Below are 139,521 nucleotides of genomic sequence, written 5' to 3'. Positions count from 1 at the left end.
TAAGTGTGACCATGTCCTATCAGAAGGCAAGCAAGTTGAAAGGCCTGGGTTGTTTTGGTTTGTTTTGCTTTCCAGGGAGGGAAAGGAGTTTCATTTTCAATCAATATCTCTATGTCAAAGTTTAGAGTTGAAAAGATAACTTGTGACTCAGAGTGACTTGACACGGCCCTGGGGAGAAAGGAAATTTGGTTTATACATTTATTTTTAAGGAAGGCAATGACTCTCAGAGTGTTTTCTTTCATGGGTGCAGAAGGGTAGATACATTCTTTGGAGATATTGCTGAAGAATTCACCTTTTTTTTCATGGAACCACAGAATGGTTCAGGTTGGAAGGTACCTAGTCCAACCCCCTTGAAGTGAGCAGGGACACCTTCAACTGGATCAGGTTGCTCAGAGCCCCATCCAACCTGAACTGGGATGTTTCCAGGGCTGGGGCATCTCCCACCTTTCTGGACAACCTGAACCAGGGTCTCATCACCCTCATATTAAAAAAATTCTTCCTAATATCTAGTTTAAAACTTCTCTCTTTTAGTTTGAAACCATTACCCCTTGTCCTGTCCCTACAGGCCCTGATAAAAAGATTGCCATCATTTTTCTTCTGGTCTTTAAACAGTGAAAAACTGCAAAAAGGTCTCCCTGGAGCCTTCTCTTCTCCAGGCTGAATAACCCCAGCTCACTCAACCTGTCTCTAGAGGAGATGTGCTCCATACCTCTGTCCATTTTTGTGTCCCTTTTTGGTCCAACATGTACCTTACCCACCACACCAATCTCCATGAGGGTCACGATGGGACAGGACACCTACAGCATCATTTTGGGTGAGAGGAATCTATCCCACTACCCCAACTGGAACATCATTCCCACATTACCAATAGGAAAGGGACCCAAAACTGGAGGCCACGGCACAGAGGGAAACCAGGATGAGCAGGCAAAAGGTGGGATGAGGATGGAGAGAGCCAGGGGAGAGGTGAACTTTATTGATTGGTGTGTGAAAGGCCTCCCAGGAGCCTGGTTGCTGAGAGACAGCCCTGGGAGATGCAAGGCTGGGATTAATAACTGCTCCATTGGGGCCCTGTTTGCTCTCCTTGCCCAGAGCCAGAGGACTTTGGTCACAGCTTATCACCCAGCAGAAAGCCCCAGGAATGCAGTCCCAGGCAAATGTGCCTGTTCACACGACATCTATTAATCAAACAGCTCCTCCACCCTTTAACCCTTTGCAGGTCAGGGAAGGGGGAAGGGGTGAGCAAAGCTCTGCTTTGTCTGAAATCAGGGGCCCAGGAGGCTCTTTAAAACAACCAGAGATAGGGGTAAGTCTCCTGTGTTCTTCGGTTAAGATCCCAACCCATGCCTTACATCCAGGGCTTTTCTAAATGACATATCCCCCACCCTCTGAAAAACACTCAGGGAATTGATTTTGTCACCTGCATCTGAAAACATCCCTTTTCAGTGGGAGTTAAGTGTCTGACCACCTTCAAACACCTCGAGAATCCCAATCGTTGTAACTGAAAAGTTATCACAAACTTTTCTTCTTCTTTCTTCTTTCTTCTGCTTCTTCTGATTCTTCTTCTTTCTTCTTCTTTCTTCTTCTTCTACTTCTTCTTCTTCCTTCTTCTTCTTTCTTCCTTCTTCTTTCTTCTTTCTTCTTTCTTCTTTCTTCTTCTTTCTTCTTTCTTCTTTCTTCTTTCTTCTTTCTTCTTTCTTCTTTCTTCTTTCTTCTTTCTTCTTCTTCTTTCCCCTTTCTTCTTCTTCTTTCTTCTTCTGCTTCTTCTGCTTCTTCTTACTACTTTTTCTTCTTTTTCTTCTTGCTCTTATTCTTCTTGTTCTTGTTCTTGCTATTCTTATTCTTATTCTTATTCTTATTCTTATTCTTATTCTTCTCCTTCTTCTCCTTCTCCTTCTTCTCCTTCTCCTTCTCCTTCTCCTTCTCCTTCTTCTCCTTCTCCTTCTTCTCCTTCTCCTTCTCCTTCTCCTTCTTCTCCTTCTCCTTCTCCTTCTCCTTCTCCTTCTCCTTCTCCTCCTTCTCCTTCTCCTTCTCCTTCTCCATCTCCTTCTCCTTCTCCTTCTCCTTCTCCTTCTCCTTCTCCTTCTCCTTCTTCTCCTTCTCCTTCTCCTTCTCCTTCTCCTTCTCCTCCTTCTCCTTCTTCTTCTTCCCATTTCAAATCTGAGATGCTGTTTGCACTCACACCATGATGTCTGTCCTACAGCTTCCCCAAGCAGCCTATGGCTCTGGTTCCTCTGCTGTTCTACACATCCATAATGGGATAACTTCTACCCTGAGCAGCCCAGAGAGAATCAGACACTCTCCTTGTCCCCAGCGTTCACCTGGGGACACAAAGTATCACAGACAAATGGCTCTGCTGAAGCTCATGGCAAGAAGGGTTTGATTAGATTGGATGTTATGAATAATTCCTTCACTAAAGGGGTTTTGAGGCCCTGGCCCAGGCTGCCCAGGGCAGTGGTGGAGTCCCCATCCCTGGAGGGATTTCAAAGCCCTGGAGATGTGGTGTTGAGGGACATGGTTTAGTGCTGGCCTGGGAAGTACTGGATTAATGATTGAACTTGATGATCTTAAAGGTCTTTTCCAACCAAAACTATGCTATGATTCTAACTTGGTGTCTCCATGGCAAGACCAACCACCCTTTTTCCTGGTTGTTGAGTGTTTTAGTTTTAGAAGCATGCAGCAAAGTGTGTCCCTGCCTTGAAACATGAGGTTGAGGAAGGTTAAGAAGCCCTTTTATTATCAGAAATTATTGAGACAGCCTAATTAGACAGAAAGCCTCTGTAGGCCCTCCATGGTAAAGGAAGAGAAAGTGTCACCTCTCAAGGGTTACTTAGCACACCAAAGTCAGGGTCCTCTTCTGTATCACCTCCTGGAGGACACTGGTGACAGAGCCCAGGAAACCATCACCTCCTGAATTAATTGTTGAAACCTGATCAGGATGTACATCACTTCATTGCTTACCCTCACCTCATCCTTGTCAACACCCCAAAATTCAGAAGGGTTGCTGATCCACAAGCCAATCAAACACAGACAAACACTAAAGGTGACCCTGCAGGAAGGCACCAAGGATGCTCCAGTACTGAAAGGTACACGTGAGCATGGGAAAATCCAGCTGGACAGTAGGAGATGGCTGCTACAAAGGAATCAGCTCTGGGATGAGCTCCCAGGAGGAGGAGATGGGACAAGAAGCCAATCCAACCTACAGATGGACTCTGAGAAGCTTCTGGTGTGATGACCTAGAGCAGAGGCTGCTGCTCCTCCCTGTTCTCTGTCCCCTTTTCCTGAGCAAACAATGCCCAGAGATAAGGTCCCCATTTGTAAAAGGGGTGGGGACTGAGCAGCCTCAGTTCCCCATCACCTGAAGCTTTCCACCCATGCTGACCTCTCCTCACCTAATGCCACCACCAGCAGCCACTCTGGGTGACAGGGTGAGGCTGTGGCTTTTGCCACAGGGTGACAAGGTGAAGGACCTTTAGCCTTCCAGCAGCAGGAAAGAAGGAAGACAGATTTTTATATTTCATGTCTTGAGGAGTTTTTAGCCTTGGATCCTGTCCTGTTCACCTCTTGTCAAGAGGAGAAGCATAAGCTGAAGACAGAAAGCACCCTCCCTGAGGATGGATTGAGTATATTCTACCTGGATTTGGGGTCCCTGGTCTAATTCATGAAATTTTCCAGGTTTTCACAAGCCAAAGGTGCCAGGACAACAGCCTCCTTCCCATCAGAGCAGATTAAAGAGCAGTGATGGAGTAGAAAGTTGTTGTTACTATCTGCTAAGCTTGTAAGATTTTGGGGTCTTCTAGATGAGACAGAACCAAACATATCTTTTGGGGTTGAATCAGTTCATTCCTGAAGCATCACCAGACTCTGGTCTCTGTTCTGAGCCTTGAAAAATCCCTCCTCAGATCTTAAAAACCTGGATTCCTTTTGAATGAGCCAAACCCAAAAGATGCACTCCAGCTGCCAATGTTTGGGTTGGGGTTTTTTGGTTTTTTTTTAATCTGTGGGATGAAAACAGGGCTGGTCCAGAGTAAAACCCCACTGAGATATGTGCAATGTGGACATCATCTTGCTCAAGAGCAAGTGTTTGGCTATGTTGCCCCACTTCTACCTGGCTACACCTCTGCTTGGTGTAGTCTTACCTCTTGCTCCTCCAAAACCTGACACATTTTGGGCAGCACCCAAAGCAGAGGGACCTAAAGGGGTCTAAGCATAAAGGGCAATCCCTAACAGGGACAAAACATATTCCAGGATCATTATTCCTGTCAATGCACAGAGACTGTGAACAGGCACAGAATAATGTACTAAGAATTCTGTTGTCCAACCAGCAAATGAGGTATTAAGAAAGAGAAAAAACAAAACCAAGCAAACAGAAAAAAAACCCAGAAAAGAGCTCCAAACAACAAACCCAAAAGCCAATTTGACACTTCTGCCTGTAAATAATTATCCATCCAAACCCCAGCATAAACCCATGACTCTATCCATGCAGATTAGGACCCTTGCTGGAGAAGAAAACCTTGTTTTCCTTTTCCCATCAAAGCCTGGATTGTTCCCAAAGAGTTAACACTGCAGCAGGTCTGCAATTACCTGGGAATAATGGGGTGTGATTGGGGCACTAAAGAGATGGAATTGATTTTTTTTTTTTTTTTTTTTCAGGCTTTCAGCCTTAGAAGCCCCTCCCTGACTTCCTGGTAACTCATGACCAGCAGGGTCAATAGAGCAGAAATCCTTCTAAAGGGCCAATCTGTATTTGAATTATTTAAACAATGTAGTACAGCCAAGTTAAATGGGGCTTATCAAATGTTACACCTCTTAAAGCACTATTGGAGACAGAAAGATATTAACTGCTGAACACTCAACCACTGGCCTGAGAGCCAGGAGGAGAGAAAAAAGCAGGGAGAAAAAGCTAAATAAAATAAAAGGAGGGTTAAGGAATCATAGAATCATAGAATCATAGAATTGGCTGGGTTGGAAGGGACCTCAGAGACCAAGTCCAACCCTTGAACCATCGTTGTGGTTGCTAGACCATGGCACTGAGTGCCACATCCAGTCTCTTTTGAAATATCTCCAGACACAGAGAATCCACTACTTCCCTGGGCAGCCCATTCCAATCTCTGATCACCCTCTCCATAAAGAAATTCTTCCTAATATCTAACCTAAACCTCCCCTGGCACAACTTGAGACCCTGCCCTCTTGTCTTGTTGAAAGTCGTTTGGCAAAAGAGCCCAACCGCCCCCTGGCTACACCCTCCTTTCAGGGAGTTGTAGAGAGTGATGAGGAAGGATGGTTTGGACACGAGGAGGAGCAGGTGTCTGTTCTGTGGGCTTGGCCATGGCCTCTATTTCATTTTGGAGACCCTCCATACTTGCCCAACCCAGGGTTGGAATTAAAACCCCAGATTTGGGGTATATAAGTGCTTAATCCTCATCATCTCCCCCTGCCACAGGATGCGAGCAGCTGGGGATAGGGTACTGTGGGGTTTTTCTTTGTCTTTACCCACTGGAAATGCAGGTTGAGGTTGTTTCCATGTTGTGGGTGATTATCCCCATGAGCAGCTCAGGATGTGCACTTTGGCCAGAAAAAGGCTGAGATACAGAGCCATCCCCAGGGTACAGTGGAAAAAGGAAGAAGAAACAAAGGAAACCATAAAATAGCAAGGTTTTCCTCCAAATTTGGGAGCCAAACAAAAATCTCTTATCTTCTGAGGGGGGCTATGGACAACTAGGAAAATTCCAGCTTGGCAAAAAGCCCCAAAAAGTAGTTGTAAATATTTTTCCCATAAAAGCTATGAGGTTTGGGAGCTAAGAGTTTATCCAGGAAAACAGCTCTTGATTGTCTTAAAAAGGTGAAGGTAAAAAAGAATCCACCTGGAGAGTTTTTTTCTGTCCATTCCTCCTGCATCCTCCCAACCCTTCCATGGTGTTTCAGCCATCCATCAGGAAGCTCAGAGGGTCCCTGGTGGGATGCAGGAGGGTAAATAGTGCACAGGTAATTCCTGCACTGACATTTTCACATGATTTATTTGACCTGGAGAGAAAACAAATATGTTTGCAAGTAAAAATAGGTGATCTGCCAAAAAATGCAAACAGTTCCCCCCCCCCAAAAAAAAAAAAAAAACAACCTGACTGCATGAGATGATGTATGGAGGGGTGGGAAATAATTCAGTCACATACAAGAGCAGTTAAGAACAGGGGGAGAAAGGGTTTATAAATTAATCCTGGACCAAAAAGAGGTAATTACTCAGTTAACTGCCTAGCAAAGGCTTTGGGTCTAAAACAAAGGAGAAAAGAGGGAAAAAAATACAATATAACCATGGAAATAACAAACGCTGTCTTATTGACATGTGTTCCTTCATTGACATAGCTATTGTGCTCCCTCTGAGCTAATTAACCTTGCTAATTAATTGGGGATTCAGGCTGTTTTCTCTGGGTACAGAGGTACTCAGACTCCCTGAGCTGATTTTGGGGAGTTTTGCCCATCCCTGGGTTGGGCCTGAGGGCAGGGAATGTGCTGTCAGCCAGAGCTGGCCAGGAAAACCTGGAGAAAGTATTTCCTGCTGGGGAAGGCTTTTCCATCCAAACTGGGATGATTCCGTGGGAAATGGAAAAGGAAAAAAAAAAAGGAAGCAGATGAAAGAGGAAGAAAAAGAGGTAGGTAAAGAAAAAGAGGAAGGAAAAGAAGAACAACAAGAAGGAAAAGGAATAGGAAAAGGAAAAGGAAAAGGGAAAGGGAAAGGGAAAGGGAAAGGGAAAGGAAAAGGAAAAGGAAAAGGAAAAGGAAAAGGAAAAGGAAAAGGAAAAGGAAAAGGAAAAGGAAAAGGAAAAGGAAAAGGAAAAGGAAAAGGAGGAAGAGGGGAAAAGGGGAAAGGGGGAAGGGAAAAGGGGAAGAGGAGAAAAGGAAAAGGGGAAGAGGGGAAAAGGAAAAGGGGAGGAGGGGAAAAGGAAAAGGGAAAGGAAAAGGGGAAAAGAGGAAAAGGAAAAGGGGAAGAGGGGAAAAGGAGAAAAGGAGAAAAAGAGGAAAAGGAAATGGAAAAGAAAAAGAAAGAGAGAAAGAAAAAGAAAAAGAAAAAGGAAAAGGAAAAGAAAAAGAAAAGGAAAAAGAAAAAGAAAAAAAGGAAAAAGAAAAAGAAAAAGAAAAAGGATGAGGGAAGGAGAGGAAAGTTTTCGTGACTCTGTTCCATCCTTTTTATCAGAAGTTAGGAATATAAGAAGGTGCCTCGCGGCTCAAATCCAGCCCAGTACTATCTCAGTATTTGACATTATTTGTCATTTGGGGAAGAATTTCAAAATGTTTAGATTTCGTTACGGTTCAAAACGAAGCCCCAAACTCAACCCTTCCTCCCCCTCCTCACCAAGCAGCCACCCTTCCCCAAGTGTTCTTTTAGGACCCATTTCTGCTGCAAACCCAAACTGGGGGTTTGGGCCAATGTCTGTAACCTCCGGATCAAACAAATCCCAGTGCTGGGTTTGCTCACTCAGCTCTGACAGATCCAACCCCAGGCACCCTCTGTCTCCCTCTGGATGGGGTGGGGGGTTCCTGTCCCTGTCAGCTCTGGACCTCACATCTTCTTTGGGTTTTTCCACCTCAAACGTCGGGCATCTCGGTGAAGGTCACCATTGCCAGCAGCCCCTGCTCCCTCACCTCATCCCACGTTGGAGAAGGGATGAGCTGGTCACAATATTGAGAAAGCTCAACCCAAGCAAAAGGGAGGATTTATAAACTCCTGGCTGAGCCCACAGGCTGCAAGGTCGCCCCTTATCTGAGTTTGCTACAGGGTTTGCAAAGGGAGCTGGCAGCCCTCCAAATATGTTTGGGAGTTTTTGTTGGGTTTTTTTGGTTGTGTTTCTTTTTTTTTTTTCCAACTCCAACCTAAGGCTGCTGGACTCCCACATTTGACATTTTCCAAGTGCTGTTAAACGACGAGGCAGTGACTGGGGAACAATGTGTGATTAGAAGAGCCTGCTGGGACAGGGAGAGCCACAAGCTGAGGCCTTTTGAGAGCTGTAGCAAGTGTGAAAGCTGAGCAGCCCAGTCACCCATCCCAGCAGAGCTGTCTGCATGGGGGATGCTGCAGGCTGGAGCAAAGGTTCCTAAAATCACAGAATCATCCAGGTTGGAAAGGAGCTCTGGGATCAACAATTCCAACCCCTGAGCCACTCCCCCTGTGGTTCCCAGACCATGGCACTGAGTGCCACATCCAGTCTCTTCTTAAAAATCCCCAGAGATGGAGAATCCACCCCCTCCCTGGGCAGCCCATTCCAATGGCTGATCACCCTCTCTGGAAAGAATTTCTTCCTAATATCCAACCTAAACCTCCCCTGGCACAACTTGAGACCCTGCCCTCTTGTCTTGCTGAGAGTTGCCTGGGAAAAGAGCCCAACCCCCCCCTGGCTCCAACCTCCTTTCAGGGAGTTGGAGAGAGTGATGAGGTCTCCCCTGAGCCTCCTCTTCTCCAGCCTCAACACCCCCAGCTCCCTCAGCCTCTCCTCACAGGATCTGTGCTCGAGTCCCTTCACCAGCCCAGTTGCCTCCTTTGGACCTGCTCCAGCACCTCAATCTCCTTCCTGAAGGGCTGAGGGGCCCAGAACTGGACACAGGACTCAAGCTGTGGCCTCCCCAGGGCTGAGCACAGGGGCAGAATCCCTTCCCTGGACCTGCTGGCCACGCTGTTCCTGACACAGCCCAGGATGCCATTGGCCTTCTTGGCCACCTGGGCACACTGCTGGCTCCTGTTCAGCTTCCTGTCAACCTAAATTCCCAGGTCCCTTTCTGCCTGGCTGCTCTCTGTGCCCAGAGCCAGTAGTTGCCCCTTGAAAAGCTTTTAATCACTGCCCAAAGGTGGAGTTAATGAAGTTTTGCCAAGGAGAAAAAAAATGGGGGCACTTCATCAAAGTTACTGCAGGAGCATCCCTGCTTCCTTGCCTCTGCTTTTCCCCTTAGGAGGCACCATCCTGGTCCAAGGACCTTGTGAAGGAACCAAAAAGCCATAGGGGTTGGGCTGCCATCCCCCCATTTCACAAAGAAACGAGAGAACAAGGAGCTGTATGGATGATTCACTCAGTAAAGGATCTTGTGGACTTCAACCTGGGTTTCTCAAGGTCTGCACTCACCTTCTGCATAGAATGTGCTTCCCCTTTGTGCCTTAATTAACTCAGCAGCAGCACGGGGTAATCACAGTTAAAGAATCATAGAATTGTCTTGCTTGGAAAAGACCTTTAAGATCATCAAGTCCAGCCATTAACCCAACACTGCCAAGGCCACCCCTGCCCCATGTCCCTCAGCACCACATCTCCAGGGCTTCGAAATCCCTCCAGGGATGGGGACTTTACCTCTGTGCTGGACAGCCTGGGCCAGGCCTTGACAACCCTTTCTGAGGAAGAAACTTTTCCTAATACCCAATCTGAACCCCCCCTGGTGCAACTTGAGGTTGTTTCCTCTTGTCCTCTCACTTGTTCCTTTCCAGGAAAGAAATTGTTCCTCATATCTCATCGAAACCTCTCCTGGCACAAGTTGAGGCTCAGTATTTCAGAATAATTTAATTTCATTCTGAAGTGCCCTGATTCTTAGTTGGGGATATTTCTGTTAGTCAGTAGGAAAAAAAAAAAAAAAAAAAAAAAGGAAATCCACAATGAAGATGTATAAAAGTGTGAACTCCTTGGTTGTTTTATTTCTCCTTTTTCTTCCTTTTATCTGGCTGGAAAAATGTGCAGGACAGGGAGTAAAAGAAAACAAAAGAAAGGAAGGAAAAACAAAAACCAAAAGTGCTGTTTTTCCTTCTTTCTGACTCCTAAGAAAACAGATCCAGAAAATTTCATACAAAGTAGTTTTTCACCCCAGCAGCTGCCCTCATTTAGAAAAAGAATGAATTTGAGAAGGGAAATGATGAAAGGAGAGGAATGGCTGAGGAGAAGCAGGATGTGCTTGAATACAAATTGGATTAAAAACGCAAAGGGGGTTCCCAGTCTGATAGGGGGGGGGATTAATTTACATCTCAACCACCTGTACAATGATGTGAGTGACCACCTAAATGAAATGTTGGTTTAATCACCCTGGGCAAAGTCCTCTGGCTCCAAGCAAGGTTTTTACTGTGGATTAAGAGGAGGGAAAGGGAGGGGGGGAGAAATGAAAATTAGGAGATTCTATATACACAGTGTTTTCTGGCTTTGGTTAGAAACCCCAGGGTCAAAGCAGAGTTCTGATTTTAAACAAGAGTATTTTGAGTGATCCTGTTTATCCCAAGTGCCTGCTGAGGCTGTTAATACAAAATAAATAATTTTCACACAAGCTGGTTTTTTGCCTCCATTCCCAGAAAAAAAAAAAAATAAAGCAAAGGAACACATGTGAAAAACAGAGGCAAAGAGGGGCAGCTGGGGGCTCCTCCTTGGCTGCTGGTTTTCTTGGAGAACCACTGGGAAAGGATGGGGCTGGTGTGATGGAGGATGCTTGTGTGACACATGGAGGGTGGTGGGGGACTTCCCAGGGAGTGTTAGACCACAGGGTTTATGGCATTAAATCCAGTGTTGTCTGAGAGGGTGTGTGACCTGCAATAAAGGCAGCTTAGCCCTGCATGGCAGTAGCTTCAGGAGCTGCCCCAGCCAGATGTGAGCCTGGGTGATGCAGATGTGCTGGTCCAAGGGCTTGTGTGGGTGCAGCTGCATCCAGATGTTTGAGGTTTTCCCTCTTTTGAAGGGATATTCTACTACAGTGCTCCTAAGTAGGGATTCAAGGGGTCCCTAAAGGAGTCTCACATCCCAGGGTGTGGGACCCATCTGGCGTCTGGCTGGGATTCCCCCAGACCCACAGCATTTCCATCCCAGCAATGTGGATCCCCAGGGCAAGAGGTCAAGAGATAAAGGCAGCAGGTCCTTGCTTGGCTGTGTTCCCAGCAGATCCCAGGGCTGGGCTGTATTTGCACACCTGCAGCCAAGCCCCCTCCCATGCTGATGCTCATCAGTCCATGTTCCTTCTCCACCAGCTGCTTTCCTGGACTTCTTTTTGCAGGTGGATGTCCTGAGCTTCTCAGGTCTCTGCATCTGAGTGCCAGGTGAAACAGGAAGGAGGGAAACACTCCAAAAAAAATAAAAATGAGAGTCTCAGTGGTGGAAAATAATTCTGCAGAGGCCACATTCTGTGCTGTACCTGAAGGAAATATTTGTCTTCAAGAAGAGGTTTTAAGTCTCCACCACTTGCTTGTTGTGCACATAAAGGGGCTTCACAGGGGTTAAAAAGTAATGGCAGCCTTGGGGGGCATCAGCAAGCCAAGAAGGCATCCAGTGAAGGTGCAAAGTGATGGTTTCTCAAAACAATTAACATATATATGTGGTGACAGGACAAGGGGAAGTGTTTTTAAACTAAAACAGGAGAAATTTAGACTAGATAAAAGGAAGAAATAGTGAACAGTGAGGGTGCTGAGCCTCTGGCCCAGCTGGTCAGACAGGAGGTAGATGCCCCATCCTTGGAAACGTTTCAGGTCAGGTTGGACAGGGCAATCTTAATTAGTTGAAGATCATAGAATCATAGGATAATTTGGGTTGGAAGGGACCTCTAAGGCTCATCCAGTCCAACCCCCTGCAGTATCAGGGACACCCTCAGCCACATCAGGGTGCTCAGAGCCTCCTCAAGCCTCACCTTGAACATCTCCAGGGATGAGGCCTCAACCACCTCCCTGGGTACCTTGTGCCATTGTTCCACTGCTCTCTTGGTAAAGATCTTGCTCCCAACATCCAATCTAAATCTGTTCTTCTCTAATTTAAAACCACTGCCCCTCATCCTATCACCACTGACCTCTGTATTCCCTCTCCATCCTTCCTGTAGCCCTCTCTCAGATATTGGCTCTTCTGCTCATGGCAGAGGGGTTGGATTAGAGGATCTTTAAAAATCCCTTCCCACCCACTCTTCTCTGGTTCTGTGACTCTATATCCATGTCAGGCACTCAAATCTGCTTGGGGAAATGGACCCCTCTGCTTCCTGCTCAAACCATGGCTCCTCCATCCCAATAAACACCAACTGGACCAGGAAAGTCTCTCCCACCTCCTGCTTCTGCCGGGTCTGAATCACCAAGAGATGCAGCCTGACCCTGAAGGTGTTTTGCATGCTCAGACTCACACAAAAAAAAGACCTTCAAAGTTGCAGGGCAAAGGACTTGGTGTCCAAGACTCCCCCAGGAGCAGGCGAGGGAGTTGATTGCAGTGGAGATGTGGGAGGTGTTTGCTGGAGTCTGTGAGTCTGCAGAGAAAGCTGGAAAATTCTCCCCTCCATCCACAGCTGGAGCCTGTGCTTTCATTGCTGGTTTTTAAGGATCTATTAAACTCTGTATTTCCCTATCTAGCTGGAATTACAGGTTCTAAAAACCCATCTGTTCAGTTAAACTGGAGGATCTGCAAGCTGGGACTGTGTCCTACAGGAGAGGGTGGGGGTTGCAGTGAGGTGTCACCTCCCTGTTAAACTGCTGGGATGTAGAAGATGCAGGTGAGACTTCTCTTGGGGAAAAAAAAATATCAGATAAGGATTTAAACACAATTATATCAATTCTGGCTCTGGATATTCATCACCCACAATCTTCTAGGGAAATGAAGGGCATATGAGGGGAAAATCACTAGAAGTTCACCTCATTCTCATCTTTTCCCTATCAGCCACTATTTTCAGTCTGGAGGAAGGAGTTATAAGCACAGTACATCACTCTCACAAAGGATACATTTTTGTTTTCTGTGTTTGGCAAAACCAGGGCTCAGCAGAGCCCCAGTCCAAAGCACCAGCTTGAATTACTCTTACTCTTGGACACCTGGAGCTGCTGGACATGTTAAGGAGGTCTTGATCTCAGGTAGAGCACCTGTGTGCCTTACAATCATCAACTCATAGAATTGTTTTGGTTGGAAAAAACCTTGAAGATCATCAAGTCCAACCATTAAAGCAGCATTACCAAACCCCCCACTAAACCAGGTCTCTACCTGGCTTTCAAATCCCTCCAGGGACTTTCAAATCCCACCATTGCCCTGGGCAGTCTGTTTCAAACCCAGTTAAATACCAACCAAATCCTCTCTGTCCTGCCAGTCATTCCCAGTGATGCTTCAGTGTCCCAGAGGAACACCCCAAATTTGGGAGCCCACCAGGACCAAGGCAGGGGAGCAGAGGGGGCCAGCTGGGTTTCCCAAGCCCTGAGCTGTTGGCATCCCCTAACAATTTGCTTTTTGGCTCCACTAAGTGCACTCAGCCTGACTTGGGTTTATTGGCATCACCCATCTCCCAGTAAATGAGATAAGAGTCTGATTAGCTCAGCCCCTGCTTGGCTCCTGCAGGGCTGTCTGAGGGCACCACATGTGTTTTCCATGCCACACTTCCAGGACCAGGAGGGTTTAATGAAGGTTGTCCCTGGACCTCATTGTTTACTTTTAGGCAGTCATCAGAATTAGGACCAATTTAGCTGCCCCCTTCTTTTCCTTTTTCTTTTTTTTTTTTTCCTGTCCCCTGGGCTCAGTCTAAACATGCATCTCAAGGAAGAGATTTGGGGTTTTTTATTGCCAAGACAACGTGTGATAAGGAAAGATCATCTGTCTGCAAGAAAATTACTTCTGTGAGGTTCAGAAAGTGGTCCCAAGGGTCTGATTCCAGCACAGGCACAGCCTCTGGAGAACATTAAAGAAATCCCCCCCCCCTCCTGCCCGATGGTAAAGCAGTTTCTTTTATAGTTTTTTTTTTATTTATTTATTTCATAGCAATAGTCACAGCTTAAAGATAAGAACAACATGGATTTTGTTTAACTAGGCCCTTGTCCCTTGGTGTGGGGCTCCCTGTGAGCTGGCATCCATCAAACCCTTTTGTGATTTACACAAATACCTGATGCTTTTGATAAGGGAAAGTGTAAGTCAACAGAGTTCTGTTGTAATTGGGTGTTACCTGTTTAGATACCAAACTCCCAGCTCAGCATCAGCTCACGGGCAGGCTCAGCTTTACCTTTCCTTGCTAGGAGCAGGGAGAATGCCTCTTGGGTTTGTATCAGCCCCCAGGTGTTGTCTGTGACAAGCTGTTTGGGGGCATCACAGAACCCTAGAATGGAAAGGACCTCAAGGATCATCTGATCCAACTTCTCTAATCATTCATTTGAGATGCCCCAGCACCCCCTCAAGATGAGACTTCAAACTTTCCAAAGTGGGGGAATCCTCCACTTCCCCTGGGAGATCATTCCAATCCCTGGCTGTGAAATTTTCCTTTTGTGTCCAATCTGAATCTCCCCAGGAGCAACTTGTGCCCATTGCCCCTTGGCTTGCCCATGGGACTCCTTGTCCATAGGGAGTCTCCATCTTCTTTGTATCCCCCTCTTTAAGTGCTGGAACATCAAAATAAGGTCTCCCCTAAGCCTTCTCTTCACAAGTCACAGTTTCTTTTCAGGCTGGTGGAGGTGACCATAGGACACTGAGGGTGCTAAAAGTCCCTACAATACAAAAGTAGCAAAGGAAAACCCTCAACTGAGCCCAAAGTCCCCACTTCAGGTTCAGCACAATCCCTTGGCCCGAGCCTGGTGGAGATACGTGGTTTAGCACAGAGGTTTCACCACTTCCTTATTTTGCTGATATAATCCTGTGGCTGAGTGAGCAGCATTTTGTGCTTAAAGTGTAAAAAATATATAAAAAGGTATTAAAAATAGATATAACTGAAGTTTGTATGAGAGCAACAGGCCCTGGCTCTCAGCACACCAAGCCTTTGCACTAGGTGGTTGATACTCTGAGGCATCTCAAAGTCTGGTAAATTTACAACCTAAAGCAAACCAGAAAAGGAGCCCAGTGAAGGATTTGATGACTGCCATGAAGCAGGACTTCTCAAAAGAGAAACCATAGCTCCTGAACTGTACCACCTCTAATTACATGTCAATGTCTCAGGAGACAACTGCTTTATTTCTAATAAGAAGTGCACTGGATCATAGAATCGTTCAGATTGGAAAAGTCCTCTAGGATCATCAGTCCAATGATCTTATGATCTTCCATAAAAAGAATAACTAGAAAAAAAATAAAAAAAAGACAACAAACAGCCAACATCTCTCATCTTCAGGCTCTGAGGGCCAGAGGGTTAGAACTGTAGAGTCACAGAACAGTTTGGGTCAGAAGGGACCTTAAAGATCATCTAGTTCCAACCCCTATTCCCACCAAAGTCCCATCCAACCTGGGCTGGGACACAGCCAGGGATGGGGCAGCCACAGCTTCTCTGGAAAACCTGGGCCTGGGTCTCAGCACCCTCACAGAAAAGAATTTTTTCCTGATATTTAACCTAAATCTCCCCTCTTTCAGCTTGAGACTGTTTCCTCTTGTCCTCTCACTCCAGACCCTTGTCCAAAGTTTTCCCAGCTTTCCTGGAGCCCCTTCAGGTACTAGAAGGCTGCTATGAAGTCTTCCTGGAAGAAGAATTGAAGAAATGAAACATAAATCACTAACCAAAATGCTTATTTTGGGTAAGGAGTACCCCAGAAGCTGACCCATGTCTGCTCTCCCTCTGCCTGACATCTTTAGCAGATCCAAGCTTTGGAACCTGAAGTAGAGAAGCAATGTAAGAAGTTGGTCACTAACACCAAGATGAAGTCTTCTGCTTCTACCCCATGTTGAAATAACCCATGAAAATCAACTTTTCATGATTTTTCTGTCCTAAGCCAGGGCCCCATAAAACTCCCTGGAGCATCAGAGGTGGCCCAGCACTGCAGGGACCTCTCAGGAACTGGTGGAGGGGCCAGGAGACCACCTCCTAGTGAGATGCAGACTGAGAAGATCCTCTATAAGGAATGTAAAGGGATGTTTGGATAGATCCCCCTCCCCAGACCAAGGATGCATCTGAATGATTCACTTCTCCTACCTGTTCTGATACAGGAATTCTCAAAGGTCTTTTATTGGGCCAAATTCTCCTTCTGGGATGGATACACCTGATTGCAGTGAAGGTGTAGCAATGCTTTGCCATGAAAGGGCTGCTCAAGTGGGTCCCCAAACCACAGTAACATCCCACAGGATAATCCTACACCACTGCCCAGCTAGGAGGGACATTTCTTTCTGTCAGCAAACCCTTAGGGATCAATAAATAAGAGGAGCAGCAGGGGAGAGACATCCTTCCTCCCAGAAGTGACCCCAGGCCAACAAAAAGAGCAGGACTCAAAGCCTGATCCCTCCTCTACCTCCCCAAAAGCTTCTGTTCAATGGAAAGATTTGGTTGGACCCCCTCAACATCCAAGTCTTGGACAATCACAGAATCACAGAATCACAGAATTAGCCGGGTTGGAAGGGACCTCAGAGATCATCTAGTCCAACCCTTGACCCACCGGAGCAGTTGCTAGACCATGGCACTGAGTGCCACATCCAGTCTTTTTTTAAATGTCTCCAGGGACGGAGAATCTACCACCTCTCCGGGCAGTCCATTCCATAGCCTAATCACCCTCTCCGTGAAGAAATTCTTTCTAATATCTAACCTAAACCTCCCCTGGCACAACTTAAGACTGTGTCCTCTTGTCTTGTTGAAGGTCGTCTGTGAAAAGAGTCCAGTTACCACCTCGCTACAGCCTCCTTTCAGGTAGTTGTAGACAGCAATGAGGTCTCCCCTGAGCCTCCTCTTCTTCAGGCTGAACAGCCCCAGCTCTCTCAGCCTCTCCTCATAGGGCCTGTGCTCGAGTCCCTTCACCAGCCTGGTTGCCCTCCTTTGGACCTGTTCCAGGACCTCTACATCCTTCTTAAACTGGGGGGCCCAGAACTGGACACAGTACTCGAGGTGTGGCCTCACCAGGGCTGAGTACAGGGGAAGAATCACCTCCCTGGACCTGCTGGCCACGCTGTTCCTGACACAGCCCAGGATGCCATTGGCCTTCTTGGCCACCTGGGCACACTGCTGGCTCATGTTCAGTTTCTTGTCAATGCAGACTCCCAGGTCCCTTTCTGCCTGGCTGCTCTCCAGCCACTCTGTGCCCAGCCTGTAGCGCTGCATGGGGTTGTTGTGGCCAAAGTGCAGGACCCGGCACTTGGCCTTGTTGAACCTCATCCCGTTGGAATCAGCCCAACTCTCCAGTCTGTCCAGGTCCCTCTGCAGAGCCCTCCTGCCTTCGAGTTGGTCCACACTTCCTCCCAGCTTGGTGTCATCTGCGAATTTGCTGATGATGGACTCAATCCCTTCGTCTAAGTCGTCGATAAAGATATTGAACAGAACTGGGCCCAATACTGATCCCTGGGGGACACCACTAATGACCAGCCGCCAACTGGATGCAGCCCCGTTCAGCACCACTCTCTGGGCCCGGCCCTCCAGCCAGTTCCTAACCCAGCACAGGGTGCTCCTGTCCAAGCTGTGGGCTGACAGCTTTTTCAGGAGGGCAGCACCACCTAAAACATCCCCTTTTCACCAGCCTTTTCTGTGGAACTAAGATGAGTGAGAAGCTCTTGGCAACTGGAGACAAATCATGGCTCACCTGGCCTCAGGTGAGGAAATATGGAAATATTTGATATTGGGGGAAAAGCTGAAAAAATACTCCAGCCTATTTAGTTAAATAGGGCAGCTTGCTTTATTTCTTGTCAAGAACTTTTTGGCCACCACAGTGTTGGAAGACAGGGAATAATATGGTGGTATAAATACATATAAATACATATATATATATTATAGGTAAGTATATTTATAAAATGCTAAATTTACACTTAGCTCAGGAGAGCTGAGGTTTAAGAGGCTGTTTCCTGGCTTAGTCTCATTCTCTCACTAGACATTTCCCCCCACACTAAGTGAAATTCTGGCTGAATTAAAGACCCACTTTTCCTCTTATCTGCTCTGCCTGTTATCTAACTCCCAGGCAAAGGCTGGGAGCTGAGGGACAGCCAGGGGAGAGCATTTTACAGCTCTCCTTCCCACCATTCCCCCCAAGGCTTACATCAAATGCCAGGAAGATTTGGTAAAAACCAGCTTGTCATTCTCAACCCAACCATGCAGGGGGAACAGCAAGGGGAAAGCCACTCAGTCACTTGTCTGGATATCTTGATATGGGTTTTTTTTCCAGGGAGGACTCCAAAACTCTCCTCCTGACCCCAGTGAAGTGGTCAAACTGTGACCTCTATGGAGTAGGGACCATCTTTTCCATTAAAGGGTCCAGATCCATCCACACGTGCATCCTTCCAAGGGTGCCTGTGGAAAGAGAGGCAACAAAAATCATTGAATCAGAATGTCAGGGGTTGGAAGGGACCTCTAGAGATCATCTGCCCCAGCAGGATCCCCCAGGGCAGGCCACACAAAAACATCCAGGGGGGTTTGGAAAGTCACCAGAGAAGGAGACTCCACAACCTCTCTGGGAAACCTGGGGTCCCTCACCCTCACAGTAAGGTTTCTGCTCATCTTGAGGTGGAAATTCCTGTGTTTTAGCTTCAACCCATTATTCCTTGTCCTATTTTTGGGCACCATTGAAAAGAGATTCACCCCATTCTCTTGACACCCAACCTTGTTCACTATTTATTGCCACTACTTGTTTCTGGCTCCTTGGCCATGTTGGTGCAATCAGCAGGAGCCAGAAAACCTCAGCTCCCTTCCTAACTCCAGGTCTGACTTAGTGCTTAGCCCCAGGCAAGTCCCTCCACTTCCTTGCACCCCTTTCTCCACCTTCAGCAAAGTCTGGATCTTGGGCATTGAAGTTACCAGTTTTGGGGGGGCAGAATATGTTTGGCCTCTTACTTCCAAATGATCCTCTTCATGCCTCAGGGAGAAAAGTACTAATTAGGGTGATCCTTAACTAAGAAACCTCTTTTATCCTTGAATTTTTCATGAGCATCCTGTCCTGGATTTATTCCCATACCTTCCTCAAGGTTCCATCCAAGTCTCCTCCCTTGGCTCAAGGAATCATCAACCTCTTCCATGCTTCATATTTGTGTATCCCAGATTTGGCAAGTGATTTACCTGTGCCAAGAGCTGCTGACTCAAGCCAGGTTTAGTAGGTTGGCATTGTCACCATCTTACCTGACTGTTCTCTAAATAAAGAGTAGGCACAGAGGTTTTTTTAGAGCCCTTGAAACCAAAGGAGCTATGTAAAGAAACGAGATAAACCAGGTGCCTCGAGTTGCCAAAGAGTGGGTGTGAGTCCACCTGTGCCTGGTTAGGGCAGGCCCCCTATTACCAGGGGGCCAATAAAGGTGGGACACACACCCACAGAAGGCACCTCAGTTCACTCTGGTGCAAGGTATGGAGAGGCCAGCAGCTCGTCGAGCCTCTGGAGCAAGAAAGGCTCTTCCTGCTACACTTCTACCCTGGAAGCGTTGTGTGGTGGCTGGAGTCCTGGAAGAGACCAGCAGCTCGTCGAGCTTCAGGAGCAAGAATGGCTCCTCCCGCTACAGAGCTACAGTCCTGTTTGATCCTGTGCAGGTTCTTCAGATAGAGCCTTTATTCAGGATCTTTCCAGTCCACCACCCTGCAGCACCTGGCTGTCTCTGGCAATACTAAGGGGGAAAAAAAACCCAAACAAAGTCCTTTTTTTGTATCACTCAGACATCCTTCTAAGAAGGGCTCTGCTCCACAGAATCACAAAAAGGTCTGGGTTGGAAGGGACATTAAAGCTCATCCAGTTCCAACCGCCCTGCATGGTCAGGGACATCTCCCACAGCCCAGGGTGCTCCAAGCCCCATCCAACCTGGGCTGAGACACTGCCAGGGATGGGGCAGCCACAGCTTCTCTGGGAAATCTGGGATAGTGTCCAGTCAGCTGGGAGTTGCAGCATCCTTAGTTTCAAAGGTGATATGGATGCTCAGCAGTGTCAGGAGGAGCTCTGATTTCCAAGTATTTGAAGAAATACAACATCCTAGGTCAGTGCTGTGAAGCTCTGCCTGTTGAAAAGTGATGGGTGCAACATGGTTGTGGTTGGACATCCACTGGGGGACACTGGGAGGTGGTGTTGAGTGCCCAGGTGTGTGTTATTCCTCTTTTTCTCCTTTTTTTGCCACCTTCTTCTCAGTATTTACCCATAGATCAGGAGGTAAAAAAATCTCAGGGAGAGAAAACCAGCAGATCCACTTCCACGACTTTCAACAAGACAAGAGGGCAGGGTCTCAAGTTGTGCCAGGGGAGGTTTAGGTTGGAGATTAGAAAGAATTTCTTTACGGAGAGGGTGATCAGACATTGGAATGGGCTGCCCAGGGAAGTAGTGGATTCTCTGTGTCTGGAGATCTTTCAAAAGAGCCTGGATGTGGCACTGAGTGCCATGGTCTGGGAACCTCAACGGTGGTTCAAGGGTTGGACTTGATGATCTCTGAGGTCCCTTCCAACCCAGCCAATTCTATGATTCTATGATTCAGAGAGAGTCAAGAGGTCTTGGTTCCAAGGAGGATCTCATGTCCAGCGCACTGAAAAGGCACAGAATCCTCCTTATCCTCCCAATCCTCTCCCTCACCTCCTGGGCAACTTCAGGAAGGTTTCCTGCTTTGATTTCCCCTCCTATAAAAAAAGGGATGAAATTTGCTTCCTCTGAGATCAGCCAGGAAGGAGAGATGGTCAGCACCACAAGGTGATGGTGCCCACCTGAAACAGATGCAGATCTGGCCCAATAATGCCACAAAAAATAATAATCTGTCTCAATATCTTTAATGCACTGATCTGCTTTAAAAAGAAACAGAAACCTGGAGTTAAAAAGCAGGTGGGTTTTATCATCTCTTTTATTATTTAATTTGGCTGGAATGTCTTTCTTTTAAGATGAGTGAACCTTCTGCTGGCAGCAACTCCCTTACCTTTGGCTTTCAAACCAAAACTGATGGGATTTTAGGGGACTTTCTGGTAATAAAAAGAATAGTACTAAAAAAAAAGACAAATAAAACCCAAACAATCAAAGCAAAACCAAAAAACAACAACAAAAAACCCCTCAAAATAAACCAACCAAACAAAAAAAACCCCACCACCATTCCTCATAGTAGAAAATGTGTTCAGCTGCTGCCCTGAACAACTGGTTAAAACCACACTTGAAAATAACCCCATTCCAGACATGCTGCAGCCCCTCAATGTCCTTCTTGGGGCTCAAAACTGAACTCAGGATTTGAAGATGTCAGCAAATGATCTTTGGCAAAAAAAAAACCTTGGTGGCTGGAAAGCAGGGCTAAAGGTGTGAATGCCCAGGATTTTAGAATGAGAGGTGATGGGTTCCAGTTGCACCAGGGGAGGTCCAGATTGGATGGTAAGAAAAATTTCTTCACTGGAAGAGTGGTGAAGCATTGGGACAGGTTGCCCAGGGAGGTGGTGGAGTTGCCATCCCTGGGGGTGTTCAAAAAACAGATAGATGGGGCGTTTGGGGAGATGGTTTAGTGGTTAAGGTGGTATAGTGTAGAGAAACAAGATAAACCAGGTGCCTCGAGTTGCCAAAGAGTGGGTGTGAGTCCACCTGTGCCTGGTTAGGGCAGGCCCCCTATTACCACGGGGCCAATAAAGGTGGGACACACACCCACAGAGAGAAGCTCACTCTGGTGTGAGGCAACGGAGAGGTCAGCAGCTTGTTGAACCTCAGGAGCAAGAAAGGCTCATCCAGCTACAGTATAGGACTGATGGTTGGATACTGAAGGTCCTTTCCAACCATGATGATTCTATGATTTGCTAGTAAAATCAATTTTTTATGCAGGAAGCTTGTGCTGTACCTCTAGATGAAGATCCTCGTGAGCATCAGGGTGAGAGCCGAAGCCCTCCCTCTAGCAGAGCATGAGCTGGAGATCCCCAAAACTTCCCTGAGCAACCTTAGATTACTCTGGAAAAATATGATACAATTACTTGTCCATATTTCTTCTATCCCTTCTATCCCTACCACTGTCAATACCTTTATTTCCTTCCTCTTGCCCTTGAGAGTTACCACTGCTTGGCCCAGCACAGAACCTCAGCTGACCCAGGAGCCAGAAACCTTACAACTGGAATAGAAAAGGCAGCTAAATAGAATCATAGAAAGGTTTGGGTTGGAAGGGACCTTAAAGCTCATCCAGTTCCAACCCCCTGCATGGTCAGGGACACCTCCCACAACCCAGGGTGTTCCAAGCCCAATCCAACCTGAGTTGAGACACTGCCAGGGATGGGGCAGCCACAGCTTCCTTGGGAAAACTATTCCAGGGTCTCAACACCCTCAGATTAAAGAATTTCTTCCTCATATCCAACCTCAATCTCTCCTCTTCCAGTTTTAACCCATTTCCCTTGTCCTCTCCCTACCCCCCCATGTCCAAAGCCCTCCCCCAGCTTTCTTGGAGCCCCTTCAGATATTGGAAGGTTGCTCTGAGCTCCCCTGGGAGCCTCCTCTTCTCCAGGCTGAACAAGCCCAATCCCTCAGCCTGGCTTCCCAGGGAGGTGCTCAGCCCTCTGAGCATTTGAGTGGCTCTGCTCTGGACACCTTCCAGGAGCTCTGTGTCCTTCTGATGTTGGGGACTCCAGAACTGGACACACAACTCCAGGTGGGCTCTCAGCAGAGCAGAGCAGAGGGGGAGAATCTCCTCCCTGGGCTGTCCTTTTGAGATATTTTTATTAGAAAATGCATTTTGGGGACAATAGGAGCACAGACTTTATTTCTTGACATTGTGTGGCCTCTGGAGATTTCTCTTGCTTCTGCAGCAGCCCATGGACAAGAAGTTACCTCTGCAGCTTTAAGTGTTTAACTCCTGGGATCTGCCAAATGGATAGGAAATTAATGAAGTTTAAATGAAGAGCTGCTCCCTTTTCCAGCTGTCTGATTATTTCTTTTGATTTAGTAGAATCCTGGCAGGGAGCTCCTGATCTAATCACTGGAGCTTGCACTTTGTGATCCAATTACTGCCAGGTTTCTGGACCTGGGTTTTGCTTTGATGGGAACTCCTAAATGTGTGAACTTTGCAGGGGTTGGCTGACAGTTCTCAGCTCTGGCATCTCATTTTAATTATCAACCCAGTGGAAACAAGTGAAAATTGGTTGTCCCAAAGCAGGCTGCTACCAGAGCAAGTTTCTTTTCATGGGAAAGCTACAACCCTTTTGCCTGGGGGAGGGGGGGGGGGTTGAAGGGAAATGAAATAATGTGATTTTCCAGAGACCTGAACATCTCAGCTAGCCAGCCCACCTCATTTAAATTAGAGATTTCTCATTTTAAATAAGAGTGGATTTGGATTGGATGTTAGGAACAAGTTCTTTACCATGAGGGCAGTGGATGAGGGGCACCCTCAGTTAAATCTCTTGATGCCCATGAGGGCATCCAGTTAGAGACTGATGTGGCACTCAGTGCCATGGTCTGGGAACCACACTGGCAGTGGATTAAGGGTTGGACTTGATGATCTCAGAGGTCCTTTCCAACCCAAATTATTCTGTGATTCCATGAATCTGTGATTCTGTGAAGAATGGCACAGGTTGCCCAGGGAGGTGGTTGAGGCCTCATCCCTGGAGATATTCAAGGTGAGGCTTGAGGAGGCTCTGAGCACCCTGATCTGGTTGAGGGTGTCCCTGCTGACCGCAGGGGGCTTGGACTTTAATACCTTCAGGAGTCCCTTCCAACCCAAATTACTCTATGATTCTATCATCTACTTCACTTTTGTCCATCCTTGCAGCCTGCCCAGAGCTTAGTGATGCAAAGAGCTCCAAGCTCAGCTTTGCTTCTCAAGCAGAGTCTATAAATCCTGACACCTGGTGCCTATTTCTAGGTCTCCACCCCTGTGCCAAACCTGCCTTGAACTAATCAGTCAATGTTGGTGTTATCTGGACAAACATGCCACCAGGACTCTCACATGGTTTCGTTTTTCAAAAGGAAGCTCCAGAGCAGAGATAACACTGAGCCCCTTTGCCAACAGCCCTCCCCAGCCCACACCGTGCCCAAAGCTGGGCTGAGAACTGCTGAGTTCAGTGCACTTGGTGAGAAAGCCCAAAACATCTGCTCTGCACTTTACCATCTTGTACCCTGGGTCTTTCATCACCTGAGGCTGTCACAGTCACAGATCCCCACATCCCAAAAACCCCAGAAAGCAGCTCCCAGGGTCTGCTTACTGAGATAGCATCACCCCACCACCTCCCAGAGTCTTTCTAGCCATGCTGCTACCCCATGTTTGCTCATGTCTTGGCATTGTCCCCAACCCTGATAACTCCTCTGGTCAACGTTATCATCTTATTGCCACAGCTGAGCCATCAGCCCCCCGCGTTCTGCAGGGAGGGCACCAAACTCAAGCTGCTGATAGACCTATCTATAGGCCCACTTAGGAAGCTTTTGATCAATGGCTTAATCTCTGTTTGCTCAGGAAAATCCCTCCCTCCCTTCTCTGCAGGCTGGATTATGGGGATGAATGTCCCCTTGGCTCGTGCCACCTCAGAGCCCATCTGCATGGACAGAACATCACAAAAATTCACTGTCTGCAACTCAGGGGGTTTTGCTCCCCTTCATTTAGCAAATGGGCAAACAGCATCCTGGTTTGTACCAGCAGGACCAGTGTGCCATCTTCCACCAGTGCTTGTACCAGCACTGGTGTGGCCAGCAGGACAAGGGAGGTGATTGTCCCCCCCCTGTGCTGGGCACTGGTGTGGCTGCACCTCGAATCCTGGGGTCACCTTTGGGTCCCTCATGACAAGAAAGTGCTTGGTTGAGTCCAGAGAAGCTGGACAACAAAGCTGGGGAAGGGCCTGGAGCACAATCTTATGAGGAAATTGGGATGGTTCAGCCTGAAGAAAAGGAGGATGAGGAGGGACCTGATGCTCTGCAGCTCCCTGAAAGGAGGTGGGAGGGAGAGGGAGGGTTTTGCCTCTTCTCCCCAGTAACAAGTGATGGAAGAAGATGAAATGGCCTCAAGTGGGTTCCAGGGAATGTTTAGCTTGCACATTAGAATAAACTTCTTCTCTGAAAGAGTTCTGGGCCCAGGCTGCCCAGGGAGGTGGTTGAATCACCATCCCTGGAGGTGTGTCAAAGCCATGAAGATGGGTGCTGAGGGGAATGGTTTGGTAGTGAGCTCAGTAAAGTTATTGGTTGGACTCAAAGATCTTAAAGCTCCAACCAGAGCAATTCTGTGATTCTATAAACTGAGGTCCCAAGAAAGGTTTGGTGGCCTCACCAAGGTCTCAGGACAATTGAGAATTTAACTTTGTGCTTCCCAAGCCTGGAGGAAATCATAGAATCAAAGAACTGGCTGAGTTGGAAGGGACCTCAGAGATCATCGAGTCCAACCCTTGATCCACTGTTGTGGTTGCTCCTCCAACAGGGCTGTAAAAGGCTGGATAAGTCAGGGAATTATTGTGCTGACAGACAAACAAACACAGGAGCCTGAGTCAGAGAGACTTTTCCATCTGAAGTCCTGATATCTTTTGAAGACGTGACCATTGCCTTAACTTTCTGTACCAAGCAACCTCCTTGCAGTCAATGGAATGGAGATAAGGAGATGCAGAGATCTTGATGAGATCAGGATTCATCTGATAGGACAAGAAAAGGGTGGAGAAGAAGAAAGAAAAAAAAGTAAAAGTAGGAGCCTGTTGATAATCCCGGCTCCAAAACAGGCCAAAACTGAAAGGCAAAGTTCTCCCTCTAAATACTTCTCTTTTTTGTTTAAAAAAGGCAATTTGGAGCATTTGGGCTCCAGCATTGAACAAGAAGCAGAGGTTAAAAAATGAGAACAGTGGAAGAAGCAGCCACGAAAAATGGACAAAAATGGGGAAAAGCTCGTTATATTTCCACCTTTTTTATTTTTTTTACATGAAAAGATGTGAAATTGATCAAGAACTCTGAAAAAATGAACATCACCAATGGAAGATGCCCCCCCCACCCTCCATCATCTGTTTAACACTGGTGGGAAGGGAAGGGAAGGGAAGGGAAGGGAAGGGAAGGGAAGGGAAGGGAAGGGAAGGGAAGGGAAGGGAAGGGAAGGGAAGGGAAGGAAGGAAGGGAAGGAAGGGAAGGGAAGGGAAGGGAAGGGAAGGGAAGGGAAGGGAAGGGAAGGGAAGGGAAGGGAAGGGAAGGGAAGGGAAAGGGAAGGGGGAAGGGAAGGGGGAAGGAAAGGGAAGGGGAAGGGAAGGAAGGGAAGGGAAGGGAAGGGAAGGGAAGGGAAGGGAAGGGAAGGGAAGGGAAGGGAAGGGAAGGGAAGGGAAGGGAAGGGAAGGGAAGGGAAGGGAAGGGAAGGGAAGGAAGGAAGGAAGGAAAGGAAAGGAAAGGAAAGGAAAGGAAAGGAAAGGAAAAAGGAAAGGAAAGGAAAGGAAAGGAAAGGAAAGGAAAGGAAAGGAAAGGAAAGGAAAGGAAAGAAGGAAAGGAAAGGAAAGGAAAGGAAAGGAAAGGAAAGGAAAGGAAGGAAAGGAAAGGAAAGGAAAGGAAAGGAAAGGAAAGGAAAGGAAAGGAAAGGAAAGGAAAGGAAAGGGAAACAAACCCTATTTCATAGAAGGACCTGACCTGGAGGCCCAGCTGGACCCATCTGACATCTCCTGAGTCCAATACAAAACCATCACCATGACCCTCCAGGAAAGCTGAGGAGGGAATATTGTCAAGGGGCTGGATGGGATGAGAAGGAATGGTTTAAAGCTGCAAGAGGGGAGATTTAGATGAGATCTTGGGAAGAAATTCTCTCCTTTGAGGGTGGTGAGACCATGACCCAGGCTGCTTAGAAAGAAGTTGTGGCTGGAAATGGGAAATAAAGAGGCAGAACTAAGGCTCAGAGATGCTCTTCACACAACCTGTGGCTGGAAAATGATGAATTTTAAGGTGCCCTCAAAAAAAAAAACCAAAACAAACAAAAAAGCAACTTAACCCTGTGATTTATTCTGTGATTTATCCCAAATGGGATATGAAGATGTGCAGAACAAAAAGCAAACCCATGTTCCTCACCTGGAACCTCAAGGCCAGGGCTGATGTTACCCAAGCTGAGGTTTGCTCAAAAAAGGGGTGAGCAGGAGAAACCTCTGCAAAGGAAAGGGTAGAAATGGGCATCCAGTGCAAACCAGTGAGAAGAAAAACCAAACCATTGGAGACTTCTCTGTGATCCTGCTGGAAAGCTGAGGCTCTTCTGTACTTCCCCCAGAAAATGGGAAGCCAGGAGATAAACAGTTAAGCAGCAAAGGCCAAAGGGATGGGTTTTTCTCTCTGTGTGTTTGGTTTTTGGCTGTAAGAACATAAAATGTAACATTTTTTGCCCATTCTGTGTTTTTCCCACTGCAGTCTGTTAGCAGGCAAGGCTTTTGGAACTTGAAGAGTTCTTTATTCTCTATATGACCCTCCCTAAAAAAAAAAAATAGGAAAAAAAGACTGTTGAAAGAAGGAATACATTTTAATACTTCACATTTTTTTTCTGCTGAAATGAGTAAACCCATCAGGATTCATGCTCCTGGTGTATTGACCTTTCAGAAACAAAATCTCAGCCCTAAATGTAGCTGAAAACAAGCAGGAATTTTTAAACTTCTTGCTTTTAGCAGCTGAAGCCTGGCTTTTCTTATTCTTGTTTAAGCAGCCATTCATCCAGAGATGCTTTAAAAGCTTCTTAAACCAAACAAAATCAAACAAACAAACAAAAAAACTAAGTGAAATTCAGCAGAATAAAAACATCAGTGGAAATAAAATATTATATTTTGAAGCCAGAAATAAAGCAATAAAGGCCCCTCAGTTTAAGAAGGATGTAGAGGTCCTGGAACAGGTCCAAAGGAGGGCAACCAGGCTGGTGAAGGGACTCGAGCACAGACCCTATGAGGAGAGGCTGAGAGAGCTGGGGTTGTTCAGCCTGAAGAAGAGGAGGCTCAGGGGAGACCTCATTGCTGTCTACAACTCCCTGAAAGGAGGCTGTAGCGAGGTGGGAACTGGACTCTTTTCACAGACGACCTTCAACAAGACAAGAGGACACAGTCTTAAGTTGTGCCAGGGGAGGTTTAGGTTAGATATTAGAAAGAATTTCTTCACGGAGAGGGTGATCAGGCTATGGAATGGACTGCCCGGTGAGGTGGTAGATTCTCCGTCCCTGGAGACATTTAAAAAAAGACTGGATGTGGCACTCAGTGCCATGGTCTAGCAACTGCTCCGGTGGGTCAAGGGTTGGACTAGATGATCTCTGAGGTCCCTTCCAACCCGGCTAATTCTATGATTCTATGATTCAAAAAAAAAAACAAAAAAACTGATCCTTCTAGTTTGCTGCTTTTGGTCTATTCCAGCCAAAACACAACTGAGATTTTTCTTGATTTTTTTGGGGGGGGAGTGAATTTTCCACTGAAGTGAAAAAGGCATTTCCTAATCAGTTCTACTTCTAACATGTGGGTGTTTTGGGTTTTTTTTTTCCCCTGGAATGAAGTTTAGATGTGCAGCTCTACCACAGTCTGTATGGAAAGGTGCAAAAAAAAAAAATAAAAATTGTCTTTTTTTTTTTTTTTTTTTTGTGAAGACAGTAAATCCAAAGTCTGTATTTTCCAGAGAAACCCTCTGTGGGTGCCTGCAGCTATTTCTCTGGGATGTTTTACCTATCTTTGGGTGTTAACAACTGGAATATCCTCTGATGTCCTGCTGGCATTGCAGTGAAATTTCACAGCTGTTCTGCCAAAAATACATAATCCTGTGTTAAGACAGAGGACTAAGTGCTCTGGGAGCAGGAGGTCCTGTTCTGGATCTCCTATCCCCCACAAGGCTTTTAATCATCCTTTCCCTGGTCATGCCAGATAATAAGATCTACCTGCCCTGCAGGGTTGCTCTGGGGCTTAACTTGGTAATCTTCAGAAAGTGCCCTGGGAACCTTTGTGACAGGGAGAAGAAAAAGAAAAAAAAAAAATTAAAAAAATAAAAATAAAAATAAATGATTCAGCCTGATTTTGCTCACATCTGGCAAAGATTGCTGGGGGGGGTGAAGCTGATCAGCACAAAGAAGCCCAAGGTATCCCTGCACAGGTGACATCCTTCTTTCAGCCTCCTGGGTACCACCTAAGGTGACATTGCAGTGACATCTTTTTCCACCCCGTGTGAAGATGTGTGTTTTTGTCATGTCTTTGCTGTCATGTATTAAATCTAAGGCTGCTCCCTTCCCCTTGCCTGCAGTCCTGCCAGCACATCTCACCTGGTTATGGGACAAGAACCCAAGGGCAGGTGCAAGGTGTAGCTCTGCAACCCAAACTGAATCTCCCATCTTAGGGCATCCATCCCATCCCTGCTACCTGCCCAGGGCAGGACAATGTGGAGCTGAGCCTGAGCTTCTCTCTCCTGCCAGACAAGAGTTATTTACACCTCTTGGTTCAGTGCCTGCTCAGCCAGGAATGCTACAGATCCCTACAGCTCTGTGTACAAGCACATCAGGATTTATCATTGAGGCCCAGACTGGTTTGGGATGGAAAGGACCTTAAAGCTCATCCAACCCCCAGTGCCATGAGCAGGGACACCTCCCAGGGTGCTCCAAGCCCCATCACACCTGGGCTGAGACACTGCCAGGGATGGGGCAGCCACAGCTTCTCTGGGAAACCTGGGCCAGGGACTCAGCACCCTCACGCCAAAGAATTTCTCCCTAATGTGCAACCTAAATCTCCCCTCTTCCAGTTGAAAGCCATTACCCCTTGTCCCATCACATCATGCTGATGCAAAAAGTCCCTCCCCAGCTTTCCTGTAGCCCCTTCAGTGACTTTGTATCTGTATTTCTGTATTTTTGGTACCTGGAATAATCCATAAATCCATCATTGGACTGACTGACAGACAATAGCTACAACTAGAGACACATTCAAATCCAGTTCCCTCTTGATTATAACTGGCTTTTTTTCTTTTTTTTTTTTTTTTTAATTCCACCAAAACCTTCCAAACTCAAGGAATCCTCTTCTTCCCTCTCCTCCACCACCCTCCTCAGGGCCCAGAGCTCCTTTTGGATCTGGGGAACACATGAAAAATCAGAGGCTCATCTGCCTCCTCTTGCATTGCCCAACAGAGAATATTGTTTATTCACAGTATCAGCACTGTATTAATGATCAAAGAATGAGGGATAATTAGCTATTGATTTGCCAGCACACCCAGGTATTCTTTCCACCCTGCTGGAGTTTTGCCTAAGGAGAGCAATATCATTTCCTGATAAAATGAACTTTCATGCTGTGGTAGCTTTTAGGGTTGCAGCTTGCTGTGGGTTTCCTTTCTTTTCCCCACAGGTGACAAAATGTCACCTTCACCTGAGATTTCCCAACCTGGACAATCATTCCAGGTGGCTGTGAAGCTGGAGGTTGAGCCTAAAAGGCAAAAACCAGGCTGGGTTTCAACAGATTTAAAGGATCTGTGGCTAATGCCAATACACCAGAGGTATTAACACCAGGGATTCTTGTCTTTAGGGTACCAAACAAAAAAAGGAGGAGTAGGAAAACCAGCAGGCACTTCCTGGTGGTCAAGGGAAGCTGGAAGCTTTCTGTGGAATCTCTGCAGCATAGTCTGAATTCCTGCTGCCACGAGTGAAGGTTGTGATGTTCACTTGGCTGGAGACCAGCAGCTCAAGGGGGGCTCTGAGTGGGGTTTTGGTGGGATGTTTCTGGGAAGTTGGGTGGGATGTTTTCTGGGATGGACTTGTCATTAGGAAAGAATAAAATTCCCATGATGTCACCTCGGCTCCAGGAGCTGTTGTGGAGAACACATGGAAATGAGATTGAATCCCAAAAGAGCCCTGGTGGCACTTGGAGATTAAAAACTATTTGATGAGCTCTGCTCATCCATCCCCTGATCCTGAACATCCCCCCGGGATCTGAAGGAGCAGAGTCCTTCCCACCAGTCCTCAGGGTGCCTGAGGCTTTTAGGTCCCCATTCCCAAGGAAGTTTGGGCCCTCTTTTCTTTAGCCAAGCTGAGGCTGAGGTGGTTGGGGGAGGCTTTGTGAGCATCTACTGGATCCCAACCCAATGTCCCCAGCCCAGGGAATTCAACTGTGACAGATCCAGGTGAAGAGAGGAGGATTTCCAGAAAGCTCCCAGCCACTCCAAGTGTCCCTTTCTGGAGGACACCTCAACCTCGTTTCACACACTGAGCCACAGGGTGGTTTTTTTTTTTAACTTGTTGACAAAGACGAGGTGTTTTTATGACTTTTTTTTTTTTCCCTCTGTTTCCCATGTTAAAAATTGTCAATATTTTGTGGTTTTTGGACTGCTCATCCTGTCCAAGGTCACACCAACCTCCTGCATTCCCACTCAGCCCTGCCAGCAGGTGAAACCCCCCCACTTGTCCTCTGCTGGCGTGGGAGCATTTCACATGGGGTTGGAATTTGGAAGCTCAATGTTTGGAGCATCAGGATGAAAAACCAGTTTGGCTTTGGGGTTTCACTTTCATTTCCCTTTTTTTTCCCTTTTTTTTTCTTTTTTACTTTATTCCCTCCAGCATAAGTGCCTTAATTCAACCCCACGTGTCAACACAGAGAGATAAATGATTTTATTTTTTTTTTTACTTCTTTTCCAACCCAGAAGGAAAACGGTGATGAAGCCACAACCCTTCCCACTGCATCTCCCACCCAGGGGTGGATGATTTGGGTCAGGATTGGGTTTTTTGGTTTTTTTTTTCTTCTCATCATCATCCCTAACCCCAACCCTCCCATTCCCACAGCCCAGCGCCTGGTGCGGGATGCTCGGAGGGGGAGCAGGAGCATCCCCTCTGGGTCCAGCCCTTCCCTTTCCCGGCGGCGACGGGGCTGGTCGGGGCACTGACCCCAGCGCCGGGGAGTCTGGAGCGGAGCTGGCAGCCTCCTCTCCCCTCCATCATCCCACACCTCATCAATAGGGGCTTTGACAGCCACGGTCTCGCCTCCCCGACGGCACCGCCGACGGCACAGCTCGAGGAGGGGTGGGGGTGCCAGCAGGCAGCCCCCCAAGTTGAGGTCGAAGGCAGAAAGGTTCGAGGTGCAGGCAGCCCCGTGGATGAGGATGGGGGGGTGCAGGGGGGATGTTGTAGGGTGAGGGATGGTTTGGGGATGCGGGAAGCTCCGTGGGGTGGAGTGAAGGCAGGGATGGGTGTAGGCAGGGATGGGGATGGGATGCAGGCAGAACTGTGGGGACAGGCAGAGGCAGTCCCAGGGGGTACTGGGGTACAGGGAGCCCTGGAAGTCAGGGTGCAGGCAGGGATGGGGGGCTGGGTGCAGGCAGAAGAGTGGGGACAGGCTGAGGAAGTCCTAGGGGGGACTGGGGTATAGGGAACCCTAGAAGTCAGGGTGCAGGCAGGGGTGGGGAGCTGAGTGCAGGCAGAAGAGTGGGGACAGGCTGAGGAAGTCCTAGGGGGGACTGGGGTATAGGGAACCCTAGAAGTCAGGGTGCAGGCAGGGGTGGGGAGCTGAGTGCAGGCAGATGTGTAGGTCAGACAGTCCCGGGGAGGACTGGGGTATAGGGAACTCTAGAAGTCAAGGTGCAGGAAGGGATGGGGGACTGGGTGCAAGCAGCCCCATAGGGTTGGGATGCAGGAAGCACAATGGGGACAGGCAGAGGCAGTCCCAGGGGGTACTGACGTACAGGGAGCCCTGGAAGTCAGGGTGCAGGCAGGGATGGGGGACTGGGATGCAGGAAGAACAGTGAGGACAGGCAGAGGCAGTCCCAGGAGGGACTGGGGTATGGGGAGCCCTGGAAGTCAGGGTGTAGGCAGGGATGGGAGACTGGGTGCAGGCAGATGTGTGGATCGGAGAGTTCCAGGGGGTACTGGGGTACAGGGAGCCCTAGAAGTCAGGGTGCAGGCAGGAATGAGGAGCTGGGTGCAGGCAGGACTGTGGGGACAGGCAGAGGCAGTCCCAGGGAGGACTGGGGTACAGGGAAGTCAGGGTGCAGGAAGGGATTAGGGACGGGGTGCAGGCAGCCCCGTAAGGTTGGGATGCAGAAAGAACAGTGGGGACAGGCAGAGGAAGTCCCAGGGGGGACTAGGGTACAGGGGGCCCTGGAAGTCAGGGTGCAGGCAGGGATGGAGGACTGGGTGCAGGCAGATGTTGTCAGGTCAGGTTGCAGGCAGCCCCATTGCTCTGGGGTAGGGGCAGCATCACTGGTCAGGGGGTACAAATGGCCCTTTGGGTCTGGGAGGGGTAAAGAGGGGAGGAAGAAGGGTAGAGGGAGCATCACCTGTCAGGATGTACAGGGAGCCCCATGGGTGAGATGGTTCTGATAGTCGCATGGGTCAGAGCTTGACAGACAGATCCAGAAAAGGCACCCGTGGGCAGGAGCACACACAGGGAAAGGTAAGGACACATAGGGATGGGTAAGGACATAAAGTGACTAGATACAGGTGGCCAGACATGTAAATGAGAGAGACATGGACACATGGACAGGTTTGTGTAGCTAAATAAATAGATATTTTGGGGAGTAGGTACCCAGAAAGTGGAAACTAGACATAGGATCAAGCAGGTACATGGGCATATGGATATATAGATTATGGGTAGGTGGATAGGTGGGTTATGGATACATGGCTAAAAGGATGTATGCACATGTGGATAAAGGGAGAAATGGATGGAAGGGCAGTGATTCCAATTGAGGTTCTTCCCTGCCAGGGCTCCAGCTGATGAGTTTCCAGGTAGCTTGGCCTTGTGCCTGATGCAGGAGGCATTTCCAGCCTCTCTGGGGTGGGAAAGGGTTTTCCATCATGGCTGTACAGGAGGGGCTGTGCTTGGTTTTCCATCCTGATGTCATGGACACAAGTGGCTGTGCCCAGACTTGAGCCTCCAGCTGGTCCCCAGCAGCCAGGGAGGTCACTTCCCAGCAGCATGGTGACAGCTCCACACACGTGTTTTTATTGTCATTAAATCAAAGTGACACAGTAATGACAGTAAAACAAGTGTGGATGTGGGTGACAGGGACCTGGGGGGGTGACACACCCCTATTCATCCCTGGGGGGGGGACCTCTTGTCCCTGTGATGATGCTTGACTATTCACCCCCACCCTGGTGACACTGGGGCATCCTCCACCTGCCAGTGATGTGGTCATTCACCTAATGCAGCCCCCTGATGTTTTTGGGTTCATTTCTCTCAGTTTTGGCAGCAAAGCTGCCAGACAGGACCATAGCACATTGATCCACATCGTATTTTTCTGTGTCTACCCTGGGACAGCTTTGTCCCCTGCAGCAGGGATCTGCCACCCACCCTTGGTGACACAGACACACATGGCACACATGTTCTGGAGTCCAGGTCCAAGGAGATCCTGGCTCTTGGTGGGTTTTGGATCTTTCCTCACCCTAAATCACCCTGGAACTGAGCCTCACCCTCAGCCTCTCTCCTTTTCTGCTGCTTCAGAGCACAAAGTGCTGCTCCACACAGCTCTGCATCCCAGAGCTTTGTCCTGGAGGAATTGATTTGTATTTCTTTCCAAAAAGAAAAAATTAAGAAAAAATACAGAAAAATGTAATAGCAGGATGTATTGGGAAGGAGAGGGCAGACAAAAAAGATTTCAAAATGTCCCTGGAGCATGAGGCTCTTCAGACACCCTGCTCCCAAGCAGCAGAACTTGGTCTTTGGGTGTGTGTAATTTTTTTTTTTTTTTTTTTTGGGGGGGGGTGGCATTTTAGGACCACTGTCACCCTGCAGACGGTGACATTTGTTTAGGAAAGCAGCTCTGAAGAAGTGACCTGAGGATCTGAGAAGCTGGGGAGGAGGGGGGACAACACAAATCAGCCCCCCAGCTCTGCCCTCTTCCTGCCCACGCTCTCCATCGGGTGGGGTTTTTTTGGAGGGGGTTTCTCGGGATTTTCCTACTTTTCGTATTGGCCAGTCCCGGGAAGGGCAGGACCTGGCAGGGATGTGTCTGTGACCCCACTCCCCGGGTCACTCCATCCCCAACCTCCCCAAAAAAACGTCAGGCAGGGGGCGGGGAGGTGGCTGTGCTACCCCGGGATGTCTCCGGGCTCGCAGGGAGCCCCATCCCGTTCCCTACCTCCCCTTCCCGGCCTGATCCTGCCTTTCTTTCCCCAAAAAACAGGGATACAACCGGGTCTGGTCCCTTCCCCTTGGGATCCCTCCACCTCCCATATTGCATCGGCTGCTCTAACACAACCCAGCGCCTTGCGAACCCCCCTGGGCTGCACCTCCGCGTCCCCCATCCCTAAATACCTAGAGATAATAATTAGGGATCTTTACCTGTGGATAAATGCCACCCACCCGAGAGCACAGGTATTTTTGGAGACCAATTGCTCCCCCCATCCACTGCCCCGGGGTGACCCAAACCCTCCCGTAACACCCAGAACCATCCCAGCACCCATCCCTAGCCCCCAGACCCATTCCTAGGCATGGAATAATAATAATAATAAATATATATATATATATAAAACTTTTTGTGTCCATTTTCCCCCGTATTTTGGTTTTGGTTTGTTGGTTTTTTTGGGTTTTTTTTTCCCATTTAAATCCATTTATAAATTTTTCTTTGGGTTTTGGCTTTTTTTGCGTTCAATTTCCAGCACAAACCCGCGAAGAAATTCTTCAATCAAAAATCCCTCTCTTCCCTCTTCCTAATGTGTGGATTTTTGTTGTGGTTGTTGTTCACTGGCGGGTGCATCTTCCAACACCCGGAGTTTAAACTCTTTAAAAAAAAACAAAACAAAACAGCCGCGGAATTAAACTTCGATGCGGAAAAAAAGAAAAACCAACCAGCAAACCCGGCATCCTATTGATTTATTTCTTTTTCGGGAGCTAGAAGCGGGGGAAGGGCTGGAAAAAAAGAGTGGAAAGGTCGAGGTTTGGTTACAAATTCGTTAAAAGCTTCGCTTTGAGCAGGGGAAAAAATAAAATCTGCGAGTGAAGAGTTGAGATTTTTTTTTTTTTTTTTCCTTCTGGCTCCGTTCTGCTCTGTCCCATCCTCTGCTTTTTTTTTTTTTTCGGGATCAAGAGGGTCCGGAATCCATCCTCACCCGAACCCTCAGTTTCGTTTGCACAAGGCTGGGGGTTCGGCATTGATTTTTGGGGTGTGCATTAATATTTCCCCACACACAAGTCCCGAAAAGAGGCAGGATCGGGTCACGGACACGGAAATCTGACGGCGGAATTATATATATTATTATTATTATTATTATTATTATTATTATTTATTTATTTATTTATTTATTTTTCCTGGAAAAGGCAAAACCAAAGCAGGTTCCCCTGCTCGCAGTAGAGCTGCTCGAGTAGTTTCAATCTGTTTATTAAATCGGTTTTAATTCGATTTTTGCTGGTGTGCCTTGATTTTGGGGTTTTTTATGTCTTTTTAATTTTTTAATACCTCTTTTTTGAAAGAAGAAAAGGCTGAGATCCAGTAGAAATTCAACGAAACTTCAGCTGCTTCTGTGGAGAAAATCACCAGGGATTCTAGAGGGGGACTCATGTCCGAAGCTCAGCACATCTGGATCCACAGCTGCTTTGGGGAAGGATAAAAAAAAAAAGACATCGATATATTTAATTTTTCTTTATTTCTTTGCTTGCCGAGAGCCCTGGGCTCATAAGCTTATTTATTATTATTATTATTATTATATCACACAGCGTGATATAAATCATTATATAGGTGACACTCTGTACTTCGGTGTAGGAGAATATCCATTTTATCTGTAAGACACGTATCTAAAATGCATTAATAGCCAATCCTTACATCAGAATGCACTTATAACTCCATATTATTATTACAGACACGTTTTCCCCTGTGGGATTAAAGCAGAAATATCTGCCACGCACAGGGGGAGGCACCAGTGACGATATTTCTCCTATTTTATTTATTTATATTATTTTATTTCACCTTCCCGGCTACATTTGGCTGGGGTTGGTTTGTTTGTTTGTTTCTCACGGATTTTTAGCCCAAACCCATCTCCCTTTTTTGGGGGGGTTTGCCCCTTCCACCCCCACACCCTCGGAGTAAGATGCGGGGGGGATCTCCCGTCCCCCCAGGACCCTCTTTCTGCCCCGGGTACCCCCCGACAGCTCCCTTCACCTTCCACCCCCCTTTAGAAAATCCCTCTCCTCCCACTTATTTTTTTCCCCTGTTCCGCCTCTTTTACATGAAGATTTTTAGTCCCCCCTGAGATTTTTTTTTCCCGAGCCCCCCAAAACCCTCTGCCATCCCCCCCCACCACCACCACCACCCTTCCAGCTGGATCGAACCCTCGATTTTTCCAAGGGAAAAATAGGGAAAACTAAAGGTGTCAGCGTTATTCCCGGGCCTGCGGGACTGCTCCTCGGATTTCACAGACTGGAGTTAAATGTTCCCATGAAAAAAAAGGCTTTTTCGGGGGGAAGATCCCTCCCCATGAGCTGGGTGCCCGGTGGGACCCCATTTTTCAGGGGGGTGCTGGGCTGCACTTCACCATTAACCTTTAGACCCGGCAGCATTTGCGGAGCACGGTGAGGCAAGGGAGGGGGGAAGGCCAAAGTGGGGAGGGTTAATTTGGCGAAAGGTGTTCATTTTGGGGAGGGGAGCACCCCCAAACAGGCTGGGATTGAAGGGGAGAGCGGCTGCGACCTCTTCGCTCTGCTTGGACCATGAAGGGCTTGGGGAAGGGTGCTTAAATTAAGCTTAAATATCGCCCCCACCCCGTGAAATACCCCCCCGGAAAGGGAGCTGCTTCCAATGGGACTGGGGAGGGGTTTCACATCCCACCCACCCCCAGTAAATCCTTCATATTATTTGGGTGCCCCCACGGGCTGTGTGTGGGGTGCTGGACTTTGCCTGCAGCGTGGGGCTGACCCCGTGGCTGTGCCCCTAGGAGGTGGCAGTTGTTTAATTTTATTATTTTATCCTTTTTTCTTTCTTTCTTTTCTTTCTTCTTTGCATAGCAATGAGACCTGGCGCCCGGCTGATGGTGCAACAGATACCAACCAACCCCCCCCCTTATCCTCTAACCCCCATCACCTCCCACCCCTTCTTTCCTCCCATCACCGCCCACTTCCACGTGATGTGGGTAAACCAGTCAGCGAGTGGAACTGGGGAGCCTGGACATACTGGGGAGCCAAGTTTGGAAGGGGGTAGGGGCTCAAACAGACCCCCGCTGCCCCTGATCTTCCCCCTTCAACGAAGCCGGAGCAGGCAGGAGCCAGACAGCTCTTAGCTCTCTGCCTTCCCCACAGAGAGGGGGTCTCATCGCCCTCCCCTCCCCTTTCCCCTCTTCCATTCCCCAGCACCGAAGGTGGGTAGCTCTTCTCTGTCCCCCCACTCCTGTCCCCCCACCCCGCTGCCACTCCGGGACCCCAGCGAGCTCCTTCCTACTGGGTTGCCCTCAAAGTTTCCTCCTATTGTCTCCACCGGCTTGAAAACGGACTTAATTTTGCTTTTTTTTTTTTTTTTTGCTTTTTTTTTTTTTTTTTTTTCTGGGGGGTGGGTTCTCTTTTAAAAAAATATTTTATTTTTTATTGTTATTATTATTTATTTATTTATTTATTTATTTTACTATTAAGGCAGGAGGGTAATTCACTCATTCACTCCTTTTTTTCTCTCCTGTGGGTTCCTTTTTTTTTTTTGAGAATCCTGTAGAAAGGTTCCATCCACCCCAGGCCGTTCTCAAGAACCCTGTTCTCTATCACCTGAATTATTATTTTTTTTTGGGGGGGGGGGGGGGTACCTCCCTCAAACCCCTTTTTTCCCGGCTCGTTTCCATGCTTACCCCCTTCCCGACGCTGCCTCTGGCTTCTCCCCCTTCTCTCCGGGCTGCCTGCCGGTCTCTCTTGCTGCCCTCCCGGGTATCAGGTCCTTATCTCCTGGTTATCTCTTCTGCTTCTAAATTCAGCCCAGCGGAGGGGGTTCGGCCTGGGGAATCTGCTCGTTAAATCTAAATCAGTCCCAAGAGTTATTTCTCCGGACATAATTCCCCCCCTCCTTTTATCAAATCCAGCCTTTTTCCAGGGGTGAGGTGGTTTTCTAGGATCCCTCCATGATCTGCAGAGACAAAAAAGCACCTCGGATGGTTTCACACCCCTCCCAGACCTTCCTTGGGAAAGTTAGTTCATCTTCACCCCTCTCCTGACATTTTTTGGGTCTCACCATTACGAGCCGCAAGCCAGGCCCCGGTGGCAGCTCGTGCCATGACCCAAAACCAGCCTTTCCACCCCCAAAACTCTCACACCACAAAAGAATCCACGGAGAAAAGCACCCACCATACCCACCCACCCCTCGGGGCACTGGCAAATACCACCCCACCAAACCCACGGCATCCCTGCTCCCCAGTGGGTCAACCCACTCTGCTTCCAGATTCTCCCATGGAAAAAAATCGAGGGGAGTGGGGGGAGATAAAAACACGCAGGAAAGGAGAGTTCTGTGGGTGCTACCAGGGGGCTGCTCCCCATCTGTGGGGCTGGGCATCACTGATGGGGGGTGCAGCGGTTAATCCCCCACCTCCCCGTTTAAAAACCCCTTTTTCCACGCGTGGCCAGGCTTGGGACGGGGTGGATACACGAGGAAGGGGGTGGGTGTCGAGCCAGCCTTCCTCCTCGCCTTTCTGCACCATCTGCCTAATTTAATCGCCCCCCCTCCCCGTCCTGCTCCCCCCTCCCCGCCACCCACATCAAACCCCAGCCTCGGGGGCTATTAACAACTTAAAGCACCCATCCTACCTGCCGGACAAAGGTGGGAAGTTTTGTGGATTTCTTTCTATTTTTTTCCCCCTTTTATTTTTGCTTTTTTGTTGTTTTGTGGTTTTTTGGGGTTTGTTGGGTTTTTGTTGTTTTTTTTTTCGCTGCAGGCCTCAGCACTGAGCATCGCTGTCTCTCACCTTCCCTGCTGTTAAACCCCCAACCCCAGGCCCCGGCTTTTTTCACCCCCCCTTGAACTGCTCTAACCTCCTTATCTCCTCCACCCCGAGGTGGGCTCCTGGCCCGGCCACCTCCCCCTAAATCTCCCCCCCACCCCCCCTCACCCCTTTCCCTTGCCTCCTCCGAAGGTGTTGTTGGACGGGGCGGGGGGAGGTTGGTTGGAGCAAGACTGGGAGGAGACTGGGAGGAGGGTTTTAAGCAGCCCAGCCCCACCGTGAAGGGGTGGGGGGTGTGGGTGGGTGGGTGGGTGAGTGAGTGGTGGGGGGGGCGGGAGGTGATGGATGTACTCCAGTGGGAGAAGCTCAATCCAAGCGGGAGCTAAATCTTCCCCTCCTGGAGAGACCCCCTGGACTTCTTGCTTGGGGTCTCTTCGAGAGGTGGCCGGACCTGCTGAAGGTGGTGGGGAAGGTGGGTGGTGGGGAGGAGCTGGGGAGGAGGTTGGGGGGGGGGGGAAGTAGGAGGTGGGGGAGAGGTTTGGAGGTAAATCGCCTCGCTGGTGGTGTTTTGGTTTTGGCTGGAAGGCTGTGCCCACTCGAGACTGCTTCGGCCACCACCACCGCTCGTCGCAAGGGGAAAAGTGGAGCCTGAGGTTTTCTCCATCGCTCTGGATTGTGGCCGGGGACCCGGCTGGGATTTGGGGGGTGCTGGCACGAGATGTACCAAAGTTTAGCCATGGCAGCTAACCCTGGCCCACCGACCTACGAAGGGGCAGGTGGCTTCATGCACAGCACGGCCGCGGCGTCCCCTGTCTACGTGCCCACCACCAGGGTCACCTCCATGCTCCCCAGCCTTCCTTACCTCCAAAGCAGCGGCTCTTCCCAGCAAGGCAGCCCCGTCTCCAGCCACTCCATCTGGACTCAACCGGGAGCCGAACCCGCCGCTTACAACCCGGGATCTTCTCACCCTCCAGTATCACCTCGGTTCTCCTTCTCCACCAGCACCCCCATCCCTGCTACCTCTTCCCGGGAAGCCGCGGTGGCTTACAGCAGCTCCTTGAACCTTTCTGCTAACGGGAGGGAGCAATACAGCAGGGGGTTCGGCAGCTCCTATTCCAGCCCTTACCCGGCTTATATGAGTCCCGAAATGGCCACCACTTGGACTTCTTCACCCTTTGACAGCCCCATGCTGCACAACCTGCAGAGCCGAGGGACCCCCGCAGCCGCCCGCCACGCCAACATAGGTGAGCACAGCCAGGGCTGGGATGGGAGAGGGAAGGTTTTGGGTTTGTGGTGAGCACAGCCAGGGCTGGGATGGGAGAGGGAGGGTTTTGGGTTTGGTTTTTTTCACCCTAACAACCCCCTCAATTTTCCCCTGCACACCCCTTTTTGGGTAGGGAGAAGTTTAGGATGGCACCACCAGAGCTACGGAGGGGCCACGGAGGTGTTAGGGTTGCAACCCCCCTTCTCGTGTACTTTTCTCCGCTAAAAAAAAAGCAAAACACCGTTTCAAAATATCCTCAAAGCCCACGGTTTTGAAAAAAATATATATATATAATTTAGGAAGGCCTGGAGAGGCAAGGAAAGGATGTGTTGAGCTCCCATGGAAGTGCCTGCTGGGGATTTGGGGGATGCGGTGAGGATGACGGCGGCTCGCAGGACCACGGTGCTCTGGGGCAGCCCCTTTCCCGGCTTGTTTAGGTGTAAAATGTGGAAATTGTGTGGAAAATGAGGAAACTGAAGTTCGGCCTGGGAATCCCAGATCTTCCTTTTGGGCTGTTTCATGTTATGTCCGTTTTTCTTTAATTTTTGGAGAAGTTGGTTAGGCGAGAAAAAGAGAAATCAAAGGGATATTTGGCACCGCTGGGGCTGTGGAGAAGGACAAAAAGAAAGACGTTTTTATTTATTAATAAAGGGACTCACAGGCACATCTGAACCATCCAGCTTTGTATTTATGGGTCTTGCTGCCTCGAAAAAAATCCCAACCCTGATTTCTTGTGCCGATCTCGGAGCTCCTGATTTCATTAAGTACCCTTGGGTACTTAAATCGACCCAAATGACTTAAAATATCACATTATTATTATTATTATTAATTTTAATTTTATATGGCAGAAGAGGGAGAAAGGAGGAGAGAAATGCTGGGCACCTTTTTACATCGTGGTTTCATAAACCCTTTTTTCCTCCTCGCCTTCTCTCCAGTAAGATATTTCTGACGGCTTTGAGGTCGAGGTTAAGACAGAAATTAACTCAAATTTGTCTGCAGATGAGTTTAAAGATTTCTTCCTTTAACCTGAAATTTGGAGGGTAATTTTCCCATCGGGTCTAGCAAGTTTTGCTTGGTCTTTAGTATTATTTTAAGACATTAAAGAAAGGAAAGTTGGGCATTGGTGAAGACTTTGTCGTACCAGAGATTTTTTTGCTTTTCTTTGAGTGTTAAAAGGTGGAGAACAGATTACCTGTAAGGATTAAATTTTGGTCAACTAGGAAATGGTTTTGGGAAGCCACGAGGTGGTCGAAAGTCTAGGGGAAAAAGCAAGATGAGGAGAATAATCAAATAATAATTGAATGTAATCCTCAAAGACACATGCGCAGTGGTATTTGACTGCTCGGCGATCACTTCCTTGGGTGAAAAGAAAAAAAAAATCACCTTTTTTGCAGGCTTCTCCAAAGGGTTCTTAGTCATAAAATTAATTAATTTAAACTGCAAATAATGCAAATGAAGAGCTGAGGTTGCAGAATGATCAGGCGCATTTTTAAAGGTGAGAGCAGAGATTTTTGGGGGGAGGTTTCAAGCCGTGAGTTTAGCAGGAGTTTACGTTGCAAGTCTCTCAGCCCTGAATTTTGGTGGCAAAAAGTGCTTTTTAATCTGGTCTTTTGAAATAAATGTGTCGAGTCAATCCAGAATATTAGCAGTTAGTAATGAAGAGCTGGGACCTCTTTGCATGGCCAGGTCCTGATTCGGGTGCCGGATTCATGGTGTTGGCACTGTTGAAACCGGAGGATTTATTTGCGGGGGTTTAATTACTCCTTGTGCCTTGAATGTGGAAAGAGCGTTTGCTTTTAAAGGAAAAAAATTCGGGTTATGGTGGAAAAAAAAAATAATATCGTCTGAAAAAGAACTGCGTGGTGACTGGCAAGTTTTAAATTCAGGATTCAGATGGTTTCGGGGATTTTTTTTTTTTGGAATGTAAGCTCCCCTAGAAAGCAATTTAAGGTGCAGTCCTGTCCCTTTCCTTCTTCTCCCCGAGTCGGGATGCGGCTGCTGCCGGGTCCCTTCCCGATGCTTTACACGGGCTGTGGGGATGGAAGGGGTTGTGGGAAGCACATCCAGGCTGGATGATCATTTATCAGCACGAAGAAGGTGAGTTTTTTAATGAGAAAAAGTGAAAATCCCTTGAGGGCTGAAAACCTGAAGGCACTGGAAGATTTAGCGTTCGGTGGGGGAAACACCGATGGTGGAGTGTACCCATCACAGACCGATTTTAATAATACATTGAGCAGGTCTTGGCACAGAGGAGCCCAGACACCTTCTTTTGCCTTTCCTTAGGATTAAAATGATTTTTATTCTCTGCACAATGCGGAATCCCAAGGTGGAAACGCCAACTTTTGAGCGAGAATGATTAAATCAAGGGATTTTTCTTTTGCAGCGCTCTTATTTTCCTCCAGGGATTTTGCTTCCTGGGGAACAGACACCTTTGGATAGCGCTAATTGTAGAGCACCTCGGGGTCATTAGAATATTAATTATTCTCATTTTCTTAACCACGAAGACCAACTCCATGCAGGTGTAGCTGGATACGAAAAGAGAGTTACGTAGATCTATGCAGTGCCATTTTTTTTTTTTCCTTCTGTAAAGTCGGGGAAAATGTTTAGTGAAATCTATGCAAAGATGATCGAAAATGGAAAATTCCTCTTCTATTTATTTTTTTCTAATAAGAGGAATTTTGGCTTGGGTTAAAATACGCCGGTGCAGCTCTGTGGTACGAAGCCCTGGGTGCGTAAATCACATCAAACCTACTAAAAAAAAAACTTCTGTGAGCTCCAAATGCCAAATTTGGGCTTTTCAGGGTAAGGCTGGCGAAAGATTTCATCACTCTGAAGAGCACGATCAGACCCTGCGAGGTCGAGGCAGTGAACTTGCTCCAGGCATTGCCTGGGATGGGGTTTACGATGGATTCCCGACTTAATGAGGCATGAAAAGGACCCGTTGCACACTCTCCTTAATTCCCTGCCAGAGCCAAAAAAAAAACAAACCCAAAACCAAACCAAAGCCAGCTTGAAATCTGTCCCAAAATCAGCAGGAATGGGCAGTTTGCCTCTTTCCCTTCTTCCAGGCAGAGGGGAGCGGGGATCGAGAGCAGAACGGGAGCCCGTCCGTATCCAGTTCGCTCCTTTCTGGATCGGGATGGAAACCCAGATCCTGGTTTGCCATCCCCACCTCCCGTAATTTTGCTTTTGGTAAAAAAAAAAAAAGCAAACCCAAACCCAAAAACCAAACCAAAACCATCTTGGTTTTGCTTTTGCTGTGGCACCCAGGAGGTTGATGTGGTTGGGATTAAACCGTGGCGAGGGGCTGGGGGTGCTTCAGGTGGGTGCTTCAGGTTTGGTTTTATTGAAGTGGGAATGAGGGTTCCCCGAACACAGCAGCAGCAACTGGGAAGATCAAAGCCCGGAGAAGACTGCTGCTGGTTGGAAAATGTCTTCTCCACTGCTGGTGGGGGGAGATATCGTGAAGCAGATCTTAAGCTTTCCCATAGGGATGCGAAGAGATTTGCCCTATAGCATCCCCCCCGGGCAGGCATTTCCAGTGATTCATCGGCATTTGTTGCAATCCTCAAGCAGCCCCTGACCTTCCCCAGAAACCTAAGGACAAAGTGGCTGCTCCCCGTGCTGAGGAGAGCCCAACAAATCTGCTGTGCCTGCCCTTGGAGGGATGGGGACGTAGGATGGAGGGATGGGGCCGTAGGATGGAGGGATCAAACCCTATGATGGAGGCTGTAGGATGGAGGGATGGGACGGTAGAATAGGGCCACAGGATGTGTCTGGAGTTCGGGCAGGACCTCACATCTCTACATTTTGCATTTCTCACCTTGGTTTCACCAGCTGGGAAGGTTGGCCCAGGGCTTTGTTCCCCCCACCGGGTTTCAAGCCGCCTTCGGCTCTCCTGCCTAATTTAATTGTCACCGGTTAGTCTGGGATTTGGGATGAAATCCACAGAATTAGGGGGGGAGCAAGATCGAGCTAAAGCAGATGCAACTGTTTTGTGGTGGGTTTATGGTTTTGGTGGGTTTTTTACCCTCTAAAATTCCCAGAGAGAGTATATTTTAAATTATAAATTAAGCAACAGCAATTATAAAAATATCCCTGTCCGTAGGCAATCTATTATTAATAACACAATTCCTTAATTAAAAACTACACTTGATTGCCAAATCCAGCTGTGGATGTGGCACAGAGCAGCCTCGGTGTAGCACTTAACATATTATAAAAGTTCATTAATTTTTTGTAAAGTCATAAAACTTGATGCAGTGGAGAGGGATCCTGAATCTGAGACTTTATTAAATCAGGATTAATTATTTTGAAACTCACCCATCCACATGTCTTTATCCTTGTAAAGAGCAGCAATTTATTTATTTTTAAGGGTATTTTGATCTCTTTATTACTTTCTTTCCATATTTTTTGGAGGTGGAGAAAGAGGTAAAATCCTTGGATATAGATGAGGGTTTCTAGAGTGATTCCTAAAGGAAATGGGACCCGATCCTGCTGCCTCTGTGTTTTCCCTGATGGGGAAAAACCTTGGGCAGGCAGAGAAGGGGTCCCCGAAATGGTTATCCCAACCCTAGCTGGGTATTTGGAAGGAGCAAAGGATCTGGCTTTTGATAGCTGTAAAATTCAAGATGCCTTGAAAAAACCCAACCCAAACAACCCACCAAGAATTCACCAACCAGAAAATTAAACCCCAACTGGGAGAAAAAAGGAGTTGTTCGGGTGAGATGAGGGAGTTTTTAATGCCTGAAAGACAGCAGCCTCTTGCTGCTGTGCAGGGGCTGGGAAAATAAAGGTGGGAAAATGAAATTTTAATGAAAATGGAATTAAAATAAAAGATATTTGATAGCACAGTCCTGAAACTTGCAGAAACCTTCATCATCAGCACAGGGCTCTGGGCTGAAATTTTTGCTCCTCCAGGCCCACAAAGCTTTGCATGGGTAGGAAAAAGGAATGCAAATATAAGAAATCTCCTTTTTGGAGGTTTTGTGCCCAGATTTCTTTGCCCCATGGACAAACCTGGTGTGTCTTTCCCCACCCTATAGTTTCCTTCTTGAAAATGAGGTGCAGAAATGAGATATCTGGGAGTCTCCCCGTGCTTGGCAATCTATCCCAGAGGGGCACAAGGCAGAGGAAGGTGGGGGGATGAAGCTGAACATCTCGGGTCCATCAAATTTTTTACAACCCTATTTAAAAATAATAATAATAATAATAATAATAATAATAATAATAATAATAATAATAATAAAGACTTAAAGCATTCGCCTCTCATTTAGCTGCAAAACCAGGCAGGGATCTGTGTTGAGGCTGTAGGATGGAGGGATGGGATGGTAGAATAGGGCCACAGGATGTGTCTGGAGTTCGGGCAGGAGGGCTCAAACCATGGGGTTTAAAGCAGCCGATTTAGGCATGTTGGGAAGGTAGAGGAAGAAATGTAGATTTTTTTTTTTTGCCAGGATGGCCACAAAAGGGCTGTGATGAGGACGTGTGACCCCCGATTAATGCGATTACGCTGCCGAAACCCATCTGTGTCAGGGGCAAGGTTGGGTTGTGACAGGGACAACTTGCTTTGTGGGGAGGCTAAATGTGTGTAATTATGCCTGGAGGACTTAAAAAAAAAAAAAAAAGAGAGAGACTGGAAATGCCAAATCTTCACCTTGTAGATGGATCCCGAATTCACGTTGCTGTCTGGCAGGAAGGTGTAAATACGCCTTTGGTGGGGGAGTGTGAAATGCTGCTTCAAGAAGCAGGGAAATCTCTGAGAATGTCCTTCTACATTCACAATTAACCCGAATCCTAACAACAAAAAAATAATTATAAGTTTGCAATTTTTTTAATTATTATTCTGAGGGGGAAGAAAAAAGCCTTGTAGGTCCCTTTGTGGGGTAAAAGCCTGGCAGCTGGCGGTGCTAACATCCAACATTACAGCAAAATATGAAAATCTTCCTTGTCCTTTAGAAGTTTTTCCCCACTTCACCGGTCACAGTGACCGATCCAAGCTGTAAATACATCTGTAATGACAAATTAAACCCAATTATCTGCCATGCCTGAGCAGTGAGGTCTTTAGACACGGGTGCTTACACGTGCGTGACAGCGCTCAAAAATAACGCGGTCAGCGTTGCCTTGGCTGGGGGCTTGCTGCAAGTGGTATTAAAACCACTTTTTAACCCCCACCCCCTGTGTTTCTTGGTCACTGAGTGATCCTGTTGTAAGGTCTCCTATGGCAGAAATGTTGGGGGTTTTTTTCCTTAATGTTTTTTAGGTTGCTTGCTGCCGGGTTCACTTGATTTCGCAGCATTCCCCGTCCTCTCGCGCCCTGTGGAACACTGGCTGCTGATTTCTTTTCCAATACAATAAGCTGGAGATGGAACTTCATCTCCCCTCTCCCCCCACAAAAAACCCAAAACCCCACAAAATACCACAAGGCAGGAGGGTGAGTGCTGGGTCTGCTTGGAAAGAGGATTTTGGGCAGAGAGTTTTGAAGCTGACGTAGATCTGACCCTGCCATCAACGCTGAAACGTTTCAGCTTTCAGGTTTTGGCAAGGTCTGGATTTGAAAGCCAAGTTTGGGGCAATGTCTACTGGAAGGAAAAATAATCAGTTCTTTTCCAAGAAGCAGCCAGTGATTGTATTTTTCACAATTATTTACTGGCACAGAGTGGGGGTTTTTTTGCTTAGTTAGGTGGATACCTTAATGTAGGACGCACCCTTTGCTGGACGGGAGGAAAGTTGGGTCCTCCCCATGATTTTTTTGCTATTTTCTGTGTTTTTCTAAGGCCAGTCCTGTGGTTTCACCCAAGCAAGGTTTGCAGGATCAAACAGATTTAGTGTGGACTGGGAAAAAATAAAAGCAACCCCCAAAACCCTTGCTCTGAGCTGAAACCTTCCCTGTTTTAAAGCAAAGGGAGGTTCTGCAGGATCAGGCCCATGCAAGATGCTTCCATGGGGATGAAATACAGTTCCCTGGAAATTATTTGGAGACCTCTAGGTTTTCTCAGAGAGGCAAACCCCCCCCAAAAAAACAGCAGGACCTCTCTACCTTTTTTTTTTTGTTTTTTTTTTTCCTGGAAAGTGGCCACTTGGTTTACATGTTGCAACATGAAGTGATTTGTGCTAAAAAAAAACCATTTTGTGACCTGTAAAGCTGGTGAACCCCTTAAGGGAGCCAGTTGGGTTCCAACAGCTTCTGCCAGAGGCTGGGAAATTTATTTTATTTGTGACAGGAAAAAAAAATCAGGGAAAGTCAAGGAAAAAGAAGTTTTCCAGCAGAAGTTGGGGCAACGGCAGGAGGGTGAGGGATGCAGCTCTCCCGTCTCCAGCAGGGACTGGTACTGAATGCAGCAGAATCTGGGATAGCAAAATCACTGCCTGGAAATGTTTCTTCCTAATCCCTGGGAATTAGGTTGGTGTCTGCCTGGGGAGCATTTCAGGAGAGGTCCCGTGGTGGAGTGCCACTGCCTGCTCTTGCTTTTCATCCCAAATCTCAGCTGTTTTCCCTCGCTCGATGCTTCCAGCCACAGCTGGGGGATTTATGGAGCTGGGAGCCTGGTGCCATCAGGATCTCCTAGAAGGTTAAAAACTGAGCCAAGCAGGAGAGGTTGGGAACAGAAATGGAGCTGGGCTGGGAAAATGAGACCACACTGCTCCCTCTGAGCAGGATTATGCCAATTCTTGGGTGGGTTTTTTCTTGTTTTCCCCAGCTCCTGCTTGCAGGGTGCACTCTGGCTACATCTAAAATATTAAAGCAAGTTCCAGGTTGTCCTCTGGCCTCGGGGGCTGGGGGAATGGGCTGTCTTCTTTGGCTCTACAAACATCTCCTAACAGTTTGGGAGATATCTCCCTCGTGTCTGCTTTTCAGCTGCCTCCCTCCGGCTGTGACCAGCCCTTGTGTTGCCATGAGCCTCAGCTTTCCTTCAGGCTTTGCTTTGGCAGGAAGGGAAGGAAGGGTTTTTTTGTGGACCCTGGTGCTGAAACTCTAGGAAAAAAAGAAAAAATATTATTTAAACTCCTATGAATTTCCAAGCCAGGCTCTCTTTGCAAAGCAGGGAGCCATCATGACTTAATACTTAGGGCTTGAAGTGCTGGAGCTGTAAGAAAAAAAAAAAAAAATCAGTGAGGTGGTGAGCCCCAGACATCAGGACTCCTCTGAATGACATGTTTGGCCCCAGATGTCTGAGATTATTTTGGGAAGGGAGTGCTGGCCCCAGGGGTTGGCTGCTCCAGGGAATGGCTGCTGGGAAGGATGCTGAGCTGGGACATGCCTTAGGGATGTGGAGCATGAGAGAGGCAGCTGGCTCAGGGAGACATCTCCTCCTCACAGTCCCCTGGGCTGGGAGGATGACCTGAATCCTGGGGCTTTTCTCCAGGAGTTTTCCACGTGTGGTCCTTCATGGCTTAATGGGACACTGTGACCCTCTGGCTGGGGCCTCAAGGGTCTTCCCAGATCCCAGCACAAGCAGGAGGGTGAAACCCCCCTTGTCACCCTGTCCCTTTTCCCCCAGCCAGAGAAGAGCTTCACTTTGGCAGGGCTACCTCCCCTCCCTGACCATTTCTGTTCCTAAACCAACCTCCCAGGCAGACTCCATCACCTCCCTTTGTGTGAAATCAATACCAACGGGTGAGCAGGTTAATTATAATCACAGAATAAACGCCACGGTCTCAAAGTTCACTCAACTCCAGCAGTGTTTCAAAACGAGGGGATGATGCCAAGAAACTTTCATTGATTCCTCTGGGGCAGGTGTGGGAGTTTGAACCTGTCCCCAGGCTGATCTGGATTCAAGACCTACTCAATTTTCTTCCTTATCTTGACTTTCGCCTATCTTATAATGCCTGTTATTTTAGATAAAAAGCCCAATCAATTGAGTTAGAAAAACTGCAAGTTATATGTTGCCCTGATAAGTTTGGTACCTGCAGGTTTATTGGCCTGGGCTGGAGTTTCTGACCTTTACAGATGCTTTATCAGTGGCCAGGAGAATCACTCTGTCCTCCCCAGGAGCTGAGTTGACTTAACGTCCAGGATAACTAATAAAAGAGGAAAAGAGAAGGGCCAGGGGTTAGACAAACTCACCCTCCCCTGTAATGGGATGAACCCATAGTAAACACCTTTTTGTTTGTCCCTGGCTTCTGTCCTCTAGGGAGCCCAGGATCTGGATGAGCTTCTTTTGGTGTCACTCTTCTGAGTGGGGTTTATCAGTGTGACATCTGCAGATCTGAGTCAGTGCCTGTGTCTAAATCAGTGAAAACTGGGATGGGGTGTTGAATATGCAGAAGAGAATCAATATTTAGTGTCATAGAATCATAGAATGGTTTGGGTTGGAAGGGACCTTAAGGGGATCATCCAGTTCCATCCCCCTGCCATGGGGACAGGGACACTTCCCACAGCCCAGGTTGCTCCAAGCCCCATCCAACCTGGGCTGAGACACTGCCAGGGATGGGGCAGCCAAAATTTCCTTGGGCAACCTGGGCCAGGGGCTCAGCACCCTCACAGCAAAGAATTTTTTCCTAATATGCAACCTATTTATTTATCAGTGCCCTCCTATTCAGAGTGCAGAGGTGCAGAGCAGGATACACCCCACTTATTTCCTGCATTCCTAGAAATGGTATATAAATATTTATTTATATATATATATATAAAGTGTGCCAGGGTTTTATTGATCTGAGTTTGCCTGTTGGATTTGTCTGTTTCTAGAAATATTTAACTTTATCCATGGTTCTATCCAGCTATTCTCTACATAGAATACAGAAACACAGTCTATAAAATAATAATTTAAAGAGAAAAAAACAGAGAGAATTGACTAGAAGTGACAGGGAAGAGAGAGAGGGAACTAGATGGTTGCGGGCCTGGAGCATTTCTCTTCTGAGGAAAGGCTGAGAGCTGGGACTCTTTAGACTGGAGAAGGCTGAGGGGAGACCTTGTCAACATCTCCAAGTATCTAAAGGGAGGGTGCAAGGAAGATGGAGCCAGAATCTCCTCAGTAGTTCCCAGGGACAGGACCAGGGACAACAGGCACAAGCTGGAACGTAGGAAGTGGTGGCCGAGAAGGCCAATGGCATCCTGGGCTGTGTCAGGAACAGCGTGGCCAGCAGGTCCAGGGAAGGGATTCTGCCCCTGTGCTCAGCCCTGGGGAGGCCACAGCTTGAGTCCTGTGTCCAGTTCTGGGCCCCTCAGCTCAGGAAGGAGATTGAGGTGCTGGAGCAGGTCCAGAGAAGAGCAAGGAGGCTGTGAAGGGATCCAGCAGAATTCCTGTGAGGAAGGGCTGAGGGAGCTGGGGGTGTTGAGGCTGGAGAAGAGGAGGCTCAGGGGAGACCTCATCACTCTCTCCAACTCCCTGAAAGGAGGTTGGAGCCAAAGGGGGGGTTGGGCTCTTTTCCCAGGCAACTCTCAGCAAGATAAGAGGGCAGGGTCTCAAGTTGTGCCAGGGGAGGTTTAGGTTGGAGATGAGAAAGAATTTCTTTCTGGAGAGGGTGATCAGGCATTGGAATGGGCTGCCCAGGGAAGTAGTGGATTCTCTGTGTCTGGAGATATTTCAAAAGAGACTGGATGTGGCACTCAGTGCCATGGTCTAGCAAGCGCAACAGTGGTTCAAGGGTTGGACTTGATGATCTCTGAGGTCCCTTCCAACCCAGCCAATTCTATGATTCTATGATTCTAAGTTCCATTTAAACATGAGAAAAAACTTCTTTACTCTGAGGGTGCCAAGGCATTGGCCCAGGCTGCCCTGGGAGGTTGTGGAGTCCCCATCTCTGGAGATATTCAAACCCCACCTGGATGTGTTCCTGTGTGAGGTGTTCCAGGGGATTCTAATTTAGTGGGAGAGTTGGACAGGATGATCTCCAGAGGTCCCTTCCAGCTCTGATAATTCTGTGATTCTGTGACTCTTGGCTTGCTACGATGGCATTCTTCAGGTTATAGTATAAGTACATGACTACATTTATACATACGTATGTGCACACACACATGCAAACACGTGTATAATACACACGTGTGGTAATAATAACACAATTAATCATATTCCTATAAGCAGGATCCAGGATTTTGCCCATTTGACATGTATCACTCTCTTTTCCTCTCATCTGCATCAGTCTGGGGAAAAAAAAAAACAAACAAAAAAGAACAGCATAACAAAACAAACTTTAATTTTCTGGAGTTGCAGGATTTCAGGCTGGAAGATCTCTTCTCATCCAGTCTCCTGCTGGCAGCAGGACAGCCACTAACAGCAGCTGAGCTCAGGTGTGGCTTTGCCTGGATGAGGCTTGGAGATGTCCAGGGATGGAAGTTCCTTCACCTCTCTGGGTGTTCCATCCATCACTCTGTTGTTTGTTCTCCATCCCCCTGTGCCTTCTTGAGAAAAGTTTGACTCTGTTGCTGGCACACATCAACCTAGCTTCACCCTCGTGTTTTTGTAATGATCCCAAACAGCACCAGTGTCCCTGGGCCCAGACCTGCTCCTGGCTTTGGGCACCTGGGTGCTGGTTGCCACCCCTACAGAAAGTCACCATAGGATGGACAGATGCTGCACTTAGGACACATGACCACAAACCACTGGGTTCCTGTGGTTTAAGGAGTTTCAACTCATAAAATCATGGAATCATTTAGGTTGGAAAAGACCCCAAAGATAACTGAGTTTGACTGTTAACCTAACCTTACCAAATCCACCACAAAACCCACGTCCTTAAGTGCCACATCATCAGCTGCTCTCTAGAAGCCTGAGCAGCCCAAAAGCCCATGAAGGGTGTGACATGTTTGATGATGAAGTAGTGCCAGATGCCAGCCATGGGAACTCAAGAAACCATGACCATGCTCTTCATGGTCTCTGGCAGGGTCTGAGCAGATACCATCTCAGCCTAATTCAAGCAAGTGCAGGTTCTGAGAAGCAGTTTGGATGGAGACCACTGTAGACTGGGGGCTGAGTGTCTGAACATGGCCAGGCTCCACTAGTTGGGCTTAGGGACAAGGTTCACCTGTTCCCCAGTAGCCATAAAACCAGTTCCCATGTGGGTACACCAGATAGGGCTGCACATGTCAGAGGTGATCCATTACCTGTATCCAACACCTGTCCAGGTGGGAACATGGCTTTGCAAATCCATTTCATCTTCTACATTTTTTTTCCACCAACATCTTTTTTTCCTGCAGTCATCAAAGAAGAGCCCCTGGCAGGGGATGCTCATTTGGAGATGGGGTCCATGGAAGAGAAATGCTGTAGCTGTAATTTCTTTGTCAAAAGAAAGACCATTTCCAGGTGCCTTCTGCCAAGCAGCCCTCAGGATGTGACTGGTTCCATCCTGGCCATACCCTGGGCTTCCCATGCTAATCTAAGATTTGTTAATAAATATTTTGACAGTCAACAGGCAGAGAAATCTCTCAGAAGAGCCTCAGATATTTACAAGTGTGAGAACTGTAAGTAGGAGTAAGAGAAGGGAGGTGACCTTGTGGGGATGAGATCAGGTGTGCACTCCAGCAAAAGAAAGCAGACCTGGGAGTTCACTCATGCCCAAGCTGACAGCAGAAGTTGTTGTTGGGCACCAGGTTGCTATCCAAGGGTTGGTCAGCAAGTGCTCCAACCAACAGCACCCCACATCCTTGGGGATGTTTGTGTGACTGCCTCCTGTACAGCAGAATGGGCACCTTTGGTCTGTAGGGCATGGTTGGTAGTTCACTCAGCTCTGGATTTGGTGGTTTGGGTTCTGGTGTTCTGAAAAGCTGTCAGTGCTCCTCAAACAACCAGGTTGGCCATTCCCCAAGGACCATCTCCTGACCCTTCTCAAAACAGGCACTTTGGCTGAAGCTGTTTTGAGAGGAATGCAGCCCTTTGCCACCCACCCTTCTTCCCTCTCCACATCAATCACCGTGGCCTCTAAAAGTTGTCCTGTTGCCCCTCTCCAGTGAGGCAGGGAAGAGCCTTTGCTCCTTCTCAAGGGGAAAAGGTGTCACAAGGAGATGCAAAACCTTTCTCAAGAGAAACCTATTGCCTGAGCTCAAATCCAGGTCCAGGAGTTGACCAACCTTCCCGTCGTGTCCCTCTTGCACACGAGCTCAGCTGGTCCCTTGGCTGCTCCTACCTCCAGCGGCCTTCAAGCTGGGGAAAAACATCTCCATGAAGGAAAGGAGGATTCCTGGCTGCTGGCAACGGTGTGTGCCACAGACCTTGGCTTGCTGCAGGCAGAGGAGGGAGCTGTGTGTGCAGGGGAGGGACACGATGTTCCCTTTGCCTTGATGGGAAACATTTGGCTTGGGAAGGCTTGCACAGGAACAGTCTCACTGGGGTGTTTCATGAAACAAGAGGGGGGGAAAAAAAAAGCCAAAAAAGCACATTTTTCTTTGCTTTTTTGAAGGTCACACGTGGCTCAGCCTGATGGTAGGCTGGATCTTTAAAAAAAAAATGAAAAAATGGAATAAGGTCTTGAGGTTTGTGTGGGGAAAGGTGTTCAGTCTAGGCAGAAAATTGAGAATTGAGTAATCAAATGTTTTCTCCACTGTAGAGATGTCAGATAAACCCCAAAAGATTCTGAGACAGCATTCAGCCACTTCTCTGATGCTGCACAGTGACACATTTTGCTTCAAAAGATGCTTCTGCTAAGAAGACAAGAGGACATGGTCTCAAGTTGTGTCAGGAGAGGTTTAGATTGGATATTAGGAGAAATTTATTCAGTGGAAGGATAATTAAACAGTGATATAAATTGCCTGGGGAGGTACTTAAACCACCACCCCTGGAGGTGCTTAAAAGATATGTAGATGTGGTTCTTTGAAATATGGTTTATTGGACCCAGTAAAGTTAGGTTAATGGTTGGACCCAATGATGTTAAAGGTTTTCTCCAACCAAAATAATTCTGTCATTTTGTGAAGAGTGGGGACTGGAACCTCTTCTCCAGTTCCTGCAAAGCAGCAGTTACAAAGGGGATGCTCCCTCATAAATCCACATCCAAGGAGATGTGGAGATTCCCAGCAGCAACCAACTCAGTGATAGACATCACTGACACAGGCACTGTCCTGCTCTCCTCATATCTCATTAGCCTCTAAAATGGGGTGTTGGGGGGGGATGGATTCATTTCTCCCAAATTCTGTCAGAGAGGAAACAGGCAGAGAAGAGGGAGGGGGAAAAAGAGGCAATGAGAGCAGCCAGGCAGAAAGGGACCTGGGAGTCTGGATTGCCAGGAAGCTGAACAGGAGCCAGCAGTGTGTCCAGGTGGCCAAGAAGGCCAATGGCATCCTGGGCTGTGTCAGGAACAGTGTGGCCAGCAGGTCCAGGGAAGGGATTCTACCCCTGTGCTCAGCCCTGGGGAGGCCACACCTTGAGTCCTGTGTCCAGTTCTGGGCTCCTCAGCTCAGGAAGGAGATTGAGGTGCTGGAGCAGGTCCAGAGAAGAGCAAGGAGGCTGTGAAGGGATCCAGCACAAGTCCTGTGAGGAAGGGCTGAGGGAGCTGGGGGTGTTGAGGCTGGAGAAGAGGAGGCTCAGGGGAGACCTCATCACTCTCTCCAACTCCCTGAAAGGAGGTTGGAGCCAGGGGGGGGTTGGGCTCTTTTCCCAGGCAACTCTCAGCAAGACAAGAGGGCAGGGTCTCAAGTTGTGCCAGGGGAGGTTTAGGTTGGAGATGAGAAAGAATTTCTTTCTGGAGAGGGTGATCAGACATTGGAGTGGGTGCCCAGGGAAGTAGTGGATTCTCCGTGTCTGGAGATATTTCAAAAGAGCCTGGATGTGGCACTCAGTGCCATGGTCTAGCAAGCGCAACAGTGGTTCAAGGGTTGGACTCGATGATCTCTGAGGTCCCTTCCAACCCAGCCAATTCCATGATTCTAATGGGAAGAAACTGGTTTTGCAGAAGCATCCTCAGCTCTGGTAGATGAATGCACATGGACTTTCTGTTCCCAGTCTGTGTGCCAAGCTGATGATTTCCCTCTCAAAAAAGGGAAGGCTCACTGACACCTTTCTTTTAGACTCCAGATCTCTCCCAGGCATAAATTTGAGCTCTTTTATTTACAGCACTCCGTGCCCCTTCTACATTTATCTCTCCTTGGCTTTTGCTGCTTCTTTCCTTTCCAGTTCAGCTCTACCAACCAGAACTTTTAGCAGATTTTTTTTGGTGGGTTTTTATCCCAGAAGCTTGAGCTTCTGGAGCATCCTCAATGGGAAGCATCAATTCATAGGAGCATCTCAACCCATGTAAAAGCAACAAAAGTTGTGACTTTCAGCCCCACTAGCTGTAGGAAAACACTTAAGAAAAGGACTCCCAAAGGTTGTGAACCATAGGAAGGATTTCCACGCTGCCACTTTTTAATGGAAACAGTCTTGGAATTTGGGAAAAACCATCCTTGAGCAGCTGGAATGGCAAACACTGTTTTCTCATGCCGTGCTGTCCCTTGAAGCAGAAGGTGAGGGGACCTTGGGTGGGATCCTGGGGTGTCCATGTGGCACTCAAAAGAGTCCATTTGGGCTCCCTGTATGCACAGGATTGTGGATCTCACCTCTTATCATAACAAATTGGTTTAGGAAACTGCTTCTCTGTAGGGAAAAACTTCTCCCAGGGGCTGCAAATGCCTGGCTGTGTTTGAAGGACAGCTTCTCCTTTGCTGAGTGGCTTCGTTGGGTTGAGAAGACATTTCTGAAGTGGAAAATGTTAAATTAATTAACTTATTAAATAACTCTCCATCTGTAAACAAAACCCTGGTGCTATATGAATGGAAGTCTCTTTCCATTCCTCTTCACCCAGAGGGGGTGAAGGCAGGAGGGGGCTGGAGGGCAGAAGGTGGTAGGCAGCCTGGTTGTTGTTTTTCCTGAGACAACAGCTGAGTGTGCCTCAAACCAGACTCTGTCCCCTTCTAGAGGGTGGTTTGGGAACAGAAAACAAAATCTCTGTATTGGAGGTGCTCCCATTGTTATTGTTCCTTTGGGCCCTGATCCCCTCAGGGTTCCGTGCTCAAGATGATTTCTGCAGTGTTAACAGATTTAGGAAAGCCCAAACAAATCCAAAAGGTCTAGGATGGAACATGCTATGGATGGAACACGGATGGAACTAGGATGGGGCACACTGGCAGGGCTGGTACTTCCAGAGATGATGGAAAGAACCAAGTTCAACCCACCCTTCAGATTCAAGCTCTGGGTAACCCCCCTCTGATCCCCAGCTGACTTGGTCATGAGAGGGAGTTTGATTGTCATGGCTGGGAAGGTAAAAGTCCTTTAGGTGGGCCATGTCCTTGGTCAAAGATGTTATCATGTCCTTTTCATGCTGGAAAAAGTGCCTGTAGGTGTAGGCTGGCTGTTCAGATCTGTTTTCTTGTTGAGCTTTGCATTGTCCATACCACTTGACCTCTGTGGTCCTGGAGGTGGATGTGAAGAACCACACCCAACGACTGAGAGCCAAGAAAGGACATATCCAAGAATGTTTTGTTCCTACCAAACCTCAGTGCATCACTTAGGAGCTGCTTCTGGCTCCCTGGAGACTGAATGTCCCATTGTGGAAAGTATTCCTGACATTAGCATGTTCAAGGCCTCACCCAAGATTAGGAGGTTGTTGTGCAACACACACAAGTGACATTTCCTTCCCCTGGGGACCTTGAAGTCCTCATAAACAGTAGGTATGAGAGGAAAAAGAACTCCTTTTATACAGCAAGCTAATGACCAGGATAAGGACAGGACCCAATCCATCCTCTGCACCATCTGGGTCATTCAGCAAGATTTTGTGATCTGGTCTCATGTAAGAAGCTCCTCCATGGACTGGAGGTAGGGTCTTAGGAAGAATTAATGATAAAATCACAGATTGATTTGGGTCAGAAGGGACCTTTAAAGATCATGAATTCCACCTTTAAGTAGATCTTCATCATCAACCAGATCAGGTTGCTCAGAGCCTTGTCCAACCTGACTTCAATGTTTCCAGGGACGGGGCACCCACCACCTCTCTGGGCAACGTGGGCCAATGTTTCACAACCCTCGTTGTAAAACCTGTTTTTGCCTAAACCTTCCCAGTTTTAGTTGAAAACCATGACCCCTTTTCTATCGCTAGAGGCCCTGCTTAAAAGTTTGATCCCAAATCAAGTAGAAGACTCTTAGTATTTGTCAAATCCAAGGACACAGACCATAAAAAGAACTGAATGACTTGAAGACTGATATCACTCAAGAAAAGGCCTGGGCAAAGGCACTCAGGAGAGCTTCATGTTCAAAGAGGAAGATGAGAAGAGCAGATTTAGATTGGATGTTAAGAAAAAATTCTTTATTGTGAGGGTAGTAAAAAATGGAAGAGGTTGCCCAGGGAGGTGGTTGAGGCCTCATCCCTGGAGATGTTCAAGGTGAGGCTTGAGGAGGCTCTGAGCACCCTGATCTGGGTGAGGGTGTCCCTGCTGGCTGCAGGGGGGTTGGATGGGCTTTAGAGCTCCCTTCCTACCCAAATATTTCACTGAGACCACTCAGCACCCTTGGGCTGAAGTCCTTCCCAGCCTATCAAGCAAACCTTCTCCTTCCCTCCACCCTCTCCCAGTTCCCAGCCATACCTGCCTTGGGGAGAGGGAGTAAATCTCAGCAGCAGAAAGGCTGTTCCAGGGGTCACCGGATGGGCTCATAAATCTCCATTATCAGACAGCAGCTCCTGTGCCACAGAACGGAAATTATTGCCCTGAGTGTGACTGGGGGAGCCTTTCCTTCCTTCCCCCCACATTGTTAAAGCCACTCGAGCAATTTGCTGCCTGTAGAAACGTTTCCTTTCCCGGCTGCTAAGTGCAAGGAATAAGTGTCAGGGGATCTCATAATGCCAGGATTTAGAGCTCCAGCCCTGAGGTGGAAGCCAAGAAAATGCCTGGTGGTTTGTTGGTTTGTTGGTTTGTTGGTTTCTTGGTTTGTTGATTTGTTGGTTTGTTGGTTTGGGTTTTTTTTTCCATGGGGAGTCACCATTCTGCCACACCTTGATCCCTGTTATTTATAACAATGGCAAATGAAACAATTAATCCACTTGAAGCTCAGTGACCTCCATACCCACTATAGCTCAGGCTGCTGCTGGATCGTGGTCCCTGTGGCCTCTGAGCCCTGGGAATGTTTGGGTTTCCCAGATCTTGGACACCCACCCATGTCAAACTTGATGAAGTACAGCTCTTCAGGTGATACTTTCTCATTGTTTTGTAGACCCTCAGGTTTTCAGGAGAAGCTGGGATGTCAAAGAATCATAGAATCATAGACTGCCAGGGGTTGGAAGGGACTTCTAGATATCAACAAGTCCAACCCTCCTGCCAAAGCAGGATCCCCTCCTGCAGGTCACACAGGAACGTATCCAAGCAGGTTTTGAAAGTCTCCAGAGAAAGAGACTCCACAAACCAATGTCTCAGCTCTCCTTGGCAACTTCATCCCTGAGTTTACTGATGCTGTGAAATTATAGCACCCCTTTTGGAAAGAAATCCAGTTCCTAGCTTTCCACTTCATGGGGGCCCAAGCAGGAATCACCACATTCAGATTTTTTAAAGTTCATTAAAAAAGAAAAAAATTCTATTTATAATGTTGATTGAAAAGTACTGACATTTTATTTTGTTTAATGTGTTTACTACTATTCTCTCTTCGTCAAGGATCAGCAAATGAAAAAGGAAAGTTTAATTTCTCTTTTGTTGAAACCAGTTTTGAACTCTCTCTTGATCTCACTGAGAATAGGGGAGGGCAAATATTAATTCTATGTGATAAATAAGTAAAAGAAGAGTGAGAGGATTGCTATATGTGCCACTCATTGTGTTCCTTCTTGACAGCTGAAAGCACAATGATATTCCTGTTCTTGAAATCCTTTTTACCTACTGCTATTTGTTGATGAGTAAAAATTATTGGAGCTGCTCATAACTGAGTGCCAGCAGAGATACCAGAAATTTTAATTTTGTTGCTGCTTTAGATTACAGAGCAAAATTAATTGCATATGTAATAAGGCTGCTGATGCCATGAGAAAGTGATTTGTGACTTTGTTCACTATGGAGGATGCACTAAGCCCATGTCATCTCCTCCATCTCTTCACCATCATCAAGAATATTTTCATATAATCAGAGAGTCACAGAATCATTCTGTTTGGAAAAGACCTTTAAGATCATTGAGTCCAAATATTAACCTAACTCTACTGAGTCCAGTGCCAAACCATGGACCTCAACACCCCATCTCCACGGCTTTGAAACACCTCCAGGCATGGTGATTCAACCACCTCCCTGGGCAGCTTGGGTTAGTGTCAGATACACCTTTCAGGGACAATATTTTCCCCTAAATATCCAATCTACACCTTCTCTGGCACAACTTGAGGCTGTTGCCTCTTTTATTGTCTTGTTACTTGGAAGAAGAGACCAACACCCCCATTGCTCCAACACCCTTTCTAGAAGCTGTAGAGCACAAGAAGTTCTCCCCTCCACCTCCTTTTCTCCAGGCTGAACAACCCCAGCTCAATCCCTCAGCCTCTCCTCACAAGACTTGTGCTCCAGACCCTTCCCCAGCTTCATTGCCCTTTTTTTTTTGAAGCAGGAGAGGATTATTTCTCCTCCAGGTTGATCTGTTGAGGTCAAGGAGCACCCTTTGCTCTCATGAGGCTCCAGGAATAAGGTTGCCCTCAGCATCTTCTGACTCAGCACTGGGTTGTGAACCCAGAGGTCTCAGCCATCTGTTATCATCCCACAAGGGCTGAGATCAGAGCCACCCATGGCACGGAGCCTCAGTTTGCCCTGGGAACAAAGTCTGCTCCTTCCTTCCCCATCTTGAGCACCAGTGATCCATAAATGTCCTCAGGGATCACCTTTGCCTGAGAGAGGAGAATCAGAGAAATGTTATTACTGCAGAAACAGGAGAAAACTTTGGGAAACTTAAATCAGTGATAGTCCCTCAAGAGAGAAGCTCCAGTCCTAATCCCATAGAAGCTGGGAAAAAAAAAAAAAACCAAAAAAACCCCCAACCCCCCCCCAAAACACAAACAAAAAACCACACACACACACAAAACAAAACCAAAAAGCACACAAAAACCCCCAAAGAAACAAATAAAAACCCACAAAAAAACCTCCCAAAAACCAACCACCAAAACCACCAAAGAAAGTAGTGAAGGATTCAGCTCACACAAATACAGAAAAAAAAGGGTAGAGTAAATCTCAAGGCAGCTCTGTCCTGGTGTTTTGTGTGTCTGATTGCAAAGCAAAATGGAAATAATGTGTCCCACAAGCTCTTTGGAAGTAACACTCACTATTCAGTAGAAACTTCCACTATTTTTTCCTACAAAATCTATTTTGATTCATTTTCCTAAAAGCCCAAGTACTGCCATATTTGACATTTCTTGTTATCAGATCCAATTTGAGGGACCTTTTTATTCAAGAGCTAGTCCAGAAAGGGACCTGGGAGTCTGCATCGACAAGAAACTGAACATGAGCCAGCAGTGTGCTCAGGTGGCCAAGAAGGCCAATGGCATCCTGGCCTGTATCAGAAACAGCGTCACCAGCAGGTCCAGGGAGGTGATTCTTCCCCTGTACTCAGCACTGGTTAGGCCACACCTCGAGTACTGTGTCCAGTTCTGGGCCCCTCAGTTTAAGAAGGATGTAGAGGTCCTGGAACAGGTCCAAAGGAGGGCAACCAGGCTGGTGAAGGGACCCGAGCACAGGCCCTATGAGGAGAGGCTGAGAGAGCTGGGGCTGTTCAGCCTGGAGAAGAGGAGGCTCAGGGGAGACCTCATTGCTGTCTACAACTCCCTGAAAGGAGGCTGTAGCGAGGTGGGAACTGGACTCTTTTCACAGACGACCTTCAACAAGACAAGAGGACACAGTCTTAAGTTGTGCCAGGGGAGGTTTAGGTTAGATATTAGAAAGAATTTCTTCACGGAGAGGGTGATCAGGCTATGGAATGGACTGCCCGGTGAGGTGGTAGATTCTCCGTCCCTGGAGACATTTAAATAAAGACTGGATGTGGCACTCAGTGCCATGGTCTAGCAACTGCTCTGGTGGGTCAAGGGTTGGACTAGATGACCTCTGAGGTCCCTTCCAACCCGGCTAATTCTATGATTCTATGATTCTATGATTCTATGATTTTCTGAGGGACTGTTAGGAATTTTTCTCTAATTTCCAAGACTTTCAGGATTTGGTTTTATGGAGGAAAAAATTCCAGGAAAGATAACTTGGGGATTTGGAGCAACCTGGTTTAGTGAAAGATGTCCCTGTCCATGCTAGAGATGGAACTACCTCAACTTTAAGCTCCCTTCCAACTCCCTTGTGCTGTTATTCTGTGATTCTATGATATTTTGCAATTAATCACCAACAAAACTCAAATATCAGTCAAGAATTTTTGCTGTTACCTTCACACTGCCTCTGTTCTGCTAAATTCTCCCTGGAATATGTCAACAATGCTGTCCTGAATTAGAGTCAAAGAAGAAGGGATGTTCGTTCTCACAACAAAATCACTTGGCTTTTTATTTGGAAAATGATAATATAAAAAAACCCTCAACAACTTCTAAGATGAAAAAGATAAATAAATAGTGAAATGTTTTCCCTTCTTGAAATTTTTCAAGGAAATGAGTTCTTTCCTGACCAGCTGTTCCAATCCCTTCCCTTTTCAAGGGAAGTTTATTTGATCCAGGTTTTGGCTGTAGGTCAATGGTGATTTTAAAGGGGAAAGTGAGGCACTATGGTTACACTGTCACTCAATCCACGTGTACAGAAAATCACCTGGAGAGATTCTCATCTCTCCTAAGCCACCAGAATTGCTCAAAGATTTTTCTTAGCAGCTGTGAAGATATTGGATTCCTTATTTCTGGCTCCACAGCCCCCTGGGGTAAATTAATTTACTGTTTTCTAGTATTTCCCCTTGGCCACATGGTGCAATCTCTTGCCATTTTTAGCCTGGTTTTCTAGGGAGAATCAGGCTCATGGGAATCTTTTCCTCTGTGTTTCCTTTTACTGGCGCCACTTTAGCAATTTTTTAACCCTTTGCCTTTTTCATGGTTATGTAGTTTCCTGCAGATTTTCCCCCAAAAAATCTGGAGAAAAGAGAAAGTGAGGCTGACATACAAACATAACCCTTATTAGACATCAGAGGATCCAGCCTGGTTTCTTCCCAGCCTCTGGTAATCATAGACTGGTTTGGGTTGGAAGGGACCTTAAAGCTCATCCAGTTCCAACCCCCTGCATGGTCAGGGACCCCTCCCCCAGCCCAGGGTGTTCCAAGCCCCATCCAACCTGGGCTGAGACACTGCCAGGGATGGGGCAGCCACAGCTTCCTTGGGAAACCTGGGCCAGGGGCTCAGCACCCTCACAGCAAAGAATTTCTTCCCAAGATCTCATCTCAGTCTCTCCTTTTTCAGCTTAAAACCATTACCCCTCATCCCATCACTCCAGGCCCTTGTAAAAAGTCCCACCCCAACTTTCCTGGAGCCCCTTCAGGTACTGGAAGGTTCTCTAAAGCCTTCTCTTCTCCAGGCTGAACACCTCCAACTCTCTCAGCCTGGCTCCAGAGCTGCTCCAACCTCTGATCATCTTTGTGCCTTCTCTGGATTCACTCCAACAGCTCCAGGTCCTTCTTGTGTTGGGGATGCCAGAACTGGACCCAGCAGTAAATAATGGAGCCCTTTGCTGTCATTTGTCATTTTCTTCTCCTCCTCAATTATTTCACCATCTGATGTTCCTTTTTTTTTTTTTTGGTGCCCACAACAGAACATGTCAATGTTTTGTAAGAGAAGAAATTCCCCTCCTAGCTGAACTCAGAAGCTGACAGTGTCCAGGTGGGACCACCATGAGGAACACACATTTTCAAGGGTCATGCCAGCTGGGTGCAGCTACTGTTACGTGTCTGCCAGGCCTCTAGCTGATGCTTACGTTTTATTAGGTGAATTTCTTGGCTTCTCAAGGTCCAAGGGTGACCTGACACACGTCTTTCCAAATGACGATGCAGTCGAGGTGCACCACACAAGGTGACCTCTGCACCACCTTGCAATTGATCTGGACCTTCTGTAGCCAAAAGGATTGGACAGGCCCAGGCCAGGGAAGTTGTTTTCCCCCTCCCATCACAGCTGCAGTCAGCTCCTGGTGGAGGGTGAAGCAGGTGAAGGTCAATACACCAAGCCCTGGAGCGTGACATCAAGCAGGGTGGAGACTTGCATCAAAAGCTGAGTCTGTGACACGTGTGGATGCCCAGGGACAGCCTGAGCTGGGGTGGCATGTGTGGGCTCTTGCAGTTCAGGAGCCACTTCTCATGAAGACTACAGGGCAAAAGCACGTGAACATCTCAACCCTTTGATTCCCTGATCCCCTCTGCAGAGGGGATGGGTGGGAGCTGGCATGGGCTGGGGGAGGGAGAGCATCATAAATGTGGGGCTTTCCCTGCCCTGTTGAGAGCTTCTGGGGCAGCTTGCCTCATCTCTGGTCATTTCTTCTCTTCTTAGTCCAGAATTGTGTTTGGCTTGTCTTTCCAGAGGGCTCTTGGCCTGTCCCAAGCTGTCTGCCCTGACCAATCTCAAAACTTGGCAGATGTCAGAGCAGAAGGGGGAAGTTTTTATTCCTGTCCCCTTGTATCAGTGTCCCAGCACATCCCTGCTGCCACAGGCATCCTGCAGCTAACATGGCACGGAAGGGAAAGGGGTTCCTCTTCCCCAGGGACCTCCTTGAGAACAGGAGAGCTGCTTCTTGCACCCTATAAAATCTGAATGTTTGTCATCATTTGAGATGTCACTTCTGGGTTGAAATACTGGAAATCGGACGAGAAATTAAACGCATGGCTGCCCCATTAACCACATTTCTGTGTTTTTTCCCCCCCTTCTCTCCCATCACGGCAGCAGAATTTTTTGATGATTATTCAGAGGGACGAGAATGTGTCAACTGTGGGGCCATGTCCACCCCACTCTGGAGGAGAGATGGGACTGGGCACTACCTCTGCAACGCCTGCGGGCTCTACCACAAGATGAACGGCATCAATCGGCCCTTGTTCAAACCTCAGAGGAGGCTGGTAAGTCAAGATCACACCACACGTGGGGGGTAAGGCTGTGTGCAAGGATGAGGCAAAAAACCCCCAAAAAAAGACCTTGGCTAGGTGGAGATTCCAGGGGCGTTTCAATTCATTGGGTCCCCACCCACCCAGCTTGGGTGGATTTGGTCCAGATTTCCATCATAAACCAAACTGCTTTGGTTTTGGTAGACTCCAAGATCTTGGACTGCCCAGAGAAGTTCTGCACTCAGATGGTTGAAGGGGCTGTAGGACAGGGGGGCAGTCGCTTGGTGTTGGTTTAGCAAAAGGCAATCTTTGCTTTAGTACCCCTGTAGGCACATTAGGATGAATGGGGACCCTTTCCAGCTCCATCACCTCACTCACCTCTATATCTCTGGGTCCTTATTCCCCCATCAGTGTTGGGTGACCCCTCTCATTTCATGGTGACTGGACACCTTTTCTGGATACCCTGATCCCAGCTCCTTTGGGAGAGTTGAAGCAGAGCTTGTAGAGCAGGTCAGGGCATCCCAAAGCCTGTGGGGTGAAGATGGGGTACACCTGGGAAACCTGGGGCATGGGAACATGTTGATGTTTATAAGCTGCCTGATTTTGGTGAGAGGTTTTGGGAAGGCCTCTGCAATCTGGGAGCTTGGATCCATCATGACCCCAGGCAGAAAGCAGCCAGTAAGCCATCCCTCAGGGTCACATTTCCTTGTCTTCCACGAAGCTCCATCCTCAACCTTCCCATCACCCAGACCTCTCTATACTCCATCCCAAGCCTCAAAAATGTCCCTTGGCAGCTTGAGCCACCAGCCACAGCCACCCAGCGCCCTCTTGTGAAAAACCCTTGTGAAACACTGCACCCTGTCACCCAGGCCCTGTCCTTCCCTGGTCCACAGGAGATCCGTGGGCTCCTGGTAGTCAGGAGCATCCCTTGGGTAGAAGGCTTGGTCCTTTGGAGAGAGCATAACTCATGCTGTGAATCTGCAGAGTTTGGGAGAAGAAAACCCAGGAGAAATACAGGCTGGGTTCAGGTGATGCCTCTGAGCATCTTTGAGATGTCCATGAAGTGCTGGCAAGCAGGAGGTGGTGGAAAGGCAGAGGAGCAGAAGCTGAAAGGCAACAGGGGAAAAAAAAAAAGCAGTCGTGTTATCCAGCCCATCCAGTAGAGAAAAAGGCAGAGAGATAAGAGGGGCAAGAAAAGAGGGAAACCTGAGGCACACTGGAGCCAGCTCAATGGGATTTGAGATGGTGGTGGTGGTGGCAGCAGAGGGCTGATGGGTTTTCTTCCTCTGCGTTTCCTTGCAGTCTGCTTCCCGCCGTGTTGGCCTCTCCTGTGCCAACTGCCACACAACAACCACCACGCTCTGGCGCCGAAACACTGAGGGAGAGCCTGTCTGCAATGCCTGTGGGCTCTACATGAAGCTTCATGGGGTAAGAGATCTTTATTCTTTACAAGGAGAACATCCTCAAGCTGGGGATTGGCTTTGTTTGATTTGGCCATGCTCCCCTGGGGTCATTTCTCCTGCTGCCTCTTTGGGTTTTCATCCCCCTCATGGTGACACTCTGCTTCTGGTGATGCACACAGGGTATTTCTCAGGTATTAACTTGCCACCCTTTGCACCCAAGTCTTAAGACCCAATAAAACCAGGCCCAGATTCTTCCCTCCTAAATTCAGTGAAGACCCAAGCCAGGAGCACAAGAAGGGCTTGGCCCTTCCACAGGAGATGTCAAATCCCAGCTAAGGCTTGGCTGTAGACTTGGCAAGGTCTATGTGGAGTGGTCAATGACTTTTTTTCCATGGGTGCTGAAATAATCTCCCTCTCAGCTGTCCAGGGGGGCTTCATGATCAAACATCATGCCTGAGTTAGCTCAAGGGGTCTTGTTGTAGTCCAAGACACAGAAAGGAATTTTAAGATGCAAATCCTGTAACGAGAAGAGCCTTTCTTGCTCCTGAGGCTCAATGAGCTGCTGACCTCTCCATGCCTCACACCAGAGTAAGCTCCCTCCTTGTGGGTGTGTGTCCCACCTTTATTGGCCCCCTGGTAATAGGGGGCCTGACCTAACCAGGCACAGGTGGACTCACACCCACTCTTTGGCAACTCGAGGCACCTGGTTTATCTTGTTTCTCTACAAATCCCTTCTCCCACCAGTCAGTGGCAACAGGGCCAGCACCCATGGCAGAGAGAGAGGCCTTCAACATGTTGGCATTTTGTTTAGTTTAGTAGCAATCCTCCTGTTTTCTTTCTCATTGCAATTCTTGGGTTTTGACACACACCCATGTTCACAGTGATGTCCAGTGCTTCACACTGGGTGGAAGAACATTCATGATAGACAGGTCAAAGCTGGAAGATAAAGTGGATGTGAGGAAGTCTTAACTATCCCCAAAAAATTATTCCAAGAAATCCCAGTGTGTTTCTGACCATGAAGGTGACTGCCTCAGCAGGAAATCCTCCTCAGGCTTAGTACCTCTGCAGAAAGCAGTTGTTAGCCAAAAAGACATTTTTGCTCTGAGTTAAACAAGAAAATAAATCACATGGGCTGTTTAATTCTTCTTGCATTAAAACACTCAACATCTATGATGTCAAAATCCTATCCCCGTTTGGAACAGAATAGAACAGAATATTTTAGTTGGGAGGGACCTAGAACAATCCTCTTGTCCAGCTGTCTGACCCCTTCAGGGCTCACCAAAAGTTAAAGCATATAATTAATGGCATTGCCCAAATACCTCTTAAACACTGATGGGCATGGGGTATCAACCACCATTTGGAAGCCCACCTCATTTAAATTAAAGAAGAGCAGATTTAGGTTGGATGTTAAGAAGTTCTTTACCATGAGGGTCGTGGAAAAATGGAAAAAGTTGCCCAGGGAGGTGGCTGAGACCTCATCCCTGGAGATATTCAGGGTGAGGCTTGAGGAGGATCTGAGCAACCTGATCTGGTTGAGGGTGTCCCTGCTTATTGGACTAGAGGGGGTTAGACTAGAAGACCTTTAGGGGTCCCTTCCAACCCAAATTATTCTATGATTCTCCTGGCTTTGATGTATCTCTTCACACAGCAGTGCTGACCAAGTGACTTTGGGCTCCATCTTGTTGTGGCTTTCAACTAAACCTTCTGGTGGTTTTCATGAAGCCTCTGAAGGCAAAATTGGAACTGTGTTCTCCTAGATGACCTCCCAGACATACAGAAACCCATCTGCTTTTATATTTGGGTCCCTAGGTTCCAAGGCCATTAGCAATGAGAAAGGAGGGAATTCAGACGAGGAAGCGCAAGCCAAAGAACCTCAACAAAACAAAGGCACCAGCAGGTAAGTGCTGAATGGGGGAGTTAATTCTCCACACGTGTGCACTTGGCTTTCTGACCACCATGTCCTGTCAGTCAGACCCCCAACGAGGCTGATTCTTCCCAAATGAGGAGTGTCTGGTTGCCTTTCAGCTGTAACAAAACCATTTCCACTCTTTTTTTTTTATTATTCCTGCCCTAGCTTTGGGTGTGGGTGGTTATGTGTCCAGGGTGGGTACAGCCCTGTACTGAAATGTCTTTGGGAATATCCTGGCTCACCATTTGCCTTCTCCTAGGTCCATCCAGCAGTGAGAGTCTTACTCCTACCACCAGCTCCACCAGCAGCAGCAGCAGCACCACGACCACCGAGGAAATGCGGCCCATAAAAACAGAACCTGGGCTTTCATCTCACTACGGGCACCCCTGCCCAATTTCTCAGGTATAGAGAGGTGATGCTGGCAGTGGGACAAAGATGGGTACTAGGGTGGGAGACATGGTGAGAAGAACCTCAAAAACCTCCATAAAATCCTCAAAACCTCCATAGGGTCAGAGGGATCATGCTTGAGCTGCAGTCTGGAGCTCTACAACCGATCCATGGCAATAGCACCAGACCTCATAAAGGGGTCTCACAAACCCTCTGGGGTTTTGAAGCTTTGTTCACATTATTTTCCTTTTTCCATAGGCATTTTCAGTCTCTTCCATGTCTGGACACGGATCATCTATTCACCCTGCAATTTCAGCTCTGAAGCTTTCCCCTCAGGCTTACCAGTCAGCTATTAGCCAGTCTCCACAAACAAGCTCCAAACAGGACTCCTGGAACAGCCTGGTGTTAGCTGAAAACCATGGGGATATCATAACTGCTTAACCTGGTCTTCCACCCACCAACTTCAGGCTGATCTGCTTGAGAGATGAAGAAGATGCCACGTAATCATCAAGTCAATGCTGTTTCCCATTGCTCTCCTGCCTTCTCTCCCCTTGTGAGATGTTCCAGCCAAGAGGTAAAGAGGTCTGAGCTGAGAAGTAGGAGAGCTCTTCCACAACAAAGAGAGAAAACTCAAATCTTAAAGTAATTAATGGATTTGAAGCCTTTTTTCCCCCCACTTTCAAAGAGCCTCTCTATTTGATTGTCGCCACCCTCTATGAAATAGCCAGAAGCAGAAAGATGGACAAAGATCTTGAGTTTTGTGTATTAAAATTCTCTGGCATTTGAGACTCAGGTGGAGCAGAGACACTTGTTTTCTTCTGTCACCATCCCTTCTTTTTCCTGACCAGAAGAAAATGCCACCACTACCCAAATTCAGTGATCTTCCACCAAAAAGAGCCAGTTCTGGAAGAGTTTGTTGAACAGACTTCACTACACATCTTGTGGTGGCTTTAGAGAATTTTGTATGATCTAAGGCAGAGAAAGAGACCCTCCCCCACCCCCATCCCAACTCCCACATCTGGATCATTGTCTTCATTTTCCTAGATGGTCTGAAAAGCTACTGAATGTCTGTATTTAATAGTAACTCATTTCCTATTTATCATTACAAAATCATGGGACTGTGTTTCCCAAAGGTCGTTGGCTGAGCCTGGAGAAGGTCTGTCCAAAGTCAAAAGAGAATTTTGGAAGAAAGAACCTTCTGGAATTAAGAGGTAGAGGAGAGCCACACTGGTCATCAAATCCTGAAGGAAATTGCTGGGCTCTCTCCATATGGATAGCTACAAGCCAGGCTCAGTCAAGAGCACAGCAAGTGAAAGATGCTCTTCAAATGCTGCTGTGCCACTGCTTTTGAGACAGTTAATTTAATTATTTTGCATACTTCTCTGTTGGTTTTAATGTCATGGATGAAATCTGACTGTCATTTATTGTTGGCTGTACTGTGAGTGCCCACATTCCCTCTAGCAGCTCGTGACCATCACACACCTCTAAGCCTTTAGGATTCCACTTTTTACACCAAGCCAAGGCTTCAGCTTCTAAGGGGGTTGTTTTCTTTACCAGGGGATGTTTTCCTTACCCAGCACGTGCATAGACTTGCTTGCCTGCAAGAGAAACAGAACTCCATGCATGCATGAGTATTAACCAGGACCCGTGGGGTTTTTTTTTTTATTTTCTTGCCCATAAGGCTCTCAGCAACCAGGGGATCCTAGCAGAAGGAGTTGGAAGAGATGCTGAGAGCTCACCGACTCATTCCCTTCTCCCAAAGGGATCAATCCCACCTAACCTAGCTCTGACTGCTGTTTCTCTAGCATGTGCTTAACAAATTCTAGCACTGCAGATGCCACAGCTCCCCCGTGCAGTCCAAGTGCTTCACCAGATGCTTGCCATGATGTTTTCATCAGCATTTCAGAGGAGGGACAGCTTTGCCTCTCCAGGCAGAGAATTTCTGGGAGACCTCATCCTACAAGATTCTCCACTCTTGTTTCTTCCATTCCCAAACTTTGTTATTCCCCTTGCCTCCCCTCTCTTTCCTCCCTGCATCCTGTACCCGAGCACAGAACTATCAAGTGAAAACCTAGAAGAGGGATTGTGCATCCCTCCCAAACGTGCCATCCTCTGTCTCCCACTGTTTAACATTCCCACAAAGAGTATTTCAACTCAAACACCAGGATACATGGCTTGGTGAAGAGAAAAACCATGTTTGAAGCAAAAGAATGGCATTATATTGCCTTTGGTTGAACTCATTTTTTTCCTCCTGATTTTAGCAAAGCTTCTCTAAGGAGAAGGCATCAACTGGATAAGGACTGGGACTGGAGTCACAGTCGAGACCTGGATCCTTCCACATTCCCTGTTTAACTGAGATTTGCAGGATTTTGGAGGGGTGACAGAGCCTCTCTATTCCCCTGAGAAAAACACTGTGTGGCAGTCATGCCATGGGAATGGCTGGATGGTGTTTGCACCAGAATTTCCACTCTGTCTTGCTGAGCCTCATTAATTTTAATTACAGACAAGGAAAAGAAACACGAACCAAAATAAATTAAATTCTATGATTCTGCTCAGGCCTGGTAGGCTGCAGAGAAGAGGCCAGAAATAGCCCCTTGGCTATGAATTTGGGCTGAAAAAAGCCATTTTTTCAAAAGGCATTTTTTTCTAGGCATGCAAGTCTTTAGTCAACCTTCTCCTTGAACTATATTTCCTGCCTGTGACTGAGAAGCATGCAGCACAAAGATGCCTCTTAGCTAATGCACACATTTGGGATACCCTGGACAAGATGAGAGGGAGGGAAGAAGGAGATCTCCAGGAAAGGAGCTAAGGTCAAGACCAACCACAGGCTCCATTGCTCTTACCACCTAGATCTTCCTAGAGGTTTGATCTACCTTGCCTGACTCCTGTGCTCCTCCTCCTCCTCCCCTCAAAGCCAAACTCCCTGGTGGAATTTTTCTCCTGCCCTTAACAGACACTCCAAGATGCCATAAAGGAGTCTGCTTGCAATGCAAGAGGAGAAAAGCTCTGCAGGACACAGGCTGTCCTGTGCTCCCTCAGGTTATCTAAATGACCATGGTAGAGATTCTCTAACTGGTTCCCAGCCTTCCTCAAAGCCCTAAAAGTAATTCTTGAAACACAGTGAGCAGTAATTACAAAGACCCTGATAACAGGACAAAATATCTGCTTTGAGAAGGTAAGTCCCTAGGGGCTGTGAGGACAATTTGGTTCCCTTAGCAGTAGAAATTAGCTCTTTTGTCCCTGCTTTTGCACCACAAGCAGTAGAAGATGAGATGCACCTGGTTCTGTTGTTCTTTTTCAACCACTCAAAACTCTGGTGGAGCTATTGCTGGTCCAGGAGCATTTGTAATAATAATACAAATATAATCTGGCCAACGTTGATATGAAGATAGTGAGAGGCTGAACTCAGATGAACCATCATGCTCAGTGCTGTATAAACACCGCAAGAGATGAGACCTGTCCTAAGGAACTTGTAATGCTGGAATTACAGAGTAATTGAAGCTGGAAGGGTCTCTCAGGACATGGTTGTCAAGTTTTGGATATCCCCAAGCATGGAAATCCTACAGCCTCCCTGGGTTCCTGTTCCAGTGTTTGACCACCCTCATGGTGGGAATATTTTATTTCTAAATAAATGTTAGATTTTAATGAGAGGCAAAATCGTTGGTAAATTAACTGCTCAGATTTGGAGACACCCAAGTAAAAAGACATTGGGACAGAACATGAACCACAAACAGCCCCTTCTTGTAGTTAGGGTTGGGATGGCCAATGCAGGATGACAAACACCAGAAGTGACAGATGAAGGGATACAAACTGGACAAGAAGAGAAAAGTGCCACCAGTTTCAGGAGACCTGGCACATTCTAGAAAGAGGGGCAACTCCTGAAATCCATCTGAGCTCTGCTTTCCCTCCCAGGATGCAATCTAGAGCCTGCTTTTCTAATGAAATTAGATACAACTATTAGAGACTCGTTAAGGAAAGAGAATGATGGTTATTATTGCAATAATTTAATTGCAGCATGGCTGGGGAACCTAATGAGGACCATACAAAGCCAGGTCCTACACAAATGCAGGACTAAGAACCATCCCTGCCCTGAAGAGTAAGAGGAAAGGGCCCATAACACTTCAGCACACGTATAAATACATCTGTGGGACTTGTTCTCTTCGAGCTCACCATTAATCACACGTGCAACTTTTGATGTCCAAGGGTTTGCAGTTGGATTGTACCAAACCAGACCTCTGCAATGGCTCTGTGGTCACCAGAGTGAGAGGAGCAGATGAGAACAAGGGAGTCAGAAGGGTAGAAAGGTCATTTAACCATCTCTCAATGTCTTTCCTCTTCGTGGAAGTGCAATATCTTGAATCACTTCAGTTTATTCTTTTGTAGCTTGATCAGAAGACACCCACATTTCCCTTGCAATCTTGTGGGCTGGCTGGAGAAGATGCAATCAGAAGGAGCTCAGGAATATTGTAAGGGAGCTTTAAAACCAACCAGCAACTCTGAACATACCACTGAAGCTGTGACTACATTAGGGGTGGTGTTTTCTTTTTGCTTTTTTTTCCTCCCCCTGGATGAATCTGAAGCTTCCCAGGTCATCTGGGAAGGTGCCATGGAGACAGGCAGTGGCAAAGGGGGGAGGGAAATCAACCAACTGAACAAGCTGTAATTATTTAAAGATGTAAAAATATATATATTATGAAGTAGTATGGCTACCAATCCACGTAACTTCTACACCTTTAGAACTAATGGAAATAAACCAACTCTAATAAAACCAAAAGGCTACTCTTTGACCATCTTTGTGGACTTCTTGGAGAGGGCTGGGGGTAAATGGGCATGTATGAAGAGAACCTGGAGAAGCAGTGATGCAGTGGGTCCTGTCCTAGGGAGCTCATAACAGAATAACTTGAGTCAGAAGGGACTTGATCAGGTTTCTCAGGACCCTTCTCAGTCAAGTTTTGAATATTGCCAAGGATGGAAACCCTACAACCTCACTGGGTCCTTGTTCCACTGTTTGATCATCCCTGTGGTGGGAATATTCTTCCAAATAAATGTTAGATTCTAATAAGAGACAAAATAATTGGTAAATTGATTGCTCAGATGTGGGGACACCCAAGAATCATTGCAAGAGACTGAACATTGCCTCCAAGCCCAGGAACCACACAGAGCCCCTTCTTGTAAGTAGAGGGTGGGATGGGTGATGCAGGAAGACAGAAGTGACAGATCCAGATGCAGGATGACAAAAGTGACAGATCCAGCAATGAGGCAACTCAAGGCCAGGTTGGATAAGGATTGGAGGAACCTGATCTGGTGGGAAGTGTCCCTGCCTGTGGCAGGGGGGTTGGAACTGGATGTTCTTTGAGGTCCCTTCCAACCCAAACCAATCTGGGATTTTAACACAAAGGGGGAAAGCACCCAATGTGTTTTCCATGCAGCAGGAGCAGAGAGAGGGAGGAGGAAAACTTCTCAGGGCACCTTAATACCATCATGACTTCTCTTTCTGCTCCCCTCACTAAGGTGGTTTTGCTGTTGTTCAGTTTAACCACTCCCAGCTGGCCCCAGACCCTCCCTTAAGCCACAATCTCCTCCCAGCTGTTTCTGAGGGTGGAGTTGAGTGAGCAAAACCCTCTTAAAAGCGCCTGACCTTCCTCCCAGTTTTCCCAGCTTCCTTCTGGGTGTGACCAGTCCCTGGACCCTGTGTAACTGGGGGTGGGGGGCGAGTGGTGCCAGCAGTTGAAATCTGAACCATTTCTTCCCCTGTCAGGCAACTGGGCAGCTCTCCTGTTGTTTGATGAGGCTCCTTTTCTGCTGTTAAATCCAGGTGGGTGGGAGGGCTGTGGGTGTGGAGGGTGATGTGGGGGGGTAGGTTGGTTATGGAGAGGATGGAGATGGTGTGGGAGGTGGCTGGGGATGGTGGAAGGGGGAGTGGGGTTTGAGGAAGGGCTCAGGAGTGGAAAGGGAGAAATGAAGAGGTGGAGAAAGGCTGCATGGTCTGATCCCAGAGGGTGGTCCTGGGAAGACCAGTGGCTTGAGGGCTGGATGTAGGACTCATGGGTGCTTGGGGCAGGTGTTGGGTGGTTCCTCCTTCCTTAGGACTCTGGTGTGGTCAGACTACCTCTGGAGAACTGCAAATTGATGCCTGGCTGAGGTCAAGGAGATGAGGAGCTCTGATTCCCCCCTGACTGCATGTGGTGGGTCAGGGCTGTGCCTTGAGATCCTTGCAGGAAACTTGTGTGGGGGTGTGGGGCCGTGGTGGGGCTTCATCTGCAGTGGGGTCTGTGGCTGGAGGTCACCAAGACCCTGTCCCAGGAGGTGTTTAAAAGATGTATATGCAGTGCTGAGGGACATACATGGGTTAGTGCTGAGTTAACACTTGAACTTGATCTTAAAGGGGTTTTCCAACCAAAATGATCCTGTAAAGGTAGTTTGTATGGCAGCAATATCTTTAATTTTGTATCTTGGGTCTAGGTAAGCTTTTCCTCAAGGCCTTTTTTTTTTGGTGCTGCATCACATGAAGGCTTTTATGGCCATGCTGCCTTGCCTGTTCCAGTTAAGGATATGTACCCACCTCATTGCTGTTCACAGCCTGGTAGAGGTGTCTGCTGGCTAAAATGCCTCTGCTGGGTGAGGAGCTTCAGTGGACAAGGACTTCTTGCTGTAGCAGGAGGATGCTACAAGCACTGAGGGCTTGGTTTCTCCCTTGCTTTCTGCTGTACCTGAGCTGGCCCAGGTGGTAGAGAAGCTGAGGGATGTTAGGATGCAATGGGAATGCCTCTCATGAGGGGGGGGGACCTGTCATGAGATAACTTTGATGTGTAAATCAGCAGAGCTGTAGCTGTGCCGGGTGGCTTAGAGTTTGGGGAGTTTGAAGAGGAGCCCCTGGATCATTGCTGATCTCTGGGATTACTCTGCAGGAGGAAGAGGTGAAAGCCAAACCATGTTTTCCATATCCTGCAGACTGCTTTCTGCTTACCCAGTCCTGGTAGAAGTACTGAGAAGAACTGGAAGTGAGATGTAGCTGGGATTTCATGTCAGAAATAACTCCTTATGCACTTGGTGTGATTTTTTATCACAGGGAGCTCCGGGATGTACTGTAGGATGGTGATGATGGATACAGGGCTGGTTAGGGGTCTGGAGAAGAGTTCTTATGAGGAGAAGCTGAATAAGCTGGGGCTCTTCAGCCTTGAGAAGAGGAGGTTGAGGAGAGACCTTATTGCCATCTACAATTATCTGAAAGGAGCTTGTAGTGAGGGGGGTGTTGGCCACTTTGTGACTGGACAAAAGCAATAGGTCCAAGTTGTACCAGGGGATGTTCAGATCAGATATTAAGAAAAATGTCTTCACTGGAAGAGGAATAAAGCATTGGAACAGGTTGCCCAGGGAGGTGGTGGAGTCACCATCCCTGGGGGTGTTCAAAAAACAAATACATGTGGCACTTTGGGAGATTTAGTGGTGTGGGACTGAGGGTTGGACTCAGTGATCTTGAAGGTCCTTTCCAACCAGGATGATTCTATGGTTCTGTGGTTCTGCTCATCCAATCTTCTGATCCCAGGTGCTGGTAGTGGAGTGGATGACTGCTCCCTACCTGTCCCCATGTCATTGCAGGCAGTGGGACAAGCAGCTGGTAAGGGCAAGAGAGGGGATGAGCTGACTCCAGTGCTGACCAGGGAGCAGGGCTTCTCTTGGGGGCTGGGTCAGGAACAGGATGGGTCACCATGGCCTGTGCTGGTTCTGGTTCATTAATGGCTCTGTAAGGTTGTGTTCCTCCTTTGTGCTGGGACATCAAGGCTGTGACCAAGGGAAGAGTTGGAGCTAGGGGAGCTTTTGCTCCTGGTGAGAAGGGAGATGCTAAGCTGGGTTAATTTAAAGTCCTCTATGACTCCTCCAGCACCTGTGGAATGAAAGGACTCCTGGAGATCCTCAGGCCATATTCTTGCTTATGGAATGAAAACTGCCACTAGAGAGTGCTCCTTAGGGCCTTTTTTGATGGAATTCTGGACATGTCCAAGTAGGTAAATTACCCTTCTGGGCCTGAAAGAAACCTTTTTGTCTCCATGGAGTTTGCCACAGGGACTTGAGGAAAATGGGGATGAGGATTCTCTGGTGGTCTTAGACTCTGGGTATATTTCTGAGCTGTAATTTTTCTTCAAGTCTAGAGCAGCAAGTGTGAGAAGGTCCTGCTGTTCCCTCACCAGCTGCTGAAGATGCCAGAGGGCCCCTCAGTGAGGAAGTTCCAGCTGCTGACCTCCCCTTTTGTGGGGCAAGTGGTGGTCAAAGTGGGGGGAAGCACCCGGAAGATCAACGTGAATTACCTGAATTCCCTGAGGCTCCAAGATTCCCAGGTGAGCTGTAGGAAAGATGAACTTATAGGTCCATAACAGTTCTGAGGCAAACTGTAATTGTCCTGTACCTGGGCCACAGAAGGTGCCTAAACTGAGTGACACCTTAGATTTGAGGTGGACCATTGGCTTTGTTTATAGCTAGAGAAGAGGTGCATGTGGCCAAGGAGATGTGAACGGGCAGTTTGGAGCCTTTTCCATGGTGCTGAGTTTGGGATCAAGGTTACTGTGAGGCAGAGCTGTTGGACATGGAGATGCCCAGAATTATTTGCAGTTTTGGGTCAGTCATGCTAATGCTGGGTTCAGCTGCAGTCATGCTAATGGTTCTGGGCCTCTTGAGGGAGGAGGAGCTGGTGTTGGTGAGGGCTGTTTGTAGATGAGAGTTCATTTCTTTCAGTGTGTGAAGGGCAGAAGCAGCAGCTTTGCTCTCTTCAACTTGGAGAGTTGAATCTCTTGTACCAGAGGGTGGGGTTTCACCTGGGAAGGTTGAAATGTCAGTGCTGGGGGTACCTGGGTTACACTGGGTTAGTCCTGCTGAGGGTTTCACTTGCCTGACATCCTTCAGATGGTGATTTAGGTTTACCATGGAATCACAGCATGGTTTGGGTTGGAATGGACCTTTAAAAATCTTCTGGTCTCAACCCCCCTGCCATGGTCAGGGACACCTCCCACCTTTAGCAATTTTTTTAATCCTTTGCCTTTTCCATGGTTATGTAGTTTCCTGCAGATTTTCCCCACAAAAAACTGGAGAAAAGAGAAAGTGAGGCTGAAATCTGAACATAACCCTTATTAGACATCAGAGGATCCAGCCTGGTTTCTTCCTAGCCTGTAGTAATCATGGAATCCCAGTCTGGTTTGGGTGAGGCACTATGGTTACACTGTCACTCAATCCACATGTACAAAGAATCACCTGGAGAGATTCTCATCTCTCCTAAGCCACCAGAATTGCTCAAAGGTAATAAGGTTTTTCTTAGCTGCTGTGAAGATATTGGATTCCTTATTTCTGGCTCCACAGCCCCCTGGGGTAAACTAATTTACTGTTTTCTAGTATTTCCCCTTGGCCACATGGTGCAATCTCTTGCCATTTTTAGCCTGGTTTTCTAGGGAGAATCAGGCTCATGGGAATCTTTTCCTCTGTGTTTCCTTTTACTGGCGCCACTTTAGCAATTTTTTAACCCTTTGCCTTTTTCATGGTTATGTAGTTTCCTGCAGATTTTCCCCCAAAAAATCTGGAGAAAAGAGAAAGTGAGGCTGACATACAAACATAACCCTTATTAGACATCAGAGGATCCAGCCTGGTTTCTTCCCAGCCTCTGGTAATCATAGAATCCCAGACTGGTTTGGGATGGAAGAGACCTTAAAGCTCATCCAGTTCCAACCCCCTGCATGGGCAGGGACACCTCCCCCAGCCCAGGGTGCTCCAAGCCCCATCCAACCTGGGCTGAGACACTGCCAGGGATGGGGCAGCCACAGCTTCTCTGGGAAACCTGGCCTAGGGGTTCAGCACTCTCACAGCAAAGAATTTCTTCCTAATACCCAACCTAAATCTCCCCTCTTTCAGCTTAAACTTGTTCTCCTTCATTTCATCACTCCAGGCCCTTGCAAAAAGTCCCTTTCCAGCTTTCCTGGAGCCCCTTCAGGCACTGGAAGGTGCTCTAAGGTGTCCCCAGAGCCATCTGCTCTCCAGGCTGAATAACCCCAACTCTATTGACCAAATGTTAGTGCAGCCTCAGCCCTGATTCCAGAGTAGTCTCAGCTGAGGGCAGAGATGTGAGCAGCTCAACAGTGATTTGTGCCACTCATGAGTAAGGTCTCACCCTTGCCTGAGACATTTGGAGCCAGCATGAAGTGAATGAGGAGCAGTGATGACTTTGAAACCCTCAGTGTCTCTCCTATGATGTCTCTGATGAATCTCATCTTCAGGGTGGGTGATGTGCCTAAAAGAGATTGCAGAAAATAATCCCCTGTGTGGAAATGGCCAGAGGTTATGTGGATCCTCAGCACCTCCCACTTTTTCTCTTAGGTTCATGGGAAGAATTTATACCTGGCATTTGTGGCATCTAAAGGTCCCTTAGGACCAACTGCAGGAGAAACAGGACTGCAAAGAGAGGCTGCTAGCGGAGCAAGTTCTGCCCAGGTTTGTGCTTCAGAGGAACAGCCTCAAGCTGAAGAGCTGCTGGAACTTCAGAACTCAAGATCTGAACCTCCAGATGGAGCAGAGGGTCCCAGCAATTGGCTGCACTTCCACTTCGGTTTGTTTGGCAGCATTCGGGCAAATGAGTTCTCAAGAGCAAACAAAGCCAATAAGAAGGGGGACTGGAAGGATCCTGCACCCAGGTATTTGGTGGAGTCTTCAAAAACTCTGCTTTCTTTTAACTCCACCTAAATCTGTGTTGGAATGCTCTTAGCCCTGTCTTTTCTCTGGCAATTCTTAAGGTAAAGATGTGTGAGGGATGATGTGAGGTGTGTTCACCCAAGGAATCCACAATTCATTTCCTGCAAGCCTGGGGATCATGGTACCAGCACAGTTCAGATTTTTTTATTCAAGGAGAGAACTTCATAGAATCATAGAATTGGCTGGGTTGGAAGGGACCTCAGAGATCATCAAGTCCAACCCTTGAACCACCGTTACGGTTGTGGTCCTGTGACCTCTTTAACCTGAGAGTTTATGATGCCCAAGGTGGCTCAGGCACCTCTGTATCTGATCTACTGAGTAGGGGCGTGCTCCCCCATCCTGCAAACTTGTGAAGGATTGATTTGTTTCTATGCGGTTTTGGATTTGGGGTTTTTTTTTTTAGCTACTTTGAGCATCACTTTCCCTGATTTGGGGGCCAAACTGCTGAAGCTTTGGTCAATGAATCACAGAATGTTCGGGGTTGGAAGGGACCTTAGAATATTGAATTCAACCCCCCTGCCAGAGCAGGATCACCCAGTGTAGGTCACACAGAACACATCCAGATGGGTTTTGAATGTTTCCAGAGAAGGAGACTCCACAACCTCCCTGGGCAGCCTGGGCCAGGGCTCCCTCACCCTCACAGTGAAGAAGTTTTCCTTTATGTTTACATGGAACCTCCTGTGCTCCATCTTGTACCTGTTAACCCTTGTCCTATCATTGGACATCCCAGAGAAGATCCTGGCTGCATCCTCCTGACACTCACCCTTTACATATTTATAAACATCAATGAAATCATTCTCATTTTCCCTTTCTCCCAGCTGCAGAGCCCCAGCTCCCTCAGCCTTTCCTCAGCAGGGAGATGTTCCACTCCCTCCATCATCTTTGTGACTCTGTGCTGGAATCTTTCAAGCAGTTCCTTGTTTTCTTGTAACTCAGGGGCCCAGAACTGGACCCAGAACAAGTTTTCTTGGCTGAAATCATAGAATCATAGAATTGGCTGGGTTGGAAGGGACCTCAGAGATCATCGAATTCAACCCTTGAACCACCGTTGTGGTTGCTAGACCATGGCACTGAGTGCCACATCCAGTCCCTTTTTAAATATCTCCAGGGATGGAGAATCCACTACTTCCCTGGGCAGCCCATTCCAACGTCTGATCACCCTCTCTGGAAAGAATTTCTCCCTAATATCCAACCTAACCCTCCTCTGGCAGAGCTTAAGCCCATGGCCTCTTGTCTTGTTGAAAGTCTTCTGGGAAAAGAGCCCAACCCCCCCCTTGGCTCCAACCTCCTTTCAGGGAGTTGTAGAGAGTGATGAGGTCTCCCCTGAGCCTCCTCTTCTCCCCTGAGCCTGAACACCCCCAGCTCCCTCAGCCTCTCTTCATAGGATATGTGCTTAAGTCCACCAGCTTAGTTGCCCTCCTTTGGACCTGCTCCAGCACCTCAATCTCCTTCCTGAGCTGAGGGGCCCAGAACTGGACACAGGACTCAAGCTGTGGCCTCCTCAGGGCTGAGCACAGGGGCAGAATCCCTTCCCTGGACCTGCTGGCCACGCTGTTCCTGACACAGCCCAGGATGCCATTGGCCTTCTTGGCTACCTGGCCACAGTGCTGGCTCCTGTTCAGCTTCCTGGCAATTAGACTCCCAGGTCCCTTTCTGCCACTCTGTGCCCAGCCTGGAGCTCCCCAAAGTGGGAGCTGTTGTGGCCAAAGTGCAGGACCCAGCACTTGGAATGTTGAACCTCATCCCGTTGGGATCATCCCAACTCTCCAGTCTGTCCAGGTCCCTCTGCAGAGCCCTCCTGCCTTCCAGCTGATCCACACTCCCCCCAGCTTAGTGTCATCTGCAAATTTGCTGATGATGGACTCAATCCCCTCATCTAAACCATCAATAAAGATATTGAACAAAACTAGGCCCAACACTGATCCCTGGGGGACACCACAGCCGCCATTTTGATGCAGCCCCGTTCAGCACCACTCTCTGGGCCCGGCCCTCCAGCCAGTTCCTAACCCAGCACAGGGTGCTCCTGTCCATGCTGTGGGCTGACAGCTTTTTCAGGAGGATGCTGTGGGACACGGTGTCAAAGGCCTTGCTGAAGTCCAGGCAGACCACACCAAATCACTACAGCAGGCTGCACTGTGTGAGGATGGGGTGCTGGAGCACCTGCTGTGACCCATGATGAACTGCAGGGAAGGAAGAGAGGGACCAGTTCTGGCACTTCAAGGGCTCTCCATGGCTTTCCTGGGAATGAGTGGGAATGTGCCCGGGCTGATGCTTCTCCAACGCTTGTGTCATTGCAGGCTCTTTTCTCACCTTCCTGAAGCTTTTCGTTCTGCTGCTCTGCTGCTGTTTCTGTTTTTTCGGGGGTTTTTGGGGGGTTTTTTTGTTTTTTTTTTCTTTTTTGGGGTATTTTTTGGGGTATGTTTTGGTCTTTTTGGGTCTTTTTGGGTCTTTTTGGGTCTTTTTGGGTCTTTTTGGGTCTTTTGGGTCTTTTGGGTCTTTTTGGGTCTTTTTTGGGTCTTTTTGGGTCTTTTTTGGGTCTTTTTGGGTCTTTTTGGGTCTTTTTGGGTCTTTTTGGGTCTTTTTTGGGGTTTGTTTTGTTTTTGGGGGTTGGGGGGTTTTGGTGTTTTTTTGTTTTGTTTTTTTGTGTGTTTGTGTTTTTTGGGTTTTTTTGGGTTTTTTGGGGTTTTTTGGGGTTTTTTGGGGTTTTTTGGGTTTTTTTGGGTTTTTTTGGGTTTTTTGGGTTTTTTTGGTTTTTTTGGGTTTTTTTGTTTTTGGGTTTTTTTGGGTTTTTTGGGGGGTTTTTTGGTTTTTTTGGTTTTTTTTGGTTTTTTTTGTTTTTTTGGTTTTTTGGTTTTTTGGGGTTTTTTTGGGTTTTTGGGTTTTTTGGGTTTTTTTTGGGTTTTTTTGGGTTTTTTTGGGTTTTTTGGGTTTTTTTGGGTTTTTTTTGGGTTTTTTTTTGGGTTTTTTGGTTTGGGTTTTTTTTGGGTTTTTTTGGTTTTTTTGGGTTTTTTTGGGTTTTTTTTGGGTTTTGGTTTTTTTGGGTTTTTTTTGGGGTTTTTTGGGGTTTTTTGGTTTTTTGGGGTTCTTTTTGGGTTTTTTTTTGTTTTTTTGTTTTTTCGGGTTTTTTTTGTTTTTTTGGTTTTTTTGTTTTGGGTTTTTTTGTTTGGTTTTTTTGGGGTTTTTTGGGGTTTTTGTGGGGGGTTTTTTGGGGGGTTTTTTTGGGGGGGTTTTTTTTGGGGGGTTTTTTGGGGGTGGTTCTTTTGGGGGGATTTTTTGGTTTTTTTGGGGTTTTTTTTGGGGTTTTTTTTTGGGTTTTTGGGTTTTTTTTGGGGTTTTTATGGGTTTTTTGGGTTTTTTTTTTTTGGGGGGGTTTTTTGGTTTTTTTTGGGGTTTTTTTGGTTTTTTTTGTTGTTTTGGGGTTTTTTTGGGGGGTTTTTTGGGTTTGGGGGTTTTTTTGGGTTTTGGGTGGGATCTTTTTTTTTGGGTTTGTTTGGGTTTGGGGTTTTTGGGGTTTTGGGTTTTTGGGTTTTTGGGTTTTTGGGTTTTTTGGGTTTTGGGTTTTTTGATTTTTTGATTTTTTGATTTTTTGATTTTTTGATTTTTTGATTGTTTTTAGGGGGGATTGGGGTTTGGTGTTCTTTTATTGGTTTTTTTTGTTTTTATTTTTTTTTGTTTTTTTGGGTTTTTTATTTGTTTTTTGAGTTTTTTAATTTGTTTTTTGGGTGTTTTGTTGGTTTGGGTTTTTTTTTGGTTTTTTTGGTTTGTTTTTTTGGGGGGGACTTTTTGGGGTGGTTTTTTTGTGGTTTTTTTGTGGGTTTTTTTTTTGCAAGTTTCTTCAGCCAGAGCAGAACAGAACAAACTGCCCAAGGGTGTTTTTAGTGTAACTTTTAAACCTCTCTCTTCTTCCCCAGGCTGGTTCTGCCACTTCGAGAGCGGGGGTTCCGGTTTTTCTACAACTGCCGCATGCAGTGGATCTCCTCTCCACGGGCTGATCCTGCTTCTGACATCCTCTCCGTGGAATTCCACCGTGGGCAGGCACTGGATGCTCTCCGTGCACCCCGGCCCATCTGCTACACCCTCTTAGACCAAAGATATTTTTCAGGGCTGGGTAAGTTCCAGGGAAAGAAGTGGTAGGAGGTGGGTGGGCTTTTCCCTATTTTTTTTTTTTTTTGGGATCTACTGATCCAAAGCTGGGTGTCTGAGCTCTTTTTTTTTCTTTTTTCTCCTTGGTTTTCTGGCTTCTGGTTGACCTTGCTTGGGGTTGTGTGGTCCCCTTGCTTGGGGGTGTGTGGTCACCTTGCTGAGGCCGAGGCTTGCAGGCTGTAGCTACAGGTTGCAGATGCTCTGAGTGTACCCTGTGAGCACAGTGTTGTGTCCGTGTGGTTAAGGATGGATTGGTTGTACTTAGGGATGAAAGGACAGTCTGCTTCAAGGGTGGTGGGAAGAGAACACCTTCCAGTTCCATCCCAGTTAGGTCTGCTCCTGGTCTAGGAGACTCTAGCAGACTCCTAGGTCTGCTCAGTGCCACCTGGGATATGGGAATGGTGTTCCTAGCTGTGACCCCTGAGGCAGAAGTCACAGTGATTGGAGGCATCATCCTGACAGGAAATATCCTTCTCTGTCTCCTTGTTTCTCACCCTTTCCAGGCAACATCATTAAGAATGAGATCCTCTACCTGGCCAAGATCCATCCCTTAACCCCAGGCTCCCTCTTGGCTCTCTCGGATCTGGAGCAGCTCCTCGACTGTGCTGTTCAGTTCAGCTCTGCCTGGCTGCACAGCAAGTTGAGGGGTGCAGGGCTGCACCCTCAGATCTACCAGAAGGAGCAGTGTCCCCTGGGGCATGCAGTGACAAAGGGAACCCTTGGGCCCTTAGGTGGCCTTAAGAGACTGACCTGGTGGTGTCCCCAGTGCCAGCCTGAGGTGCTGCCAGGGGATGGGGATCCCCCTCCTGTCACTGAGTGACCTGGCTCTCTGTGTCCCTCTCACCCTGGAGGGTGCTGTCTCTGTCATCTTTTAGTTAGAAGGTGGCTTTTTGGTTTCCTTTTTGTGACAGTGACACAACCGTGTCACTCCTTGGAGCAGTCCTGAGGGGATTTAGGGGTGTCGAGGAGGTGACAGCTGAGGTCTGAAGTCACCCTGGTGCAGGTGCAATGGTTTGTGTTAGCAAGGAGAGGGTGTCCCTCTGCCCAGTTTCATCTCCATGGAAAAAAAAATTAATATAATTAAAAAAAAATAATATATATGTGTTCTGCTTTAAACAAATGAGGGAGGGACTGTGAGCTCAGTGATCACTGGTTACCTGCAGGATCACGAGAGGTGACAGCTGGGGAGTGTCTGGTGGGGTCTGTGACAGGCAGAGGCTGTGCTGGGTTCTGTTGGGATCTGGGTTTGGTTTGGTTTGTTTTAACATCAGGTTCTTTGAGAGGATGGAAAAATAAAAACTTGGGTTCTAACTTCTGATCCCTTTTCCCCCCTTTTTTCCCTCCCCTTTTCCCCCTTTTTCTCTTTCCCCCCCCCTTTTTCTCTTTCCCCCCCCTTTTTCTCTTTCCCCCCCTTTTTCTCTTTCCCCCCCTTTTTCTCTTCCCCCCCCTTTTTCTCTTTCCCCCCCTTTTTCTCTTTCCCCCCCTTTTTCTCTTTCCCCCCCTTTTTCTCTTTCCCCCCCTTTTTCTCTTTCCCCCCCCTTTTTCTCTTTCCCCCCCTTTTTCTCTTCCCCTTCTTTTCCCCCCCCTTTTTTCTCTTTCCCCCCCTTTTCTTTCTCTTTCCCCCCCTTTTTCTCTTTCCCCCCCTTTTCTTTCTCTTTCCCCCCCTTTTCTTTCTCTTTCCCCCCTTCTTTTCTCTTTCCCCCCCTTTTTCTCTTTCCCCCCTTTTTCTTTCCCCCCTTTTTCTCTTTCCCCCCTTTTCTCTTTCCCCCCTTTTTCTCTTCCCCCCCTTTTTCTCTTTCCCCCCCTTTTCTCTTTCCCCCCCTTTTCTTTCTCTTTCCCCCCCTTTTCTTTCTCTTCCCCCCCTTTTCTTTCTCTTTCCCCCCCTTTTTTCTCTTTCCCCCCCTTTTTCTCTTTCCCCCCTTTTTCTCTTTCCCCCCTTTTTCTCTTTCCCCCCCTTTTTCTCTTTCCCCCCCTTTTTCTCTCCTTTTTTCCTTTTCCCCCCTTTTTTCTCTTTCCCCCCCTTTTTCTCTTTCCCCCCCTTTTTTTGCCCCCCCCTTTTTTCCCCTTGCACCCCCTTGCACATCACAGACCAGTTTATGTTCAAAGTCACCTTTAAAGCTGATGTACTTCCAACTCCCCTGCAGTGATCAGGGCCCTCTTCACCTGGATCAGGTTTCTCAGATTCTATGCAACCTGCCCAGGAATGTTCCAGTCATGGGGCACCTATTACTCTTTTGGGAAACCTATTCCCTTGTTTCACAATCCTCCCTGTAAAATATTTATTCCTTATTTCTGCTCAGAAAAGCAACTTCAAAACCAGCATCTCAAGTGACTTTGGGTTTAAAACCATCACCTCTTGTCCTATCACATCACCTCTTGTCCCTGCCAAAAAGCCAGCCCCATTTTTATTTTTTGGCCCCTGTAAACATTGAAATGTTGCAATAAGGGCTCTCCAGAACCTGAAACCATGCAAGGGTGTCACAATTCAAGTGTTATTTGGGAAGCAGGCCACCACTGAGGTCTTTCACTCCGGCATTCCCAGTTAACAGGGAAGGCATGGACCTGATGGAGCAAATCCAGAATGACACCAAAAATGATCACAGGGATAAAGGACCTTTCCTGTGAGGAAAAGCTGAGAGAGCTGGGATTGTCCAGCCTGGAGAAGGCTCTAGGGAGACCTTGGGATAGAATCATAGAATCATAGAATTGGCTGGGTTGGAAGGGACCTCAGAGATCATCAAGTCCAACCCTTGAACCACCGTTGCGGTTGCTAGACCATGGCACTCAGTGCCACATCCAGGCTCTTTTGAAATATCTCCAGACACGGAGAATGCACTACTTCCCTGGGCAGCCCATTCCAATGGCTGATCACCCTCTCCAGAAAGAATTTCTCCCTAATATCCAACCTAACCCTCCCCTGGCAGAGCTTAAGCCCATGGCCTCTTGTCTTGTTGAAAGTCTTCTGGGAAAAGAGCCCAACCCCCCCCTGGCTCCAACCTCCTTTCAGGGAGTTGGAGAGAGTGATGAGGTCTCCCCTGAGCCTCCTCTTCTCCAGCCTCAACACCCCCAGCTCCCTCAGCCCTTCCTCACAGCAATTCTGCTGGATCCCTTCACAGCCTCCTTGCTCTTCTCTGGACCTGCTCCAGCACCTCAATCTCCTTCCTGAGCTGAGGGGCCCAGAACTGGACACAGGACTCAAGCTGTGGCCTCCCCAGGGCTGAGCACAGGGGCAGAATCCCTTCCCTGGACCTGCTGGCCATGCTGTTCCTGACACAGCCCAGGATGCCATTGGCCTTCTTGGCCACCTGGGCACACTGCTGGCTCCTGTTCAGCTTCCTGGCAATCCAGACTCCCAGGTCCCTTTCTGCCACTCTGTGCCCAGCCTGGAGCTCCCCATGGGGTTGTTGTGGCCAAAGTGCAGGACCCGGCACTTGGCCTTGTTGAACCTCATCCCGTTGGGATCAGCCCAACTCTCCAGTCTGTCCAGGTCCCTCTGCAGAGCCCTCCTGCCTTCCAGCTGATCCACACTCCCCCCAGCTTAGTGTTGTCTGTGAATTTGCTGATACCTAAAGGAAAGCTGGGGAGGGACTTTGGAGAAGAACATGGGGTGACAGGACAAGAAGGGATGGTTTTAAGCTGCAAAAGGGGGGATTGAGATGAGATCCTAGGAAGAAATTCTTTCCTGTGAGGGTGCTGAGCCTCTGGCCCAGGTTGCCCAAGGAAGCTGTGGCTGCCCCATCCCTGGCAGTGTCTCAGCCCAGGTTGGATGGAGCTTGTAGCACCCTGGGCTGGGGGAGGTGTCCCTGACCATGGCAGGGGGGGCTAGAACTGGGTGAGCTTTAAGGTCCCTTCCAACCCAAATCATTCCATGATTCTATGAATTGGGAATATTTAGTTTGGAAAAGAGAAGGAGACCTTATTGCTCTCTACAGTTCTCTGCAAGGAGGTGGTTTAACTCTTGAAGAGGGGAGATTTAGGTTGCACAATAGGAAGAAGTTATTTAATTTGAGGGTGCTGAGCCCCTGTCCCAGGTTTCCCAGAGAAGCTGTGGCTGCCCCATCCCTGGCAGTGTCTCAGCCCAGGTTGGATGGGGCTTGGAGCACCCTGGGCTGTGGGAGGGCTCCCTGCCCAGGGAATTGGGGTTGGAATTCGATGCCTTTTTAGGTCCCTACCAGTCTGTGGCTCTAAAAACCCCAAGTTCTCCTCAGGGCTGCTCTCCAACCCTCCTCCCCCCAGCCTGCATTCGGTGGGGAAAATGACAGCAGGTGCCACGCAAACCGCCTCAGGGCTGAGGGAGGGGAGGCCCTGCCCGCACCTCGGGGCTCCATGGGGAAGGCGGAGCGGGGAAAAGACCGGGTGGGGGGTGATGGCCGCGGAAGGTGGGGGGGCTGTGGGATGCTCCTTCCCCGGGGCTCGGAGGCGGCTCTGAAGCCGCCGCTTCCCCACCTCCGCCCCCATCGCCTCCATCCCGCTCCGCGTGTGGTGACGGTCGGCGCCAGCCAATCAGTGGCGCCCGCCCGCCGTCACACCAGCCGCGCCGCCTTCCTATTGGCTGGCGCTCCCCTGGTGCGAGCGCGCTTCCACCAATAGGCGTCTCCTCCTGCCCAACGAGCGATGGGGCGAGCGAGACGATTGGTGGAGAGGCGGGGAAGGGGCGGGGCGGAGGCGGTTCCGTCCCCGCACCGGTTAAGCGGCGGGGCAGGGATAGAGGGGGGGGGGCGGTGGGGAACGAGCGTCGGTACCGGGGGGGAGATGAACGTGGGCCCAATGGAGCTGCTGAAGAAATGGCTGAGCCACCCTCAGGACATTTACAACCTGCTGCGGTTCAAGATGGGAGGCTACCGGACCGTCATGCCGCCGGTAGACCCGGTGAGCGGTGGCGGGATGCGGGGGGGGGGGGGGGGGTGGGGGTTGCGGTTCGTTATCTCCGGGGGATGCTCGGGGTGCTGCCGCCGTGTGAGGGTCGGGATAAATAGGAAGAGGAGGAAGGGGGCTGTCATCTCCCTGCGGCGTTGCCATGGGGGAGCGTTGAGCCGCCAAAGGCAGCACCGGGGTTACGGTGGGCAGCACCGGGGAGGCTTCGCACCGGCTCGGTGTTTGCCGGGTGATAGCAGCGCTCAGGGCTCTCGTTCATTGCAAGGGGCTCGGGGCATCACAGCGGCTCCGTGCTTTCGTTGCGGTGGGTCGGGCTTTACCGTGCGTGGCTCGGGGCCGGTACCCAGCGGTACCGGTGGTGCACGGCCTCGGTGCTTCCCGTGCAAAGCCCCAGTGCTCTCCGTTCAAGCAGCGATGGTTTCTGTACCCCTGCAGGGTACCCGGTGTTGCACAGCTTCCTGTGCCAGCCCCGGGTGGTTGGTTGGTTGGTTGGTTGGTTTTTTCTCCTGGTTGGAAAGGACCTTCAGGATCAGCAAGTCCAGCCATCAGTCCTACATCACTGTAACCATTAAATAGCAGAATCATCCGGGTTGGAAAGAGATCATCAAGTCTCTGAGATCATCAAGTTCAATCCTTGATCTGCTGCCACCGTGGTTCCCAGCCCATGGCACTCAGTGCCACATTCAGTCTCTTTTCTTAAAAACCTCCAGGGATGGAGAATCCACCTCCTCCCTGGGCAGCCCATTCCAATGGCTGATCACCCTCTCCAGAAAGAAATTCTTTCTAATCTCCAACCTAAACCTCCCCTGGCACAACTTGAGACCCTGCCCTCTTGTCTTGCTGAGAGTTGCCTGGGAAAAGAGCCCAACCCCCCCCTGGCTCCAACCTCCTTTCAGGGAGTTGGAGAGAGTGATGAGGTCTCCCCTGAGCCTCCTCTTCTCCAGCCTCAACACCCCCAGCTCCCTCAGCCCTTCCTCACAGCAATTCTGCTGGATCCCTTCACAGCCTCCTTGCTCTTCTCTGGACCTGCTCCAGCACCTCAATCTCGTTCCTGAGCTGAGAGGCCCAGAACTGGGCACAGGACTCAAGCTGTGGCCTCCCCAGGGCTGAGCACAGGGGCAGAATCCCTTCCCTGGACCTGCTGGCCACGCTGTTCCTGACACAGCCCAGGATGCGATTGGCCTTCTTGGCCACCTGGGTGGGGAACCATCACCTCCCAAAACACCCCCAATCTACCCATTCTTTGAACACCCCCAGGGACGGCAACTCCACCACCTCCTTGGGCAACCTCTTCCGATGCTTCACCACTCTTTCACTAAAGAAGCTTCTCCTGATCTCCAATCCGAACCTCCCCTGCTCCAACTGGAACCCAGTACCTCCTGTCCTGTCACTGGGGAGAAGAGGCAAACCCCAGCCTCCTGTCAGGGAGTTGTAGAGGGCAATGAGCTCTCCTCTCACCCTTCTCCAGGCTGAACATTCCCAATTCCCTCGGCGTCTCCTCACACCCTCATCACCAGCCCGGTTCTTTTAGGCTGGTTTTCCCTCCCGGTTCCGCTCCTCTCCTCCCCATTCTCCCGTCAGGCTCCCGATCCTCTCAGCCTCAAACCCTCCGTGTTCCCTCCCCGCTCCTCTCCGCCCATTCCCGTTTTTTTTCTTCTCCCCTTTCCGCGGTGGTTTCCCTCTGAGATCCCAACCATCTCACTCTCACGGTTCTCTCCGGGCTGGCTGAGGGGCGGGCCGGGGCGGGTCGGGGCGGAGCGGTCCGGTCCGGTCCGTCCCTCAGCCCCTCACCGGCACCGTTGCCCCATGGCGTGCGGCTGCAGAGCCGCGTCCCTCCTCAGGCGGACACTGTCCCTGTCCCCTCCGCGGGGACCTCCCCAGGCTCTGACCCGGTTGAGAGGACCCGGTGGTCGGAGGTTGCAGCCATGCGGGACCCCCCCGGTTGCCCCCCGCCTCCAACCGGGTCCCTGTCCCGCACTCTGTCCGCAGGAATCGCTGGGACGGGGACTCCGAACCTGCTACCGGTACCTCAACCAGACCAGCCGGAGCTTCGCCGCTGTGATCCAGGCCCTGGATGGAGAGCTGAGGTGAGATGGGAAGAGGAAAAAGGGGGGGGTGAGGCTTGGGGGGGAAGTGTTCTATGGGATCCCCCAAGGGTGGGGGTCCTCCAGGAGGTGGGGAGTGCAATGCCCTCCCACCCCCTTTCCAACACTGGAAGTGGTGGGTGCCATGGTCAGCCGGTGGCAGGGGTCTCCAGGAGGTGGTGGGTGCAATGGCCACCTAATGCTAGGGGTCTGTAGTGGGCATAATGATCCCCCCCGCCAGTGCCAGGGGTCCCTAGAAGGGGGGGTTCAGTACCCCCTAACACCAGGGGTCTCCAGGAGATGGTGGGTACAATGCCTCCATGATGCTGGGGGGCCCCAGGAGGTTGGGGGTCCAGTACCCCCTGGCACCAGGGGTCTTCAGGAGATGGTGGGGGTACAGTGCTCCCCAGATGCTGGGGGTCCTCAGGAGGTTGGGGGTTCAGTACTCTCCTGCCACCAGGGCTCTCCAGGAGGTGAGGGATACGATGCCCCCATGATGCTGAGGGTCCCTAGAAGGCTGGGGGTTCAGTACTCCCCTGCCACCAGGGCTCTCAGGAGGTGGTGGGTGCAGTGCCCCCCCTGATGCTGTTGATCTCCAGGAATTTGGGGGTTCAGTGCCCTCCTGACACCAGAGCTCTCCAGGAGGTGGTGATTGTATGGCCCCCCAATACTGAGGGTCCTAAGGAGGTGGTGGGAGCCCCCTCAAAACCAGGGCTCACTGGCAGAGCTGGCCAAGAGGTGATCCACACACAATACCCCTCATGCCATGTTCCTTTAGCTGAGCTGCTGGGAAACACTTCTTCTTCCCTCCCAGTTCAGTAGGCAGCCACCATACTGGGCTGAGCTGGCCAGAAGACACTCAGTGCAGCCTCACCCCATGCAGCTGAATATGGGGTCCTTCATCTCTGAGCTGGTTGGGTGCCATGAAGCCCCCCCAGGTTGAGCAGTCCTGGGGATAAGCTTCTTGGTCATCAGGCAGTTAAACACAGTGCTTGGGCATGTGTTGTTTGTGACACCTTGGGAATGTGTCCTGGCACTGCCAAGGCTGGCACTGGCCAGAGGGAGGAGGTGAGAAAACACTCAGGGCTGACCAAGGGTCTGGACCCTGCTGAGAAGTTGCTTTTGGAAAGCAGCTGCCTCCAAACCTACTCAATCATTTCAGAGGGCTTGCTGAACCTTTTTTTTTTTTTTTCTTTTTGGCTGTCCAAATTTTGTTGACCCGTGCAGGAAAGCTTCAGATGGTGACAGTAACTGAGGATGCAAAAAGCTCAGCTGGCCTGGGACCTTGTGCATGTACATCTTTATATTCATACAGTAATTACTGGTTTCAAGTTAACCTGAGATGGGTTAATCACCAAAATTAGGGGTTCCTACAAGTTTGCACTGGACATGTCTGATGCTGTGGTTCCAACTCTCCCAGCCTGAACACTGAGTTCTCTGTTGGGTGTCTGAGCCCTGGTTGGGCATTTTGGATGCTGCCCCATAGCTGTCATCCAGCATTTATGAAATGGTTGTTTGCAGCCTGGCTTACAGGAAATATTTAAAAAAAAATAAATCAGTGACTTGGATGGGGTTGCATGGAAATGGATGAGTAGGGCCAAGAACTAAACTTTGGATTTTGATGTTTTTTTTTCCATTCTTGGTACCTTTGCTAATGCAGAAATTAAGAAAATGTAAAAAACAAGACCAAGCAATAAGACACCTTGGGATCTGTTAGCAGTTACGTGGTGTGGTTGCCTTGGTCACCCTGCATTTTTCTTCTTTATGTCTCTTTTCTTCAATCCTGGCTTTGTACCTTGCTTGGATCAGGAAGACCCTGTCCCCTCCGGGCACAGAAACTTCTGCCTGGCATCCTAAAAAAAATGCTGCTGCTGGATCTTTGCAACCTTGGGCTTGCTGGCTCTGGAGGGGATCAGAAGAAACTCATTTTCACAGCCACAGTAGCTCTGCTGAAGAGTTGAAGGACAAAAGAGGGAAATGCACAATAGGCAGAATGTAGGACCAGACAGAGCAGCAAACTGACCAAATGAATTAATTTTGCTGGGTGGCATCAAAGAAGCCTTTTCACTGATGCTAAACCTCCCCGTTCAGGGGTTAAACTGAACCCCTGTGGTCACAGACTGCTAAATAGTTCCCTCTGTGCTTGCTGGGTGAAAGAGCTGCTAGAGGGGGGTTCAAGCCTTAAAACCACCTGAGGAGGTTGGATGGGGCTTGGAGCAACCTGGGCTGGTGGGAGGTTGGATCTTGATGATCTTTAAGGTCCTTTCCAACCCAAACCAGTCTGGGATTCTAAACACAGCACTGCTCAGGGTCTGCTCCCTCTTGGAATGAAATCTCTTTGTTTGAAGTTTGGTTTGGCATGAAGCTCTTGTTCCCTGGTTCACATCCCTGCTCCCAGGAGACTTTCCATGTGTCCCCTGAGGACTGCTGGAAAACTGCTGGAAACTTCTGGACGAGTGCTTGTAGTGATGTTCCTCAGGCTGGTACACAGGGAGTTGAGGTAAAATGTTTGCTTTCTTCCTGCTTATTTTTTTTGGCCCCTGTGTTTTGCTGGTCAGGGCTCTGTCCAGCCTGTTGTTCCATGGTTTGGGTGTTTTCTTGGAAGGTGGGAGGCTCCAAACTGCAGCTTCAGCAGCAGCAGAGCCAACATCCTCATTCATAGTGGTAGAGAGGAGCCAACATCATGGCTCCTTTTCCTCTGGTGAAGAGGAGGAGAATGATGCCCTTCCCTTTGCTGCCAGCTCATGGTCCTGCCTGTCCTGAGGTCCTTTTGGGATCAATTCCTGCAGTTTCAGATGCTTTCTGGAGAAGACCAACCTTGTGCTGGCAGAGGTGGCAAGGAGAAAGCTCTCCTCATCTGGGAAGAGTGGAGCTGTGCCTAGGACAGGGGTGGAACTTGAACCCTGAGGTGAAACTGTGCTTGCTTTTTGGAAGTGGATGTTTCCAGCTGTTTGAAAGGGGAACATGTTGGAATATCCTCTTCCCAGCACTGTCACACGTTTTCTGGTGAAGGCTGTGGCTCTGGTTGGCCCCTCCTGTCATCCCTGGAGATCTCAGGTTGGAGCTCAGCTGGGACTGTGTTGCCTGGGAACCCTGCAGAGAAACAGAGAGCTGCAGGCAGAGCATGCTCACTGGGTAGGTGTTTTTATGATCTTATATTTTATAGAATCATCAAGTGGTTTGAGTTGGAAGGGACCTTTAAAGGTCATCTAATCCCATCTCCCTGCACCGAGATCTTCAACCAGATCAGGGTGCTCAGATCCCTGTACAACCTGAGCTGGGATGTTTCCAGGGATGGAGCATCTCCCACCTCTCTGGGCAACCTGGACCAGTGTCTCACCACTTCCATAAAAAATGTCTTCCTTTGATTTGCCCAGATTGCCATGGAGCTGAATTCAGTATGAGATGGAAGATGGGGAAGATCTTTGAATGCAGGAGAGAGCTTGAAGAAAGGGTTTATCTCTGCAGGGCTCTGGAGTTTTTACTAGTTCTTTCCTTGGTGTGGATGTGTGAGGTGCTTCTGGGCTGGCATTTCATCTTCTGCTCTGTCTTTCTTGGTTGCTCCTGGTGGAAGTTGCAGGGGTAGGAGTTGAAGGGAGTTGAAGGGGGTAGGAGTCCATCTTGTGGGATGAACCTTTCCAGCCTGGTTGAAATGGGAAAACTCAGTCATGCAATCAGGAGAGCACAGGAAAGCTGCTCACAAGCTTTCTGGTGTGTGCTTTGACAGAGGTATTAAATACCCTTCAACTGAGGAAAAAAATGGCCAATTTAACAGTATTGACTCTAAGAGCCAGTCAGTTTTCCCCAGCTGCACAATCACTGCTTGCACATCATTATCCCAGGAGAGCAACACTCTCACCCTGTAATTAGCATTTCAGCACTCCAAGCTAACTTCCATTTGTTCCAATTAATAATTTGTTCCAATCATCTAGAGCTAGGAGATGATTTTATATAAACCCTGGTATTTCTCACCATCAGGACATCTGGGTTTTTTTTGCTTCAGCTGCAGAAATGTAGAGCCTAGGTGAGGATGGTGGGTCCAGCTCTCCAACAGCTTTCCTGGGAGATGTGAGTGAACTCCAGGATCTTGTGCATGGAGATATAAAATATAGGGTGGCTTTTGTCTCCTAGTCCAAATGTTCCTGTTGTTGGGACTCCCTTACTCCCCCTAAAACAGGGTAAGAGGGTGCTGGGTGCAGAGAAGGGGAACTGAAAAACTACATCTGCTTTTTTTTATTCCTTCCTTATTTTGAAGTTGCTTTTTTTTTGTTTTTTTTTTCCAATAACCTGACCTCAAGCTCTGTCCTCTGGGTCCCAGTGAGCACTGGCCTTGCTTCCATGATTTAATTTTTCTTGCAGAGTTGGATCTGGCAATGCCCTGCCCTGCCCAGGGAGTCCTTACAGGCTTATTCCTTCCTTGATACACATCTCTGAAAGCCAAAAGCCACACTGCAGAAGGGAAAAACTTGGTTTTCCTAACCTAGCTGCAGCTTTCTCAGTGGTCAGCCCATGGGGAGCTTCTGTGGAGCTCTGTTGCTCAGAGTGGAGGTTCAAGGAGATGCTGAGCAAGGCAGGTGGGAAGTGCTGCTGGTGGTGTTTTCCATCCCTAAGCAGCTCCTGTGACCCTGGGATTTGAGCATCATGTTTCTAATGCATTTATTTTATGTTCCTGCACTGCAGGGGACAGCCACTGTCCCCAGATGAGGGCTGGGGAAGCTGACACCCTGGATTGGGTTGAAGATGTCCCTGCTGATTGCAGGGGGGTTGGATTAGATTACCCTTCTCACCTAAACCATTCCATGGTTTGAAGGAAAAGGGCTGAACACGGGCATCCTTTTGACCAAAACCATCTCCCAGACTTCAGGAGACGTGGGGGGGCTGGGAAGGTTTTCACATCACCACTTTCTTTTCTGCTCAATGCTTGAACTACTTGAAATACAAAAGCTGGAGTTGTGCTGGAAGTATCTTCCAAGTCATCAACAACCTGGCAGTGCTCTTGCCTGTCATGTTGAGCAGGAAGCACCAAGGCTGTGTGATGAATCCAAACTTTCTGTCCTGCCTCCTAGACAACCCCAAGTAAGAGGTGGTTGTTTTTTTTTTTTATTTCTCCCTCCACCAGACATGCTGTCTGTATATTCTACCTCGTCCTCCGTGCTCTGGACACTGTAGAGGATGACATGACCATCAGCTTAGAGGTCAAGGTCCCAATGCTCCACAAGTTTCACACCTATCTCTATCAACCAGAGTGGAAATACATGGAGAGCAAGGAGAAGGACAGGCAGGTGCTCGAGGACTTCCCAACGGTAAGATGTCCACCTCCTTGCTTTCTGTCACCATGTGGCCATGGTTGTCTCCATCACCATCCCTGGAAGTGTTTAAAAGCTGTGTAGATAAGAGTGCTGAGGGCCATGGTGAGCTTGGCAGTGCTGGGGTAATGGTTGGACTTGGTCTTAAAGGTCTTTTTCCAAGCAAAACCATTCTGTGAGTCTCTGATTCTACCCCTGAGGTCATTCAGCCCTCAGTCCACAGTGGAAGTGGATTAAGGGTTGGATTTTGATGATCTTAGAGGTCCTTTCCAACCTGGATGATTCTGTGAGCCCAAAGCTCTTCAGAAGAGCTCCATCACCTCTGTGTGAGGCTGAGTGCAGAGCTGGAGTGAGAACCCAAACATTGGGCAACTCTCTACATGAACCAGAGGTAACCTGGCTGTGGAAAAGTGCCAGCTCTAAAAAGTGGCTTTATTTCCTCCCTTGTTGGAAGGGAGGAAAATCCCTCCCACTGTCTCCTTGTGGAGAGTGATTTGAACTTGTTCCCCAGCACTGTGCATGGCCTGGGTTGGGTGTCCTGTGACCCCAGGAGGAAAGCTTGGCATCCTGCTTAGGGATGGATCAGCATTTCCAGCTCTCCTGCAGTATCTACCCTAGAGCTACAAGGATCTGCTGGTTTTTTACATGCAAAGAAGATAAAACTCATCCTTACTGTTATTAACAATATGGCTCAAAATCCTATTGCTCTCAGAATCCTTCTAAAAAGGAAGCCACAGAGAGTCTACATCTCCATCATCAAGCTACAGCAGTATTGAAGCTGCCCCAAAGCCTGATAAGAGAAAGTCTGGCCATGCCCAATTAAATTAAACTCTCTCAGCATGGAGAACAAGCTTGGTGGCATCCCAGACTGTCCTTGAGAAGTGGTTTCTGGTCCATGTTACCTCCCCAGGTCTGCTGATATGGGGTATCTGCAGATGATTGAATCCACACTCAATATCTGAAGTTACTGGTGCAGATGTAACTGTAGGGCCTTGGTTTATTTTTGTAGGTTTTTTTTTTTAACTGTTTAATTAAAAGTATAATAGTTATAGTGAGGAGTATTCAATTTTCTAAGGAATTTCTGTTTTGTTAAGCTCTTTTTTAATTTATTTTACCCTCACTGGGCTTTCCCTAGCAGTGGCAGTGGGATAATTGCTTGGAAAACTGAGGTGCATTGTAGATTTTGGTGCTCAGCCTTGGGATAACAGTGGGATAACATTCCCCTCCTATCTGGGAGGGGAATGTAGTACAGGAGGTGGCTGAGTCAGGGGATTCTTGATGTACAGTGATATACAGGAGGCATGCCAGTGGCTTGGTACTTCAGAAAAGCTTCTGAGAAGGTGTTTATGGCACTTGGTTGTTCCTTTTTGGTGTGTGTGTGTTACTTGAGCAATCTGAGGTCACATTCAGGTATGATTTTAATACTATCTGGCAAGTTGTGCTTGTCTGTGTATCAGATTAAAGCCACTGATTTGACAGACAGCCTGAGATGTGGGGCAAGAAGGAGAACCTGGAGCTGCAGTGGTGTTTGTGTCTGAGCTGTCATCACTCAGGTCACTCTCCTTACCAGACACACACCCTGGCTGGCTCTAGTTACCTACAGATGGAGGAAGAAAGCTCAGCACAATAAAACAGGAAGCTCCACAGTTTTGGGAAGGGGAAGATGCCCTTTTTAATATTTTTTTTCAGTGTGAGACTCATTGAATCACATTCCTGGAGGGGCAGAAGAACGATTTTAAGCTTTCTCTGTTGCTTGATGTCTTTCCAGTTGTGCAAAACATGCCCTGCAGAGCCACATCTGCAAAGGACTCAGGAGAATAGAGCCTCAGAAACCTCCCCTGGTTTTTCTTGTGTCTGGTGTGCTGAGATGCTCTCACAAACTACAAAAAACCCCCCATCTGCCTGCACCAAGTGTAGCTAGTTTTGTCCTGCAGCTCCCAGACAATATCAGTCCAAGGCCACAGAGCCTTCCCAAAGATATTCCTGTGTCTGATCTGTCGCCAGAGCCCATTCCATTTAGACTGAGAACAGACTGAGTCTGTGCTTTAAGGGCCTTGAAACCACTCTGGTTGTGGGAGTTGTCCTAGATCTCCAGCCAGGGTGGGATAAGAGCCTGGTAAACAGTCTTTTTTTTTCTGATTTTTCTTAATAAATGTTAAGCTCTGCTGTCCCCTGCAGTGTAGGAACTCTTTCCTGGTACCTTCTGATTCTGCTGTTGGTGAAATTAGTGTAAGAACTTTTTTTTGAGCTGTTTTGTGTTGTTTTGGTTATTTTTTTATTATTTTTTTTTTTGACTCATGGTGGTTTTTGCTGCAGATCTCCATGGAATTCAGGAACCTGTCAAAAGTCTACCAGGATGTGATTTCAGATATCTGCCACAAGATGGGTGTGGGGATGGCAGAGTTCTTGGAGAACAAGGTGGACTCTCTGGATGAATGGGATAAGGTGAGTGAGCCTGGAGCAGAGGAGTGGCCTGAGTGCCAAGTAGGGTGCAGTGTGTCTCTGGGGAAAGAGGAGATGGAAAATCCCTGTGGGATCAGGGTTCAGCTGGATGAGGGAGGCTTGGGAAGCCTTTGAGAGGTTGCTGTTCCTGTGGGTAACTGGAGGATGGTGTGGATTGTTGGTGTCACCCACCAGCACATCTTTTGGGTGACCCATGACATCAGCTGTTCCCCTGTAGGTGGTTCATCTGTCTGCTGAAGGCAGAGTGGCATTTTGGGGGGACATCCTTGCTCAGGTGTCTGCTGGGGGTGGGAAAGCTGAGACCTCCCAGGGAGAGCCACGAAAACGCGCAGCAAATGGACTCTCAGTTACTTCTGAGCATCATTTTTGTGAAACTCACAGGAATAAACATGCAGCTCTGGTTAACTCCTTTTCTTTCTTATTTTTTTCTTTTTTTTCCCCCTGCCTCTTCCTTTCCTGGTGCCTCCCAGTATTGTCACTACGTTGCTGGGCTGGTGGGCATTGGCCTTTCCCGTCTCTTCTCTGCATCAGAGCTTGAAGATCCCATTGTTGGGCAGGACACAGAGCTGGCCAACTCCATGGGCCTCTTCCTACAGAAAACCAACATCATCCGTGACTATCTGGAGGACCAACAGTCAGGAAGGGAGTTCTGGCCCAGAGAGGTGAGGGAAAGCACCACTTTGGGGCCAGAGTTTCTGTTCTGCCTCTCTGGGAAATGGACAAACACTGAAGGTGCTGTTGTTGCTCTTCCAATGCAATGAGTTGCATCCTTTCCTTAGAAGGATTCCTGCTGGAATTTCCTCTGAAATTCCCAAAGCCAGGTTTTTTCCCACTGTTTCTTGCTATCCCTGGACAGTCTTTCTGTCTAAAACCTATAGTGGATGTAGCCAACCAGTTGTGCTTCCCAGGAATGTGTTATGGGATGCACAGCTCAAACTATAGCATCTCACATGTCCCTTTAAATCAAATTCAACAGGAGAGATTTGACTAATTAATTTTATGAAGAAAAAATTATTTAGGAAACCCCCAGCTGTCTGAATACAGATATGAGGACAAGGGGATCTCTCCCCACACTGCCAAGAACTTTTGGGGCAGCTTTTTCTCCTCTCTGTTATGTTGGCTCTAGGAATGGGAGAGGATAAGACTGGGTGATATCTCCAGGGGGTACCTAGTCTGTTCCCAAAGGCAGGATCAGCTCTGCCTGTGCCTGGCAGATGCTTGTCTGCTCTTGAGCCCCTCCAAGAATTCTTCTTTCCTTCTCCCATCTGGTTTACCTATCTCACAGAGCCATTTCTTCATATCAGCCCAACCTGTGAGGTGTCCTTTCATTGCCCTACATGGAGAAGATGTGGAGATGAGTTGTATCCTTCTCTTTTAGAACCCCTTTTAAAAGATGGAGGGTTTTCTCTGCAGCTTGCCCTTCCTTCTTGTTTTTGGACTAGTTAGCTTCAATCCTTCAAGGCTTTCATGGCTCTCTGGAGATTCTTGTTGTTCTCCCAGACCTCAGGCTGTTACTGACGTCTCTCTTAGAACATCAATGTACCCTCCAACTTACGTGTCCTTATCTTGATGTTTAGGTTTGGAGCAGATATGCCAAGAAGCTCTCAGATCTTGCCAAACCAGAGAACATTGATATGGCTGTCCAGTGTCTGAATGAGCTCATCACCAATGCCCTCCACCACGTTCCTGATGTCCTCACGTACTTATCCCGCCTGAAAAACCAAAGTGTCTTCAACTTCTGTGCTATCCCCCAGGTGAGTCACATTGTCAAGTGGTTCTTCTTTGTCTTCAGCTGGGGAGAAGCTGAAGGTGAAGGATCATGTCCATATTAGCCTGCTATATACTCCATTTTTTCTATTTTATTCATCTATTTTAGATTAGAGAAAAGTAGATTTAAACTGGATGTTAAGTTCTTTACCAGGAGGGTAATGGAAAAACAGAAGAGGTTGCCCAGGGAGGTGGTTGAGGCCTCATCCCTGGAGATATTCAAGGGGAGGCTTGAGGAGGCTCTGAGCACCCTGATCTGGGTGAGGGTGTCCCTGCTGACTGCAGGGGGTTGGACTGGATGACCATTAGAGGTCCCTTCCAACCCAAATTATTTTATGAGTCTATCTCTTCCTTCTTTCCTTCTTCCATTTCTGTTGGTGGTGAAATTGTAGCTCTCCCCTCAGTGTTTTGTCATCATACTCCCTTGTGAGGCAAGTTCCTCACAAGGCAGTGAGGGCTCTTGGTGTTTCTCCTTAGGTGATGGCTATTGCCACGTTGGCTGCTTGCTATAACAACCAGCAGGTGTTCAAAGGGGTGGTGAAAATCCGGAAGGGACAAGCTGTCACTCTTATGATGGATGCCACAAACATACAAGCTGTCAAAGCCATCATGTACCAGTATGTGGAAGAGGTAAGTTGAGGAACTTGGTTTTGAGTCATTTCTGGCTGTTGTCAGTCTTCATTCCTGATATGGAACTGGGGAAACCCATGCACCTCTTGATCCTTTCCTTATATCTCTTAGTTCATAACTGGTGGTGTTGGGACACAGTGAACCTGGTGTGGTGTTGGAATGGACCAAACAGTGCTCATTGGGATCCCTCAAATATACCCTTGGGCTGTGCCTGTGTTGAGAAGCAGAGACCCAAGTCCTGTGGTCTTTCTGGTGGAGAATGAGTGAGCTGGCACAGCACAGAGCTTCCCCTGGGCTGAGCAGGCACAGAGGACCTGTCCCATAGCAGATCTCTGGACAGGTTGAATCATCTCCCTCTGATCTGCTCCAGTGAGAATTCTGTATTCCCTGTGTCTGTAGTTGCAGGTGGCAGCATGTTGTGGTGGTTGTTTCCTTCTGCTCCACCAACAGTAAATAAAGGTACTCATCACAGGTGGTTAGAGCAGAGGCTCTCACAGCTTCAGGGGACTGTAGAAGTTAACAAAAAAAAAAAAAAAGAATCCCAGACTGGGTTGAGTTGAAGGGTCCCTAAGAACCATGTCACTCAGCTGAAATGCAGATGCTTCCTTCATAGAGTTCAGTTTGGATTGGAAGGAACCTTAAAGCTCATCCAGTTCCAACCCCCCTGCCATGGTCAGGGACACCTCCCACAGCCCAGAGTGCTCCAAGCCCCATCCAACCTGGGCTGAGACACTGCCAGGGATGGGGCAGCCACAGCTTCTTTGAGCAACCTGGGCCAGGGGCTCAGCACTCTCACAGCAAAGAATTTCTTCCCAACATCACATCTGCATCTCCCCTCTTGCAGCTGGAAACCCTTCCCCCTCGTCCCATCCCTCCAGGACCTTGTCCAAAGTCCCTCCCCAGCTTTCCTGGAGCCCCTTCAGGCACTGGAAGGTGCTCTAAGGTCTTCCCATTGCAGCCTTCTCTTTTCCAGGCTGAACACCCCCAACTCTCTCAGCCTGGCTCCAGAGCAGAGCTGCTCCAGCCCTCCCAGCATCTTTGTGGCCTCCTCTGGACTCACTCTGACAGCTCAGTGTCCTTCTTATGCTGGGGACCTCAGAACTGCATTGTGCTGTAGGGGGAGGAACATCTGGTGAATAGGTTAATGGGAAAAAAAAAAGCCCAGCTCCTAAAAATCAAATCCAGTGAGGGCTGTTAAATAGAAAGAGACAACTTCTGCACCAAGAAGATGCCAGACCATGGGGTTATTAATGCTTCATGGACTGGCTGTCCCCATGACAAGGGACAGTGACACTTTAGTCCAGAGAAGGGTCTCTGCTTGTGCACAGCTCCCTGAGACTGATGCAGACAAATATCTTAAAAGCCATGGGATTGGCAGACCATGAGGAGAACACCCCAAAGCCAAAGATCACAGGCTTATCTGTGGTGTTTTCCTGGCACTCACACTGCCTGCTTGTCATTCCAAGGTGTCCTCACTGGTTTGAGGTGAGCTGCTGCACCCCAGCTGTGATTGAGGATTGCTGGACAAGCAGTGCTGGTCCCAAAAACCCCACTTGAGGCCGAGGGATTGTTCCTGGTGCTTGTAGGCATGGGGTGCCCTCAAGAGGCTGCTTGGCTTAGTGCACTTCTCAAGGGAAACGTGCCCTGGTCCCATGTGGTCATCCCCTGCAGCTGAGTCCCTGCTCCACTGAGGGTTCTCTTGGGGCTTCCTCTTCCACCCAGTGATCTTATTTCTCTCCTCCACCTGGAGGGAACCATATGGTGGGAACCATAACTCTTTTTTTCCCTCTTTCCCCAGATCTACCAGAAGATCCCAAGCACTGACCCCTCATCCAACAAGACACAGCAGATCATCTCCTCCATCCGTGCCCTGAGTTTGCCCAACAGCTCCATGGCATCCCGGCACCACTACTCCCCCATCTACCTGTCCTGTGCCATGCTCCTGGCTGCATTGAGCTGGCAGTACCTCAGCACCATCTCCAAGGCCACTGAGGACTATGTCCAGGCAGGGGAGAACTGATGAGCCAGGAGGTGGGTGGGGGGAAAGAGATGGTGGTCAGTGGCTGGGCAGGATGCTCCTTGTCCCCTGCAGGTGGGGCTGGTCAGGCAGAAAGGTGCCATGGGGCCTGGGAGGTGAGGAGGAGAGGACAGCAGTGAGCTGCAGCCCTGGGGTGATGGGGCAGCATTGCTGGAGTCTGCTCCTCACCACCCTTGCCATCTGCTGGGATGGTTACCAATGCTGATTGGAGTCTTACTGTTTGGGATTGAGGTTTTTTTCCCTTATGTTTTTGTTTGTTCGTTTGTTCTGTTGTGGTTTTTTTGTTTGTTTTGTTTTTTTTTTTCCAGCTTGGATGGTTTTAAATAGAAACTCTGGTTGCCTCTTTTCTTGCTTGAGATTTGAGGCAACTTTCCAGCTCAGAGCTGAGGCAAAACCCACCTTGGTTTTGCTTCTTTTTTCGTAGACAACCTCTTCCCCATCACCTCTGGTACCTGCTCTGCACTGGAAGGACACTTCTTTAGCTGGGAGAGGAACACATTTCCTTATCCAAGGAAGAATCTCTGGCCACCTTCTGGCCTGCAGCCCAGGCTGGTTGATTTCCTGCAGCTTGGCAACAGGCAGAGGCAATCTTCATATTGCTGTCGTGGTGCTGAAGGAGGCTCCTGGGCTTGGAAGAAGCCCTTTTAATCATAAATGCATAAAAGGGAGGATGCTCTGTCCACTTCAAGGTGCCCCTAGCTGAAATGCACCTCTTGCAGCCCCCTGCCCTCTCAAAGCTTCATAGTTTAGCAGCTGGGGAGGTGGTGAAACAGAAGAGATGGGAGCTGCCTGCATGGCCCTGAGCTAATAACCCCATCCTTGGCTCCATGGCAGAGTCTGAACCTCTTCTTCAGTCCAAAGGGACTGGTGGCAGAGCAGCAGAAGCACCAGGTGCCTCAGCAAGGCAGAGGAGAAAGGGTTTGCACTATCCTGTCCCTCCTGAGATGTTTGTTTTTTGGGTTTTTTTTTTTTTTTGGAGGGCTCAGGTCCATTGATCACCTTGAAAGGCAGTGGTGAGCCCAACCATGGGCTGGGCAAGTCTGAGCCACCAAAGGGGTGGTCAGGGCAGGTTTCCCTGGCCCACCTGGCTCTACTTTGGGATAGTGCTTTGGGTTAAACTGAGCTGCAAGCTGGCCAAGGATTCCACTGCTGTTCTCAAACACATCAGGATAGACTTACTTCAAGAGGAACAACACTTTATGGGCACATCCTCTTTTCCTGGGGTAGATTTTTGCTTTGTTTTCAGGGTCCCAACTCACACCCTCCCCTCCCCAGACACTGTTTTGCCTTGGTGAAGGGAAGGACAGCCCATGTCCTGGTGTAGGACAGAGGTGTCCATCAGGGGCATGCAGTTGGGTGACCTCTTCAAGGCCAAGCTCTTGTGGTCAGACTTACTGAGAAGCAGGATGCTACTCCATGAGTACTGATGTAGATAGTTTTAAGCTGATGTTCAAAAGAAACTCATGGTAGCTCTCTGTGCAGCTTCCTGTCTTGTGGAAATTAAAGTTTTCTTTTGGGAAAAAAAAAAGGGTTTGATATTTGTGTGTGTGTGTGTTTGTTTCAACTGGAATTTCTTTGACAGCTGTAATTCCTCACCAGGACACAAGTTACTCACTTGAAATCCAGATGCTTCCATCAGTTTGAGTTGAAAGAGACCTTCTAGTTCTAACCCCCCTGCATGGTCAGGGACACCTCCCACAGCCCAGGGTGCTCCAAGCCCCATCCAACCTGGGCTGAGACACTGCCAGGGATGGGGCAGCCACAGCTTCTCTGGGAAACCTGGGCCAGGGGCTCAGCACCCTCACAGATTTTTCCTCCTAATGTCTGACCTAAATCTTCCTCTTCCAGTTTAAAGCCATTACCTCTTGTCCTTTCACTCCATGCCCTTGTTCCTCAGCTTTCCTGTAGCACACTGATGTGCTGAAAGATGCTCTAAGGTCTCCCTGGAGCCTTCTCCAGGCTGAACAACCCCAGCTCTCTCAGCCTGGCTCCAGAGCAGAAGGGCTCCCTTCGATCGTCTTTGTGACCTCCCCTGGAATCACAGCTCTGTGTTCATCTTGTTTTGGGGACCCCAGCCCTGCAGAGGGGTCTCCTGAGAGTAGAGGGGGACAATCCCTTACCCTGCTGGTGACGCAGCCCAGGACATGATTGATTTCTGGGCTGCCAGCACAGGTTGCTGCTTTACCTGGAGCTTCTCCTCACCAAACATCCCCAAGTCCTCCTTGGGGTCACTCATCCATCCATTCTCCCAGCTTGGATTTGTGCTTGGAATCCCCCCAGCCCCTGCCCCAGACCCTTTGCTCTCAGGTTTGTTGGAATTCACGTGGTTTGCATGGGCCCACCTCAAAATCCCATGAGCATGTGTCAGAGCAAGAAATACAAATTCATTAATGTATATTACAAGTTTTAAGTAAATTCACACAAACAGCTTGGCCTGATCTCCTCTCCTTACAGGACTTAATCCTGTCAGGATCTTTCTCTTTTTCACTGTAAAGCCTTTGCTGTCAGACACAAAGGAAGAAATTTTACTTGGGTGAGAGACAGCTGAAGGTCAAGAAATTAAATTTCCATGGGCCCTGCACTGCAGGGGTGGTGATGGCTCCAGCCATGCTCTCCAGTGCTTGGTGCACCCTCTGTGCCAGCATACAGAGATGCTGGGAGCAATCCTGATCCTTGTTGAGGTACCTTTCCCACCATCAGCAGGGAATGCCCAGGAGACAAATCACAATCCCATCAGTATGGACAGAGGAGAAGGTTGGGACTGAGCCCACTTGCATGAAGACAGAAAGGGTCTCACCTGCCTTCCACAATGCAACAACAGAAGAGCTGGAGGTGGTTTGAAGTCAAGGAGAAGCAACCAAGGGCCAGGAGAGAGGAGATTGGAGAAATCATTTATTGGCAGAGTTGTTCCAATCACACAGAACCCCCCCAGCTCTGGCTGAGGAAGCAGAGGTGAGGGGCTACAGTGCAATGCAAGGGAGAATCTGCTTCAGCCTCAGCTCAGCAAGATAACTTTGTGCTTTAAAATTAAAAAAAAAAAAAAAAGAACAACAAAAGCTCTTCCACTATATTAGTGTTGGTAAATCCCATGATTCCTCCTACACACCTATTACACCTCCCCTGGTAACAAAAATAAGGTTCTTCTTAACACCTGTGGCTCCAAAATGAAAAGCTTCAGTTCTGGCCAAGTTAGTGAGATACTTCCAAGCCATCTGCATGAGCTTCCTGCAGCAACATCCCTGGTTTCTGCTCAGCACCTGCAGCCCCCAAGCACCTCAGCAATTTGGGATGCCAAGGAACCTTTGCCAAGGCACCACCCAAGCTGCCCAGCCATGGTGGAGAAGTGGTTTTGCTCCTTCCCATCTGCTTCCAGGTGCTTGGCAGGACATTTGATGGATGGCTCATGGGAGCTCCAGCCAAGCCCTTCCTTAGGCTCAATAACCCCAAATTACAGCAGAAAAGAAAAACAAAAAAAAAACAAAAAACAACCCAACCAACCAAACATCTAAGGACCAAGTGGTTTAACAATAAAAGTGGATGGAGCAGAGCAAGCCATGCATAGAGGACTTGGTGCAGGCAGGAGGGACTTTACCCAGAGCCAGCCCCACATCAAGCTGGGCAGCATTTTGTCATTAATAGGTCCAAATTTAGTCAATTCAAGGCCCACCCTAATGTACCTTGCTCATTTGGGGTGCTAAGAGCCAGAGTGACCCAGCCAGAGGTGCCCAAATCACACCCACCCCATGGCTTTCCCAGCAGGGTCCATCTCCGCTGCCCTACCAAGTCCCATTGTCCCAGCACAAAGCTACTGCTTCCCAGTAAACAGACTGGGCTGGAAGGGGTCCAGGCTAACCAAATACCAGGGTGCAAGCTGTCAGCCAGCTCTCCAGCAGTCCTTTGAGCAGGGAAGGTCCCAGAGCTGTGACCCAGCAGGAGCAGAGGGCTTGCAGAGAGCAACTCCACCCCCAGCTCCAACATAGGACTGAAAAAAAAACCCCAAAAAACCAAAAACCCCCCCACCCAAAAAAAAAACAAAACCCAAACCCAAAAAAACCCAAAAAAAAAAAAAAAAAAAAAAAAAAAAAAAAAAAAAAAAAAAAAAGATAAAAAGCTTTAATAAAGTAACCTCAACTACAGTCTCTTAGAAGGAAGGGGCTCTCCACCCAACCCACTATCAGTTAAAAGCTTCAGGGACTTGGGAGAATTTGTGGTTTGGTCACGGTTACATCTTCTTCCAGTACTGCTCTGGCCTGGGGATGCCAGCCACGACCTCAGACTCGATGCCACAGTGGTCTTCTCCTCGGAGGATTTTGAAGAAGCCTGGAAACACACCAAGAGGAGAAAAAGTCAACCTCCCCACGACGCCCAGGAGACCCAGAGAGAGGGGGTTCCCCTGTCACCCGTGGGTGGTCTCTCACCATTGTCCCCCCAGTCTGTGTTCCAGGAGTTGGCAGCCAGCCAGTAAGGAGTGTCATTGTCAACCCCCCAGCCCAGGAGCCGGATGGCGTGGCCACCAACCTGCTCTCCAGACACGTGCTGGTAGACACCTAGAAGACAACAAAAGGGAGATGTCAATGGGGGCCACATCCTTCCCCCCCCCAACACCTCAGACCACTGCCAGCTTGGGAGACATCTCCAGCAAAGCCCAGGGAGCAGCTGAGAAGGTTTTCTGGTTAAACAGAAACTTGAAAGCTTCGTGGAGAGTCTGGTGATAGGATGTGGGACACCCAGGGATACTCAGCAAAGGGTCCTCAGGGTGGCACATCCCAAGAAGTTCAGAACAGGGAACTGGGACGCACATATGGAAGAGACATCTGCCCTAGGATTTCACCTCAAGTCCTAGATGTTGTTTTCAGCTCTAATTCCAGGACCTCTCTGTTAGGGCCTCCACACAGAGCCCCTCTTTTCCCCTTGCTATAACCCAATGGACACAGGAGATGGTATCTACTCACACTCATGAAATAATGAACTGGAGTTGTCCTTTCAGACTTGAGTAGAAGGACAAAGGCCACACAAGACAGACCCTATGGATGAAGTAGGGAACAGGGCTTCCTAAAACCTCAGTGCTGATGCTCACCAGACTTGTACATCAGGAAATCCTCATAGACAATAAAGGCTCCTTCCACTGGGCCATTCTTGTAGATCTCAGCCATGATTTCCTTCTCACTGCGAGGGACACCATAGGATGTGAAGCCTGGAAAAAAAATCCCACCATTACTATGGCATCATCAGGCTGCAGGTCTTGGGACAGCTGGACAGAGCCTGCTCAGCATGGCCCAGCATGAAGCCTTCTCCACTTTGAGGTTAAATTCAACCCCAGCTGCTCCAGAGGCACTGACACAACCTACAGAAGTGGGCTCCAACCATCCCTCTTCCAGAGGGAATGATTTAACCCAATCCTGTTCCATAACCAAAGATCTATTCCAGACAGCTTTGGTGGGAAGTACATCCTCATTACCAAAACTACCCAAATACCTTGAGGCTTAGACAAATCTCCAGGAAGCAGCTGCACTACCCTACATGTCTAGAAACCACCCAGGAGTAAGAATCATAGAATGGGTTGGGTTGGAAGGCATCTTAAACATCATCCAGTTCCAACCCCCTGCATGGGCAGGGACACCTCCCACAGCCCAGGGTGCTCCAAGCCCCATCCAACCTGGGCTGAGACACTGCCAGGCATGGGGCAGCCACAATTCCTCTGGGAAACCTGGGCCAGGGGCTCAGCACCCTCAAATTAAATCATTTCTTCCTAATGTCCAACCTAAATCTCCCCTCTTCAAGAGTTAAACCACCTCCTTGCAGGAACTGTAGAGAGCAATAAGGTCTCCTCTCAGCCTTCTCTTCTCCAAACTAAACATTCCCAATTCATAGAATCATGGAATCACAGAATGGTTGGGGTTGGAAGGGACCTTAAAGCTCATCCAGTTCCAACCCCCTGCATGGTCAGGGACACCTCCCCCAGCCCAGGGTGCTCCAAGCCCCATCCAACCTTGGCTGAGACACTGCCAGGGATGGGGCAGCCACAGCTTCTCTGGGCATCCTGGACCAGTGTTTCCTCACCCTCACAGTCAAAATTTTGGAGGTGGCTTTGACACCCACAGGGCTCTCACCATCATGCTCTTCAACCCCCAGAAGAATTCCTATCAATTCCCCTCCCCCCATCTTGCCTTCCTCTCAGCAACCACAACTTCATCTGCCAGGCTGATGTTTGCTCCGTCTATCCCAAGGATAGGAAAAAAACAGATGTTGAAAAAAACAAAAAAACCAAAACAAACCAACCACCTCCCCTTACCATAGTGCTTGTCCTCCTTGTAGGAAGGGGAGTAACCTGCTTCACAGCGCCTGCTGCACCTGGGGGTCTCTCCCCCCTCCCCAGTGCAAGGTGGCCGAGAGCCATTGACGTGATGCTCACAGGGTGGGATGGAGTAGGGACGGCAGCCTGGGAAGGACAGAGGCAGCAGCATCAACTGGTTGTCCTCACCCCCCCTCCCTGTCCCCAACAGCCCCTCTGGAGGAGGCAGCAGAAGCCCCAAGAAAGGGCTTTGTGAGCCAGAAACTCCATAGAGCAGACCTGGCACTGCCAGGGGAGCACCAACAGGTTTCCTTCTGGACCAACTTCCCACCACCTCCCCCCTCTTGACAAAGTGATGGAAAAGATGGAAATATGAACCAACTCATGGCCAGACTTGCAAGAAGTAGAAGATTCCACTCTATAATTGCTTTTTTTTTTTTTTTTTGGAGGGGGAAGGAAACGTGTCAGTAAGAGTCCTGTCCTCACCCCAAAGTGTGGTGGACTGGTCCAAGAAAAAACTCACAGCCTGATTCATTCCTGTGATGGAAGCAGGAGCCTTGTGGGGTTGTTAAATAAGGCTACTGTGCTCCTTTTCTGAATGGGTCTCCTGCCACTGGGTGCTGCTTGGGGGGACCCCAGGAAGAGCCATGGGGACAGGAGCAGCCAGCTGGGCTGGCAGAGGTGCTTGAGGAGGGAGCAGCCACAAGGATGGAGACCAGAAGAGAAGCACCCTGACCCTATAACCAAGCAGAGATGCTCCTCTGCATCCACAAGAGTATCAGCCAGGACTTACCCACATGGGAGTCATAGAGACCACCAGACACGAGGCCCCTCTCTGTCCAGTACCTCCAGGCACCAGAGGGGTAACCACCATTGCACCTGGAGAAAGAAGCAGCAGTTCCAGCTCCAGCCTGCTCAGAGCCATCCTCTTCTGAGGGAGGAAGGGGACTCAGACCCAGCTTGGGATGGTTGATGAGAAGCCTCCTGCATCTTCATCCTTTTCAAATCTGTCCCTGCCTTTCCCAGAATTTCCAGACCTCAAGACACCAAACTCTTAGGGCAAGAGACTGGTTTGGGTTGGGAGGGTCCTTAAAGCTCATCCAGTTCCAACCCCCCTGCCATGAACAAGGACATCTTCCACCAGCCCAGGGTGCTCCAAGCCCCATCCAACCTGGGCTGAGACACTGCCAGGGATGGGGCAGCCACAGCTTCCTTGGGAAACCTGGGCCACAGTTTCACCACCTTCACAGCAAAGAATTTCTTCCCAAGATCTCATCTCAATCTCCCTTCTTGCAGCTTGAAACCTTCCCCTTTCCCCTATCACTCCAGGCCCTTGTAAAAATCTCTCCTCAGCTTTTCTGTAGCCCTTCAGGCACTGGAAGGTGCTCTAAGGTCTCCCTGGAGCCTTCTGCAGGCTGAGCCACCCTAACCCTCTCAGCCTGGCTCCAGAGCAGAGCTGCTCCAGACCTCTGTTCATCTTTGTGGCCCTAAGAAGGACCTAAGAGCACCCATGCCTCCAAATGCCAGAGCAGAGTTACCTCTTGACCAGGTCCCTGGCCAACCTGTGCCTCCAGGAGCAGCAGAAGTCACACAACTTGGAGACCCAGCTCCCCACCCTGCTCTCAGCAATTGCAAAAAAAACCCAAAAAAAACAACTTTGGGGCTATTAGAAGAGCCAACTCAGTATGGGAAAGCATCACTGGGTGCTGGTCCTCCCTGCACCATCCACCATCACCCAGCTACTGCTGGAGGCAGAATGTGGCCCCAATGGGGCTTCCACATGCAGTCCCCTCTCTGTTCCCACCTAACTCCAGGATCTCCAGAACAAACCCCCTGCTTGTTAGGAGGACAGGGCTGAAAAGGATCAGCATCTTCAGGTCGTGTCCTTTCTCCTCCCACCCACTTTTTAACTTCCCAAGGACCAAGAGCAGCTCACCCCATGCCACACTCGAAGCCACAGCACGACAGCAGGTCCTCTGCCGAGACCTCCACGCTCACCTGGGCGTTGCTGTGGACACAGATTCTGTCTGAAATCGCTTCTACAGCACCAAAAGCCTGCGGGCAGACCCAAAAAGCCCATGAGATGACCGCCTAGAGCTGGCCAGGGGGAGAGAAACCAGGCAACCTCCTGGCAATGAGCACAGCAAGCATGAAGCCTGGCTAGAAGAAGCCCACCCTCCAAGAAGCTCAGATGCTGCAGGGGACACCATGTGTCCCCCCCATCTATGCAGTTGAGCACCAAACTGTAGCAAAATGACCTTAAATGGCCCAAGGTCTTACCCAGCAAGAGCCACAAGAGCCCTGGTCCCTTATCTCATTGATGGTGGGACAGTTTGGCCATGCTGTCCGGGAGTCAAAGCTGTCGGGCAGCTCCATGTCTGCAGCAAATTCTACCCTGCAAGTGAGAAGAAGAAAGTCCAGTTATAGGAAAACCAGTGTGACAGGACTGGGTGCACAGGACTCCCCAAGCTCCTCTGGAGGTGTCCTGGAGAACCCAGAGTGCTCTTGTTGGTTGCTTAATGAAGGAGAATGATTACTTCTGAAGTCCTGAGACCAGGCCAGCAGCTCCTTCCAGTGTTTTAAGTTCCCAGCTGTACAAATTACATGACTGGTCAAGTATCTGGCACTGCAGAGGGTGGACATTTGTCCCATGAATGCTTCTGTGACTAACTCCATGCACAGTGTCCACCCACCTGCTCCAGACACACAACCTTCTACAGGGTCCCCACCTTCTTGTCCCATCACTCACCTCTCAGGAAGCTTGGGTCCACCCAGGAAGGTGCCACAGAGCTTCTTCACATAACTCATGTCAGCATTGTGGAAGTTGTGCCCTGCCTGGGAAGAGACACAGAGAAATGGGACATAATTCTTCACAGCCACCAAGTGCTGGGACCAGCCTGGTTCTCCAGATCTCCCTCAAACCCAACCAGTGTCTGACACTTGCTGTAAAACCCAGGGACCAAGAGCCAAAATACCTCTAGACAAAGAACACAGCTTCTTCCAGGGTTGCTGCATCATGACCAGTAAACTAAGGTCCAACTTTAGGCTTGGCCACAGCACCCTGGCTAAGAAAGCTTTGGACAGGTCACCAGCACAGCTTGACACCTCCTGCTTCTTTCCATCCTTCCACAGAGTTTCCTACTCTACAAAGTCATCAGTGCTCTGCTCCCAAGAGGAGAAACTCCACTTGCTGTTACCTTGAGAGCATCATCTCACTGGAGAAGTCAATGGGGACCAAGGCCTGGTTTGATCCAACCACCATGGTGAGACACCCAAACCTCAGCTATTAAGTCCCACAGCCAGACTATTGAGCAATGTATCAAAAAAAAAAACCCCAAAACAACCTGGTACTCACCTTCCAGGTGGTGTTGAGCTTGTTTATGTGGTTGACCAAGTCATTGGAGAGAGGAGGGTAGTATGGAATGCTGCGAGCATTGGCAAAGGCCACCAGGACACAGAGGATGGACAGGGATGGCCACATCTTGGCTCAGAACAGGACACTGCACCTGCAGGCAGAGTTGGACATCATTGAGAACCTTCCCAAGGTTGGCTTGGACCACGAGTGAGGGCTTGGCAAAAGGACAACCACCACAGCAGCACGTGGGAGGGCAAAACACGTGGCTGTGGGAAGTCCTTCCCAATCCCAACTTATTCCAAAGGTCAGAAGAGACGCAGGAGCAGCCTCAACCTCTCTCCTCAGAAGAACCCAGACAAAGCAACACTGTTTGTTGACCACTGCATGATTAGAAGCAGCAGGAACTAAAAAAAAAATAATCTTCTGAAGTAGATCCAAGGGATTTGGAGGGTATTAAAAGCTGTGTTTAAGTCCACAATGCTGGAGAAGAAGGATGAGGAGAAGAAGGAGGTGATTCCCACCACGGTGGCAAACTGCAGGCAGGGTTGGAGCCCCAGGGACTTGCAGTGCTCTGCCCTTTGAAGATCATCCCTCCAGATCACATTTTTGGGCTTTAAGGTCTCCTTTTTGTCAGCCCATTGCCCTGGGGACCATGACTCGGGTCACAACCCCATGACAGGGACCCCATGACCGTGCACATGAGAGCTGCCTCTGCTCACCCCCCTTGGGGCTTTTCACCAGGGTGGCTGCAAAGCCACCTCCCTTGCCACAAGACACCAGGAAAGTCCCAATTCGGGGGACAGAGAGGCAGGGGAAATACAGGAGCATGACAAGAGCCACACAAGCACCACCCAGCCAAAGATGCTCCAGTGCTTGATGGTTTCTCTGCTCTCCTGTCCCCCTGAACCTATTGCAATTCAAACCCCAGCTCTACCACCTACCATGTGCTCCATGTTCCCATTCACACAGAGAGCCCACCAGAGGTCTGCTTGACCTCTGCAAACATAGCAGGAAACCTTTTTCCTTCTCCAAAACCTCCCAGCTCCTCTTCCACCAATGCCACGAGCACCCTGAGGAGCTTTGATGCCAGTGAGTGACCCAAGACCTCAGATACAGAACAGCAGCCTGAACAGCAGAGCTATTTAGGCTCCAATTCACAGAATCCCAGACTGGTTTGGGTTGGAAGTGATCTCAAAGCTCATCCAGTTCCAACCCCCCTGCATGGGCAGGGACACCTCCCACAGCCCAGGGTGCTCCAAGCCCCATCCAACCTGGGGAGAGACACTGCCAGGGATGGGGCAGCCACAGCTTCTCTGGGAAACCTGGGCCAGGGGCTCAGCACCTTCTCAACAAAGGATTTCTTCCCAAGATCTCATCTCAATCTCCCTTCTTTCTGCTTGAAACCATTCTCCCTCATCCCATTCCACCAGGCCCTTGTCTTAAGTCCTCCAGTTTTCCTGGAGCCCCTTTAGGCACTGGAAGATGCTCTAAGGTCTCCCCGGAGCCTTTTTTTCTCTAGGCTGAAGAATCCCAACTCTATCAGCCTGGCTTCAGCCCTCTGATTATCTTTGTGGCCTCCTCTGGACTCTCTCCAACAGTTCCAAGTCTGTTGGTGGCTTCAGAACCAGGCACAGTGCTTGAGGTGACATCTCACCAGAGCAGAGGAGGAGAATCCCTTCTCCCTTGACTTGCAGCTCACGCTGCTGCTGATGCAGCCCAGGACACAGCTGGTTTTCCTCCTCACCTAGAAGGTATCATCAGCTTTGGAAGCCTGGGCTGAAGATTTCCCAGGCAAATACCCCTGAGGAGGATGGAGAGACAGCTCCTGCCAGCAGCTCTCCAGCCCTGCAGCAGCAAAGCTTGCTGAGCAGGGACTCACATGGGCATTTCCATCCTGGCTGCCTCCACCCACTCAAAGCCAAATTCAGCCTTGCCAGAGAAAACCCAGCAAGGCTGTCCTACTTTCCACCAACCACAAAGCCCAGAAAACTGCAGCTAATTGCATAAAGGGTTTTTTTTTTCTTCCTCCCCCTTCTTCCTTTCACCATTTATCGATTTCTCTTCCAAGCATTCAGCAGGATGCTCAGCCCAAAACTTGTTGAGTTCAAGCAGCACATGTGGCCTTCTGCCCCCAGATCTCACCTCTTTCAGGCCCAGAAGGGTCATTTCCCTACATGGGCATGTCCAGAATTCCATCAAATAAGGCCCTAGGGAGCACTCTCTAGTGGCAGTTTTCATCCCATAAGCAAGAATTTGGCCTGAGGATCTCCAGGAGTCCTTTCATACCACAGGTGCTGGAGGAGTCACAGAGGACCTTAAATTAACCCAGCTTAGCATCTCCCTTCTCACCAGGAGCAAAAGCTCCCCTAGCTCCAACTCTTCCCTTGGTCACAGCCTTGATGTCCCAGCACAAAGGAGGAACACAACCTTACAGAGCCATTAATGAACCAGAACCAGCACAGGCCATGGTGACCCATCCTGTTCCTGACCCAGCCCCCAAGAGAAGCCCTGCTCCCTGGTCAGCACTGGAGTCAGCTCATCCCCTCTCTTGCCCTTACCAGCTGCTTGTCCCACTGCCTGCAATGACATGGGGACAGGTAGGGAGCAGTCATCCACTCCACTACCAGCACCTGGGATCAGAAGATTGGATGAGCAGAACCACAGAACCATAGAATCATCCTGGTTGGAAAGGACCTTCAAGATCACTGAGTCCAACCCTCAGTCCCACACCACTAAATCTCCCAAAGTGCCACATGTATTTGTTTTTTGAACACCCCCAGGGATGGTGACTCCACCACCTCCCTGGGCAACCTTTTCCAATGCTTTATTACTCTTCAAGTGAAGAAATTTTCCTCATCTCCAACCTGGTGCAATTGGAACCCATTACCTCTCATCCTATCACTCAAAATAAACGAATAAATAATAAAATAAACCTACCCCCACCCCGTGCTTCCTGCAGTGAACATTAATACTTTCTGTAGCACAGAAAAGAGGTATTTTTGAGGCCAGAAGTCACCTGATCTCCTTTTGTTTCCAGCAGGATGCTTGGAAATTTGCTGACATCCTGAAACCCTCCCGTGGCCGTCTGCCTGCTCGCACCCAGCTCCTGATGGACAGCCACAGGAGACCTCACATCCTCAGCTTACCAGCCCACACCAGCTCCAGGCAACCTGAAACCAAACTGAAAAAAGATCCCAGACCCTTTGCCTCCTTAACAAGCTCTCCAACTTTAAGCTTTGCTGCAAGAGGTGGCCCAGGGCCAGCAAACCAGCAGGGAAACTGCAACCCAAATAGCTGGGAGCCAGTCGGTCCTTTCAGCAAGCCAACCTCTTGCCAAGTCTCCCACGGGCATGAGGTTTTGGGTTTCTTGTTTTGGAGGATGCTGATCCTCCTCTCAGTTGGGAAAGGATTATCCCAAGAACTGGGTGGAGAATAAAGAGGAAATCCTTGATGGCACGGGACAGGGGTTTTAGCAAGGCCTCTAGGGAAAGGACAAGGGGTGGTGTTTTAAAGTAAAAAGAGGGAAGATTTAGGCTGGATATGATATTAGGAGGAAATTTTTTACATTGAGGGTGGTGAGACAATGGCCCAGGTTGCCCAGAGAGGTGGGAAATGCCCTGGAAACATTCCAGGTCAGATCACACAGTGCTTAGATCAACCTGATCTGGTGGAAGATGTCCCTGATTACTGCAGGGGAGGTGGACAAGATGGCCTGTAAAGGGTCCTACCCACCCAAACCATTCTGTGAGTCTATCAAGTCTCCCATGGGCTTGAAGTTTTGGTGGGGGAGCTGCTACACTCAGCTGGATGGCACAGAGTACCCCAAAACCTGGCTGGAGAAGGAAGGGGAAATCATAGAATCACAGAATGGTTTGGGTTGGAAGAGACCTTAAAGCTCATCCAGTTCCAACCCCCTGCATGGTCAGGGACACCTCCCACAGCCCAGGGTGCTCCAAGCCCCATCCAACCTGGGCTGAGACACTGCCAGGGATGGGGCAGCCACAGCTTCTCTGGGAAACCTGGACCAGGGTCTCACCACCCTCCATCAAAGCATTTCTTCCCAACATCACAGCTGAATCTCCCCTCTTGCAGTTGGAAACCCTTCCCCCTCATCCCATCCCTCCACGCCCTTGTCCAAACTCCCTCCCCAGCTTTCCTGGAGCCCCTTCAGGCACTGGAAAGTGCTCCAAGTTCTCCAAGGAGCCCTCTCAGAGAGAAGTTCTCCCTCCTTGATCTCATGTGACTTCTCCCTCCTTACCCACCCCACTCTCCCCCATGACTTTATCAAGTGCACTGTGTCCTCCAGATCTGCAAGCAGAGAGCCAAGGCAAAGGACTCAGGATGAATTTCTGCTGACAGTGAGTCACATGCAGCCAGAGACACACACACACACACCAACCCCTGTGGCCAGACACACACACACACACACACCAGCCCCTGTGGCCAGACACACACACACCCCCCAACCCCTGTGGCAGCCTGGCCATGGTAAGATGCAGAAGCTGCTGCTCTCCACCATCACTCCCCTCTCCTCACCAACACGGTGCAGTGAGATGCTTCTTGTGTTATCACTCCTGTGCTTCCCCACCACCACCACTATCTCCTCCCCACAGGCTTCCCTCTGCCTAAAAGCCCCTTTAAAAAAAAAGCTTGGAAAAAAAAAAAAAAAGCTGCTTGAACCACTCCCAAAAGAGCAGCACCCAAACCGAACTTGTGTAACAACTGCTGCACCCATTTTTACTTCTTGAAAGGTCCCTTCCAGCCCAAACCCATTTTGTGATCTCCTGAAGCCAGGAGTTTCTCCAAAAACCCCTGGAGATCCTTTCTCCTTTCCTAGAACGTCAGAGGTTGGAAGGGACCTCTGAGATCATTGAGTCCAATCCCCCTGGCCAGAACAGGACCAGAACTAAGGCAGGTCACTCTGCAATGCATTCAGAGAGGTCTTTGCAAGCCCCAGCTCTCTTGGAGGTCACCTCACAGCTTCAGGATCACCTTGGTTAAGGTTGGTTTTGCAGGTCACATGCCACCACAGCCCATCAGCTGAAAACCAGAAGCAGAGCTCAGCTGGTGGACTTCTGAAGACACAGCAGCAACCTCTCCAGGTGGCATGAGGATGTTAGGGGCTTGCAAAGATTCCCCTAAAGCTGCTCCTTGGGCTGCAGACCTGAGTGCTGAGGACAAGCCCCCTGCCCAGTGAGCTGGTAATACAATTTCTTGAAGAATGAGGAAGAAATAACTCCAGAAAGCTTCTACCCACCAGCACACCTGCCCTTAGGCAGGACTCTCACTGTTCAGCCAGCTGGTTGCTTAAAAAGAGAAAATCTGGGCCACCTGGGTGCAGCTCTTGCATTTCTCAGCCAGCAAAGGCTGAAACTGAATGTTCAGGAGCTGCTCAGAGCAGCTGCAGCATGCAAGGGAAGGGAGCATCCGAAGCAAGATGGCTGCTGGGGATGCTGCACCACCCACATGCAGTCCCTCTGCAAGGCAGGGAGGAGGGATGGAGCTGACATCACCCTGGTGCCTTCTCCATCCTTCCCTACCAGGAGATTTTGGAGCCAGAGGCACTTCCCTGCCTGCTTTCCCAGGGAAATGAGCTCCAACTCTTTGGATCACATTATGCCACCCATCAGCAGGGTCCCACAGCCTCCTCCCAGGGAGATGCACACAGTGTCCAGATGAGCAAACCCCTCTGCAGAGCCCTTTCACCAAGCTCTTCTCCACACCAGGCAGAAACCAAAGCCCACAGAGCCCTGTTTAACCAGCTATTTCTCAGCACAATCCACAAAAACCCCCAAAACAGGCTATTCCAAACCCAACTCCCATGACTCAGGGGAGGCAGCTCAAGCCATGAGACAACCTCACCGCCCTCAAGCATCTCTCACCTCCTCCACTGTCTGGGCCAACCCCCCCCAGGCACAGACAGAGGCAGCTCTCCACCCTTTTCTCAAGCTTTGAAGAAGATAAAAGCTGTCCCACCCCTCCTGGCTGAGAGCTTCCCAACTCATGTGTCCTCCTCCAACCCTTTGAGCTTTGCCCTTTGTTCTCTCCCCCAGTGTTTGTGCATGACTCTGAGCCACAAGAAAACAGGAGTATGCAGGAAGGCATCCAGCTCAGCTTGCTGTGTCACCTTGGTGGCCCCTCCTGGGCCTGGTGGTTTCATCACATCATTATCAAAGCTTGATTTATTTTCTTTTTGGTCTTAAAAAATAGATACATCTAAAAACACAAGGAGAAACCACTCTTCCCCAACCCCTCGTCCCTTTCCAGCAAAGCCAAACCATTAGCCCAGGTTGGATACCTGGCAAAATAAACACCCCACGGAGATCATTTGTGGTGCTCCCCTCTTCTGCTTGCACAGGGAAGTTCAAGATTCCTCCCAAATGGAGCTGCACTGATTGCTTTTTCACTCCAATCTCTAAACCAGACTCTCTCACAAGCCCTCAGCCACCCACAAAACCTTTCCCTTCACCCTCAGTTTTGCAACCCGGAGGTGAAGAGGAGAAGGAAACGATTTTTGCCGGATCACCCCCCAGAGCTGAATGCATGGGGTGACAAATTTACTCTGCAGCCCGGACAGACGTGAGGCAGCTTTCAGCCAGAGCCATCTTCAAGCCACGGTTCTGGTGCCAGCCCGGAGCTGGCCCGTGCATCACGAGATGTTCCCAAAAGCACTTCAGCTGGTGCCAAACCTCAGCCTCAGCTGACAGCAAGGCTGGGGGCTGGGGTTGGGTTTGGTTTTTTCCTTTTTTTCCTTTTTTCTTTATTTTTTTTTCATTTTTTAAATTTTTAAGTTTTATTTATTTATTTTTATTTCTTTTTTTCAGTTTTCTTTCTGAAAACAACGGGGTCCTCTCCCCTCCCTTGCCACTGAGAACTCCGGACCGGTTTGGGTTGGAAAGGACTTTATAGATGATTTCCTCTCAACCCCCCTGCCACGGCCAGGGTCACCTCCCACCATCCCAGGTTGCTCCAAGCCCCATCCAACCTAACCTGAGACACTGCCAGGAAGAAGGGGCAGGAAAATTTGCTGCTTTTTGAGCGGAACGAGGATCCCAGGGGCTCTCACTTCCAACAACCTCCCTCCCACCCCCCCTCCCCCCCAAAAAAACCACCCCACAGCTAGAAAACAGAGGAGACTCTTTTGCTGCCCTAAGCAGTGTCCCCAAGCCCCGCCGTGCAGCTCAGCATCCCCTCCCTCACCTCCTACCCCCCAGCCCCGCATCCCCGGCCCGCCGAGACTCGCCGAGACTCACCGCCCCGCACAGCCCCGCACGGTCCCCTCCGCTCCCGCGATCTCCCGAGCGGCCTCGGAAGGGGCAGATCTCGGCGGCTGAGTCATCCCGGGATCGGCCCGCCCCCCCCGTGACTGCATCCTGCCTGCTGCCCGCCTCCTGCCTGCCCTCTGCTTGTTCCCTCCCTGTTCTCTGCCTGTCTCTGACCCTCGGTCCCTCCATCCCTCCATCCCTGCATCTCTGCATCCCTCCATCCCTCCGTCCTTCCATCCCTGCATCCCTCCGTCCCTCCATCCCTCCGTCCCTGCATCTCTGCATCCCTGCATCCCTCCGTCCTTCCATCCCTGCATCCCTCCGTCCCTCCATCCCTCCTGCTTCCATCCCATCTCCTTCTCCTCCTCCATCCTCCCCCAGTCTCACCTGCATCCCACCCGCTTCCCTCAGCCATCTCATTTCCATCCCGCCCGCATCCCTGCATCCCAGCTTGTCTCCCTCCCTGATCATTTTCTTCTCCAGCCTCTCCATCACGAATTCCACCTGCACTCCACCTCCACCCTTCCTCAATCCCACCCGCATTCCTTCTCCAGCCTGTCTCCATCCCGTCTGGTTTTCCTCCTCCAAACTGCCTGCATCCTTCCTCATTCCCACCTCTATCCTTCCTCAGTCCCACCTGCTGAGGGTGGATACCACTTGATTCCCTCCTCCTGTTTATCTGCATTCCCGCTCCAGCCTGCTTCCATCCCAGCCAGTTTTCTTCTCCAGCCTCCTCAATCCCACCTATATTACCACTCCATCCCTCCTCAATCCCACCCCTGTGCCTCCTGCTTCCTTTGTTCATCCTGTCTCCACCCCTTCTCCAGCCTGCCTCCACCCTATCTGATTTTCCTCCTCAACCTCCTCAATCCCACCTGCATCCTCCTGCTTCCCACCTCCAGCCTGTCTCCATCCCATCCACCTTTCCATCTTCATCCTGCCTTCATCCCACCACTCTCTTCTCTCCATCCCTGCCTGCATCCCACCTCCAACCAAGCTCCATCCTGCCTGCTCCATCATCTCTCCATCCCCTGCCTCCATCCTCCCAGGATCCTTTCAAGTTTTCACCTAGAATGTCCAGCAAGTTTTTACTCTCTTCTTACTGTGTTAAGTGATGTTTTTCCCCTCGTTTTGGCCACTTTTCAGAAGTGTGAACAGCACCAAAAAGTCATTTTAAGAGCCACTTTCAAGCCACAGTGATTCTAAAGCTCCTCTTTTACATCAGAGACCCTCAATTTACTTCCTTTCTCACCTCTTCCTAGGAGAAGGTGGGGATAAAGTAGGAATTGTTCTTCATATATTTATTTTCTATAATTTTTTATTTGTTTTCTACCTTTTGTCAGGTTTATTTTATATGTTCCTTAGAAATCAGTGAGTATATGGTGGTTTTTTACCCTGCAATCATTTATAGATGATCACTCAATGATCTCTGAGGTCCCTTCCAACCCAGCCAATTCTATGAATTCTATGAATTTTGGGGTCACATTAACATTTTAAAGATTGATTTTGGTTTAGAAGGCTTCCTAGTGAAGGGATAAACAAACAAACAAACAAAAAAAACAGCAGAAAAATAATATTTAATACGCTTGGCTGCATACCCCAGTATTTGTGCAGTAAAACTGGAGTTGTTCTTGCTTCATTTAAGTGTCTTTATGCTTTAATACCTGGAGTGTAAGGACCCTTGGACCATTGTCTGTCTTTATATATAATATTTAACCAGCAAAGAGTGAGGCTCCATGCTATGTTGCCCTGTATGCTTTGGCAAATAAAGTAAAAATAAGAAAGTAAATAAATCACTTGTAACCTGCCCGCCCTCCCTCTGACTCTCCCAGGATTTCTTCATTCTGTTTATAACTCTCCCATTTCTGTGGTTTTTTCCCTGTTGCCTGGGAGGTTTTGTTGACGTAAACCACAGGGAAAACCAAATAAACAAGGAGTTTTATCCTGCCCTTTATAGGATCTGCCTCAGCAGCTCCTTGGTGCCACCAGCATGGTGGGGGATGCTGCTGGCAGGGGTTATCCCCAGTGCTTGGGTTTTCCCAGCATCTTAAAGAATCCCACACTGGTTTGGGTTGGAAGGGACCTTAAAGCTCATCCAGTTCCAACCCCCTGCATGGACAGGGACACCTCCCACAGCCCAGGCTGCTCCCAGCCCCATCTGTCCCATCGTGAAGGTCACTGATAAGGATGCTGAACAGGACTGGACCCAGCACTGATGCTTGGGGAACTCCACCAGTTATGGGTCTCCATCTGGACTCTGAGCCATTGACCACCACGTTTTGGGCTCTGTTATGGAGCCACTTCTTAATCCATCTCACTGCAGATTATTCTAACTCCACATTTCCAGAGCTTGCTTTAAATTTGTTTAAATTTGTTGCTTTAAACTGAGAATCAGCCACTACTGAAGATTTTTCTATCCCCATATTTCCTAAGATTGCTTTAAATTTCTTGCTTTAAATTGAGAATCAGCCACTTCTTAATCAACCTCACTGAAGATTTTTCTATCCCCACGTTTCCTGAGCTTGCTTTAAATTTAATTTGTTGCTTTAAATTGAGAATCAGCCACTACTGAAGATTTTTTTCTATCTATATCTATATCTATATCTATTCTATCTTTATCTATATCTATATCTATATCTATATCTATATCTATATCTATATCTATATCTATATCTATATCTATATCTATATCTATATCTATTCTATCTTTATCTATATCTAAGCTTGCTTTAAATTTTTTGCTTTGCATTGAGAATCAGCCACTTCTTAGTCTATCTCACTGCAGATTTTTCTGTCCCCACATTTCCTGAGCTTGCTTTAAACTGAGAATCAGCCCCTTCTTAACCCATCTCACTGCAGATTTTTCTATCCCCACATTTCCTGAGCTTGCTTTAAATTTCTTGCTTTAAATTGAGAACCAGCCAGCCGAGGTGTCTCTCCCTCATCATTTCCAACAACCTATCTGGGTGTTTCATCTGCACCACAGAAAACTGCTGCCTCAGAGATCTGAAAGGGCAGATCAGATGTTCATCTTGTGCTTAAACCCTTCCAGCCATCTCTTGCTTCTTGCATCTCTTACACATCCTGGCAGGGTCAGAACATCACCTGCAACTCGTTACTTGGGTTTTGGGGGCTGTGGGGAGAAGAAAGCTCATTACAGCCAGATCAGCTGCAGAGGTAAATGTCTTGCCCAGGGTGACTGATGAGCAGGATTTTAAAAAGCCAAACCCCTGCCTGTTAAATTGAAGCTGAAGGGATAAACACCAATCTAATCCTAACCTCTCCATGGGAGCTGGGAGATCATGAGTTCAACTTCTCACTCTCCAAGCTTTCAAGAGGTGAGAGAGGTGGTGCTGGAACACCAAGAATTAAATCATAGAGTGAGGTGTTTAACACTGAGCCTGGGTTTCCATCCATGCAGCAAGGCAGGTGGAAATAAGGAGGAGGGGGTCTTGGTGTCCTCCTACCCCTGTGCACTCCTCCTGCCTTGGAAAGATGATTCCTTTTAAGAGACTGAAGACCCCTCCTAGATCTGAAGGGTTCTGCAGCATCCCCTCCCCCTGCTCCTTGCAAATCCTTGCACCAGGGCACTCCAGCTCCTTGCAAACAGGGAACTCCAGTTGTGCAACCTCCCAGGGTCTGGTGATTTATCTAAGCTGAGGAGGAAGCAGATGACTTTGGCCAGAGGTGACTCAGGAATTGGTGGTGTAAGCAAAAAGCAGCTTCTTCCCATCACTGCCAGGACTGGGATTTGAATAAAGAGGGCTGCAGGACACTGCAGGCAAAATCCTTGCCTCAATTAACCAGGACCAGCAGTTTCCATCCATATCTTCTGTTGAGAAACTCTCCTTGGTTCCCTTGTTTGATCTCTCTCCTCTGCCCTCCCTTGGCTTCAAGTGAACACAATCATCTCAGTCCATGCTATGGCCAAGGAGGTACCAAAGTGTTCAGAAGATGGAACTGTTTGTCTTCATGGCTGGCATGTAAAAGAGGTAGAAAACCAAATTTTCCTACATCTGGTTTGTAGACAGACCTTTGTACCTTGAATCCTGGGGTCAGTTTTGGGCCCCTCAGGACAAGAAGGACATTAAGGGACTGGGACATGTCCAGAGAAGGGCAACAAAGCTGGGGAAGGGTCTGGAGAACAAATCTGATGAGGGACCTGGGAGTGTTCAGCCTGGAGCAAAGGAGACTGAGACCTTCTCATGCCCTACAACTCCCTGAGTGAGGTGGGAGTGAGGTGGGAATCAGACTCTTCTCAAAAGTAGCAATGAGAAACCAAGAGGAAACAGCTTCAAGTTGCACCAGGGGAGGTTTAGATTGGATATTAGGGAAAAACTCTTCCCTGCAGGGGTTGTCAGGCCCTGGCCCAGGCTGCCCATGTCACTGGTGGTGTCCCCATCCCTGGAGATGTGGTGCTGAGGCACATGGGGCAGTGGTGGCCTTGGCAGTGCTGGGCTGATGGTTGGACTTGATGATCTTCAAGGTTTTTTCCAAGCAGAATGGAAAGCAGATTCCCTGATTCTATAATCCAGGTCTGAACATTGCTGCTCATTTGGCTCAGTGTGGCCAAACTGTTCTTGCCAGCTGTGCCAGCAAGTTTTGGCTGTGATACTCTCAGATCCAGAAGTGCAGCAGCCCAGGACTGTTTTGGGGTGTTTTTTTTGTTTATTTTTTTGTTGTTTATTTGCTTGTTTGTTTTTGTTTGGTTTGATTTTTGTTTGTTTGTTTGGGTTTTGTTTTGTTTTGGTTCTTTTTGTTGGGTTTTTTTGTGGTTTTTTTGTGGTGGTTTGGTTTTTTTTTTGTTGTTGTTGTTGTTGTTGTTGCTCTAGGGTTTGGGGGTTTTTTTTTGTTTTGGGGGGTTTTTTTGGTTCATTCCCACAACTGACTGATTTTTGAGTCTATGGCAACATTGTCCATCAACTCTGTCCCCCAACAAGGGACCTTCTTTCTTTTCTCTTAGGACTGGGCCAGTTCTCCAGTGCTGCCCTCACTTCACCGTGGGGCTGGACAGGGCTTTTGTAGCTGGCAGGATGCCAGGCAGACCAAGATGTCCCTCTTGGGAAACACCTTACCTCCTGGCAACCATCCCCATGTGCTTTCCATGGGAGGTGCCAGGCAGGTTCAGACACTTTGGGGCAGCTGCTGTGGCCTCATTTCCCTTTCTTCCTCCACTCCTGACTCTTCTCTTGCTTCTACTAGACCCCAACCTTCAGGAAATTCAAGAATGGTGATGAGTGCTCAGATCTCAGCTGCTCTCTTTGCTCACCTGATCCCAACCTCCTCCCCCCTATCATTTGCTGAGTTTGTGCTTTCAAACTGCTTGGCTGAATCTGTCTGGCTGTCTGTCCATCTGTCCCAGCATGTGATGGAAAGAAAGCAGGAGGTGACTTCCCCTTGGTCCCCCCTCTCCCCAGCTCAGATTTGCGTAAGAGCCAAGGATGGGGCCAGTTCTTGTGCTTCAAAAAAGAAACCTCTGGCTGGCCCCGTGGGAAGGAAATCCACCAGAAAGAAGAAGTGAGAGAGGAGCTGGGGCATTGAGACACGCTGTGAAAATTTGCATCCAGAGCATTTTTTTTTCTGTGGGGGTGAACAGGGGGGTGGATAAAACAAAACCCCCTCTTTTGTGTCCTTCCCTCTTCAGCAGGATGAGCAGTGACTTCCATCAAAAGCAGCTTTGTCATCCTGACTTCACAGGGAGAGCTCTGGCCATGGTTTGATTTTTATTTTCTTTTTGGGGGGGGGTGGTGGTTAAACTATTTCCCCTTTCTCTGCAAGGTCAGAGATTGGCCATGGCTAAGACAATAACCTTAGCAAGGTGGGTACCTGGGCTCTTGGGTGATGGGGCTTGTTCCTACATTCCTGGGAGAGTTTCCTCCCAAAACAGGATTGGGAAGATCATAGAGTCACAAAATCATAGAAGAGCAGCTTGTGGACCTCAAGGATCATCTGATCCAACCTTTCTTGGCAAAAGCACAATCTGGACAAGATGGCCCCGCAGCACCCTGGTCCAGCTGAATCTGAGAAGTGTCCAATCTTGGGAAATCCATCCCTGGGGAGATTATTCCAGTCGTTTATTGTTCTCATCATGACAAATATTTCACGGTGAGATGGTGAAGTTGCTTTCCCAAAGTGAAAGCTTGAGAGATTCCAGCCCAGAGCCACAAAGATGATGAAGGGAGTGGAACATCTCCTGATGAGGAAAGGCTGAGGGAGCTGGGGCTCTGCAGCTTGGACAGGAGGAGAATGAGGGGTGAGCTCATTAATGTTTATAAATATGTAAAGCCTGAGTGTCAGGAGGATGCAGCCAGGATCTTCTCTTTGATGTCCAATGATAGGACAAGGGGCAATGGGTGCAAATTGGAGTATAGGAGGTTCCATGTAAACATAAAGAGAAGTTTTTTCACTGTGAGGGTGACAGAGCCCTGGAACAGGGAGGCTGTGGAGTCTTCTTCTCTGGAGACATTCAAACCCCCCCTGGATCTGTTCCTGTGTGCTCTGCCCTGGGTGATCCTGCTCTGGCAGGGGGTTTGGGCTGGATGAGCTCTTGAGGTTCCTTCCAACCCCATGGGTTGGATCTCTCCTGCTGACAGCATGAATTCATGTTCAGGGAAACACCAGTTTCTCTGCTGAGCCATTATCAAGTGTCCACTTTTCAGAAAGGAAACTGAGGCACAAAGCCTCCATGGCATGGTGAACCTAGGTGGAGGAAGCAGCAGTCCTGGCCCATGGGAAGCTTTGATGTAGCCACTTGGCCACTCTGCCCTGAACCCTTCTCCTGCCTGCAAAGCTAGAAGGGTGGCAGGAAGAAAAACCTCCCCAAATTCTCCAGAAATGGGTGGGTTTTTTGGTGCCCCATTGGAGGGTTATCTCACTGTGCCAGGCACTTGATGATATGTGAGAGTCCATCACACACATCTGAGCCTCCTTTTCCCCTGGTAACCCTGTTTTCCTCTGTTCTTTGCTTTGTTTATACATAAACCTCAGGGAGGAGGGAGGGATGGAAATAGGAGGAGGAGTGGTGGGACTGGAAATCGGGGTCATTCCTAAAGGGCAGGAAGGGCAAAGGGCTGGGAGGGTTTTGTGAGGGTCTGCAGAGAGAGTGAGATGGGTACCTGGAAGCCAGCCTGGAGAAATCTTGGGTATAGGGGAAACTGGAAAGACACTTGATTGCATTTTAATTTATTTAGGGGAAACTTGAAAGACATTTGATTGCATTTTAATTTATTTAGGGAAAAAAAAAATGACAGGAGGAGGAAGCCAACAGGGAGTTTCCCAGGGGTAGAAGGGATGTCCTTGTGAGTAGGGACAGGCTCAGCAGGATCTCACTCAGCATCTCCTGATTTGCTGGATGACCAGAGGGGAAACCAGTCTGGTTCAGGCTGCACTGGTTTTTGATGCCATCTCGTGGTCCGGGAAGGCTTTACAAAGGGATCTGTGTGAAGGAAAAAAACCTGCAGAGTCAACCAAGTACCTGCTACATCGTGCAAGTTGGCCCTGATCTCATCTCCACCACCTCCTATCTTGTCTTCTTGGGAGCTGCCATCCTGAATACCTCCAGCTCATCCCATCTCTTTTTAAGGCCATATGGGGAAAAGTCCCTTAGCCCAGTAGCCCTTCAAGGGAGAGATGGATGGGGAAGATTCACTTCACCTTCAGCCCCAACCATCTCCAGGTGTGGTCGTTGCTCTTTTCCCTCCTCTTTCTGCCCGTTCCAAAATGAAAGAAAGGCAAATCCACTTCAAAGGTGAGGAAAATCAGGAGGTGATGAGATACCGGAGCTGCAGCATCCTTATCTGTGCCTACAGGAGAGATTGGATCAAATCCCAGCCTCATGGCACCATTGTCAGCTGCTCAGGCTGGAACATCCCTTGTTGCCCAGCATCTCACAAGTCTTGTCCCTCAGAGGAATCAGTGGGAGGGTTGAAAATGCCTCCTGGCAGCTCAACAAAGCAGCTGCAGAGCCCTGTACAGAGAGAAAATCAAACACACCAGAGATTGAAATGCAAGGGGGGGGGGGGGTGAATCAGGGATGAAATGGAAGCTGAGCACCATAGAACCTCCCAAGCAAGAGGGCTGGATCTCTCTGTTGCTGAAAGCCCTCTTGAACAGTCCATGGAGCAGAAAGCTCTGGTGTAGCTTGCTCAGCATCTGCAGAGGTTTGAGCAAATACCTCCTGGCTGGTGTGGACAGGGCTTCCAGCTGGGGTTCCCTTACCAAGGGATGCAAAAAAGTCAGGAATAAAAAGCAGCTGCATGCTGTCCTTTCTCCCTGTGGATGTTCTGGAGAGATTTTGAATGTTCTTCTCCTCTGGTCTCATTGCCACCAGATAGAGTGGAGGCCTCAAAACTTTTTTTAGGTGCTTAAATAGCCCAGTCTTGCTTTTATCAGCAAGAATTCCCATTCTAGGCTGACTGTCCCTCTGGTTGCAGAGGCACAGGGGAAGGATCAATTGCTTTGGGCCATCTCCCAGAAAGAAGAAAAGTGGCACCTGGCAATCCCTGGTTGGAGATGAGGATTCTGAAGGTTTGAGGGGTGAGCAGGCCTCCAGCTCCCAAGGCCAAGGACCCCATCTGGCCATGCACAAGGGTGCTAAAGACTTAAAAAATCCTCTGCAGAGCACGAGCAATTTCAGGAAGGGTGAGCATCCTCCCAGCTCAATCCTGGAATTACCCGAGGGAGAAGTGAGAGCATCTGGAAACAGCCACACCAGGCCAGAAACAGCTGCAGGTTTTCTCCCATGGCTGATTTCCAAGGTCTCTCCACCCCCACTGCCTCCCCAGGCACTTTCTAACCAGCTCAAGACTGCTGATAAATATAGCAGGGGGGAGGCAGCAGGTTCAGCTTGGGAAGAGCGGATGGAGCCGGCCCTGAGGCAGCGGGCGTGCTTGGTCCTCATCACATCCAAGTCATGTGGGTGTCTTTAAACTGAGCCCTAAAGGTCAAATTCTGTTGTTTGGGACTTTGGAGAAGTCTTGAGTTTTAGAGGAGAAGTGGGCAGCTGTTTTTTGGTTTGTCTGGTTGTTTGGTTTGTTGTTTTTTTTTCCCCAGCTGATGAGGCAGCTGGATTGCAATGGGTCTTCTCTGGAGACATTCAAAACCCACCTGGATGTGTTCCTGTGTGACCTCCTGGAGGTGACCCTCCTCTGGCAGGGGGGGTTGATTCTGTGACCTTCAGAGGTCCCTTCCAACCCCTCACTTTCTGTGATTCTTACTGCCCAGAGAAGCTGTGGCTGCCCCATCTCTGGCAGCCCAGGTTGGATGGGGCTTGGAGCACCCTGGGCTGTGGGAGGTGTCCGTGACCATGCAGGGGGTTGGAACTGGATGAGTTAGGTCCCTTTCAGCCCAAACTAGTCGGGGATTCTATGATTCTTTAGCTATGAGGTGACTTTTTGCACCTGGAGAAAGGGAGGCAGATGTCCTGACACAGCTCCTCATCCTGTTGGTACCTCCAGCTATGCCCAGGGGATGTCCTCCAGGTCCTTGTCTCTGTTCCCCAGCTCAGGACACCAATTGGTTGCAGGAGGTTCTTAGGATGGAGAGCCTCTGGGATGGGCAAAGGGATGGCTGTGACTCCTGGACGCAGCCTCCACCATACTGAGGCACCCAGTCACCCCTGAAGGGATGGAGCTCAGTGTCTGGGGGCTGAAAAAACACCCTGGGGTGGTTTTCCCCACCCAGTGGGGCCATGCTCTGAAGGCCAGGGCCATCTGCAGCCTCTCTGAGGACTTGTAGCCAACAAATTACAATGTGCTGGTGTCTGCAAGAGCCATGGTCCCCTGAGGCTGCTCCTCAAAGGTACATGCTGGATGTTGTCTGTGGTACTCCTCACAAGACAGGCAGTTGTCCCAGAGGATGGGCTGGGTCACCGTAGTCCCATGTGGCCACCAAGTGCTTGTAGGTCCCACCTGAGGGACAAGGGAAAGCCCTGAGTCTTCCCAGCACCATGCAGGGTGAGGTCCTAACCCTGAATTGGTCCCTACCAAGGCAACAAACACCTAAAAAGAGGGGACCCTCTCCTGGGAGCTGCTGCCTCAGGGTTTGCCCCTCCTAACTTTGTTTCCCCATGGCCTTGAGCATCTTCCTGGTCAACCCTGATGCTGAGCTGCATGTCCCAAGGTGAGCAGAGGCTGAATAAACAATTCCACACACCTCCCAGCTCCACAAAAAGGATCTTGGCACCTCCTGGGAAAGCCCAGCCTGGTGTTTGTGCCAGAAGACACACAAACATCTCAGAGGAACAGCCCTGACCTCCTCCTCCTTCCCCCTGCCCCTCCCTCCCCTTAAATGAGGCTTTTTTTCTGCTTATCTCTGCATCCCTGGGGTAGCCCTTCTCAGAGATATTCTGGGAGCCCAGGGCTGTCATTTCCTCCTCTGTTTCCTTCAGAGCAGGGTCAACACCACCACCCTCTCCCAACAAGGTCCTGTGGGATGCCTGTGGTCCCCCGGCATGCTCGGGGCTATCGCTGGGAGGACATGGGCTGGAGGAGAAGGAAGCATTTGGACAGGAGCTGATGGTCCAGGAGCCAGGGAGGCTGGAGGGTGCTGGGGCAAGGAAGAAAAACAGGAAGGTGGTGGCAGATAAGACCCTGGAAGAGGAATATAGAGGAATAATGGAGGGTTGGAGGGTAAGGAAGATCAGGGCTTCTCTTCCAGCAGACCTGGTGCCGCCAGAGGAAGCTCCCGAGACAAAGGCAGCCCAGAAAAAAAACCTCTTTCTCATCAAGTTAGGGAACAGGTCTCAGCCTCACAGCATGGGGGGAGCTGGGGATGCTCCAGCAGGTCTGGCTGCAGGGGTTGTCACACACCTGTGGGGTTGTACCTGGCCAGGAGACTCCTAATAAAACTCCAGCAGGTCTGGCTGCAGGGGTTGTCACACACCTGTGGGGTTGTACCTGGCCAGAAGACTCCAAACAAAGCCCTGTGGGACACTGAATTACCCTGTTGCAAAGCCCCATTAAGAATCCCTTAGTGCTCCTCTTCCCATCCTGGTGGCACCAAGTCACTGCTTTGTGCATGGAGAGCTCTAGAGAGGGGCTGCCTTGGGGACAAGTCTTGGGGACAAGAGTTGATGTGAACCCAACACCTTGGTAACCTCCTGGGATGGAACATCTCAGAGTGGAGGTTTTGGGTCCATGTCCCCCAGGACACAGATCTGAGTGAGGGAGGGACACAGAACCTGGTGGCCCCTTCAGAATCATGGATCTGAGGATGGTGGGCCCAGGGAAATGCCCCATGGCAGTGGGGTTAGAACTAGATGTTCTCTAAGGTCTCTTCCAACCCAAACCATTCTGTGGTTTTATGATTCTATGATTTTATAAATCCCAGGATGGTTTGGATTGGAAAGGACCTTAGAGATGACCTGCCATGGGCAGGGACACCTTCCACTAGACTTGGTTGCTCCAACCTGGCCTCCAACACTTCCAGGCACAGGGCCACCTCTGCTTTTTCTGGGCAACCTAAGCCAGTGTTTCACCACCTGAGACCATACCAGGTCTGAGACCTTTTCACTGCAGGACTCCCTGGGAATGGTCCCATGATACCCAGGGCTTGTTTAGCTCAGTGCTCACTGCTCAGGGTTAAAAGCAAGGACTTAGTCACTTAAGAGTGTAGACAAAGGTTCTTATCTAATTCCCTCCTTGACAGGAGGGATTATGCATGTCCTGCCAAAGTCCCCTGCCAACAGGCAGGGTCTGGTAGGTGATAACCCCAGAAGGAAAGAGGTCAGCTCTTCAGATAGATGAGAAGTTGAAGAGCTCTAGAGGGTGACAGTAATCCTCATGCTGAGATGGGGACACATCTGCCTGCACTGCCAGACATGGGATCTGGGCAGATGAGCCCAAACAGAATAATCTCAGTAACCTGACCCAGGAGCTACCATTGGTGGTGTTGGAGATGGAAACCAAAACCCCAGTCTAAGACAACCAACCATGAGCACACAGAACTGACTGACTTGCCTGGAGGTGGCTGGTGTCCACCAAAGGTTGAACCAGTTCTTCCAAGACTTGGGATGAAGCACTTGGGCCAAGAGGAAAGGAGGTGAAGTTTCTGTGGGCTGGATCCCTCTGTCCGTGCCATGGGGTTGTCTTCCAGTCCTCTCTCTGGGTTTCCCAAGGGCTCTCCATCTCACTGGTGCAGGGTGGGATCTCATGGGATGATAAGACCTGGGTAAGTGTAGCCAAACTTCCCTGACATTTCCAGATATGGCTTGAGCAGACTTAAGAAGAGAGGACAGAGAGGAAGAGTTGGTGATAAGGCTTCCCTAGAACCCACCTCATGCCCCCACCATCATCAGGGAAGCTGAGCCTGTGCTCATGGTACTGCTGACAGGTACCAGTGGGGCAGGGTTAGACCACAAAGTGCTGAAACCCATCCAGGTCGTGTGAGAAAAGCAACAAGGGAACCCCAGGAGCTGTGTGATCCAGGTCCCTCAGCAGTTGGGGGACAGATCCCAGGAACCCCAGGAATGATGGAACCCCAGGAGCTGTGTGATCCAGGTCCTTCAGCAGCTGATGGAGAGATCCTAGGAACCTCAGGAATGAGGGAACCCCAGGAATGATGGAACCCCAGGAGCTGTGTGATCCAGGTCCCTCAGCAGCTGAGGGATAGATCCCAGGAACCCCAGGAATGAGGGAACCCCAGGAGCTGTGTGATCCAGGTCCCTCAGTAGCTGATCCAGGTGCCTCCAGGATCCCTCTGGAGATGGATATTCTATGTCCTCACCAGATGGATCTGGACATGGACCTGTGATCACGTTGTAGGCATGGCATGGAAGCTGAGATGTGGGAAGATGGTGCTTTGGCTGGACCATGGCAAGGATGCTCCTAAAGAGCATCAAGTTAGTGAGAGAAAGGTGAGCTCAGGGCATGGGTTGCATGGAGGAACAGACTCCCTCTTCCTTTCCAACATAGGAAGGAGAAGCTCAGTGATGGGCTGACCCTCTCACTGGGGTCTCTTGGCCAAGGAGGTCACAACAACCTCTCCAGACCAAACCAATCTCTCCAAGCCTGATCTCCAGGCTTTTGGATGGAAGGGCTTGGTAGGGAAGATGCCAACAAGAAGAAAGTCCAGGAAACTGCATGAGAGTGGTTGGGGCAGTTCCAGGACTGGGAATTGCTGGGTCTAGGACTGGGTTTGTCTCCTTGGCTGAGCCATCCAAAGGGCAGAACCATTGAAAGAGAGAGAAGGAAAGAAGTGAGAGCAGAAGGTGGACCCGAGGCATGGTCTGCTTCTTGTAGCAGCTTCACTGCCTCCATATATACATAAATACATATATACATAAATACATATATAAATATATAAATAAGTACTTATAGACATAAAACAGAGGCAAATGTAGGGTGTTTGGTTTGGGAGAAGCTTGTGCTAAGATTTAACAGAGTTTTGAACTCCTCTCCCTTCCTTCCCAGAAAGGGAAAGGAAAGAGAAGGGAAGAAAAGAACTTATGGATGGGAAACTAAACTGAGCAGCTTTAATGAAACAGTAAGGGTGGAGAGGAAAATAATGAAAAATATACAAATATACACAAATATATGCAAAGTAAATATCTCTCCCCACCAGTAAAAATCAGATGACCAGCAAGGCTGCAGGACTGGCCCTGGGACAGCCCCACACTGGGCTCCTGGCCCCAGCAGCAGGTGGGAACTGTATTCAGGAGCCCACGGGTTCAGGAGCACATGGATTGGGATCAAAGGCAGAGGAAGGGATGGAGTCCTTCCAGGACACACCAGCCACGGATGAAGAGAGCTTGACCCTCATGATCCCTCAGCTTTACACCAAGTCTGATGGGTATAGGATGCAACACTGCTTTGGGGCAGTTTGGGTCACCTGCCCAGAATGCTCTGCCCTGCAGGAGGGGCTCAGCTGGGAGTCCTTTCCCTCCCTTTTGTTCCTGGCCCACAAGAAGCTGATCAGAACCAAGCAGTGACCTTGGTTCCCATAGGTAGATGTGTAACCAGGAGCCTTCCTGCCCCCCATTCTCCAGCAGTAACTCCAAAGCCCTGATCAGCCCCCCAAGCAGCCACTGACAAACACACTGCTCAGCTCAGCCACTGCAGCTGCTCAGCAGAGACTTTAATGAGGAGCAAAATCACTGAAAATCAAATTGGTTCTGCCCTGCTTCAATCCAGGACACCCTGGTGACCCCTCAGCCTCCAGCTCTTCCATGGGGATGCTCTTCAGCCTCCTCCCCTCTGGAGATGAAGAGGAGGATGAAGAGAGGTCTACACCAAGTGGTGGCTGATGGATTCTCCTCATTGAGGGGATGGAGAGGATGTTTTTTCTGAATGGGAATTTGTTTCTGGATCCCTGCCTGGGTCTGTTAGAACTGCTGCTATTTTGGTCAGCACAAAACAGCAGAGCCCCCTTGGAAAGAGAGCAACAAGTTCACTCTCCTCCATCACTCCCAAGAAGAGATTTTATATGGTAAGAAATGAAAAACACTTTTTAGAGTATTTTTTTTACATTATATGGAGGAATTTTGCTGTTGAATGCCTTCACTTCTCAGTTTGCACAAGGGGAGAGAAAGAAAAAGAAAAAGCAAAACCAGAAAGGGTCACAGGATATTTCTGGGGGAGTTTTAATCTTATCAAAAATCACTTTTTTTTTCAGCATGGAAGCCCCTAACAACCCAAGCTTCACTTTTGCTTCACTTTTGCAAGATTTAAAGACAATATTCAAAGATCACAGAATCAAAGAATGGTTTGGGTTGGACGAGACCTTAAAGCTCATCCATTTATTTCCAACCCCCTGCCAGGGGCAGGGACACCTCCCACTAGAATTTCCAATGTAAAAGATATTTCTTAAAGATCTGATAAATGGTGTTTGACACCCTGGGACTTCTCCTTCAGCTTTGCCCAGAAGCAGCTGATCCAGGGAAGCCGTGACTGGAGCAGGAGATGGATCAGGGATCTCTTGAGGTCTCACCCAACCTCAGTTACTCCACATCTTCACTGCCTGCTCTCCAGCATTCACCTCTGGGAGAGAGATTTATCTTTGGCCCCAGCTTAAAAATGGGTAAACTGAGGCAGGAAAGCTTGCAAAGGAGCCAGAGGCAGGAGTGGAGAGCAGCTTCTCCATGTGCCTGGTCATGTGCTGTAGGAAAAAACTTTGTTCTGGAGCTGAACAAGTGTTTGGTCACTGAACACTCTGTTTGGTCAAGTTTGGTCATTTATCTTGTCTGTTCCTCCCTAAGGGAGGGTTTCAGGTGTGACCTTTTTACTCCTCTTCTCCTTCTGGAGGGCCAAATGTTACTCAGAGCTGAGCAGTTCCTTGGTTCTGCAGCCCATTCCCAGGTGTAACTATAACCATGGAGTGGGATCAGTGCCAGCAGCAGACACTGCCTGAGAAACTTGCTGTTCATTTCAGCAAGTGCAGCTCCTGACAAGAGACTGAGCTGGAAGCAAAAGTACAAGGCCGAAAATCACCTTTATCCTGGCCCAAACCAGGACAGCAAGGAAGCAGCTGGAGGTGTCTCTGACCTATGTCAGAGTCCCACCCCTGATGTCCAGGTCTTCTGCTCATCTTCTGGATGTCCAGTTTTAGACATTCTGGATGCCTAAGGGAAACTCTCCAGCTCTTCAGTTGCCTGGATGGTGCAAGGACAATCTGGGCAAAGTCTCCTGTTCTCAGGAGTTGCACAGTGTGGACATGGATGCTTTGTGCTTATGGACAGATAGGTGAATTTCCAAAAAAACCCAAACCAAGGCCCCTTCTCCTTCCCCACCCCAGAGGATGATATTACAGCACCACCCAGCTCCACAAACCTCATGTACAGGTTTAAAGATGACCATGACCCTCATGAGGGTGTTACCACTGCCAACAGACCCATCCATGGGAAACCCACCCGTCTCTGTCCCATGCTTTAGGCCCTGAAAGTCTCCACACAAATCTGGAGGTTTGGTTTTACCTCAGGGTGCTCCAGCTGGAGGCTCAGGGGCTGGCAAAAGCTGATGGGGACATTTTGCCTCTGTCTGAAGGCATTCTGAAGGCTTTCAATGTGTGATTCTGGTGAGTGACATGGGGGCTGCTAACCAGATAGCTGAAGCCAAAATAACTCCTGGGTAGACTCAGCAGGACCTTGGTTCATCTTCCAGTGTGTCAGCTCACAGGATGGAAGGGAAACTATCCAGCCTGGGCTTAACCCACCCCAGGGGACTCTGTTAATGAACTGTGCTTGAATTCCATCATCTCCCAGCAGATAGCAGCTCCCCAAGGAGGAGGCAGCCTGGGAGGGATGATGCTGATGGTGACACCTCCCATCCAGCCCAGAAGCACAGCTGCCACCTCCCCACACCAGCTACCAGCAGTAATCACATCACTGAGCAGACAAAACATGCACATTTCAACCCAGCCAGGAGCTCCCCCGTGTTTTCTCTCCCATGTGCTCAGTGTCAGGAGATGTCTGGTGCTCCTCTTGCCCCTTGGCTATGGACCATCCTTGAAAAGATTACGTTGTCACCCAGCCCCATCCTTGACAACACAAGCCCAAAGAGTCCAGAATGCACTTCACAGGCACTGCTTGGGGGAACACATCCATAACTGTCCTTCTTGGGGAGATAAAACTATCCACATGTCAGAAAGAGGGAACTCAGCTTCACCACTGCCTTCAAAGGTGACTTCTTGGGGCAATTTCCTCCCCATGGTCCCAAGGTAGCATTGCCAGCCTTCATTCCTTAAAGGAAAACCTTGGCAGCTTTTTCTTGGGCTTTCCTTGGAATCAGAAGCTTGGTGGTAGAAGTTTAATCTATTTTTTTTTTTAAACCCAGGAATCATCTGTTATTTGGGGTGGCTGCTTGCACAGACTGTGATGGGCCAAGCAGAAACTCAGCACCTGGGAGGAAGGGAACTACTGGCAAACTTGAGTTTGTCCACCTTGAAATAAAACTAATGGTTTCCAGAGCAAAAGTAACCACATTGCCCTTGAAATCACATCTGTATCCTCAGCTCCTTGTCCTGCAGCTCTCCTCTGAGGCTTTCTGCCACCTGCAGTCCTCTTCCTGAAGACTCACCAAGCCTTGTGAGCCCCTAAAGCCTTCTCATCAGCAGCATCTCCTGGAGCCACATAAATGTCATAAAACCACAGAATTTCAGGGGTTGGAAGGGACCTTTAGAGCTCATCCAGTCCAACCCCCCTGCCCCAGCAGGATCCCCCAGGGCAGGACACACAGAACACATCCAGGGGGGTTTGGAAAGGCTCCAGAGAAGGAGACTCCACAACCTCTCTGGGCAGCCTGGGCCAGGGCTCCCTCACCCTCACACTCCACAAGTTTCTCCTCAGCTTGAGCTGGAGCTTCCAATGTTCCAGCTCCAACCCATTATTCCTTGTCCTGTTCCTGGGCACCCCCAACAAGAGATTGGCCCCTTCCTCCTGACACCCACCCCTCAGATATTTAGAGACATTGATCAGATCCTCTCTCAGCCTTCTTTTCTCAAGGCTGAACAGCCCCAGGTCTCAGTCTCTCTTCCCAGCAGAGATGCTCAAGTCCCTTCATCACCCTCTTAGACCTCTTTTGGACTCTCTCCAGCAGATTCCTCTCTCTTAAACTTGGGACCCCAAAACTGGATCCACTATTCCAGATGTGGTCTCACTAAGTCAGAGTAGAGTGGGAGGAGAACTTTAATAGAATAGAAGATTAAAATATATAATAAAACATATAATACAATAAAATAATACAAAACAAGGTTGTGGACCAAGACCCTGCCTTCCCAGGACTTGACAAAACCCCAGTGAGCTGCACTCATCAGCTGCAGCCAGGATGATGGGTCCCACTTGCTCTATGTATGAAACAGCTGAGGTTTTTTTGGGGTTTTTTTTCTGTCTGAATATCCTTCCTGCTGGGAAGGATCAGTCCAACACCAAGGAGGGGGTCACACCCCTTGAGGTCTTGCTGGCCCAGCCAATGTCCCTGCAGGAGGTTTCTCCAGTTGTATGGACATACATATGAGCTAAGAGATATGGTTTCAGGAAGAGGTTTTTAGGATCTTACCCAAGGAATTTAGGACTGTCTCTGCTGGGCCAGGAGGCTATAGGTCTCAGGCAACTGCTTTGCCAGCACATTCCTTCAAAACCCCCCCTTTTTTTTTTTTTTTCCCCTCTCCTTCTTTCATGGATTTGGGGAGCATGGGGTGGGTGAAGGATGGGGTGGGTGGGCATTCATGCCCTTGCACCTCCTCCCCATCCCCTCTCCTCCTCCCCATCACCCTTCCCAGCCCCTTCCCCTCTTCTCAGCACAGATAAGCTCACTGATGGAAAAAATGTTGTCACACATATCTCACTTCCAGTGTGTGGGAGTCACTGATAGCAGCATGAAGATCTGGACAATAAAGCCTCCTGACAGCTTTTGTGTCCATCCCAGGCATGGGGACCTGGTCCTGGAGGAAGAGCTGGGAATTCATGAGGCTTGGGGAAGGGTCCTGCAAGCTGTGGGGATGAGGATGGAGAGGGGAAAGGGGTTCTTTACCCTCCCTTCACCTGGGATGCAAAACCTTTCCCAAATTCAGCCTTTTCTCATTCTTGGAACATCTCCAAACCAAGAGCCATGAGGTTTTGGCTCCAGGTGGCTTTGTGTGATGTTTGCATGATGTTTGTTTTGGAGCATCCCTACCAGCCAACACACCCTGCCAGGGGAGAAGGGGGGGGCTGCATTGCTCCTTCCCCCATGGGGCTGCCAAAAGAGCCCAGAGCACCTCGCCAGGAGGGTGAAGTCATTTATTTATGCCTAGGAAAAAGAAAAAAAAAAAAAAAAGAAAAAAAAGGAATAATTTATTACACAACCTCTGAGATGTTTTGGCTGACCAACAGCCAGGTCCCAGCTCTGACGTGGACAACCAAGGTCAATCCCAGTGGCTGCATCTTTTCTCTCTCCCCTTGTTGGGGTGCACAAACAGGACATCCACTTATTCCTGTAAAGAAAGTGCCAAGGTTTTGCTGGCAGGGGTTCATTTGACCGACAGAAGGGTCTCCAGAGTCAGAGGTCACCTCGGGCTCCCTTTCTCCATCCTCAGAGATAAGAAAACCCTTGTGAGACAGAATTTCTTGCTGCATGGAGCCTCTTCCTCTGGCTCTCAAGGGAGGCTTGGAGGCCAAGGGGATGGAGACCTTTGCTTTATGATCAAATTTTTGCCTGATGCAAGGGTTTGGCTCTGCCTGAGATGAGAGGGGCTCTTCTAAGCAGGGCTCAGGTGTTCAAGAGTCCCTGAGGGTGACCCTAATTCCTGTTTTTTCACTGTCTGTTTTCTCACTGTAGTTGTATCAATTGAGACTGATTTTTTACAGAAAATCTTGTTTTTTCCAAGTGAAAAAAAAAACCAAAAACAATTTTATAAATTTTCCAGCTGGACAGAGAATGACTCAGTGGTCCCATTTCTGCCCCAAGTGTCCAGGGGCTGTAGTTCTTCTTCCCAAAGTTCCCAACTTCCTCTCCAGAATGGGGGGTGAGCAAGGTGATCCAATGAAGTGGAGGAAAAATATTCTTTGCAACATTAATAAAATAATAGAAAATAAATTTTTCCCTGCCCATAGCAGAGGGTTTGGAACTAAATGATCTTTAAGGTCCCTTCCACCCCAAACCATTCTTATGATTCTGTAAAACAAAAGTCTTAAAATCTGTAGGGAACCATCTCACTCCTTGGGCTGCAGCTCCTGTGTCCCACAAAGCTTTTCCCTCCCAAGGGCTGTGCTGCAGGAGATAGGAAACCCAATTTGTTCCTGGGTTTAGCCAAAAACCTCTCATTCTTTTCTGATCAAACTGCATTTCTGGGGGAGAGAAGAAAAGAGGAGGTGCCTTTGGGGATGTTGCTGTTTTATGGTCAGGGATCAGAGAATTCATAGAGTGAATGTTTTCCACTCGAAGTCAGGGGAAAATTATCAAAACTATTTAGAGGAAGACCTGCTGCTCCATCACATAACAATTTCCAAGGTAAACTTGTAGCCAGCCTTGCTTGAGATCACCCCTGACCCCAAAAGCTTTGAGTAAGGGGCAGGTGGAGTCACCTCTGCCTCCTCTGATAGCAAGGAGGGATAATTTAACCCTTTGCAATGGTCAAGGAGGATATTCCAGCTTGCCTGCCCAGGTCAGAGGTTCAGTTTTCTCCTGGGCTTTCGGAGGAGCAAAACTGGGTGACAGCATCACCCTTGGCTCCAAGCACCAGCACAGAGCTTCTTTCTTCTCCTCAGAGCCGGCTCCATCCTGCTTGCTGGGAGCCATTTCCCTCCTCAGCTCCTTGCCAGGGAGCAGAC

At 48.9% G+C, this 139,521-nt stretch overlaps 4 protein-coding genes and 1 long non-coding RNA gene across 8 annotated transcripts; 3 read left to right on the top strand and 2 right to left on the bottom strand.

The window, feature by feature from the left end:
- Positions 1-36,052: 36,052 nt before the first annotated feature.
- Positions 36,053-38,668, bottom strand: LOC115598119. Its single transcript, XR_003987397.1, has 2 exons — positions 38,406-38,668; positions 36,053-36,172 (listed from the first exon to the last, which is right to left on the bottom strand). It is a non-coding gene; the product is annotated as an uncharacterized LOC115598119 (long non-coding RNA).
- Positions 37,791-73,098, top strand: GATA4 (GATA binding protein 4). Of its 3 annotated transcripts, XM_030448204.1 has the most exons (7): positions 37,791-37,931; positions 40,071-40,729; positions 64,483-64,652; positions 65,940-66,065; positions 67,850-67,937; positions 68,209-68,351; positions 68,595-73,098. In XM_030448204.1, exons 2-7 carry the CDS (start codon positions 40,204-40,206, stop codon positions 68,775-68,777), a joined length of 1,236 nt encoding a protein of 411 aa, XP_030304064.1. In that variant the 5' UTR covers positions 37,791-37,931; positions 40,071-40,203; the 3' UTR covers positions 68,778-73,098. The 3 variants fall into 3 exon arrangements, with proteins under 3 accessions (XP_030304064.1, XP_030304065.1, XP_030304063.1); XM_030448205.1 differs by lacking the exon at positions 37,791-37,931 and having other exon boundaries at positions 40,001-40,729; positions 64,486-64,652; XM_030448203.1 differs by lacking the exon at positions 37,791-37,931 and having other exon boundaries at positions 40,001-40,729.
- A 3,436-nt stretch (positions 73,099-76,534) lies between these two features.
- Positions 76,535-84,039, top strand: NEIL2 (nei like DNA glycosylase 2). 2 transcript variants are annotated; one of them, XM_008492392.2, is made up of 4 exons: positions 76,535-76,672; positions 78,693-79,006; positions 82,976-83,172; positions 83,711-84,039. In XM_008492392.2, the coding sequence occupies exons 1-4, from the start codon at positions 76,535-76,537 to the stop codon at positions 84,025-84,027; spliced, it is 966 nt and encodes a 321-aa protein (XP_008490614.2). In that variant the 3' UTR covers positions 84,028-84,039. The 2 variants fall into 2 exon arrangements, with proteins under 2 accessions (XP_008490614.2, XP_030304115.1); XM_030448255.1 differs by lacking the exon at positions 78,693-79,006 and having other exon boundaries at positions 76,535-76,674; positions 82,973-83,172.
- A 3,857-nt stretch (positions 84,040-87,896) lies between these two features.
- LOC103527220 (squalene synthase) lies at positions 87,897-103,186 on the top strand. Its single transcript, XM_030447665.1, has 8 exons — positions 87,897-88,076; positions 90,072-90,169; positions 95,286-95,469; positions 97,789-97,917; positions 98,406-98,597; positions 99,513-99,689; positions 100,180-100,332; positions 102,131-103,186. The coding sequence occupies exons 1-8, from the start codon at positions 87,960-87,962 to the stop codon at positions 102,350-102,352; spliced, it is 1,272 nt and encodes a 423-aa protein (XP_030303525.1). The 5' UTR covers positions 87,897-87,959; the 3' UTR covers positions 102,353-103,186.
- A 3,280-nt stretch (positions 103,187-106,466) lies between these two features.
- On the bottom strand, positions 106,467-119,365 carry CTSB (cathepsin B). The gene is made up of 10 exons (XM_030446978.1): positions 119,271-119,365; positions 112,018-112,168; positions 111,412-111,497; positions 110,943-111,057; positions 110,599-110,717; positions 109,456-109,541; positions 108,663-108,809; positions 107,448-107,564; positions 106,789-106,917; positions 106,467-106,690 (listed from the first exon to the last, which is right to left on the bottom strand). The coding sequence occupies exons 2-10, from the start codon at positions 112,141-112,143 to the stop codon at positions 106,593-106,595; spliced, it is 1,023 nt and encodes a 340-aa protein (XP_030302838.1). The 5' UTR covers positions 112,144-112,168; positions 119,271-119,365; the 3' UTR covers positions 106,467-106,592.
- Between the last annotated feature and the right edge of the window lie 20,156 nt (positions 119,366-139,521).

Source organism: Calypte anna, chromosome 3 (assembly GCF_003957555.1).
Source record: "Calypte anna isolate BGI_N300 chromosome 3, bCalAnn1_v1.p, whole genome shotgun sequence".
Lineage (NCBI taxonomy): Eukaryota > Metazoa > Chordata > Aves > Apodiformes > Trochilidae > Calypte > Calypte anna.
This window is presented reverse-complemented; position numbering and strand designations above follow the sequence as displayed.

What these genes read in the sequence shown, in the direction of transcription:
- GATA4 (XM_030448204.1), top strand. Translation starts at nt 40,204, where the DNA reads ATGTACCAAAGTTTAGCCATGGCAGCTAACCCTGGCCCACCGACCTAC. An exon ending in TCAAACCTCAGAGGAGGCTG is followed by an intron (nt 64,653 to 65,939) that starts GTAAGTCAAGAT and finishes GTTTCCTTGCAG; the next exon opens with TCTGCTTCCCGCCGTGTTGG. An exon ending in TCTACATGAAGCTTCATGGG is followed by an intron (nt 66,066 to 67,849) that starts GTAAGAGATCTT and finishes TTGGGTCCCTAG; the next exon opens with GTTCCAAGGCCATTAGCAAT.
- NEIL2 (XM_008492392.2), top strand. Translation starts at nt 76,535, where the DNA reads ATGCCAGAGGGCCCCTCAGTGAGGAAGTTCCAGCTGCTGACCTCCCCT. An exon ending in TGAGGCTCCAAGATTCCCAG is followed by an intron (nt 76,673 to 78,692) that starts GTGAGCTGTAGG and finishes TTTTTCTCTTAG; the next exon opens with GTTCATGGGAAGAATTTATA. An exon ending in AAGATATTTTTCAGGGCTGG is followed by an intron (nt 83,173 to 83,710) that starts GTAAGTTCCAGG and finishes CACCCTTTCCAG; the next exon opens with GCAACATCATTAAGAATGAG.
- LOC103527220 (XM_030447665.1), top strand. Translation starts at nt 87,960, where the DNA reads ATGAACGTGGGCCCAATGGAGCTGCTGAAGAAATGGCTGAGCCACCCT. An exon ending in TGCTCGAGGACTTCCCAACG is followed by an intron (nt 95,470 to 97,788) that starts GTAAGATGTCCA and finishes TTTTTGCTGCAG; the next exon opens with ATCTCCATGGAATTCAGGAA. An exon ending in TGTACCAGTATGTGGAAGAG is followed by an intron (nt 100,333 to 102,130) that starts GTAAGTTGAGGA and finishes CTCTTTCCCCAG; the next exon opens with ATCTACCAGAAGATCCCAAG.
- CTSB (XM_030446978.1), bottom strand. Translation starts at nt 112,143, where the DNA reads ATGTGGCCATCCCTGTCCATCCTCTGTGTCCTGGTGGCCTTTGCCAAT. An exon ending in TTTCCTGATGTACAAGTCTG is followed by an intron (nt 106,918 to 107,447) that starts GTGAGCATCAGC and finishes GTTGTCTTCTAG; the next exon opens with GTGTCTACCAGCACGTGTCT. An exon ending in CACAGACTGGGGGGACAATG is followed by an intron (nt 106,691 to 106,788) that starts GTGAGAGACCAC and finishes GTGTGTTTCCAG; the next exon opens with GCTTCTTCAAAATCCTCCGA.